At 43.0% G+C, this 121,896-nt stretch overlaps 3 protein-coding genes across 12 annotated transcripts in view; 2 read left to right on the top strand and 1 right to left on the bottom strand.

The window, feature by feature from the left end:
• Positions 1 to 1,283: 1,283 nt before the first annotated feature.
• C2CD6 (C2 calcium dependent domain containing 6) lies at positions 1,284 to 62,516 on the top strand. Of its 5 annotated transcripts, none has more exons than XM_034786111.1 (15): positions 1,284 to 1,436; positions 3,117 to 3,200; positions 4,485 to 4,536; positions 8,269 to 8,420; positions 10,157 to 10,279; positions 11,836 to 11,880; positions 20,594 to 20,662; positions 34,478 to 34,569; positions 36,022 to 36,186; positions 36,902 to 37,016; positions 41,098 to 41,176; positions 42,222 to 42,262; positions 46,112 to 46,498; positions 49,157 to 52,120; positions 61,966 to 62,516. In XM_034786111.1, the coding sequence occupies exons 1-15, from the start codon at positions 1,287 to 1,289 to the stop codon at positions 62,338 to 62,340; spliced, it is 4,893 nt and encodes a 1,630-aa protein (XP_034642002.1). In that variant the 5' UTR covers positions 1,284 to 1,286; the 3' UTR covers positions 62,341 to 62,516. The 5 variants fall into 5 exon arrangements, with proteins under 5 accessions (XP_034642002.1, XP_034642004.1, XP_034642005.1 ...); XM_034786113.1 differs by lacking the exon at positions 61,966 to 62,516 and adding an exon at positions 54,806 to 55,805; XM_034786114.1 differs by lacking the exon at positions 61,966 to 62,516 and adding an exon at positions 54,500 to 55,805.
• Positions 62,517 to 70,527: 8,011 nt separating this feature from the next.
• On the bottom strand, positions 70,528 to 102,326 carry STRADB (STE20 related adaptor beta). Of its 2 annotated transcripts, none has more exons than XM_034785652.1 (12): positions 102,170 to 102,326; positions 91,998 to 92,053; positions 91,051 to 91,131; positions 83,532 to 83,631; positions 82,256 to 82,377; positions 81,695 to 81,803; positions 81,065 to 81,188; positions 77,486 to 77,657; positions 76,853 to 76,957; positions 71,983 to 72,212; positions 71,304 to 71,346; positions 70,528 to 70,792 (listed from the first exon to the last, which is right to left on the bottom strand). In XM_034785652.1, exons 2-12 carry the CDS (start codon positions 92,007 to 92,009, stop codon positions 70,640 to 70,642), a joined length of 1,251 nt encoding a protein of 416 aa, XP_034641543.1. In that variant the 5' UTR covers positions 92,010 to 92,053; positions 102,170 to 102,326; the 3' UTR covers positions 70,528 to 70,639. The 2 variants fall into 2 exon arrangements, with proteins under 2 accessions (XP_034641543.1, XP_034641544.1); XM_034785653.1 differs by lacking the exon at positions 102,170 to 102,326 and adding an exon at positions 101,887 to 102,020.
• Positions 102,327 to 102,503: 177 nt separating this feature from the next.
• The window catches only part of TRAK2 (trafficking kinesin protein 2), a 64,847-nt gene continuing 45,454 nt past the window's right edge, over positions 102,504 to 121,896 (top strand). For 3 of the 5 annotated variants that reach the window (XM_034785339.1, XM_034785338.1, XM_034785337.1), the window contains exons 1-2: positions 102,505 to 102,664; positions 121,184 to 121,499. In XM_034785339.1, the coding sequence (XP_034641230.1) occupies positions 121,463 to 121,499 (37 nt within the window). In that variant the 5' untranslated portion in view covers positions 102,505 to 102,664; positions 121,184 to 121,462. Of the gene's footprint in view, positions 102,665 to 120,207; positions 120,561 to 121,183; positions 121,500 to 121,896 lie in introns of all 5 variants that reach the window. The other 2 variants (XM_034785336.1, XM_034785335.1) reach the window with 2 other exon arrangements.

Raw genomic sequence — 121,896 nt, 5'->3', positions numbered from 1 at the left:
GCTATGACTGGAAGATTAGAGAAAACTATTTTCCTCTATTTTTCAGATTACTCTGTTCATTTTGACAGTATATTGTGTATCAGTTTGCCTGTTTCCCCCTCAGTCAATTTCCCCCGGTTGTGTTGGTCTTTCCCACAGCAACAAGAGAAAGAAAGTCTTAGAAAAGAAAATGTGATCGTAAAACCACAAAAACTCTCAGGGAGACTCAGGAATTGTAGTACCTTAAACTACTTTTAACTCATTTATGGTATCCCTTCAGTGTTGTTTTACACCTTAAAAATGTAGTTCATGTTGTTTGAAGCCCACTCACATTAATTTAAAAACAAGTCTTTACAAATCTACATCTTGTACAGTACTGCTTAACTACACAGTGTTAGTATGCTTTCCTGTGGAAGAGAGACTCATATTTTTATAGGGTTTTAGATTTTGTTGGTTTTTATTCACTGGTGGAGTCATAGGAGTGTTCTCCCCTAAATACAGATATTTGTTATTTTGGTCAGATTTTACTCATTCTTTTGCAAATGTATGAGTGAATACTATACACTAAAAATGACTTGAGTGGAAAGAACATCCAGATGGAATTATCTTCTATATCTTCATAAAATAGTTACTTAATTTTACTTCTTTTAATGATGGCAGATATTCCTAAATTCTTCAGTGCTGTAATAGGCAGTTTGGGTTAGTTCATTATTTGTTGACATGGTTATTTTTCAGTGGCGCTGGCATGGAGCTCACTTTGAGGGTGAGTGCTCAGCACTTCTGAAAATCAGCCCTGTATGTTTGTTGTAGGTTCAATAACACAAGGTGAGGGAGCGTGTCGGGCCTGTCTGCACCCACTGGGATGTTCCCTGGTGGAAGGAGTCGGGGGGGGGGGGTAAAGTTTTTGCATGGATTTTTACTGTGCCGTTTTAGAGATACATTGTTCAGTCTATTTTTAAACGAACATCTGTGTCTCGTGTGACAGCGGTGTCTAGCTGCTCACCCCGTCTGCCTCACGGGCGGGCTGATGTGTATTTATTATGCAAGGGGATGGGGCTCGGGGTCGGGTACTACGGGGTGCTGCCGCCGGCCCTCACGGCAGCCCTGGGTTAGATTTGTTCTGCCCTCGCAGCGCGGGTTTCTCCGGTCCCGTCTCTCCCACACGCCGGGTGCCTGGGGCTGGGACCGGCGCAGGGGGCGGCGCGTGCAGAGGCGCTCGGGGCAGTTCCCCCCCCCCGCCAGAGGGCGCGGGCCGCGCGCTGGAGCAAGCGGCCGTTGCTGGGGTTGCTGAGGCGCGGGGCGGCGCGATGTCGGCCCCCGGGGCGAGGGGCTCCGTGTTCTCGGTCTCCCAGCCCCCCGCCGGGGGCTCCGCCGGCCGGCTCGGCTCGGCGGATTCGGTGCTGGGGAGCTTCAGCCGCGAGGTGGCCAAGGTCGGCAGCGTGCGCTCCCTGCTGAAGGTGAGCTGCAGGGTGAGGTGAGGTGGGGTGTTTGGGAGGGGGAGGGTTGGTGAGGAGTGGGGGTGTTGGAGAGGGGTGCAGGGGTGTGGAGGGTTGGTGAGGAGTGGGGGTGTCAGAGGCTGGGGTGCAGGGGTGTGAGTGGGTATTGGTAGACTGGGGTGTTGAGATGAGGGTGAGTGGTTTCACGGGGGGTGAGGGCAGGGTGTGGGGGGTTAGAGGGAGGGGGTGGGTTGGAGAAGGGAGGGTGTGGAGGGGGGTGCGGGAGTGTGGAGGGTTGGTGAGGAGTGGGGGTGTTGGAGAGGGGTGCAGGGGTGTGGAGGGTTGGTGAGGAGTGGGGGTGTCAGAGGCTGGGGTGCAGGGGTGTGAGTGGGTATTGGTAGACTGGGGTGTTGAGATGAGGGTGAGTGGTTTCACGGGGGGTGAGGGCAGGGTGTGGGGGGTTAGAGGGAGGGGGTGGGTTGGAGAAGGGAGGGTGTGGAGGGGGGTGCGGGAGTGTGGAGGGTTGGTGAGGAGTGGGGGTGTTGGAGAGGGGTGCAGGGGTGTGGAGGGCTGGTGAGGTGTGGGGGTGTTGGAGGGTGGGGTGCAGGGGTATGAGTGGGTATTGGTAGACTGGGGTGTTGAAATTGCACTTGGGTATCTCCCCATCTCACACTAGCTGTGCATGCACATCCTTGTACACATTCACACACTCATGCAAGGTGTATGTTTCATAGCTCTCAGAAATGGCCTTGAAGAGAAGTTTCACTTCTCAGCAAAAGGCAGTATTTGCTGCTTAAGTGTTCTTTGATCAGCTTGGCCATTCACATAAAGGCCTTGTCACTTTAGTATTCTCTGTGGACATCCACCCAGTATGATGGAGGTACTTATAATGGTGTGAATGGCTAACACATTTTATTTTCATTCATCTACTGATCCAGAAAGTTGAAATTGTGAATATTCATAAGAAAAGCAGCCAGAAACTCCTTTTGTTTTCAGCACTAGAGGCTACTGTTACATAGTAATAATTTGGAGTAGTGGCTCCTTATTTTGTAGCAATGAGAAACTCTCATTTGCTGTAAGAATATTTCATACAGTAGTTTATCATCAGCAGTTCGTGAGGGCCCTAAAACCTTTTGCCACCAGGTTGTCACACTTTTTGGCTAGTGTTTTATCATTCCATTTGTATGCTAAGAGTCCATCTATTGTACAAGACTGTGTTTTGTCAAAAATGTCTTGTGCTCAGAAGATGGGAAAAAATAGAATTCAGTTTCAAACATATTTAAAATGTTTTGAATTAGACTTCAAAATAATGTTTTGAATATGGTGGTAGATGATAACCTATGTGACTACATTTCTTGAGTGTTGCCTTGTGTGTCCCTGTTGTGGGAAAACATGCTTTCTCAGTTTCAAAGCTCTTTTACTCTAAGATTGAATAGAGCAACATTTGTGATTGGCCATGAAATGCAGAGGTATGAAACACCAGTGTTAGTATGCTTTCCTATGGAAGAGAGACTCATATTTTTATAGGGTTTTAGATTTTGTTGGTTTTTATTCACTGGTGGAGTCATATGAGTTTTCTCTTATGTTGGAAGCTGCAAAATATACTTGTTTGTTTTAACCTCCAAAATAATTAGGAAATAGTGTACTGTATTTTCTTTTTGAAAGGGCAATTGCAAAATCTTTTTTTCTTACTTTTGGTAGTTGTTGCAGAAAATCCTGAAGACATCTGATAAAGAAACTGAACAACCTGCTGACGTCCACAGTTTAGTCCCCTGTGGAGATGTGGTATGTACACTACAGACCATTGGTTCTCTGACAGTGGTCTGTGGTACTTGGAGAACTAGCTGGCAATCAATGAAGAATTGGCTGGTCACATAGTGCTGTGATTCTTTCTTGTTTTCAGTTACCAAATTACATTTAAACACATATAAAAGTAATATTAAGTCAGTGTTTTATGTATTTTTAGTTAAGTATTTGTTCTAGTTGTCACATGGATATTAATGCAATCATAAACTAGAGGGGGTGGTTCATATGATTGACAATGAGAGGAGGCGTGATCTATGAGAATCTCTTTATTAAGATATCTACAAAATGAAGAAGTTTGAGAACCCCTGCATCAAGCTTTTATGTGCTTACAGAGATTTAAAAATTACTATGCAACTCTTGGTAAAATTTAATCACCTGATTTACTTGAATATACTCATTCAGGGATGTCCTTGAAATTGTTCTATATTGCTGAATGTTTATTGATTTTCATTTTGCTAATAAGCTTCTGTGTTCACAGCTGAAGCCAAGAAACTCATTGTTCAGTTTACTGATGAAAATTTTTTTTGTTCTGTGGATCAGGCACTATACAACTAAAAGAGAGACAGCCCCTGTTTCCAGGAGTTCACTGTCTTGAACAAAGCAACTGCAAACTTTGCCTATATCAAATGGAGATCTAATACTAGATCCATGGATTTGGTCTATAAAAAAAGTAAAGAAATATTGTATCACTCAAAAACAAATTATTTAATGTTTATTTAAAACATTGTTAAAGAAGCAATAATACCTTGCCTAAAGTATAGGCATGTTTGGGTTGTTTCCTGTATGGTCTCCAAAAAGTGTCATTTATTCACCATCCCTGTATGCTTTGTAGTGCCTTATTGCTTTTTAAAATTGCTGTCATTGCTTAATTTTTCTCCCTGTCTAGTTCTGAAACTTCTATATCTCTGAGCAGTATATTTTACATTTTAAAAAAGAGTAATGAAATGCTACATAGACTAAATCCTGAAATATTTCCCTAGGCCAAATTGAATAAAGAATCCAGGATTTGGTCTAATGGTTAGAGGAAAAAGGTTTCCACCTTTTGTGGGGAAGCGTGTAATTTTTTTGAAACCCTGTATTTCTTCTCACCATTTTATAAAGACAAAGTTACTACATTGTTTTGCCACAAAGCAACAAATGCATTTACAAATGACTTCTTGTGTTAAGAAGTGCCTACAAAAAATTGCTGTATCAGGACCTAAAGAAAGTTTCAAGATTTTTCTGGGATTAATTTATCACTTGTCCTCTTTTGGGTTTCATTAGGTTGGTTGCCTGGCTGTTCATGTGAAGGTGTGCAAAGATTTTACATCAAAATGTATCCTTTTTCTATTTCCCTACCCTCTGCAAAGCATATTTTCCTCTATCTTTGGACTGACCACACCTTTAGAGTATTCTGACAGGGAAGTATAGAACATCTCACTCTGTAGGTTCTTGCAGTTCACTTAAGAGATAATGCTTTCTTTCTCTAGCTATTGAGTTTGACATTCATTTAGTGTGTGAATTTATGAGGAATTTAGCAGTGAGCCAGAGTCCAGTAATAGAATCCTAAGGAGACTCACTGAGTAGACTTCCTTGTTTATGTACTGTAGGAACAAAAGACACGTTTACATGGAGAGAACAATTGTAATTTTAAAAAGCAAAGATATTTAATTATTAGGATTGTTATATAGCAATCAGTATTCTGTCTAGACTGAGTTTTTTACTCATGAAAGGGTGACAAATTATTTTAAAGCCATTTACATTGTTACTGTTAGTGACCAGAAGACACTTGGGAAATCTTACGTACAGTATTTCAGGCAGTCTACACAAAACTTCATGTTTAAGTAAACAGTATGTTGCTCACATTTTAAGTAATGTTATTTTTTATTGTAAAATAAATGAAAACAATATATAATAAATAGGGCCCTACCAAATTCATGGCCATGAAAAACACCTCATGGACCATGAAATCTGGCCTTTTGTGTGCTTTTACCCTGTACTATACAGATTTCATGGGGGGGGGGGAGACCAGCCTTTCTTAAACTGGGGGTCCTGACCCAAAAGGGAGCTGCAGAGGGGTCTCATGGTTATTTTAGGGGGGTAGTGGTATTGTCAACCTTATTTCTGCGCTGCCTTCAGAGCTGGGTGGCCAGAGAGCAGCAGCTGTTGGCCAGGTGCCCAGCTCTGAAGGCAGTGTCCCGCCAGGAGCAGCGCAGAAGTAAGGGTGACAATACCATACCATGCTGCCTATACTTCTGCGCTGCTGCCTTCAGAGCTAGGTAGCTGGAGAGTGGTGGCTGCTGACTGGGGGCCTAGCTTGTTACCAGATCTGCCCGTTACTTTGGGGTATGCTCATTTATTCGGATTACTCTTCTGGGAGGGGGAGGGGAGAGTGTTCTGTAATTCTATCAATGTACTGCTTGTGTCATGTGTGTTTTCATATGGAGCTCTACTTCTCCCTTATGCAAGTCCCCTCCCAATGGATCTATCCTGCCGGACCTAGGTTCCCTAGGGCTTGGTTCCTCCAGCCCCAGAACTGGATGAACACACACACACACACACACATACATTAACAGAGCAAGTGTGAGTGGACCGGGTCAATCAGCACTTTCAAGCTGACCCCTTATATGTCCCTGGACTCAATGGGCTGGATCAAGCAGCACTTTCAAGCTGCCACCCTTGTGTGTCCCAGATTCAGCAGGTCCCTATCCCCACTCTCACATCACAATTGTACTGACAGTAATTTACTTGATGAGCAAACCCCACAGTATTTTGGGCACTGCAGGGATCTTTAGCTTAGGTAAAAGAAGCGTTGCTGTAGAGTAAATGGGGGAAGCTAAAAACACAAAAGAATAAAGTTCAGCAAGAGAGAGAGAAGCAACCAGCTTAACCATAAAAGTTATTTATTAAATAATAGTGATAACTACACAAGGAGGGCTAAACCAACATAACATACATTATTAAAGGTTAATACATAAGGTAGAAAGGAAAACGGAGAGAGAGAAAGAAGTGGATCTCATTGCTTCCTGAAGCTTGAACTGGTCAGGGTTCCCAGGTGATGGTGGTAGCTCAGGGCCCTGAGGGCAGGAGACAGGCAGAGCCACCAGCATAATCAGTGGAGATGGAGTCCCAGTGGACTGGAGCAGCTCCAGGGTTTTTGCTGCCCTAAGTGGCAGCTCTCCTCCTCTGAGCATTTGGCGGCAGCGGTCCTTCCACTCCGCGTCTTTGGGGCACTTCAGCAGCGGGTCCCGGAGCGAGTGAAGGACCCGCTGCCGAATTTCTGCCGAAGACCCGGAGCGGAAGGACCCCCCGCCGCCGAATTTCCGCCAAGGATGGCAAAATGCTGCCCCCCAAATCTTGCTGCCCTAGGCAACCGCCTAGGGTCGCCTAGTGGAAGCGCCGGCTCTGCCAGTGGAACTGATGCAGAGCTTGGGTCTATGCATCAGAACGCTTACTTGAACATAGGTAGGGGTTTTAGAGAAACAACAATAGTTCAAGGGAGAACACTAGATTTGTGTATGGGTAAACTGATGACTCAAGGGTTTCTTTAGGCTAGACAATAGGAGCTGATCACTCTTGGCTATGGGTGGTGATTTCTTCCAGGAAGCTCACAATGCAACTAGGCTGCTTCAATATTTTGGATATCAATCAAGGATTCATTACTAGAATTGGTCAGATAACTGCTGAGCTGGGAGTAGGCAGGCATAGGTTCATTAACATCTGGAGCAGAGATTCCCATGATGCAGTGCTTCCCTGCTTTTCTGGTCCCAGAGTTCAGTGCAGTTCTCGGTTCGTCATTCTGTATGCTAATCCCTGTCCCATCTTTCATGCAGATGAGGCTAGGGGAGTTGTCTCTGCTCTCCATTCTGTATGCAAATGGAGATGTCTTAATCTTGTCACCCTTGTCAGGAGGGGTCTAGGTGTGTCTCCCAACACCCTTCACTGCTCTCTGCAAACCTTTTCTCTGATCAGTCTTGGTTCAAGCAGAGACCGGGTGGCGGAGGATGGGTGTCCCTCATGAGTCATAAAGGCCAGACACTGTGCCCTGGTTCCCCAAAAACACAGAGCTGACTGGTATCAAGCTCTACAGGAAGCAGTGCAGAAGTAAGGATGGCAATACCATGCCATGCTATCCTTACTTCTGCGCTGCTGTTGGTGGCAGCTCTGCCTTCAGAGCAGCCACTGCTCTCCAGCTGCCCAGCTCTGAAGGTACCGCCACTGTCAGCAGCAGCGCAGAAGTAAGGGAGCGGTACCGCAATCCCACCTACAATAACCTTCTGACCACCCCACAACTCCTTTTTGGGGTCAGGACCCTTACAATTACAACACCGTGAAATTTCAGATTTAAATAGCTGAAATCATGAAATTTATGATTTTTTAAATCGTATGACCGTGTAATTGACCAAAATGGACTGTGAATTTGGTAGGGCCCTAATAATAAACCTTTGAGAGTTTTATTATTTCTCTTTTCAGGTGTTTTTTCTCCCCCTATGGATGGTACATCAGCTTCCTAACATTATAGTTCATCACAGACAGTCTGTGGGTGTGTTTTATTTCTGAATGTTTTAATCACAAATCTCACAGTTCAGTGCACTGCATTCTTCAATGCGGCAACATCAAAGTAACCTGCCATTAAGTCCCTCTACCAATTTTTGTGAATTTACAGTCTGATATTTAAAAAAATTAATAATGCTATTTTAATGATATACAAGTACAATTGAATTACCCATAAAAGGGAAACAGTAAAATTGACAATAGTGTAATAGTGAGGAGACAAATGTGAATTCATATTTTGACCACTGTCAGTGGTCAAATATCTGTTTATTTCTGAAAGAAGAAATAGCAATATGATCTTGGTTAAGTGCCAGTGTGGACAGAAAAAGATAAATTTGAATCTTAAAAGTATACCCATGTTTATTAATTGGGTTCGCACACACGCAGTGAGGAGAATTAGATCTTATTGTATATTGCTCATTATTTTCATGGTAGTCACTACCATGTAATAAACCCACTTTACTGTTGCTGACTCACTAAAAAGATCTATGTTTCCTAAATGAATGACTTTCAGTCGATATACAGCAAAATACAAACTTGCTGCTTCGTATTAGTGTTAACGAAGTCATGAAATGCACAAATCCACAAACTTTCAAATCACAGTTAAAGAAGAACAGAAAGGACATTGTGATTCATTTTGAAGATGTGAAATATTTTTCTGTACAGGTATTACAGCTTCCACTCTTTTCTAATGTAATTCTCATTATTGGTTTAATAGCATGATAACACGGAATATTTAGAGCTGTTTTTTCAGGGGCAAGGAAGAGGGAATCTCATGTACTGTAGTACTTTGTGACTATTCTCTTTTTTTTTTTATCAATGTACATCTCATCTGGGTTCATAAAGTAAAACTGCAATGAAGTCTGCAGGCACCACTCCAGTCTCTTAACCACAAGACTGTTTTTCTTCTGCCCAGAGCTGAGAGATTGTTATTGCTATCTGGTCAAGGGAGGATGAATTGGAGACTATTCTCTGGTTGAGTAGGGTGCACATATATCGTAACATCGTAGAAATCATTGGAGTTACATTGGTGTAAAACTGGTATAATGGATTGGTCAGGCCCATAGTATTCGCTTGGTGCTTTATATTAATTTGTCAAGTATGGTACAGTGTACTGGGGATATGTGACTCATTCTGTCATTGTTCAAGCTAAATTGTGAACAAGCAAATAGTTGTTCCGTGGTTTAGATTGGAGAGTGGAGGGAATAAAAGGGCAGATTTAAGATTGTTTTGGGTAGTAAAACTCTGCATTTCCATGCTTTCCAATGTTTGATTTAAGTGTAATCTTAACTTTGAATTTCTGGGCTTTCAGATATTTGTATTTTATTTAATTGCAATGTTTTATTAAGATATTTTCCCTCTGAAGTTATTGATACATATTTACAACCTTATGTCCAGCTTAACTTGGTTTGATGTGGAATTTTTTTGGGCTCATTTTTAAGAATAACTTAGTGATATGTAGGTGTATGTAGTATGTTACTAAAAACGCACTCTTAGCTCCATTTAGCCAATTCCACTACGCCATTCCATCTTTTGTCGAACTAAGTACACTTAATCTGAGCTGTGCCTACTGGAAGGGTGGAAGATGGTGAGATTGACGTGAAGCATGACTGGGTGATATGGGGGAAGTCAGAATGCCTTTGCTAGTGGGTGCAATGGGGTTCTCCATTTAGCCTTTGTTGTGGAACATAAATTCCTGTTATTTGAGGCAATTGAAACTTACTAGTACTATTACCCCTTTTGACCCAAGTAGTAAGCCAAAATTTAGGGTGTTTTGGGTTGTTTCCTTTAAGAGAAATTGATGATAGTCAGATGTTTCTTTGATGTAGTCCTAGTTACATACAAAGAAGGTGCACAAACTCCTGTTTCTCTGAAAGCAGTAAGGTCAAACAGCAGGAGGCAGTTTCCGTGCTCATAATTCCAAGCCTGCATTTCCAGCCAGCATTCTGCCCCCAAACTCTTTTTCTTAGTTTTCGGTCAGGCCCAGGCTACCAATTCTTCTCTTACTGTCTCCTGGCTTTGACGTGCAACTGCAGTTCAATTAATTGCCAGTCCCTGCGTTTATCATCCCTCAGGGCATCCTGTTGGACCAGATCGCCCCTACTGCCCAGACCTTGTGTGAAGTCTACTCCTTCATTGGAAGTTTCCATTGTTCCAACTATTACAGTACTAAACAGAGGGGCATTTAATTGTTCTCCTATTTAGCCTAAATGGAAGGTGCCTGCTACTATGCCATCAGTTTCAAAGAGATCTGTGAGTGCCCAGCCTTCACTTGTTCCCCTCAGAACTGTGTAATGAGTTCTGTAGCAAATGGGTCAGTTTACCCCAGATTTAATCCTTTTCTCAGTTGCTCTTGTTGCTCCATGTAGATAGCATGTAGATGTTGTGTTTTAATTTTTCAGGTTCCAAGGCGGCAAGAGGATGAGCGGAATAGGATTATTCTAGAATTGGTAGGATTTCAAGGTCCAAAAGACTTTCCAAGGTTGCTGGGGAGTGCAACTGTACACCTTTATGAAGTCATTAAGGTGGGTCTGACAAAAGAAAAGATTATCTAGGACGTGTTCTAAATTGTTTGTTCCACACATGCTTTGGCAAGTAGTACACAAGATAAACCATACTCACAACATCAGCTGTTTGTACTGAAACAATAGAGCAGTTAATATAACAAAGCAGTATTTCCTTATGTAAGTGTCCAGTTTTTAGCTGACTGGGTGATAATGTACTGTAATAATAATAGTTGGTACTTATATTGTTCTTTCTATCTTTGAAGTGCCTACAAAAATGTAATCCTCGCAAGACTTGCAAGATATTGTAGATAAATAAATTTCAATATCTCTGAGATACTGAGGGCTTAAGGCCAGTTTTTCAAACTTGGGTGTCAAAAGTTATTTCCTAAAACAAGTGTTTAGGTACCTAAATATAGAATTGGGTCCCAATCCTGCAACAACTGACGTGCATAACTTTACTTATGTGAGTAGTAGCATTAAAATCTGTGGGACTACTTGCATGCATAATGTTACTTGCATGTGTTTGCAGGATCTGCGCCTTTGACACTTAATTGTCATCACTCAAGTTTGAAAATCTGGTTCTAAATAACTTTTATAAATACAAAAAATGACAGTGGCAAAACTAGGATTTGAATTCACAATCTCAAGATCGGACAACTAGATTGCCTAACTGCCTTTCCATGTATGCTTCCTTTTATTTGATTTTTAAACTATAACAGTGTGTGGAAAAAGTATGTGGCATTGCAGTAGGGTGAACACCAGCTCTTGCCCTGAAGGGATTGGAAAAGCCCTTCAGAGGGCTGGAGCTGTGGAAGGGAGCAAAACCCTAGCTGATTGGTGGAAGTGGCTGCAGCTGGGGCCACGCCCCAAACTGAGCAACTAGGCCTTATAAGAAGGCCAGGGCAACCAGAAGCTCAGGAGTCTCACTCTGACTGGAGAGAGAGATAGGCCTGGCTGCTGGGGAACTCACCAGGGACCTAGAGTGAGGCAGGGCTGGGGAAAGGCCTTGGGGGCAGGGAAGCCCTAGGCCAGCAACTCCCCAGTTTGCAGGGCCTAGTCCTAGGCCCACATAGGTATTGGGGTTGCAGAGGGGCAGCCTGAGGGTGGGTGAAGGCAGCCAATCCAAACCCCTTGTTGCCTGTGATGATTGGCTGATAGACTGCAGTCCGCCCCAGGGCAAGGAGGCTAGACTGTGACTGGCGGTAGCCACGACTGAGGCGATGTGGGGATAGGGGATGGGGGTTCCCCTGGGTGGGGAGACCCAGAGAGAGTGGGGTACTGCCAGGGGGGCAGCACCCAAACCAAGGGCACTGGGGTCCGGGAGGGACACGGGGCCAACGATGGGCAGGACATCTGGCCTGCAGAGGGTGCTCCGCTGACTGGTGAGCTAATTCCCGAGACCACCAGCAGGAGCACCGCAGGGGTGAGTCTGTGCCTGATTACAAACATCATCTATTGTAATTACAAATTTTGTGTATTCCTCTTACATGCTTGGTAATATACTACTATAAAACACTGGTTTTGGAGATTTGTGAATCTAAATATTCCTTTTCTTTCTTTCCCCACCCACCCAGAAAGGCCACTTCATTGAAACATGTGCCATGAGGATTGGAAATATGGTAGGATTTCTTTGGTGAAATTACAAAATAATATACATAGGTGACTTCATGTCATTGCAATATAATTTTAATTGCATACAGATATATGCATATAAATTGAACACAGCATTATAGCCTTCCAGGAGCACTGAATGTTAAAGTGACTAAAAACAGAGAGAAAAGGATAGTGAAAGAGACGAATGGAAAGTAGACCCCAATCCTTGGCTGGAGTAAATCAGCATAGCACCAGTGATGTCATAAGGTTCACATACAATGGATGGGCCATAGTCTACACAGTGATGCCAGCACAGCTTCATTGACTTCAGAAGAGTTGCACTGATACTACTGACAACACAATTTAGATAGTCTGCATAATAAGAAAATTTCAGACTCTTAAAATTATTAGGGAGAAGTAATACACAAAAATCAGTCTGTGTAAAACTGTTTACTAACCTACTGTATGCTAGCCAAATGTTTAGGCCATGTGAATTTTTGTAACCTACTGAGTCATCTCCAGTTTCTGACACACATTGGTTTGTAGGTTTGGCGGTGCAATTCAGGCCAAGATTGAGATTGTGGCAATGTAGGACCTTACTGTGGCATAACCCTGGAGGGCAACAAAAACTTATCTGCAGAGGAACCCAGAGGTGCCCATTGTATCCACAACATTGGACAATGCTGAGTGGAAAGAGGGCATAGTCAGGATGATCAGAAAATACACCAATTCAGTGCATCCCCTCGCAGACTCTATTGGTGAAGCTCCTATGTAAACCTTGGCAGAAACTAAACTTGCCTTCCCATGCCATAACCCTTGAGGGAAGTTGGCAGGAGAAACAATGCCTGCTCTTTCCCCATGATGAATTTTCCCTTTGCGCTGGGTAGATGAATCTAGCCCATTGTGTCTATGCAATATAGAGAATACAGGTTGCTAAGATTGATATTGTCATTATGTATGACCCATAGCAGTATGAAACAAAGTACATACAGTTTATGCTACTTTATGTATTCTTAAACGTACACAATGTTTTATGAGAAGTTTGAAAATGCATTAGACAGATTAAACACTGAGTTTTTGGTACATTATCCTTTTGTAGGCAAAGCCCATAAGTGAGCATGGGTTTTCTGAATTCAGTGCTCAGATGAATGTGTATTATCAGGAGCAACAGATACATGAAAACAGACAAGGAAAAGTTCTCCTATGATTGACTGTACACACATACATTCCACTGGAAGTGTATGAGAGTTTTACTGGCCGAACCAGCAGGCGGTGCATGGGCCCCCATTTTCCTCATGTGCTGAGCCTCTAAAAGGGCATGGTTGGCAGCTCCCTCTCAGTTCCTCCTTACTACCCGTGATGAGATTTGGACCTCACCCTCACCCTTGAGCTTCAGATAGTCAGCCTTTGAAAATAAGAAACAGTTCTTTTATATAACTGTAGTTTAGTTCAGTGTAGTTAGTAAATTAGGTTAACTGGGATTTACTATATAGAAATCCCCAGGTTTTAAACAGTGTGCCACATGCAAGGCTTTGATCCTTGTTAGTTGCCTAATCTTCTTACGCAAAGGACATGTGAAGGACAAATGTCCTATTAGTTCCTCAGTCCTGACAAGAATAAAGAAACAAAGGGACTTCTGCCTTAAAGTTCATTTTCTGATAAAGGCAATGCATCTTTCCTCAGAGACTGACCCTGACCAGCAGTGGTCAGAGAGTTTTTCCTGAAGAGTGCCCCTCCCACTGCCTCAGTCACTAAGCTGAAATCATGTTCCTGTTCTGCAGCCTCCTTGAAGCACTCAAAACTATTTTCGTCATCACAGACCGATATACCTTAGATATCTCATTCTTGGACTATCAAAAAGGCTCTGAAAAAGTCCTCCGGTGCTAAGTTGATGTCTGGTCGCAAGCACCAGCACCATCGGAGGTGGCATTGTGGACCCCAGATTCAGCGGGTCTGTGAAAACCAGTGCCTGCACTTCTACTAGAGAGAGATTTAACTCTGGCACTGTTGGGTCCAGCATCTTTGATGTCAGTAGCTGAGCATTTACCTCTGCAATCAGTGACATTGATGCCATGGGCTTTTTCGTGGCAAAAGATGTTTTGTCTCTCCTCTTCCAGGCTCTTCCTTGTTGTATTGTCTGGTCCTGATCTCAATGGCCTCCACTACATCAGCACTATGAGCACTACTAATCACTAGGGCTCCGTCTTTGCAGGGCCATCCCTACCCATACGCAAACTACGCAGCTGTGTAGGGCACTAGGAAATTTGGGGCACCAATTTCCTGGTGCCCTATGCAGCTGCGCGCTGCGTCCAGCTCCAGTGGCCAGTAGGGTTACCATATTAAAGGTTTTTAAAAAGAGGATACTCCATGGGGCCCGGGCCCTGCCCCATCCCAACTCCGCCCCTTCCCCAACTCTGCCCCCTCCCCTGAGCGCCCCGCATTCCCCCTCCTCCTCCCTTCCAGCCACGTGAAAAGGGCTGCCCGAGCGCTACCGGCTTCACGGTTTGCCGGGCAGCCTCCAGACCCTGCGCCCTGGGCCAGGCGCTTCCCCAGTGCAGCCGGAGCCCGGGAGGGGGTGCAGCGGGTCTGGAGGTCTGGGGGCTGCCCGGCAAACCGTGAAGCCGGTAGCGCTGGGGCAGTTCTGCTCTTTAGCTGCACAGCTGAGATGTCTGGGGGGAGCAGCAGCCCCCGCCGCAGCGGGGAATCCGCCTGCAGCTCGCAGCCTGCCGGAGCCACTCAGGTAAGCAGGGGACTGAGGCAGGGATGCCGGCATTTTCCCGGACATGTTCGGCTTTTTGGCAATTCCCCCCTGATGGGGATTTGAGCACCAAAAAGCCGGACATGTCCGGGAAAATCTGGATGTATGGTAACCCTAGCGGCTAGCCCAATTCCCCGGATGGCTGAGCTCGCCTCTCGTGGGCTGCACACAGCAAGGCCCAGGAAAGCTGCCGCCATCCCTGCCCCACCCCTTCCCCTCAGCCCCCGCCCCTGCTCCACCCCCCCACCTCTTCCCGCTCCTGCTCCGCTCCTTCCCCCCCAAACCCCATCCCCTGAGCTATGTGTCCCGGGGTACTGCAGCAGGGGTTGGGCCCGCCCTGCACTCAGTGGGCGGCGGGAAGTGGAGCGACCCGGCCCCAGCCCGCTAGTAAGAGACGGAGGCCTGGGACACCCCCCAACCCCTGCAGAGGCCTGGGATGCCCCGCGGCTGCGTAGGGCACCACAATCTCTAGGGATGGCCCTGCGTGTTTGTCACAGAGGTCACAGATTCCATGACTTCTGCAGCGGCTGACCCCAGGCGGCCCTGCAGCCAGCCGCACTACCCACTGCTGGAGTGGCCCCGCACCGGCTGCTGCTCTGGTGGCTCTGAGCAGCTGGCCCCTGGGACCGCCTGAGCAGCAGTCGATGTGTCTGCCCCTGGGGACTGCCTGAGCAGCGGTGCTGGGGGCAGTTGGAGCAGCGGCTGGCCTCCCGGGCTTTCCCCCCACAGCAGCGACCGGCCCCCTGGGGCTCTCCCCCTAAGATTCAATCAGGGGTATTGATGGCGTAAGTCATGGATAGGTCATGGGCCATGATTTTTTGTTTCTTGCCCATGACTTTTACTAAAAATACCCATGATTAAATTGTAGCCTTAATAATCACCACAGCACTAGCAGTTCCATCTTCTTCATAGATGCAGCCTGCTTCCTCTCCATCGGCACCATCAGCAGTAACTCAACTGTCTGCACTGTGTCCTCCCTGTTTGCTTCAACCAACACCGCCAGATACATCATCAACTTTGGTACTTTTGGGACAGCACTGTATGTCAGTCACCCATGCAGAGACCTCCATCAACACATACTGGGATTGCTCTGCCATTCATTGAGAGGAGTAATATTGCCTCATCTTCAGACACTGACCATGATAGTCCCACGTATCTGTCAAGGTCTTTCAAGTCACCATACAGATCATGTTCTAGGGATACATGAACCCTATTAGAACTGTATTATAAAGACTCCCCATTATGATGCCCACCACAATGGCAGTACAAAGACTGGGCTGTCCTCCATGGTCTCCCTGGGCCTCTTAGACCAGTGGCTCTCAACCTTTCCAGTCTACTGTGCCCCTTTCAGGAGTCTGATTTGTCTTGTGTACTACCAAGTTTCACTTGACTTAAAAACTAATTGCTTACCAAATCAGACACAAAAATACAAAAGTGTCACAGCACACTATTACTGAAAAAAAAATTGCTTACTTTCTCATATGTACCATATAATTATAAAATAAATCAACTGGAAAATAAATATTGTACTTTCAGTGTATAGTATATAGACCAGTACAAACAAGTCATTGTCTGTATGAAATTTTAGTTTGTAGTGACTTTGCTAGTGCTTTTTATGTAGCCTGTTGTAAAAGTAGGCAAATATTTAGATGAGTTGATGTACCCCCTGGAAGACCTCTGCATACCCCCATGGGTACATGTACCCCTGGTTGAGAACCACTGTCTTAAACTGCTCCAAGAGCATCTAGGTCTCTGTTGGCCACACAGTGCAGGAGAAAGTCGCCTGCTCAAGCACTTACAGCAACAAGAGAAGATCCTCCTCCTAACCTGAAACCCTCTCTTTTTTGGAGCCCACAGAGGAAGAGGATGCTAGAGAGAAACCCCTGGATAGTCCCCCTCAATATTTCTTTCTCTTCCCCAGATGAGGCCATCACCCCAGAGTCAACATCGCCTCCTCTTGAAGACTGTAAAATTTTTCAAGGTCTCAGTAGGAAGGTGTCCACTTCTCTGGGAATACAGGTGGATCTTGTGCAAGACAATCCACACAAACTATTGGATATCTTACAAACTTCCACTCTGGGAACGATTGCCCTTCCCATTAATGAAGTCTTGCTGGATTCCACAAAGACCCTTTGGGAGACATTGGTTCTCTACCCAACCCACTACCAAATGAGTGTACAGATGGTATCAGGTTCCCCAGCAAGAATTTGAATTTTTTTTTACCCACATTGCTTCTTTCGTGACTCTTTAGTGGTCACAGTGGTACATAAGCATTCAAGGCGCTCTTACTCTCTGGCTACCCTGAAGGATAAGGAGTAAGAGACTGAACTTGTACAGTAGAAAGGTTTATGCCACTGCAAGACTTCAAATGAGGGTGTCAAATGACCAGGGCTGTCCCTACCCATATGCAAAGTATGCAGCTGTGTGCTGCTGCAGGCCCTGCTCCACCTCTTCCCCATGGCCCCCGCCCATGCTCCACCCCAGCCCCGCCTCTTCCCACCCCTACTCTGCCCCAGCCTTGCCCCCACTCCACCCCTTCCCCAAAGCCCCCACCCCTGCCCCGCCTCTTCCTGCCCCTGCTCCACCCCAACCCCGCTCCCACTCCCCTGAGGACTGCAATAGAGAGCGGGCCTGCATTCACTGGCATCGGTAAGTGGAGTGACCTGGCCCCAGCCTGCTCTGCTCCCCTGGCTCCCAGCCGCGCTGCCAGTGAGTGCTGGGGGGCGGTTCTCCCCTGCCCCCCAAGCCTGGGAGCCAGGGGAGCGGAGCGGGTTGGGCCCGGGTCGCTCCACTTACCACCGCCCCGTGAGTGTGGGGTCGGGTCTGCCCTGTACTCACCAGGCGGCAGGAAGTGGAGCGACCCAGCCCCAACCTGCTCCGCTCCGCCGGCTCATGCTGGGGGGCGGTTTCCCCCTGCCCCCCAAGCCACCTCTCCTCCCCCCAGCAGAGGCCTGGGGCCAGCTGCTCCCCTGCCCCCCACAGCGTCCCCATGGGGGGGGTCTGCATAGGGCACAAAAATGGCTAGGGCCGGCCCTGCAAATGACCTGGCATTGTCCAAATGCACCTTTATTAACTAGTCAGCAATTTCAAAATTTGTGAACAACTGCTCAAAGAATACGAGATCACTTTTCGACTTTAGTCTTTGAGAGTCATCTCACAGCACAGATATCTCTCCAGGTGATTATCAACATGTCAGATACCACGTCATGTTCAGTGGCTTCAGCCATCTCAATGAGATGCTCTTCTTGATTGCAGACCTCTGGCATCCCAAAAGATCTACAAAATACAATAGAAGATCTGCTGTTTGAAGGTGCTAAACTGTTTTCTCAGATGACCAGTGACACCATGTGCACGTTGAAAGATTCTCATGTGGTCCATTTGCTGGGTTTCTATATCCCAGTAACAAAAAGGAAGCTGTTTAAGCCCCAAATGCGGGACAGATCTTACTACCAGAAGAAACCTGAATGTAGAGAAATCAATATTACAACCAACACAGCGAATAGGTTTCATAGGGGCAGATCTCTATGCTACAACTGCCATGGCTTACCTCCCAATGATGAGCTGGTTCCGGTCCATAGTCTTTCTGTGTGAGAATCTCAAGTCTAACCCAAGGACAACAGTGCACTTGTGTCTACAACTGTTGGGACACATGGCTTTGTGCACATACATGACTCAGCATGTCAGACTGCACCTCAGATGTCTGCAGGCCTGGCTTCACTCAGTATATCATCCAAGCAGACATTCACTGGGCACACTGCACGAGCGGATCAGTCCCTGAATTGGTCGTTAGACCCTTAGAATGTATGCAGGGGTTTCCTTTCCTACCACCAGAACAAACTGTGACTTTGGTAACAGATGCATCCACTGGGGTTGGGAGGCCCACCTGGGTCAGCTTTCAGACTCCAGTACTTTGGATGCCTCGGGAACTTTTGTTCCATGTAAATGTGCTGGAACTTTAAGCTATTTGTTGAGCCTGTGAGATGATAATTACTACTGTCAGGGAGCAGGTGGTTCAAGTTCTCAGCAGCAACACCACTGCTATGTTTTATCTGAGCAAGCAGGGAAGTGCGAGGTCATCTCAGCTGTGCCAAGAAGCAGTCCACTTGTGAAACTTCTGTATAAAGAACAATAGCTTGCTAAAGGCTTTTCACTTTCCAGGGTGAAGAACATTATTCCCTCAGCAGAAACTTCAGAGACCATCATGAGCGGTCAATAGGGAGGGATATTCTCCAGCAAATCTTCTGTTAGAGGGGTTGTGCAATAATAGACCTCTTTGGAACCAATCTGAACAGCAACTGCAGGAGCTTCTGCTCCAGGGCAGGTCACAGCCCAGATTCCGTGACAGATGTCTTTCTTCTTTCCTGGTCGAACCATCTACTGTATGCATTCCCTCCAGTATCTCTGATTCTGAGGGTGATCAGGAAATGAAAAATAGCCAAGGCAAACTTAATTCTTTTAGCACCTGCCTGCCTGACCTGGCCAAGATAGTACTGGTATTCAGATCTATATCAGCTCCCCATTCGTGCACCTATATCTCTTCCTCTGGTCGAGGATCTCTTGTCTCAAAACCAAGGCAAGTCACTACGCCCCAATTTACAGTCTCTTCACCTATTGGCATGGAAGATCTTATTTGAGCAGTGAGGAAAGTCTGCTCCTGTGACGTCCAAACCATTCTAGTGAACAGCAGAAAGGATTCCACCAACACCACATGTGCAGCAAAATGGAAAAGGTTTTAAATCTGGGAAGAATGTCATCAGCTATCTGCTGATAGAATAGAGATGAGACTCCTACTGCATTGTAAATCCTCTGGTCTCGCTATCAGTTCAGTGAGAGTCCATTTGACGGTCGTTTATGCAGTACACCCAGCAGTGGATGGATTTTCCATCTTTTTTGCATCACTTGGTATGCAAGTTTATGCCCAAAGTGATATTACCATTCCACCTCAACCAGACTAACATCTTCCAGTGTTCTTTCCAAAGCCTCATTCTTCCAAGGCTGAAGAGAAGCTTCATACCTTGGATGTTCGGAGTGCTCTGGCATTTTATTTGGACTTTCAGATCCTCTCCCAGGATGTTTGTAGCCTACATTGAAAGCATTAAAGGACCACCTGTTATAGGTCTGCGTATTTCACATTGGATGTCAGATTGTATTAAATGTTGCTATGATCTGGCAAAGATCTCTCCGCCACTGAGAATAACAGCCTACTCTACTAGGGTTCATTCCACTTCATCAGCCTTCTTGAGCAACATTGCTATAGTAGACATTTGTAAAGCAGCAATGTGGTCATTTATACATCCCTTCTCCATATACAGTACTCCACTATTACTCAAGCTTCCTGAGAGGATGCCAACTTTGGCAAGTCATTATTGCAGTCTTCTTGAAGTAGTCTGAAGTCCTACCACTTGTAAATAAACTGCTGGTGAGTCACCTACAGTGGAATATATATTTGCACAATCACTCAAAGGAGAAAAAAAATGTACTTACCTGTACACTAACTGTTTGTTCTTTGAGATGTATTGTGCATATGTACATTCCGTGACCCTCCCACCTTCCCTGCAGCTTTGAGTTTAGTTTACCAGCTGTGCGAAGGAACAGAGAGGGAGATGGTGACCACGTCTCTTTATACCCTCAGCTTGGTACACAAGGATAGCAGGGGTGCACGTACTACCCAATGGTATGACGAGTAAAAGTCTCTGACTCAAGTACATTAGGTGCATGTACACCTACAGTGGAATGTACACATACAACACATTCTGAGGAACAACAGTTACTGTATAGGAAAGTAACTGTGGAGATTTTTTTTATCCCTAATAGGAATTGCCTATTAAATAAGTAACATGTTAATAAAAAGGGTATGTCATGTATTTTTCCCTTTGCTTACCATACTTGTACTTGTTTACCGTGGAACTTGTTTGTAAATGTATTTGCTGTAAGAGTTAATTACTTTTTACGTTTAAAAGAGAAAAATGTTACATTTTCAGGTTTTCTGCACAGCAGAAGTGGAGTTTATGTTCTGCTATGGAAGTTTCGGATATGGCTACTCGCACCAGGTTTGGACCTTTTTTTTGATCTGTTATAATTTTGGACTAGAGCTATTCCATTCCAAAGTTCAGACATTTATAACTTCCATAAAAATTTGTATTTGGGGATGATATTTTCCAAGCTTGGATTAATCCTTATGGGGAATCCTTTTGTAAAGATTGAACAAAATTCATTGATATGGTATTTGAGTGAGATGAAGATGAAAAAAAGTTGTATGCTTAAAACTATATTATATATATATGGTGTTCATCTAGCTAGCAAATAAATTATAACAGTATAACTTGAGTTTTGTACTTTTGATACACTTTCACTGGGTGTATAGACCCCGTGCTGGCATGAGGTCTAAGAGTTAATGCAGCAACTACCAGCCAGTGCTGACTGGCACATCCTCGCAGCAACTAGGAGAATAAAAGAGCTGAGAAACAGAGGGACAGAGTGGCTGCCAGAGCAGCAAGCAGACTAGAGAAGGAAAGTCCTGCCAGCAAACTGGTGAGAAGCTACCCAGGGACAACTCTGTAGAGAAAGGATGACTGGAACCACAGGCTGAAATAGCCCACAGTAGCAAAAGAGGTAGGAAGGAGCTCAGGGTACAGAAGGAGGAATTGTTGAGGACTGATTCTGGCATTGGGTTCCACTACTAATCCCTCAACAGAGACTTAAGAACCAAAAGGGGTTTGCAGGCCCCCTGAGGACCAACACTAGCTAGCCCCCCGCCAAGTATAAGGGAAACATGTACACCACAGAAGGACTGAAATTAACACCCTTCATAGTCCAGAATAGGACCGCCACAGAGACTCGGGCAAGAAGAGCTGACTCACAGTCCTGCTGGACCGAGCAAACTCTGTGCAATGCTGCATCTGACCAAAAGGGGCACTGATACAGTAGCACACCAGCCCATATGCGGTACCAAAAGTGGGGTTTCACTGTGTCTGAGCCCCCAGTAAGGCCTAAGATGGAGGAAGCACTCAGATTGCTAGCCCAGCAGTGGGCTGCTGCCTTGATTCAGCAAGCAATGGCTCAGGAGCAACAACAACAGATGCAGACCTTGATGCTACACTTGTTACAGGCTCAGCAGTGGCAAAATGACCTGCAAACAGTCTCTCACTGACAACAGCAGGAGGCCTGCCACCCAGGCCACGGCTCAACAGCAGAGCCAACAAAGGTTGGATATGTAGCCATCCAGCAACAGCAGCTGGGTAAATGTATGGGGCAACACTTAGGATAGCACCACCCGCACTGGCTAGAGCTACGGCATAGTTGGTGAGTTGGTCCAGCAGTCCTGTGCTGTCCAAGATGGGACCTGAGGATGACCTGGAGGCCTTTTAGGAGATCTTCGAACACCTCACCACCTGCACCCACTGGGACCCTGAGACCTGGATCATCCACCTAGCTTCTGTTTTGACCAGGGAACCACAGGCCCTCAACCAACAATCCGTCCTTGACTACCCAATGGTAAAGGCAGCCATATTTGACTGGCTGCTATTTCAGAGAGCAAAGATGTAGCACATTCATGCAGCCGCAGGCACTGGCAAAGAAATTCAAAGGTGTCAGCTGGAAGTGGATGAGACCTGAGGCTAGAACAGGGGTCGGCAATCTACGGCGCACGTACCAAACATGGCACGCAAGCAGATTCTGAGTGGCACGCAGCTCCCCTGACGCGGTCCCGGCCTCCAGCCCCACTTAGCTCCCCCGTCCCCTGCTTTCCTCTGTCAGGGCAGGAGGCAGAAACTTGGTTCTGTGGCAGCCAAGCTTCCCCCCGCTTCCGCTTCTTCCTCCAGTGTGGTGCTTTCCTGCCCCGCCTACTCTCGGTCCCTGGCCAATCAGCTGATGGCCCTAGCGAGGGGGATGGGGAAGAGTTGCAGCATGCACACCGCTCCGTAGAGGACGCAGAGAGAGGTAGGGACGGAGCCTGGGGGAAAGGGGTGGAACAGGGCATATCCCTTCCAGCCCCCTGCCGTGAGCCGCTCAGGGCAGGGGGCTGGGAGCACCCCCACGAGCCAAGCACCCCAGCCTTCTGCCCTGCACCCCCCCCACACCCCAACACACACCCAGCCTTCTGCCCTGCACCCCCCCACACCCCAACACACACCCAGCCTTCTGCCCTGCACCCCCTACACCCCCCATCCCTCTGCCCTGAACCCCCCACCCCAACACACACCCAGCCTTCTGCCCTGCACCCCCCATACCCCCAGCCTTCTGCCCTGCACCCCCTACACTCCCCAGCCCTCTGCCCTGAACCCGCCCACCCCACACACCCAGTCCTCTGCCCTGCACCCCCCCTGCCCCATCCCTCTGCCCCGGAACTCCCCTCCACACACATCCCAGCCTTCTGCCCTGAACCCCTCCCCCAGCCCTCTGCCCTGACCCATGAAACACCCCCCCCCCCCTCCAGACGACTCCCACTGGAATGGGTATTCCTAGAGTTCCAAACCTGGAACGAGACTTAGTGGATGTGGGGAAGCTGTAGGGATCATCTGACCTGCAAGTCAAACAGCAGAAGGAAGATTCCTTCAGGAGAGTCTATGAAGAAGGCATAGCTCTTATAGATGGGGAAGTGGGGACACCTGAATTAGCCACTCACTTGCCTTGTTTTGAGTTATGAAGAGACTTACTCTGTCGTCTAGCACAGGGTACGCTTGACGGTGAACTGTACATCCAACTCTTTGTATCCCACATATTCAGGCAGGAAATACTCAAGTTGGCCCATCAGCTACCAATGATGAGCCACCTGGGCCAGGAGAAAACTCTCGGCTGTCTATTACCCTGTTTCTTTTGGCCCAGAATCCATATGAAGATAAGAGAGTGTTGTGCCTCCTGTCCTGATCGCCAACCGGAAATCCCCAAACAAGTGTGACATTGGTTCCCCTTCTATTGGTGGAAGTCCCATTCAAGCGGGTAGAAGTACATGTCATCATCGCCTGTAGAGAAGAGTACTGCCAGTTATTAATACATACTGGCTGGCATTGACTATGTCACCTGCTAACCAGAACCAGTTCCTCTACAAAGTGCCATAGCTCTGGTAATAGCAACAGAGCTGTTAAAAATAGTTGTGAGAGTACATAAGAACATAAGTGTGACGTTGCACTCTATTTGATTTTATGAAAGTATGCTGATGAGTGTGAATATAATGTAACTAAAATATGCTTCATGCAAAAGGTCTCTTGTAAGGTATCATTACAAAGCTTTTAATTTACTGAGTGTGGTCATCCTATTTATATAAATGTATAACTCTTGTATCTGAAACTAGAAATATGAAACATAACTCTGAGGGCCTATTGTAATTATGCAAAGTGTGGGCCATTAATGGTGGTTTGGAATGTTGATGGCTCCCATTAACCAGGACAATTGACTGTAGCTGGCTCTGTTTTACTTCTAAGTCTTCCTGTATACCTGTGTGCTGGCAAGTGGGTAATGAACTCTTACAGTGACATGTGATCATGTCACCTGAACTGGAATCCATCTTTAACCTGGTGTTTTTCCATTGAGAAGGAGGGGTGGGAACCTAGAGGGACAAAGGATTCCCACCTTATGCAAAAGATATATAAGTGGGTGGAACAGAACAAATGGGGTGGCCATCATGAGAAATCCCCTAGCTACCACCTGAGCTGGAACAAGGGCTGTACCAGGGGAAAGGATTGTGCCCAGATTAGGAAGACGTCCAGTCTGTGAAAGACGCTTATTGAAACATCTCTGAGGGTGAGATTTTATCTGTATTCAGTTTTATTACTGTACTAGGCTTAGACTTGCATGTTTTATTTTATTTTGCTGGTAATTCACTTTGTTCTGTCTGTTACTACTTGGAACCACTTAAATCCTACTTTCTGTATTTAATAAAATCACTTTTTACTTATTAATTAACCCAGAGCATGTATTAATACCTGGGGAGGCAAACAGCTGTGCATATCTCCCTATCAGTGTTATAGAGGGCGAACAATTTGAGTTTACCCTGTATAAGCTTTATACAGGATAAAATGGATTTATTTGGGGTTTGGACCCCATTGGGAGTTGGCCATCTGAGTGTTAAAGACAGGAACACTTCTTAACCTGCTTTCAATTAAGCCTACAGCTATTAGGGGATGTGGTTCAGACCTGGGTCTGGGTTTGCAGCAGGCTAGTGGGTCTGGCTCAAATCAGGCAGGCCACTGAAGCTTTCAGTTAAGTCTGCAGCTTTGGGGCACGTGGTTCAGACCCTGGGTCTGTGTTGGAGAAGACTGGCGTATCTGGCTCAACAAGACAGGGTGCTGGAGTCCCAAGCTGGCAGGGAAAGCAGGGGCAGAAGTAGTCTTGGCACATCAGTTGGCAGCCCCAAGGGGGTTTCTGTGATCCAACTCGTCACAATAAGAATGGCCATACTGGGTCAGACCAGAGGTCCATCTAGCTCAGTATCCTGTCTTATGACAGTGGCCAATGCCAAGTGCTTCAGAGGGAATGAACAGAACAGGTAATCGTCAAGTGATCCATTCCCTTTCGTCCATTCCCGACTTCTGGCAAACAGAAGTTACGGACACCATCCCTGTCCATCCTGGCTTATAGCCACTGATGGACCTATCCTCCATGAATTTAGCTAGTTCTTTTTTGAACCTGTTATAATCTTGGCCTTCACAACATCCTCTGGCAAAGAGTTCCACAGGTTGACTGTGTGTTGTGTGAAGAAATACTTCCTTTTATTTATCAGAGGGGTAGCCGTGTTAGTCTGGATCTGTAAAAAGCAACAAAGATCTGTAACTGCCCTCCCCCGCCACAAAGTAACCCACCCCCCACCACAGAACATGAAAACCACCTCCCAGACTGACCAGGGTAACTAGTGACTGCACTGTGTATGTGCCCTGCTGCTGGACCTGCCCCCGCCTATGTACCCTGCTAAAGGTGACTGTCCTGTCCAATTACCAACCCCCTTCAGACAGACTCTCCTCCAAAAGAACATGATGGAAACAGTAATTAACAGAAACGTATTTTATTAGCAACTACACATGAAACTGGGGGGTGAAACTTGGACGGGAGCTTGTGTGAGGCAGGAAGGAAAGGACTTGTCAAATTTTGGGGAATGAGAGCCTTCTACTACTAGAGCAGTCTGCAGGGGTGGAGTGAGAGTTTGCACGGACTCTGCCGCCCCTCCTTCTTTGGACTTTGGGTGAGGGGGGTATGGGACTTAGTGGCAGGGGAGGGCGGTTACAGATAGATTGCAGCGGGGCTCTGTCCTCCTGCCTCCGTTCCTGCAGAACATCCACAAGGCGCCGGAGCGTGTCCGTTTGCTCCCTCATTAGTCCAAGCAGCGTTTGAGTCGCCTGCTGGTCTTCCTGCCGCCACCTCTCCTCCCGTTCCATGTGTGATCGGTGCATTTGGGACAAGTTCTCCCTCCACTGGGTCTGCTGTGCTGCCTGGGCTCGGGAGCAGCCCATAAGTTTCGAGAACATGTCCTCCCGTGTCCTCTTCTTCCTACGCCTAATCTGCGCTAGCCTCTGGGAGTGTGATGCCAGGCTTGGTTGTGAGACAGTCGCAGATGTGGCTGTGGGAATGGGAAAAAGGGAGTAAATTCCTCAGAAAGATAAATGTAGTTGTGAACAAAGAACATAGTCTTTCTCTGTGAACAAGACCATGCACAGCACCTATCACATGCGCACTCAGGACAAGGTCGAATTCTCGGCCTTCGTATTCAGTGCCTGGGGTCTTGCACTGCAGATCTGAGAAGCGGGGAAGGACACCGGAATTTGTGTAGCAGGCAGACATGGTAAGCCATAGACTTGTGGCTGCTTAAAACTTTAATAGTAGTACTGGCCTCCTTTCACATTGAAAGCAATGCCAGTCCCTGCTGCCAGCAATCCGGCAAGCAGGAACTCTGCCCCTGTCCCACCCCCTCGCGGCTGTCCCAGGGAAAGATCCCTGTATGCTGCCCCTCTCCCGCCTCCACCGCGTGGCTGCAAACCGGCAGTTACAGTTCTGTAAAGGAACGGGCAAGCAGTCCCAATAGTAACATTCCCCTACCTAATTCAAAGCAGGTCACCATGAGCGACATCACCCTGATGAGGATCTCAGACACTGATAAAGAAAGAATGCTTCGGGAAAGCCTCCAAAGACCAGGGCCATATGCCGCCATGCTCTGCAGGGCAATGATCCCGGAGTACTTGATTGTCTCCTGGCGCGGAAACATTTCATACCATGGAGGACCCAATAAGGCCGCTCTCCCCAGGAACCTGATGCAAAGGCTTTCCAATTACCTCCAGGAGAGCTTCCACGAGATGTCCCAGGAGGATTTCTGCTCTATCCCCGGACATATAGACCGCATTTTACTGTAGCTGCACTGGCAGGGACTAAACAGTAGAGCGGCTTGGGCAGAACAATCATGCTAAACCGGACATTGTTAGATTTTTTTTCAATAGTTGCACTGCCCAGGACTGAAACGTTAAGCGCCTAGGGCAAACTAATCATGAGAAACCCATTGTTGTTATTCTTAATATTCCTGTTCTGTTAAAAATAAATGTTTAGATGTTTACAACACTTACTGGCTGATCCTTCCCCAGATTCTGTGTCCGGGTTAACGGCTGGGGACGGTTGGTAGGGGATCTCTGTAAGGGTGATGAAGAGATCCTGGCTGTCGGGGAAATCAGCGTTGTAAGCGCTGTCGACTGCCTCGTCCTCCTCATCTCCTTCCTCATCTTCCCCATCCGCTAACATGTCCGAGGAACCGGCCATGGACAATATCCCATCCTCAAAGTCCACGGTCAGTGGTGGGGTAGCGGTGGCGGCCGCACCTAGGATGGAATGCAGTGCCTCGTAGAAACGGGATGTCTGGGGATGGGATCCGGAGCGTCCGTTTGCCTCTTTGGTCTTCTGGTAGCCTTGTCTCAGCTCCTTGATTTTCACGCGGCACTGCGTTGCATCCCGGCTGTATCCTCTCTCTGCCATGGCTTTAGAGATCTTCTCGTAGATCTTTGCATTCCGTCTTTTGGAGCGCAGCTCGGAAAGCACGGACTCATCGCCCCACACAGCGATCAGATCCAAGACTTCCCGATCAGTCCATGCTGGGGCCCTCTTTCTATTCTGAGATTGCACGGCCATCTCTGCTGGAGAGCTCTGCATCGTTGCCAGTGCTGCTGAGCTCGCCACGATGTCCAAACAGGAAATGAGATTCAAACTGGCCAGACAGGAAAAGGAACTCAAATTTTCCCGGGGCTTTTCCTGTGTGGCTGGTCAGAGCATCCGAGCTCGGACTGCTGTCCAGAGCGTCAACAGAGTGGTGCACTGTGGGATAGCTCCCGGAGCTATTAGCGTCGATTTCCATCCACACATAGCCTAATTCGACATGGCCATGTCGAATTTAGCGCTACTCCCCTCGTTGGGGAGGAGTACAGAAGTCGAATTTAAGAGACCTCTATGTCGAACTAAATAGCTTCGCAGTGTGGACGGGTGCAGGGTTAATTCGATGTAACGGCACTAACTTCGACATAAACGCCTAGTGTAGACCAGGCCCTATATGGAAGCTGTTCCATGCCCCTAATCATTTTTGTTGCCCTTTCCTGAACCTTTTCCAATTCCAATACATCTTTTTTGAGATGGGGTGACCACATCTGCAGGCAGCATTCAGGTGTGGGTGTACCATGGATTTATATAGTGGCAATATGATATTCTCTGTTTTATTATCTATCCTTTTCTTAATGATTCCCAACATTCTGTTAGGTTTTTTGACTGCCGCTGCACATTGAGTGGATGTTTTCAGAGAAACATTCACAATGACTCCAAGATCTCTTTCTTGAGTGGTGACAGCTAATTTAGACTCCATCATTTTATATGTATAGTTGGGATTATATTTTCTAATGTGCATTACTTTGCATTTATCAACATTGAATTTCATCTGCTATTTTTAGAGGGGTAGCCATGTTAGTCTGGATATGTAAAAAGCAACAGAGTCCTGTGGCACCTTTAAGACTAACAGATGTATTGGAGCATAAGCTTTTGTGGGTGCATGCATCCGACGAAGTGAACATTCACCCACGAAAGCTTATGCTCCAATACATCTGTCAATCTTAAAGGTGCCACAGGACTCTGTTGCATCTGCTATTTTGTTGCCCACTCACCCAGATTTGTGAGATCCCTTTGTAACTCTTCGCAGTCTGCTTTGGACTTAAGATAGTTAAGTAGTTTTGTATCATCTGCAAATTTTGCCACCTCACTATTTACCCCTTTTTCCACATCATTTATGAATATTTTGAATAGTATTGGTCCCAGTATAGACCCACGAAGGACACTATTTACCTCTCTCCATTCTGAAAACGGACCATTTATTCCTACCCTTTGTTTCCTATCTTTTAACCAGTTACTGATCCATGAGAGGACTTTCCCTCTTATCCCATGACAGCTTACTTGGCTTAAGAGCTTTTGGTGAGGGACCTTGTCAAAGGCTTTCTGAAAATCTAAGTACACTGTATCCACAGGATCACCCTTGTCCACATGCTTGTTGACCCCCTCAAAGAATTCTAGTAGATTGATGAGTCATGATTTCCCTTTACAAAAACCATGTTGACTCTTCCCCAACAAATCATGTTCATCTATGTGTCTGATAATTCTGTTCTTTACTATAGTTTCAACCAGTTTTCCCGGTACTGAAGTTAGGCTTACTGGCCTATAATTGGCAGCATAAGCGCTGACTCTGAGTGCCCCAGGGCACACTTGGGGGAAGGGGTGGAACGGGGCAGGAAGAGGTGGGGGTGGGCGGAGGCAAGGCGGGGGTGGGAAGAGGCAGGTCAGTGGTGGGAGCCTGGGGGAAGGGGGGGGGGTGGGGCCTAGGACTAAGCGGGGGTTGAGCACCCCTGGGGAAAGTTGGAAGCCGGCACCTGTGATTGCTGGGATCACCTCTGGAGCTTTTTTAAAAAAATTGGCATCACATTAGCTATCCTCCAGTCATCTGGTACAGAAGCTGATTTAAATGATAGGTTACATACCACCGTTAGTAGTTCTGCAATTTCACATTTGAGTTCCTTCAGAATTCTTGGGTGAATACCATCTGGTCCTGGTGACTTATTACTGTTTAGTTTATCAATCTGTTCCAAAACTTCCTCTAATGACATCTCAGTCTGGGACAGTTCCTCAGATTTGTCACCTAAAAAGAATGGCTCAGGTCTGGCAATCTCCCTCAGATCCTCAGCCAAGAAGACTGATGCAAAGAATTCATTTAGTTTCTCCACAATATCCTTATCATCCTTGAGTGCATCTTGATCATCCAGTGGCCCCACTGGTTGTTTAGCAGGCTTCCTGCTTCTGATGTACTTAAAATAAAGTTTGCTGTTACTTCTTGAGTCTTTGGCTAGCTGTTCTTCAAATTCCTTTTTTGCTTCCTAATTATATTTTTACACTTCATTTGCCAGTTTATTATGCCCCTTTCTATATTCCTCATTAGGATTTAACTTCCATTTTTTAAAAGGATGCCTTTTTGCCTCTCACAGCTTCTCTTACTTTGTTGTTGAGCCACGGTGGCACTTTTTTGGTTCTCCTACTACGTTTTTAAATTTGGGGTATACTTTTAAGTTGAGCCTCTATTATGGTGTCTTTAAAAAAATTCCATGCAGCTTGCAGAGATTTCACTTTTGGCCCTGTACCTTTGAATTTCTGTTTAACCAACTTCCTCATTTTTGTATAGTTCCCCTTTCTTAAATTAAAAGCTACCATGTTGGGCTGCTGTGGTGTTTTCCCCACCACATATATAATTTAATTATATTATGGTCACTATTACCAAGTGGTTCGACTATATTCCCCTCTTGCACCAGATCCTTGCTCTACTTAGGACTAAATCAAGAATTGCCTCTCCCGTTGTGGGTTCCAGGACTAGCTGCTCCAAGAAGCAGTAATTTAAAGTGTCAAGAAACTTTGTCTCTGCATCCCATCCTGAGGTGTCATGTATCCAGTCAATATGGGGATAGTTGAAATCCCCCATTATTATTGAGTTTTTTATTTTTATAGCCTCTAATCTCCCTGGGCATTTCACAGTCACTATCACTATCCTTGTCAGGTGGTTGGTAGTATATCCCTACTGCTATATTCTTATTATTCAAGCATGGAATTATTGTCCATAGAGATTCTATGGTACAGTTTGGTTCATTTAAGATTTTTACTTCATTTGACTCTTCCCTTTCTTTCACATATAGTGCCACTTCCCCACCAGCACGACCTGTTCTGTCCTTCTGATATATTTTGTACCGTGGTATTACTGTGTCTCACTGATTGTCCTCATTCCATCAAGTTTCTGTTAGTTACTCTCCTGTGGAAAACCGTACAGTAACTCCTCGCTTAACGTTGTAGTTATGTTCCTGAAAAATGCTGCTTTAAGTGAAACAATGTTAAGCAAATCCAATTTCCCCATAAGAATTAATGTGGGGTGGGGGTAGGTGCCAGGGAAATTTTTTTCACCATACAAGACTATATTTTGTGTACATACACACACACACACACTCTATAAGTTTTAAACAAACAATTTAATAGTGTACACAGCAATGATGATTGTGAAGCTTGGTTGAGGTGGTGGAGTCAGAGGGTGGACGAGGGTGGGATATTTCCCAGGGAATGCCTTACTGCTAAATGATGAACTAGCACTCGGCTGAGCCCTCAAGGGTTAACACATTGTTAATGTAGCCTCACATTCTACAAGGCAGCATGAAGGGAGGGAGGGGAGACAGCATTGCAGAGAGAGACAGTGACATACACCCGGTGTGTGAGAGAGAGAGAGAGATGCACATTGCTCCTTTAAGTACGATGACCCCACTCTAAGTGCATTGCCATTTTAAGTAGATCAGCAAGCTGCTGCCAGCAAGCTCCCTCCGTCCTGAGGCCCTGTCCTATCCCCCCCGCTCTATGGAGATGGGGTAAGTGGGGGGGGAGGAGCAGGGGGACACCCTGACATTAGCACCCTTCTTCTCCCCCTCTTCCCCCTGCACAGCAAGCAGGAGCTCCCAGGAGCAGCTCCAAGGCAGAGGGAAGGAGCAGCACATGGCAGTGAGGGGAGGGACAGCTGAACTGCCCAGCAATTGATAGCCTGCTGGGCGGCTGCCGCTCAGGGAATTTAGGGGAGTGGAGAGCTGATGTGGGGGCTGCCGGCCCATCCTGGTTCCAAGCCCCCACCAGCTAGCTGCAACGGGCTTCTTTTCCTGCAAGCAGTGGACAAAGCAGGCGGCTGCCAAACAACGTTATAAAGGAGCATCGCACAACTTTAAACAAGCATGTTCTCTAATTGATCAGCAATGGAACGTTAACCGGGACGACTTTAAGTGAGGAATCCGAAGAAGTGAGGTTTTTACTCACGAAAGCTTATGCCCAAATAAATCTGTTAGTCTTTAAGGTGCCACCAGACTCTTTGTTGTTTAAGTGAGGAGTTACTGTACGTAATAATTGAAAAGGAGTGCCTTGCAGTGAAGTGGGCTATTGAGACACTAAGATACCATCTACAAGGCAACCACTTTAAGCTGGTGACTGACCACACCCCACTAAAATGATTGCACTACATGAAAGAAATAAACACAAGAGTAATGAAGTGTTACCTTGGCCCACAATCCTCCTCCTCCTCAGTTGAGCATTACCCTGGCTGTCAAAACAAGAATGAGGATTTCTTCTCCCAAGAAGTGGGGAGCACTTCTTCCGCAGAGAACGCTTCCGTCCAAAAGCGGGGGGGGGAGGGAGTCTGTTGTGGGGTGAATAAACCCCCATGCTGGTCTGGCCACCAAGGAGATAATGCAGCAACTGCCAGCCAGAGCCAGTTGGCATCCTCTCAGCACTCCGAGAATAGAAGAAGCAGTGGGGTGGGGCAGCTGTCAGAGGAGCAGACTAGAGAAGGAGTACTTGTGGCACCTTAGAGACTAACAAATGTGTTAGTCTCTAAGGTGCTACAAGTACTCCTGTTCTTTCTGCGGATACAGACTAACACGGCTGCTACTCTGAGACTAGAGAAGGAAAGTCCTGCCAGCAAACAGGTGAAAAGCCACCCAGAGACAACACCTTAAAGAAGGTATGACTGGAACCACAGTCTGAGGAAGTAGGAAAAGGTTCAGGGTATGGCAGGAGAAATTGTTGAGGATTGATTCTGCCTGCCTGGTTTAAGGGTCCTGGCTGGAATCCAGAGAAATGGATGGCTCTGGGCTCCCCTACTGTTCCCTCAACAGAGGCTTAAGAACCAAAAGGGATTTTCAAGCTCCCGGAGGACCAGAACCAGCTAGCCCCCACCAAGCATAAGGGGAAACCCATACACCCCAGAGGGGCTAAAACTAACACCCTTCACAGAATGGGATTGCCATCAAGACTCAGGCAAGAAGGGCTGAGTGACCATCCTGCTGATCCAAGCAGACTTTGTGCAATGCTCCGTCCCACATCAGCGCACCAGCCCACAATAATTGTAATTATCTCTACACTTTCTACATATATCCTATAATGGGGAGTGCTCACCTTGTAAGTGCCTGCTGCTGCTTGTGGTATTTTAGGCCTTTTCCTGCTCCTGGCACCCCTTTGTTGGTTGTCAGCCTTGCCTGGCAGGTCTTCAGTGGCTTGGCCCTCCAGCCAGGTCACCCAGTCAAAATAAACCCCTTCTGGGGTTGCAGAGAGTCCAACAAAACTGTGTATCTGCCCTCACCAGTGTCTTCAGCCCTCTGTCTGGGCCCTTTAAATTCATCCCTTCACTTAGGCTTCCAAAGGAGCCTTGTGCTCTTCTCCGGGTTTTGACTACTTCACTGGTGAGCAGTTGGGGGAACAAGGGCCCACCCACTACTCCAGCTTTCAACACAAGGACCCTATAAACAGCAGCTACATACCACTCACTTCAATTAATTGCTGCTTGTTCCCTGGGCCTCTTTCCACCTGGCACTTTTATATTCAGCCCTTTCATTAGAGTTAAAGTTCTCAGGTTCTTTCTCCAAGCTTAAGCAAAATGCAGCCAGAACCAAACTCTGACTGTCCCTCAAGCTTCTTTGGCCAGAGAGGCACATCCTTCCTTGCTCCTGTAATCTCAGCTAGGAACTGACCTGCTAAGGCCCTGCATCTCCTTTTATCTGAGCCAGCTGGCCTAAGATTGGCTGCTTCCATGCAGCCTCTCTAGGCAGGCCTGGAGGATCCACCTTCACAGCTTCTTTCCTGGGGTGGGTGTGTTACTACTGAGCACAGGGCCTCCAGCAGGGAACCATGAAGGCCTGGTATACCCTGTCACATGTCCCCATAAAACTTATGGAAAAAACACTTCTTCTCAGGAACTCTTGAAGAAGTGAAGCTTGATGTTGTTTTTTTTTAAGTGAATCGTTTTTCAGCAGTATGAAAGGCCAAGATAAGCCAAAAAGACATTAGAAAAATCTGAAATTTGAATGACCTAGAAGTTTTTATACCCCCATGTCTGTAATATTCCTTGTGTGATTTGTCCCAAACTTTCTCAAAAGTTTCTTTCCTAGAATGGGATGTGGCATAAGAAATTTCAGATAGGTTGGTTTGTTTTTAGTGAGATAAGGTTTGGTTTTGAAAATCAGTCTTCTAATGAGAAACTAACTTTAGCCTTAATTATGGAGGAACTAACATCTTTCTATAATAGGAACCATGTGAGTGGGTTTTACAAAATATTTCAGTTATAGTACTATGCAACCCACAAATTGGTTTCAGTAATTGGCTTTGATAAATTATTAGCAAAACAGTACCTTATTCTCACTTGCTCACTGTACAGCTTTTTCTTGTGTCCTCCCAAATTTTTCAGTCTCTCTGGTTTTATTGAAGGTTTCAGATATTTCCCGAGTTCATCAAATCGTTGGGTAGTACTGTCTACAATATCAATGCTAATTATTCACTTTAATAGCAGTATTTTCCTTCTGTAGCTGAAACATTCTGCAGCAGATCTTCGGAAGACCACTAAACATTCCATGTTTATTCGGATTCCACCACCTGAAGACAGAACAGATCCTCAAAGGTTCTTAAGAATCATTTTTGTTAATGATGTTTAAAAATACCATGGACATCTGTGTGTCTGTCCATGTGTTGTTTATATGACATTTCATAATGTAACTATTGCAAGTAAGTACTATTCATTCAGCAATCATACTTTCTGCATCACTGGGGAAATACATTTTCTAATAGTCAACCTAAATTGGAGGAATTAGGATCATACTTCTTTGTCTTCCTCTCATCTATTCTGCATGAAGGCAAGGAGGAAAGGAAAGGAGAGTTCCCCAGGATTTTCTCCTTTCCCCCACCTCTGCAACCATAACACTTCAGTAACGGCCAGTGGAGCTCCCTGACTGTATGGAGTACTTGCTAAGGGCCAGATCCTGTTGCAGGATCTGCAGGAGTGTACCTCTATAGCCCCATTGAAGTCAGCTGGGCTCCATGCAAGCACAGGGTCTGCTCATATGGATTCTGTTGCAGGATCTGATTCTTAGTGATTGGCACTTCATTCACAGGCAGAGTGAGCAGAACACTGACTTCTTTCTTGCAGACTTAGTGTCTGGGTATGAAAGCTACCAGTCCAGGCTCCCATCTGTTGTACATGTGCTTTCTGAGCCCTAACTATGGAATGGGCCTGACAACCTTCTTCCATTCCTACAGAGGTATTATGGCTCTTCTCTCTTTCTCTCTGTCTCTCCCCTACACTATCAGCAGGAGAACAGAGGTTCATGACTGAGTCACAGACATGGTATCATGATAACACGTTGAAAATGGTCAGAACCATCAGTTTAGTCCAGAAACTTGTCAATCATCTCAACATGTCTATTTGTCTGCTTGTGACATAATACTGTCACCATGGCCATGCAGGCTGATGGGATGGCTCCAAAATGCAAAGCCAAATGGCAAACATTTCATAATTTAAAAATAAATTAATGTACAACCATCAAAATTGTTTGGTGTTCCCAATGACACAATAGGCCATGGAAATCACTGCTGTGAGGGTATGTTCTGAGTACAAAAATCATGAAGCATGAAAAATACTGCTTTTACAGTCTGATAATGGATCTTTACAAAATAGAATTTTATAAATAATTATAAAATGATTTTTCTCTTAGCTGAGAGAGAGCATGAGAAATTTCAAACTAAAGGTCATTTTTTCAGAAAGTGCGTGAAAACAATGACTTATACAGCGTGCTTTCTTAACCATAGCTATAGCATTGTTTTTTTAATTCAAGAATAATCACTTTGGAGCCATCGGTCATCATTATGAGATGAGGGACTTCTCTTCCTCTTCCAAAATAAAATCTTAATATCTAAGGTCCTGTGGGGGAAAAAACATCTAATTTATTACCTGTGACATTACAGTGACCCTGAAGTAGCATAGAGATTATTCATTGTTTTTGTAAAGATGATTTGTGCATTATCCTTACACAATTTTCTTTTACTACTGATCTTATAAAGGTTTGTTTTATTGCAGTAATATTACCACATCACAACACATGGGATACCCAGCATTCTTATCCCCAGATCTGAATGTGAGAGAAGAGACTCTTGAGAAAGATATTCCTACAAAATCTGATGTGCCTTCTGATGGGTTAGAAATGCTTCAGAGTGTTCTGAATAGAACGTCTCCTCGAAAAAGGCAAGAAATGTGCACTTTTGTACAGAGGAGACAAAATGGATTCCTTCTTATTTAACTTGTGCCCTTAGCCTCATTGTGCCCTTAGCCTCATTGTTCTTTAAAAAAGTAGTAGTAATAGATTTGATATGGGGGCATGAGTAGGTACTTACTGTTTCTGCCTTCATGCTGTGCAGAATCATGCTTCACAATCTACACTGATGGCAGCACAGTCACATGCAATTTTTCTCTTTATCTGCTAATTTTACTATGACTTGATTATACCAGTGCAGACATTCACCCAGAAAAGATTTTGTTAGGAAATAGATAGAGAGTTGTTCTTATAAATAAAGGTAGAACCAGAGTAAAGCTAATGTGCTACAGTCATTTCTGGAAGTACTCAAAGAAGAGGAGCAAATAGGAATGAGAAGAGCATCTTAGTTGTAATTGCTGTCACCTCTGTCTGTCTGACAGCATAGTGGAAGAATACCCTTGAAATTGCACTGGTGGGACTGTCCTTAAAACAAAGTGAGTTGGTGAGGAAAATGTCTATTGTAGTGATATATGTGTACTGAATCTAGAGTTCTTATGTTTTTTAACTGTACAGCAATTGTAAATGCCAAAAAATGTGAGTTCATGCAATAAGCTCTTTGGCCTTTTCCTTAGTTACATGCTGTAGTCACTGATGAACAACCCTGCAAGGTTAGATATAAATGTCTTGACTGATTCTTCATTTTAGATTGGAAAAAATGAAAAAGGAATATCGGGGTCTGAAAACATGGCCCGAAAAGGCTGAGTATTTAGACCAACTCATCATGAAAAGGGGACCTAAAATGACAACAGAGCAGAATATGGTAACTAGAGAGCACGTAGAAAGCATTCTGTGTACACTTTATTATTGTTGCTTTTCATATTGGTGAAACATTACCATTAAATAAGACTAATTTTCATTAAATTTTGGATTTATGTTAAGCTCAGTACAAATTTGAGAACATGTTAGTGCATGTGAGTATTTCTCAAACACTATCCTTCTAAGTCACTTATTAGTAACAGATGAATTGATGCTGGTCTTTCTGTTTAACCCACTCAAGTAGCTAACAGGACAGAGTTAAGGTTGTTTGGGTGCCCTAACATAACATTTCCATACTTTAAGTGTTTAGAGTTTCTTTTAAATTTAATCTTAACTTTGAATTTCATGGGTTTATAATGCTTGATTTGGGGATAATAACATCATTCTCTCTCTTTCTTTCTCCCTGCACACAGTTGGAGGGGAAACAGATTATGAACTTCACTTTATATTGCGTTGAACACATCTAAACTTCCTCAAAATCTGCCTGTTTTACTGAATTTCACATAATTGCCTTGCCCTGCAAAGTGTTTCAAATCTCCTTAAAGGACTGTCACCAAGCGCTATTAAGATTGCATTCTGGGATTTTGAATGATTCTCAACTGCTTGCTCGTCCCCATGGAACAATGGGCCTTCTACCGAAACACCCACATGGGGGATGGGGCAAGCATGATTACTGGGGGCAGTCTGTAGCTCTTGGTTTAAGACATAGCTCAGAGAGAGACTGTACTTAAGTGCAGGGTTGTGCTCTGTGCATGAGGGCCAATTATCACCACATATAACAGTGGTCCTCAAGCTTTTCACTGTCATGCCTCCCACTTACCCTATCTGGGCCTCACCCCGAGAGTAGGGCCGCAACTTGGGGGCGGGGTGGGTGGGCACGTGGACAGGGGTAAGGAGACTGAGGCTGTGGCCACAGCTGGGGGCAGGGCTGGGGCTGGGAATGGAGCCACAGCCAGGGCTGAGGCTGGGGGCAGGAGCAGGAGCGGAGCCGCATCCAGGAGCCAGGGCCAGAGCAGAGATGGGGGTGGAGTAGGGCTTGGTGACACTCCCTCCCTGCCCCCCGTAGGAGCTGGCCCAGGCCCTGCCCCCCCCGAACGTTCCTCCATGCCCCCCTAGGGGAGCATACCCCACAGTTTGGGGACCATTGATATATAAGAAGGACGTGCAGGGTGTACTTTGCCTAGCTAGAAACACTGACAAACTTTGGAGATGAGAAATGGGGAGGATGCATCTCAGAACTTTTGTTGTTTTCAGAGATCTGTATCTCTCTCGAGTACTTTAACCGTAAAATCTTGTTGGTTAAGAAATTCTTTTGCGAAACCTGTGTTCCTTGCTTTCCTGCCTCATTGTTCCAGATCGGATAAACTAGAAGCCCAGCATGCCCACAGCCTACGTGGAACTCTGGGCAAACATGTATAAGTGACTGGGAGTTCCTGGAAGATCTTCCGTTTCTCGGAGACTCTGGTTTGGAGGTCTAGGGTGGCTGGGTGGTGGTGCCCCACTTTCAATGGATGAGCATCAGACAAGTCTCCCACAGTATTCTTGCCAGCAAGTTAAAGAAATATGGGCTGGATGAATGGACTATGAGGTGGATAGAAAGCTGACTAGATCATCAGGCTCAATGGGTAGTGATCAATGGCTCCATGTCAAGTTGGCAGCCGGTATCAAGCAGAATGCCCAAAGGGTCAGTCCTGGAGCCAGTTTTGTTCAATATCTTCCTTAATGATCTGGAGGATGGCGTGGATTGCACCCTCAGTAAGTTTGTAGATGACACTAAACTGGGAGGAGTGGTAGATACGCTGCAGGGTAGGGATAGGCTACAGAGGGACCTAGACAAATAGAGGATTGGGCCAAAAGAAACCTGATGAGGTTCAGCAAGGACAAGTGCAGAGTCCTACACTTAGGATGGAAGAATCCCATGCACTGCTACAGACTAGGGACCGAGGGGCTAGGCAGCAGTTCTGCAGAAAAGGACCGAGGGGTTACGGTGGATGAGAAGCTGGATACGAGTCAACAGTATGCCCTTGTTGCCAAGAAGACTAACGGCATTTTGGGCTGTATAAGTAGGAGCATTGCCAGCAGATCGAGGGACGTGATCATTCCCCTCTATTTGACATTGGTGAGGCCTCATCTGGAGTACTGTGTCCAGTTTTGGGCCCTACACTACTAGAAAAGGATGTGGAAATAGGAAAGAGTCCAGCGGAGGGCAACAAAAATGATTAGGGGTCTGGAGCATATGACTTATGAGGAGAGGCTGAGGGAACTGGGATTATTTAGTCTGCAGAAGAGAAGAATGAGGGGGGATTTGATAGCTGCTTTCAACTACCTGAAAGGGGGTTCCAAAGAGGATGGATCTAGACTGTTCTCAGTGGTACCAGATGATAGAACAAGGAGTAATGGTCTCAAGTCACAGTGAGGGAGGTTTAGGTTGGTGTGGTGGGGCGATTACCCCACACCTAGAGAGACTGGGCTGTGGCAGGCCTAGGCGCCTGCGTAGACGCGCGGCCAATCAGGAGAGGGCTTACTGGGAGCCAATAAGAAGACAGATTGGAGCCAGCCAATCAGGGCCCGGCTTAGCCATATAAAAGGCTGCCCAGAGCAGGAGCAGTCAGTCTGTCCCAGGCCTTCAGAGGGGAAGGTCTGTCTCCAGAGCTGGGAGGCCAGCACCACGGACAGCGCAGTGCAGGCCAGCCTGAGAGAGTGGGAGAAGGCCTTACTCTATAGCCTGCTAGGCGGCAGGCCTGGGAGGAGGTGGCCTAGCGTAGTGAAGGGCTGTTGGGGAAGCGGTCCAGAGGGATAGTCAGAGGAGGAAGGAGAAGGAAGACAGTGAGACTGTCACACGAGGGCCTCTGGACCGGGACTCAGAGTAGTGGGCGGGCCTGAGTCCCCCCCTCCCCCCTTTTTTTCCCCCTTTTGTTTGCTGTGCTACTCCACGCACAGCCACGGGCCGCAGGGAGCGGCCGGTCAGAACCACACCAGATCCTAGGCGGTGAGGATTGGACTTGAAGGTGTGGGGCTGTTGTTTACCCCCCCCCCCGGAAGGGGGTGTGATTGGACAAAGGGACACTGCCGGAGGGCAGTGCTCCGGAAGAGGACGCGGACGTCGGGAGCAACGCAAGTCCATGCACCCCACAGAGGCGAGAAGACAGGCGGAACGCCACCCAAAGAGGGCGCTCTACTGGTGCGAAACTAATTCCCCGAAGCGGCCAGGAGGAGGCGCCACAGCGGTGAGCTACCGACGCTGTCACAGTTGGATATTAGGAAAAACTTTTTCACTAGGAGAGTGGTGAAGCACTGGAATGGGTTACCCAGTTACTCTCCTTCCTTAGAGGTTTTTAAGGTCAGTCTTGACAAAGCTCTGGCTGGGATGATTTAGTTGGGGATTAGTCCTCCTTTGAGCAGGGGGTTGGACTAGATGACCTCCTGAGGTCCCTTCAAACCACTTAGAATCATAGAATATCAGGGTTGGACCCTATAGATGTGTTCTAAGACCCCAGAGCTAGAAACACTGAATGTGCCCAGACTCAGTTGACTTAGAAGCAAGTGATAATAACCCTGCAATTGGGTCCACTTACAACTGACTAGTGACCATACAGAGCAATACTGGGCCAGTTTGTAATAATCCATATAATGTATTTATTCTAGATTACTGAAATGTACCCTCAACCTTAACACCATTCTAAATTAACTTTTGGCAAGGAATTATATTATTATTATAATTATTAAAATCATTGTGCATACAAAATAAAAGTAACTGCCATCTGCACTAATCTCAGTAGTTTGCTTCCCCCTCTTGAACTTCACCTAGCAAGAAGAGAGACTTCCTTTTGTGTCTTTGGCTTATGTTTGACAGAATGAGCTGATGAAAAGAAAAGTTGTAGTAAGAAATGGTCTCTTTCTAGAGTTTATTAACAACATACAGAGCTACAGTTTGAGCTTACTTGACAGATTTAAAATGTCTCTATACGTCTCTGAGAATTTGCACATCAAAAAGTGTGACTCTGTAATGAAGATAACTCAGGAGGAGAAATTCAGATACGATACTGACAAATAACCTTCCACTTTTCACCTTTTTTGGGTTTTAGGCTTCTCGCTTCAAGGAAATGGTTGGAAAGATACAACATGCTACTGAGGAAGCAATCAGAAGCTGTTCTGACACATCAGGTTTGGAGAACATCAGTATTTCATATTTTAGAAAATGGCAAGCGGCAAGGACAGTGCCAAAAACAGCAATTTTTGAGCCTCTTACCGATGCAAAATATATAATTCTCTTTGCTCACAATTTTAAGTATAGTTGGTGTGTATATATAAATGATTATGAATTAAATAACTAAAGAGGCCATATTAGAGAAGGGAAATAGTCTTAGAGTCAAAATATGTGCTCCAAATTTTGGTCTTAGTTCAGTTTTAAGTTGTTTTTCCTTATAATTTAGGGAGATGCCATGTGTTTTAGAGATACTGCCATGCAAACCTGTGAGGTGAATTTTAAGGTTTGTGACAGGCTATTTGTTATGGTAATGATTAGTCAATGGATGACTTGCTAGAATTGGTGTGAATATTGGGAGGTTATGCATATGAGTTATCAGTAACCAGGTGTTGTAGATGACCTATTGTGAGCTGTTACATTCAGTTTTATGAACTGTATTGGACATGTTATTACATATGAGATTTGACCAAAGCAAAAATCTACCATGGTGTGTGTTTTCAGTTATTATTAAGCAGTACACAGTAAAATTACATACAGAGATAGGGGACTATACTTCTCATGTTGGCAAATATCCAGTATGTTCAGTATAAAGAAGTAAATCAAGTGATTGGAATACAAGTCAGCCTTTTGTGAATAAGACTGATGTTTTGTCAGTTATTACTATAACATAATAAAGGCTTTAGAATTGAATTTTTCAAATCTGTAAAGGAAATATTTAAAGAGTATATTGTTAGTAGGTATCTCAGTAGTTATAGGTGAAATTGCATAAAGTAATCTGTTGAAATTTATTATCTAGTCAGCCTGGTGATCTAACTAGTTTAGGAGATGAAATTTACAAAGTAAATCAGTTTTTTACCTGCTTTGTGTAACTTGGCAGTGTCCCTTAAACTTATTAAGAATAAATTAGAATTTAAACATTTTTTCTGCTTGTGATGCACATCATATCTTGTTAGTAAGATTAAGAATGTATATAGTTTCTAATTATTCTTTTCTCACCTGAAGCTGATTCACAGTTACAGGAAGAGAAGCTGTCTGGAACTGAGGTAAAGGTGTTTATTCTTTAAAAATTAATTGCATTTTCATAGAATGAAATGTTGATGTTTGTACTTAGGGTTTAAAATACCATAACACCCTGAAACCATTAGTTCAAATCTCAGCAGGGGTCAGCTCAGCTCTTCACATTTCTGATGTAGGTGGATTAACTCTCTGTGCTCTTTAACTCAATGGGTGAAATGCTGGCTCCATTAAAATCCATGGCAAAACTCCTATTGGCTACCAGGTGGTCAGGGTTTCATTTTATCTTCAAGTGATGAGTGGTGGTAGTCATTTGGAAGATATGATATAAATGGAGGACCTGTCTATCCTGAGTAGACATTAAAGATCCCATAGCACATTTTGTCTGAGTAGAGATTTGCCCTCATATCATTGGCTACAATTTTTCCTACCCAGTCTGACTTATATTTTGACTGCCACCCTTCAGTGCAAGGGTAGCTGGAATTCACTTGTATTATATATATATATATATATGTGTGTGTATATATACACACACACACACACACACACACACACACACACACACATATATATATTGTGGACAAGGCTTGGAACACTTACCTCACACCTACTAATTATGATGGAAAAAAACTATGCCTTTGCACCACCACTAGAAGCACACACTCTCCTCCGACCCTGCAGCTGCAATGAATTAAACAGTCGCACACTGTTTATTGTAACATATTGCTAATACAGTTTTAAAAATGTAACTTGAGTGTCTCTGATTTGTTGCTTTTATTCACTCTGGCGTTATTTTTCCATGCTAGATTGTGGTCATCTTTGTGTCTGTTTTCTTTCCCTCCACCTCCTTATATCCCTTTCCATTTCCTATATTTTATACTCTAACTTCTCTGCTATAATTGTCTTTCTCATGTCTCCCCAAAATCTTTCACAACCCTGACTTCTCTTTTGTAACTTTAATTATTCTCTCTCTCCCACCCACACCCATATATCTGCACATATGCATCCTCTCACACACTTTCTCCCCCATTCATCCATGCTTCATAAATAGGGCTTGAAGAGCTTACCATACACCTAATAGCCAGAATGCTTAACTGGATTGGTTGGTGCCTGTTCAACTGGATTGGTTGGTGACTGTTCAGTTAGAACAATCAGATTCTGTAGTTTTATTTGACTTTATTTGAAAAGAAAAAGAGGGAGGGAGAGAGAAGGGAAAAGTACCAAAAGTAAAGAAAATGAAGTCCGCAGCTTCTGAAAAACATTCATTTGAGCCCATTTCTCTCTTCCCAGCATAACTCCTGTTACCAGGATATCGTTTTTGTGTTTACATTGTTTGCTTTCACAGGGAGAAACTCCACACTTACAGATCACTAGTTTGAGAACAATGCAAGTAGAAATATATTGCAGTAATTTTCATGAGAAGAACTTTGTTAAACTGTAAGGAAAGAGTGAAGGAGGGAGAGAAGATAGAGTGGAAGGACCCAAAGCGTTTTAAAAACTTTTTTCAAACCATTTACTTTTCATATCCATTTGACAGCCTATTCCCCCATTCATTTAAGAATTAATATGTAAATTAAGATCTTCAATAATTAATAACCTGAGGACGTTTTCTCTTAACTCACTAAAAACCATACACTGGATCAGTAAACTCTTTGGGCTGAGAATACATTTCCTATAAACACCTTGGCCTTGTAGGTTATACAGCCCAAGATATACTTGTTATCTCATAAACAGAAAGCACAAAGGCACTCCAAGTACCAAGCATAGTTTTAAATAATTTTCTTTTCTGTGAGTCACATATGATGCGAAGAATTTTCAGAGATTTAGATTTTTGTTTCCCCAGTCAAACAAGAAAATAATCCTATTTCTAGAAAAGGGAATGTCTGTCCAACAATTATTATGATTACATCCTTCTCGCACCAATGTTGGTGCACAGGGCAGAAACTAGTCTCTTCCATCCCTCTCTGTCATTTGCAGCTGCTTCCATCCATTCTATGGTGTTGAGATAGACTGGTCTACCCTCCCTTCTAAGAATTCTTAAGGGTTTCTCTTGAGTGCCCTCATTTCTTCACACTAGTTGGTTTCCACTTGACAGCTTCATGTGGGAGTCTGTATGTTAGCATGCAGAGTAGATGACCCAAATATATCCAATGCTTCCTTCTAGTGGAGATGAGCTGCTGGTTGCTGATAAAGTCTCTCCATCCAATGTCCAGAATCTTTCATAGGCATTTATTTTGGAAGGCATTAGTTTTCTATCTAACATTTTTAATAGCTCTCCAGCTCTGACAGCTAAACACTAGCATTCAGGTGACATTTGAGTTGAAAACTCTGTTTTGTTTTGGTACTGTATATTTTTTATTTCTATACATTATTGAGTTTAGTGGATGCCTTTTCTCCTATCTTTTGATACCCCACTTTCTGCACTTTGATGTGGATGCTGCTGGTTCCAAGCCCAGATAAAGTGGAGATGCTTGAGAGCAAGGCTAACCAACTAGCTTATTTAAAACAAACAAACCAAGCACAGATCCTCATTGGTTATAGATATGATAAAAATGACATTTTAATAGAGAACACTTTCTGACCCTTCGTGTTTCATGAAGTCTCCTGGTGAAAGCAGAACCCCCCAAAATTTGAGGCTGGCAGCAAGAAAACTTCAGAGTCAGTTACTGGAACGTGAGAACAATCTTTCAACTATCAAAGGGAGGGAGGTGCATAACTGTGGACTTGAAATGCTGTGCATCTGTGAGAGCAGACTGACAGGAGTGACTAGCAAGTGCTTCAAGCAAGAGAGAAAACATTTAATCTATTCAGGTCATCAAGACAATGTACACTCAGAGACAGTAGCACTCATTATGACAGATTCTGTAGGAAAAGCCCTTATCTGGGAACCTATCGTCCAGCAATGCCTGTAATATATAGGAATTTTTAAAAAATCAAAAGAATGCTAACTTTGATCATGTTGTTTACCTTTTCTAGGGGCCTGATCTTGCTCCCCACTGGAGTCAATGGGAGTTTAGCCATTAACTTCGGTGGGAGCTGGCTGAGGCCCTTAATAGAAGTACTGTAATGCTGATACATTTTATTTTAATGTAGCATTTTCTCATTTCATTTACTTTTATCCTCCTTTCTGTAGCTTCTGTTTTATTGATTGGCATAATGTTGGATATTTAAAAGCTATTTACATGAGATATTGTTAAAGGGGTTTTTTTATTTTTACTTTCAAATGTTTAAATAATATTGGATTTTTTTATTATAAGCAAAAAATCCAGACTGGGCCAAATTTACCAATTACATAAATGGTGGTGAAAGTTGATTATAAAACAGATGGGAATGGTAAAGTACTGCACAGATTTGGCATTTAATGGGTCTGCAGAATGAGTGTAATTTATAACAGTGTAGGATTCACTGGGTAGTAGTTTAGTCCTGGTCTGAGTGGGTGCATCTCCTTTTGAAATCAGTGTGAATTGTGCACCTGCTTTCGCCAGAGGTGAATTTAGCCTGTGGTGTTGGGAACAGCATGGGCTTAAGTTAAAGTAGGGGAGCTTACTTTACCTTGCACCCTTTTGTTCGTTTCCCTATTCAGTGGGCCAAGTTTTGTTCTGCTACACTGTTGTAAATTCATAAAAATTAATGTGTAAAGTGTGATTGTTTTGCAAACTGCTGAATGCCAAATCAGTGCAATTTAACTGCTTTCCCACTGTACCAACCCAAATCTGATGATTAACTATATACCACCATTTAGCTCATTGCTGAAATTGACACAGAGACTTCCATGAGAGATGCCTCTACTCATTCTAGGCTGCATTTTGGACTTTGACCTTTAAAAAATATTAGTAATTATTAGAGAAAAAATAATTTTATTTTTTCTTTAATTACAGACTGAACCCAGCAAGGATTTTGACCTGCCCTTGAGAATTGCAGAGACCATACTGAGAAGTGTGAAAACAGATTTAAGTGATGCCCAGGAACATGCAGAATCTGAAGAAAATCCTCTTTCTCTTACCAGAGAGACTGGAATATCTGCATCTACTATTTCTCAAAAACTGCCAACTAAGAAAGTATCTGAAAATCGGAAGAGGAAATCTTCAGAAGATCAAGGCAAAATTGTGGACTCAAAAAGTATTATTGCTATAGCTCTAGAGAGGGAAACAAAATTGGGAAACAGTCGTGGCAAAGAAGTAATAAAAGATCTGGAACCAGCAGGCATATCATCAAAGAAGCCTGACCTGTCAGGTTTAGAAAATTATCCAGTAATAGAAATACAGGTATCTACTTGTAATATACAGACTGTTTCAATACATCAGTGTCAATAGTGAGTTTATTTAAAGTGCTCCAAACCTAGGTCTAACTATTTCTCTCAAACATTACACCCTGAGGTCTGGTCTACACTGGGGGGGCTCGATCTAAGTTACACAACTTCAGCTACGTGAATAACATAGCTGAAGTTGACATACTTAGATCCATTTACTGCGATGTCTTCACTACGGTGAGTCGACTGCTGCCACTCTCCTGTCGACTCTGCCTGCATCTCTCGCCGAGCTGGAGTACAGGAGTCGACGGGAGAGCACTCGGGGATCGACTTATCGCGTCTAGACTAGATGCAATAAATCAATCCCCGTTGGTTCGATCCGGCCGGTAGTGAAGACATACCCTAAGTGACTATTCTTTTTAAAATTTAAGTGAATTTCCTGTGATGGCTGTTCTGAGATATACATTGTGATGCCTGATGATAACTCATCCACCCTCCTTTCCACAGTGTTGAGGACTCTGTAACTTTTTTGTCGTATTTAATTTTTTTAATCACTTTTTACTTAAGTAGTTTCCATCTCCCTTTGAAAAGAAATTGACACTCAAGGCTAAGGCTATAAGGGGACATGTAAGTTTCATTTCAGGGGCTGACACAGGATTCATGCTCCTGGAGTCAGTGACTTCAAGCTTTGAGAATTCCCTCCTTGGTTTTGCTCAGTAGCATGTATCCAAGAATGCTGAGTGTCTCATATCTTTAGAGAATAGCTATATGATATAAGTAGGGCCCTATCAAATTCACGGTCCATTTTGGTCAGTTTCACGGTCACAGGATTTTTAAAATTGTAAATTTCATTATTTCAGCTATTTAAATCTGAAATTTCATGGTGTTATAATTGAGTAGGGATCCTGACCCAAAAAGTTGTTGTTGGGATGGGGGGTCACAAGGTTATTGTAGGGGGAGTTGCGGTACTGCTACCCTTACTTCTGCTCTGCTGCTGTCGACAGCGCTGCAGATATAAGTAATTCTCTGTGGGGGTTGAAAGTAAATTTGGGTCTAAAACATGGTCTTATCTATATGAGCCCAAGTGTGAATTTAAACCAATATATTTATACCAGTATAACACACACACCCCCATGTAGACACTCCAGTATGTGTGCCTTTTTTCAGGTTAGCTTATGTCGCTTGGGAAACGATTTAAGCTAAATTGAAAAAATCTACTTTTCTACCAGAATAAGTGTGTCTGAACAGGCAGTTATACTGATATAGTGATACAGGTATAACGGGTAAAACTTTCTCTTGTAGACAAGTTCTAAGTTCCTTATTTAATAACTAGGTACCGTGGAGAGGCATGCTTTCTTTTTTGAAGGGGAATTGCTGTAGCTACTCTGAGCCAAATTTTCACCTACTCTTTCAGTTATAGTAATAATAATAGTGTGTGCACTGTTACTACATCTGTGCAAATAAACAGGCATTAGAATATGTAAAATACAAGTTAGCCTTCTAAATAACAGATCTGTATGTGCAGAAACTTGCTTGCATGCAGTTTTGTACTTGGAAAATTAGAGGTGGCTACTTGTAAAATATGATCATCAGTGTCTTTTGCTTAACAAAGCTTTTTAGGTGAGATGCAGTAGCATCTTAATTTTATCTTTGTTAGTCTATGGCCTGGTCCACACTAACCCCCCACTTCGAACTAAGGTACGCAAATTCAGCTATGTTAATAACGTAGCTGAATTCGAAGTACCTTAGTTCGAACTTACCACGGGTCCAGACACGGCAGGCAGGCTCCCCCGTCGATGCCGCGTACTCCTCTCACCGAGCTGGAGTACCGGTGTCGACGGCAAGCACTTCCGGGATCGATTTATCGCGTCTAGACAAGACGCGATAAATCGATCCCAGAAGATCGATTGCTTACCGCCAGACCTGGAGGTAAATGTAGACCTACCCTATGTTAGAGCCTTAACATTAACACAGAATTTTGAAGATTTCTTGATTTATAGGGTTGAAGACTATGATTTTTGGTTGTCCGGGACATGTTCCCAAAGAAGTAACACTAGGCAGGCAGCATGGTCAAGTCTAGTGATAAAAGCACAGGAAAGGGAGCCAAGCAATCCACAATTTTAATCTTAGCTCTGTCACTGACTCCTTGTGTGGCTTTGGGTAAATCATTTAGCCCAAAATATTCAAGCTTCAGTGCCCAAAGTCAGGCTGCTAAATATCTATGTAGACATAAAAAAAAGTGCTTTGATTTTCAGAGGGGCTTAGGACCCACAGCTTCCATTGGAAGCAATAGTAGCTGCTGATGCTCAGCACCTCTGAAGATCAAGCCTCTTTATTAGGTGAATAAATAAGGATTTAGGTGTTCAACTTTAGGCACTAAAGTTTGAAAATGTTAGCCTTAATCTGTGTTTGTTTCACTGTTAGGCATTTATTTCCATTTTACAATCTCACAGAATTTTTATTTGGATTAATTTAATGTTTGTACACATTTTGGGTATTATTCATATTGAAATTTCTCATAGAACATTTTTTCTTGCTTACGTTTTTATTTAATCAGTCTTGAATAACTGTTCTGAGAAAATTAAATAACTGGTGCACTGTTGTAATATAAGAAATTGTTAATTAATCCCCCCTGGAAAATATTTTCTTAGTTGATTTGTGTTTTATGTTACAGTACCAGCAACCTATTCTTAGTGGAGACAAGTTTGAACCTTTTTTGAGACATGTAGATAGAACACAATCAAGTGCACAGAATGAAAATAAAGAAGATCAAGAAGTGCCTATTTTCACTCTTCTGAAAAACAAACTTTCATGTGCAGAGATTAAAGAAGACCAAGATCCACCTGTCAAGGCATCTTCAACATTTGCAGCAAGAAGTGTAGATACTATTTTAAGCAAGAACGGTCAGCACCTGTCCATATTAAAACTTATAGAATCAAAAATGGAATTAGAGGAGGATGAGATTAGCGTTAAAGAAGAGTCCCCAACACAGGCTATAAGAACAGATTTGCCAGAGAAATGCAAAGAGGAAAGACTTTCAGAAACAGAAATAGTACGTCTAAACTCTTTTTTAAGTAAAACTCTTGAAGACTTTCTTATAGATAGACTTATAAAAGTAATAATGCTAAAATCTGTTTTAAGCAAAAATCTTGATGGGTTTGTCGCAGAGAGACTTTCAGAAATAGGGATAGTCACAAAGATAGAATTAGGAGAAGAATACCAGAACCTACAGAGTATTATAGATGGATCACCAGTTGTTTTAGAGAAAGAGTTACTTGAAAAAGGAAAAGATATTTCCAGGGAAAGGCTTTCAGAAGCAGAAATAATAAATTTAAAATCTGTTTTGAGTAAAAACCTGCAAGATCGTCTCATAGAGAGATTTTCTGAAACAGGGATAATCACAGATTTGGAGTTAGGAAAGCAGCACCAGAACCTATCATTGCAGGGAATTAAAGATAGATCACCAGTGATTTTGGAGATGGATTTAGCTGAGAAAATGCATGATAGTTGTGAGAAGAGACCTTCAGAAATGGAAATAAATCTTAAATCTGTTGTAAACCAAAATCTACAATATCTTCCCATAGAGAGGCTTTTCGAAACAAGTCTAACTGAAGAGGTGAAGTTAGGAAAGGAACACAAAAACTTTTCTTTGTCAAGGATTGATGAGAGACAGCCAAACCCTGAGGCAGATTTATCGAAGAAGAGGAATGGTGAATCCAGGGGAAAATGTTCAGAACCTGAAATAATAATAAAATATCTAAGTCAAAACATACAAAACTGTGCCGCAGAGAGTCATTTACAAACAGGGATAAACACAGAGATGGAGTTAGGAAAAGAGCACCCAAACCACTCAATGCAGATCAGCAAAGTCAAATTGCCAATGGTTATGGAGACAAATTCACCTAGGATAGGACAAGATTGTCACAAGCAGAGGCTTTCAGAACAACAAATAAATCTAAAATCTGCTTCAGACAAAACTCTCCAAGATTCTCTCATAGAAAGACTTTTGGAAACAGAAATAATGAGTCTAAAGGATTTTTTAAACAAATGTCTCCAGGATCATCTCCTAGAAAAACTCTCAGAAACAGGATTAATCACAAAAGAGGAATTAGAGACAGTACATCAGAACCATTCCTTGCTGAACATTCTGGAAGGACAACCAATGACACTGGAGACAGAATTACACAATATAAGCCAAGTTCATTCTGATGAGAGTCTTGCTAAACCACATATAATAAAAGGAGAACCTGTTTTAAGTGGATATATACAGGACTTCCTTCTTGAGGTACTCTCAGAAACAGAAATAATGAATCTAAAGTCATTTTTAAGCAAAAAGATCCAAGACCATCTTGTAGAACGACTCTCTGAAATAGGGTTGATCACAGAGGAAGAGTTAAGGAAGATATACCACAATTTGTTTGTGCTGAGAGCTAACAAAAGACTGTCATGGGATGTGGAATCAGATTTACCCGGGGAAGAGCAAAATCTAAGTCTAAAATCTCTTTTAACCAAAAACCTTAAAGATAGACTTTCAGAAACAAAACTAGTACATCTAAACTCTCTTTTAAGCAAAATACTGAAGGAAGATCATAGAGACAAACTTTCTGAAACAGAAATAAAAAGTCTAAAATCTGTTTTAAGCAACAACTTGCAAAACCTTCCTATAGAAAGTGCTTCAGAAACTGAGTTAATCAATGAGATAGAATTAAAGGGAGTATGCCAGAATGCTAAAGGAAAACCACTGATAGTTACTGATACAGATATACTTGAGATAGGGCAATGTCATTCTAAGCAGAGTCTTGATAAACTCACTATAATAAATGAAAAGCCTATTTTAAGAAAAGAGAAGTTAGAACTTCCTGTAGAGAATGTTCCAGGACAAGTAACATGTGTGATGGCAAATCTAATCAATGAAACTAAAATCAATAGTGTAATACACCTTCCTCAAAAAAATACTTTAGAAAAAGAGAGTCAAGACCCACAAAGTTGTTTTGGTAAAGCGGAAGTAGCATATTCAAACACAGATTTTGACAAATCTTTAAAACCAAAGCCCCCGAATGAGACTTTGAAGGGAACACATGAAACAATAGACTCACCTTCCTTACGTGCCCATGATATTGCTATCCAAACAGAACTTAAGGAATATCTCTGCAAACCAACACTGTCCTTTCCCGTAAACCCTCAAACATTTATCTTTGTACATTCAGGGTCTGATGAAGAAACTAAGTCACCAAACAAGTCTCATGAGAAGTCAAAAGGCAAAAAAAAGCATGCTAAGCATTCTAAGAAGCACGTTGCATCATGCTACCCACCCCAGGGACAAGTATTAATGTGCACACAGTTTAAAAAGGAAAAACATGGTTTGAATAACTGTAAGGAGATCTTAAAGGAAAAACATAGAAAACATTCTGAACCACCACCTCCAAGATCATGTGTTTCAGAAGCCAAGAAGGATTCAAAAGACTCAACAGTCTCAAACATTTTGAAAAAGGAAAGCCTGAAGCAGAAAGCTGAGCAAGAAAGAGAGAATGATGGGAGACCAAAGAAATCACTTAGCAAGTCTATTAAGATACCAACAGCCACAGTGTCTGAACCACAGCTACAGCACTCTGAAAAAGCATTGCAAGAAAAATCATACGTGAGTAGTTTCCATTTGACTGGTGTGCAGAAGGAAATAGACCTGTAAGAATAATAATTTTCTCTCAAATTTCCACCTCATGAATGTCTGAAACAGAAAACTAAATACATGACTTTCTAAATATCTGGAGGCAGAATTATTAGTACAGTGTCTCTTCATAAACTGATAGCTTCCAAGTAGGCAGGCCCGACACTGAAATCATTGTTACCCTTCTGCCCTAGTCCTCTTTCCCCCCCCCCCCCCCCCCCCGCGTATGTATACTATCGTCCAAATAGGGAAGAAAAATCAAAACTAAATACCTCACTCTTCTAGCTGTTCCTCACCTTCTCCCTGCCAGGGAATTCAAAGAAAACCAGCATTTCAATTCCTCTGGCATGTTAGTGAAATAATAGTGAATAACTATAAATAATGTAGTAAGTTTACTAGAGAGTAAATGTAGCCTCTAGTCTACATTCGCAAAGGGGGATTTTGGCAGTTTTTTATAGTTTTTGGTTTGCCTCAGACACTTAAAGACATCTAAGAATTTGGAATTTGAGATGTTCCTTTTACCCACCCTATGTTCCCTGCTTCCAGTGGACATGATAAAGGATTATGCCCCATTGAAGGGTACATGACCAAGGACTGTAATACCCACAAGTCCTTCTCAGATAAAGCCCAGAAGCACCAAAAGACACTCTAATCCAGAATCTCCACCTGCAGAGGCTTTGGGGGTGAGAGTATGGATGACTTTTTCCTAAAAAGGTCTCTCAGGCATGTGTAGTGTGGCTGGTAAGCCTCCCTCAGTGCCAAGGCCTGAGTCAGACCTCCAGGCTGAAAGGGAGCTGTCTCCTTTAAAAGCTCCCTTCACCTATTCTCCCAAAGGTGAGGAACGGTCTCTTTGATTTGTTTGCTAGGATTGACTTTAGTGGAACTGCCCAGGTGAGTAAGGTCTGAAGGTTTGGGCCCTGTTGTATTAAGTTAGATGGAATATATGAGCTACGTGTTAACATAACCCAATCACTGTCCAATATTAAACAATGTTAAACAAGGTTCAGGTTTTGGTATGCAGACACCTTAGCCTGCTTGGTACCATAGCAAACAAACCATTAAAAATCCTTTTAAACCTTTTATTAACGATATGGAAAAGGAGGAAAAACAGGTAAAGCATTTGAAATATAAAGTATTAAGTAAGACTTTTATTTTAACAACATTTCTTTGTTCCCTTTCCTTTTAGCTGGAGAGAGTTTTAAAAGGACCCTCCTTCCCCCCTTGTTTGACAGTCTTTTAGATGGTATTAAGGATGGAATAACTGTTCTTTTGGGTAAAAAAAGAAGTTAGTTGGGCTGGAGCTGCTGTTGTTAAAGTCCAATCTCATTTTATTCCAGGTGGTGTCTGGGATTTACCTGGAGCTAATAGGGGTGGATGTTTCCTGGGTCCTTCGCTCTGGCCTGATCTGATCAGGACATCTCTTAGGATTAGGACGATGAAAGCCTGGGGTCCCTGGAGGTGGTGGCAGGGCAGCCATGATAGTGAAACTCATTTCACTAGGCTCTGTCCGTTTTTCTGTCTTCCCCTTCAAAAGCCTCTTTCTTTAAGGACCCAAAAAGGGAATAGTGGGTGGAATAGCCAATTCCCTCCTTATTATGTCCACCAATTAGGCCTAATATTTGACACACAAATTTTGGTTCAATTAATTTTTGGTTCCACATTTTCTGTTTTTTTTACTAAGCATGATTTTAACTCAGTCCTTGAGTTATATTGATGTGGCCTTTTTGTTTGGACTTAGTTTTTTTGATGGATTTTTTTTTTTTGCACCTGTTTGTAACATTAATTATTAAAAGCAATTTAACTTACTTTTTATTAACATTTGTTGTTATAGGTTATTGTAACAGTTTATGAACTTTTATATACTTTTTCCAGTTAAGCTTACAATTAAAGTAAATTTGTAGGCCCAGTTATTAGAACAGCCCTCAATACTGATTCAGTCAAAACTCCAACTGACTTGGTGAAATTTGCTCTAAATTAGGAAAGACTTGAGATATTTATGGGTTGCTTAAGGTTACATTTTAAAAACATAAGTGAATAGGTGAAAGTTAGTATGGCTTTGTGAAAGGTAAAACTGGAGCTTGCCTTGTATAACTAAGAGGAGAACTTGGTCATTGTATCGGTTAGTTACCTTCTGTCTAGATCAATAGACAATGAAACATCTGGCTGAGAACAGAATGTAATCCACTGTATTAAAACAAATATTTGGATGTTTGTATGAAATGTACTAGGTTATTACCACCAAGCCTATTTCAGACATTAGGGCCTACTCTCTCTTTCTGTTTCTATACATTTGTGTCATTTTTAACATGTCTTTTTTTATTACTGTTTTGTTACATTTATTATATCTATCAGGGTACTCACTACTGAAGAAGTGGTTGAAAGAAGTTGTTACTCACCTTGTGCAGTAATGATGGTTCTTTGAGAGATGTGTCCCTATGGGTGCTCCACTGTAGATATGTAAAATATCCATTAGCTTGTGGTGTGACTCAGTCACCTCTTGTAGTGGTATCTGTAAAGCTTCAGTCCTGGAACAGTTTGAAGTCATCTGCGATAGATGGTGGAGGGGGCATCACTGTCTCATCTGGCGATAATGATGAGACATGGACTTGAGGGATAACTTCCTCCTCAACTCCTCCTGTTCCTCCCTTGCCTTTTTAGGGGATTCAGAAGCACTTGCAGCAGCTGGAGGAGTGTGTTTCCTTGGTTTCTGGTAGGCCACACTAGAACTACGGGAGGCCTGTTGTCTTTGAGCCTGCGAGGGATCTCAGTATAGCCATTGCGAGGGTGGGAAGGAACCCTGTGGTTGGCACCATGGATGTCCAAACCAGGGAGGCTGTGGATCAAAAGGACAATATCACTGAGGTCCATAGTGAAATTGGGCACCATTTGGCAGGTGAGAAGAGCATTGGGAGACCACATCCTCTTGTTCACTTTCTGACTTGGAAGACGAAAAGGGCGGTGCACAGCAAGAAGTCATCGGCGAGTCAAAGGCTCTGGGTGAACTTAGTATAAGGGCCCTGGTACTGAGCAGAGGAGAGCCAATGCAAGAGACACCGAAAGATCTGTTACGCACTGGAAGTCCGGCTGTGCCAAAGGTGTTGGTACTAGTAGTGGTTGTCGATGCTGAGAGGCCTGTACCGACGGGGACGGTGATGTGGACCTCATAGTATGGTCTGTTGGTGCCTGATGTACCACAGGTGGTAATGATGTCCGAACTGGTGGAGCCTTCCCCGGGGCAGATTTTCTGTCTTTCTCATAACCTGATGGTACTGGTGGTTCCTTATCTATGCCCATTGGGTCCTTGGGCAACCTGACATACTCTGAGTACTGGATTAAGATGGCTTCGGTGCCAGGGGTACCAATGATACTAATCGAGCTGGAGGTAGTTTTCAACTCAATGGGGACTTGCCATGGGGACTCAAGGACCTTTTCTTGGAGGCTTTATGTGAGTAGCTTGCGAGCGTCTTCTTGGGCTCACCTCCCTTGGAAGTAGAGAGTTGTGGTGAGGTCTCCCTGCCACAGCTGAGGTGGTTGAAGAGCTGACTCCTTGCGTAGGAATTTGAGCCTCAGTTCTCTGTACTTTCTGGATCTGGGCTTCAGTTGTTGACACAAACCACACTTCTTCTTTGAGTGCTTGTTCACGTCCATTCCAATCAGGTGTGCGTGCAAGGCAGCTGGAAACTTTTTCCCCTAGCAGCATCCGTCGGGTCGGCCGGGGCACCCCCTGGAGCCGCGCCTTCATGGCATTCAATATAGAGCCCTGCCGACCCACCACCCCCTCAGTTCCTTCTTACTGCTGGTGACGGCTAGCTGGAAGAACCTGTTGCTCTTGCTTTGCAAGTGTGTTTAGACAGTGTCCACTCTTAGTGTTTGTGATGTTGCACTCCATATGTTTATGGAAATACGCTTATGAATGTAAATATAATGTAATTGGAATATGTTTTATGCAAAAGGTCTCTTGTAAGGTATCATTACAAAGCTTATAATCTACTAAGTGTGTTCATCCTATTTGTATGAAGGATCATTCTTGTATCTGAAGCTAGAAATATGAAGTATTACTCTGAAGTCCTATTGTAACTATGCAAAGTGTGGGCCATTAATGGTGGCTTAGAATCTTGATGGCTCCCATTAACTAGGGCAATTGTTGGGAAATAGCTCTGTTTACTTATAAGCCTTCCTGTATACCTGGGTGCCAGCCAGCGAGTAATGAAGTCTCACAGGATATGTGAACATGTCACATGATATTGGAATCCATCTTAAACCTGGTGCTTTTCCATTTAGAAGGAAGGGTGGGAACCCAGAGAGAGACAAAGGATTCCCACCTTGTGTCAAAGATATAAAAGGGGGTGGAACAGAACAAAAGTGGCTGCACTCATGAGAAAACCCCTAGTTATCACCTGCGCTGGAACTAACAAGAATTGTACCAGGGGAAAAGATTGGGCCCAGACTAAGAAGGAGTCTAGTCTGTGAAAGAAGCTTATTGGAACATCTCTGAGGGTGAGATTTACCTGTATTCAGTTTCTTAAATGTATTAGGCTTAGACTTGCGTATTTTGTTTTATTTTGCTTGGTAACTTACTTTGTTCTGTCTGTTATTACTTGAAACCACTTAAATCCTACTTTTTATACGTAATAAAATCACTTTTGTTTATTAATTAACCCAGAGTAAGTGATTAATACCTGGGGGAGCAAACAGCTGTGCATATCTCTCTATCAGTGATATAGAGGATGGAGAATTTATGAGTTCACCCTATATAAGCTTTATACAGAGTAAAATAGGTTTATTTGGGGTTTGGATCCCATTGGGAGTTGGGTGTCTGGGTACTGGAAATAGGTAACTTGCTGAGCAGGTTTTGGTTAAAGTCTGCAGCTTCGGGGGCGTGGACCAGACCTGGGTCTGTGTTTCAGCAGACTATCATGTCTAGCTCAACAAGGCAGGGCTCTGGAGTCCCAAGCTGGCAGGGAAAAACAGGCTCAGAGGTAATTCCAGCACATCAGGTGACAGCCTCAAGGGGATCTCTGTGACTGAACTGTCACTGTGTTTATAGTTAGTTCTCAGTAGTTTATTAGTGTTAGTTTAGTATTAGTAGTTAGGTCATAACTTTCCGAGACCACTTGATAGGGAGACGTGTATCTGTTATGACAGACAACACCACAGCGATGTTCTGTGTCAACAAACAGGGGTGCACGTTCCTCTCCCCTGTGCCAGGAACACAGGCCAGGGGTGCACGTTCCTCTCCCCTCATGTTTTGGGACTTCTGCGTAAAGCACTCGATACATCTGCAAACACCGTACCTCCCTGGAGTACTTATATTGTTGTTGTTACTTGTTGGTACTTCCTGCAATACACATATAGTCTCTGTAATTTTATTCTTTCAAAGTGCTGCTGTTTCAGTTTTTTGACTGTCTATGCATTTCATAATTTTATTTCTCTCTTATGGTTACATTGATTTCTTTGAGGAGTGAGTTCTAAAATGCCTAATCTGTCCTGGCTGGAGTAATTATCATTATTACTGTTGTTATCATATTGTGCTTTGTACCACTTTAAATAATGAATAACAGTCAAATAATAGTCTCCTCCTAGAATGTAACTTTAGCTTGTACTCACTTTAGTAATGCCAGTTTAAAAAACATTAGCTAAACACATAACTATAGACACTGTGCAGATGAAGGTTTCTTATTTTCAGATTGTATTTTTAGTTATATCTGTAAAATAACTTAAAATTTGCATGAAAATAAATGCAGTTTTAGCTATGATACCAATAGCAATGATGGAGTCAAATGTTAGTGAGTCACATACATGATTGTGATTGGTAAACATAAATGCCAAAATAATTTAGAAAAATTAATTCCCTTTCTTAATAAAAGAGGGGAAAAAACCTTAATCACTTATGTTAAAATTATGTTTTAAGTGAAAAACAATTCACTAAAATAGAGGAGATAATGGCAGTAGCACAGTGTGTCTGTTAGAGAAAGTAAGCAGATTTTATTTATTTTTATTTATCTCTACTAAAGATATTGTACAAAGTATCAAATTTGTGTTTCTGATATCTGCGTTAAAGCTCCAGAACTGATACCTCAAGGCTTGGGAGTGGTAATGTCTTGCTGTATTATCTCTTGATTGTTCTAAATTTACATATAAACTTTAAACGTGGCTTTAATTGGCATTTGTATATATTTTTTTCTTTTTTTATATAACAATTAGATACTGTCAGCTAATTCCTAAGTTGTATCTGCAAAAACCCTAGAGTTTTCAGGTGCCTAAGTAGTCTCTGGAATCATGGTTAAAGTTTCCTCTACCCCTCCCCCGCATCTGAAATGGTGCCCCAGGTGAGCCAGGAAGTCCATGGGCTCTGGCAAGATGTAGCCCATGTGTGACAGTGCGAAGCCTGCTTTGAGCCACATGCGAGCATCGGGCACCACAAGTCACAGCAGGAGCACAGAAGGTGGCAATACACCATATGCCATGCCACCCTGACTTCTGCACTGCTGCTGGCAGTGGCATTGCCTTCAGAGCTGGGTGCCCGGCCAGCACCCGCCAGTATCAGGCCACCCTGCCAGTGCTTAATTTGAGCCACGGCTGAGCTCTGGCATCCCTTTCAACGGGGCCCAGAGGTGATGGGGTGGGAGAAGCCCCTGGAGCCCAGAGGGGCCAGGATTGATGGGGGCGCTAAAATACAAGTTTGCCCAGGGTGCCATTTTCCCTAAGGCTGGCCCTGGCCTTCTACATCGAGAGAATAAAGCCGTTCCAAAAGTCCGTCCAGTTATTTGTGGCAGTGATGGACAGAATGAAAGGTCTTCCTGTTTCCTCTCAATGTATCTTGTCATGGATCACATCCTGCATCTGTGAGTGCTACAACCTGGCAGGTGTGCCTGCTCCCCTAATCACTGCGCACTCCACCAGAGCTCAGGCCTCTTCAATGGCCTTCCTGGCACAGGTTCCCACCCAGGAAATCTGCAGAGCAGCGACGTGGTCCTCCATCCAAACTTTCACGACGCACTACGAGATCACCCAGCAGGCCAGCGTTGATGCGGCCTTTGGAAGAGCAGTGCTCCCATCAGTGGACGACTCTGACCCCCCTCCTGAACTTGGGCTTGTGAGTCACCTGATTGGAATGAAAACGAACAAGCACTCGAAGAAGAAAAAACAGTTACTCACCTTCTCATAACTGTTGTTCTTTGAGATGTGTTGTTCACGTCCATTCCAATACCCACCCTCCTACCCTGTCAGAGTAGCCGGCAAGAAGGAACTGAGGGGGTGGCAGGTTGGCAGGGCTCTGTATTGAACGCCATGAAGGTGCAACTCCAGGGGGCACCCAGGCCAACCTGACAGATGCTGCTAGGGAAAAATGTTTCCAGCTGCCACGCACACGCGCACACACTTGATTGGAATGGACATGAACATCACATGTCAAAGAACAACAACAAGAAGGTGAGTGTGATGGGTTGGATCACAGAAACCCCCTTGGGGCTGCCAACTAATGTGCCAAAACTACTACTGTCCCTGCTTTCCTGCCCTGGCAGCTTGGGACTTCAGTGCCCTGCCTGGTTTGAGCCAGACCCGCTAGCCTGCTGCAAACTCAGACCCAGGTCTGAACCACGACCTCTAACATCTGTAGGCTTAATTGGAAGCAGCTTAAGAAGTGTTCCTGTCTCTAATACTCAGATGCCCAACTCCCAATGGGGTCCAAACCCCAAATAAATCCGTTTTACCCTGTATAAAGCTTATACAGGGTAAACTCATAAATTGTTCGCCCTCTATAACACTTATAGAGAGAGATGCACAGCTGTTTGTGCCCCCCCCCCGGTATTAATACATACTCTGGGTTAATTTAATTAATAAATAAAAAGTGATTTTATTAAATACAGAAAGTAGGATTTAAGTGGTTCCAAGTAATAGCAGACAGAACAAAGTGAATTACTAAGCAAAATAAAATAAAACATGCAAGTCTGTGCCTAATACAGTAAGAAAACTGAGTACAGATAAAACTTCACCCTCAGAGGTGTTCCAGTAAGCTTCCTTTTACAGACTAGTCTCCTTCTAGTCTGGGTCCAGCAATCACTCACACCCCCCTGTGGTTACTGTCCTTTGTTCCAGTTTCTTTCAGGTATCCTTTGGGGTGGAGAGGCTATCTCTTGAGCCAGCTGTAGACAAAATGGAGGGGTCTCCCAAGGTTTTAAATAGACTTTCTCTTGTGGGTGGAGACTCCCTCCTCTCTCCTATACAAAGTCCAGCTCCAAGATGGAGTTTTGGAGTCATATGGGCAAGTCACATGTCCATGCATGAATCAGTTTTTACTGGCAGAAGCCATTGCCCACATGCTATCTTGAATGTCTCCAGGAAGACTTCTTATGTGGATTGGAGCCTTCCAAGAACCATTGTTCGTTAAGTGTTTCTTGATTGGGCACTTAATTTGCACATTCCTTTCTCAAGAAGCTGACCAAATGTTTTACTAAGGGTACTTAAAAATCAAGCAAGTACACAGCCAACATTCATAACTTCGAATACAAAAATGATACATGCATACAAATAGGATGAATAGATTCAGTAGATCATAACCTTTACAGAGATATGTTACATGGCATATGTAGCATAAAACATATTCCAGTTATGTCATATATACATTCACAAGCATATTTCCATAAAGTCTTAGGGGGTGCACCATCACAGTGAGTAACCATTTTTTCTGTGGAATGCGTTTCTCTCCCCGGTAGCGAAAGCACTGAGAGTGTCCATCAGTCACTGGGATAAATTCCTTGCAACCGCGGCACTTCTTGAAGTCCAGGGAGCTGGGAATACCCCCCATCCAGGGGGTTGACAAAAGAACAAAGTCCTTTTCTTTTTCTCCTTTTTTGGGGGCGGAGGGGCAGACGCACCTACAGTGGAGCACCCATAGTGACACTACTCAAAGAAGAAGCATGCTGTGGATTTTGGGGCCATTTCATATCACTTACATTTTGAGAGCTTGATTTACACTTTTTGTGTTGGTTTTATCTCAGTTTGGATTTTGAAGCTGAGCTTATTTATCTGTTCATCAGGGTGTTTTGCAGTGTTGCCCAGAAAAATAATTTTACATTTCTAGTGTGTTTCACTTTTATTTCTCATCATTATAAAGATCCAGTGTCACTTTTTGTGAGAGATGGGTTGTTACTCATATTGTTCTGGCCAAATTCTAGTTTGTATAACTGCATCCCACACTCCTAGATTTCCCTGTAGTTTTAATGGATTATGATAGACAACACATCCTGTTTTAAACTACTGTGTAAGTGTTGCTGAGTTCTTTTAAACAGTTTTTATTTTTCACCCCAGAGGTGGCTACACTGAAGTGGCGGGTGAAGGGATTACTGAGGTAATTGGCACAGCAGTTTGAGATCCATGAATAGAAAAGTGCACTCCTGCTCTACCCTCCACCACCCCATCCATATATAAATATACACACACAGTGGCCATCATTATTCTAAGTTCTTCACAGGAAACTCATAAAATGCACATTGTAACCCAAATTCTGATTGAGGCACTACTGCAATACAAATTATTATTATGAATAATAATAATAATAATTGGATGAGCTTTGAGGATAAAATACTCTAGAAAGGGGACAAAGAGGGACATGGTTTATGGATAAGTGATGATCCAGTTACTGTGTTGATGGTTCAGAATGCTTTTATTTGTGTATAAACACCTTTGCTTTTTATTGGCAATATGAGATCATTTTTATTAAGTTATATCCCTTTAATGTTGGCTGATGTCTATACTATTTAAGTTTTAAAGGCTTGAATCAATTTGTTAATGAGATCTGTTTTTATCTTAATATTCAGAATTATGCAGATAAAAAAGAATTAGACATGGAAATGTTTAGGCATCTTGAAAAAGCAGTTGAAAGGGCTCTGTGTGATTTAGGAGAGGTTCCAGAAGTCAGCATGTACCAGCCACTACATTCTGCAAGACCACTCACTGCTCCAAGTATTTGTAGTCAAACTAAAGAGAGCTGCAGAGTACAGCCTGCAAGTTCTTACACAACTTTACTTGATCCTTCTGTTGTTGATGATCCAGGAAATGCTACCAGTTCAAAATTTGATATTCTAGACAGTCAAGAGCAGCAGGTGGAAATGACTTCTGAAAAGTGGGCAGCTGTTTGTAAGATTGTCCAAAGAATATTACATCAGAACTTGAGACCCCAAAAGGATGGCTAATGAACTCAACCACAGACTATTGATATGGCTAAGACGAGTGTCATGGGGAGGGTGATGTTTCATCATCATCTTCTAACTTTTTTCCCATTGTAATGATAAATAAATGTTCTCACTGCATATTATTTGATTGTGTATATTCTGTTATTAACTTGTATTAAAGGTGCTGCTTCTTCAAATATCTGTCCCTCTGCGTGCTCCACCATAAGATGTGCATGTGCCTGTGCACTCTTGACTGAAGACTGTAAAGCAGTGTCCATAGGCCTGCACCTACATATACGAGAGTATATAGGGAGGCATGGACCTACCACCACTCAGTTCCTTTTCAACCGTCTGTGGTTTGATATGGAGCACTTGGTGTCTGCTGTTCTACAGCTTCCTGCCTTTTCTCACTGGCTATGAATTTTTCTTCCCAATATTTATTTATTTATATTTAATATCAGCATAGTTGTGCTTTCAAAGGGGATCCCCCTTCAGGACTTTTGGTTTAATACTTCAGCACGCTGGATTATACTGAAGACCCTGGGGTTTAAACCCAGCCAGATCTGCCAAAGGTCTTCTCCCTGTAGTGACAGGCATGTTAACTGTCTCTGGTGCCTAGAAGACAAGGTCTGCTCAGGGTTTAAAGGCAGCTCTAGAAAAGACAGAGAGGAGCTAAGTTGAAGTTCCTCTTAATGGAATGCTCCCTAGATCCAGCAGAGTCTGTTTCCTCTCCCCCAATCCTACACAACCCTCCCCCATACATTGACCTCAACGTTTCAAGCTGCCCTGGTGACAGCTGGAGCCCTGGCTGCAGCTTTGGGGGCTAACACTTCTAAGAAAAAGAAACTTCTCTCCCCTACTAGGGACACAAAGAGAGGTAGGTCACCCCATAAATCTCATTGCCGGTAGACCTTGTGTCCCTTAAGGGGTACCACAGAGGGTCTGACTGAAATTGGTACCCAGGCACCTGTACCACATAAGTTGTGTGCAGAGAAGTCTTCCATTCACAGCGTGGCTCCTGCCTCAGTACCATATGCCATCTCTCAGCACATATGACACTCTGATACAGTCACCTTTCTACAGCTCCAAGGTCAGAGAAGCTGCCCCCTGGGCCTCTCTAGTACTACACGTGTCGACTCTTCGGCATCAATCCACATTCCTGGTTCTGGCATGGACTCAGGCTATGACCATAGACTATTCTAGACTTCTTTCACTTTCCAGAGTCTGATTTGGAAGAACTGTCCCATTTACAATGACTCATTATGCACCTTCTTGTAAGAGTTTTGACAGCTTGGTCAAGAGCATTGAGCAACCTTTTCCCCCAGATCATCTGCTGTACAGTTCTACTATCCACCCCGCTTTTTGAGATGGACTATCCCACTTCTTGCCTGCCTGGAAGCACATCATCTCAGACAAATGGATGCTAGAGGTGGTCAACATGGGCTATTCCATCGACTTAACATTCTATCCCTCCCTTCCTGTTCCTCTGCAAGAACCTCTCTCACGACAAGTCTTAAAGCAGGAGGTCCAATCTCTCCTGCTCTTGGGGGTGATCAAGCTGGTTCCCACTGAGTTTGTCAGAAAGGGGGTCTATTCCAACTTATTTCCTAGTCTCTAAAAGGGGTGGAGGATAGAGACCAATCCTCGATCTTAGATGTCTATGTCTTTTCACAGCACTTAAGGATGGTGATGCCAACCACCATAATTCCATCTCTAGATCCAGGGGACTGGTTCATCAGCCTTGACCTCCAGGATGCCTACTTTCATGTAGCTCTCCACCCCTCTTACATTTCATAATGGGCTCAGATCAATACCAGTACTTAGTCCTCTCCTTCAGGCTCTCCATGGCCCTGAGGATCTTCACAAAGCAGTAGCATCCCCCCTACATCAGTGAGGCATCACAGTATTCCCATACTTAGACAACTGGTTCCTCAAGGTTCGATCAGTTAGCAACCTCCAAGGCACTAGCCCTATTTCAGTCCCTGGGTCTTTGTATCAGTCTGAAGAAGCCTACGCTGACTCCACTCAAGAGAACAAACTTGATCATAATCACTCTAGACTTCCTAATGACCAGAGCCTACCTGCCCAAGAAGAGAATCTCCACTATGTCCAGTCTAATCTCTGCACTACAGCACAGCCCTCAAACAACTGCAAGGATCTGCCTACAACTCCTACGCTCCATGTTGGTGTCCATGTTTGTGACACCTCACAGAAGACCACACCTCAGATGCCTTCAGATGTGGCTATGGGCTGTGTAGTCCCCAAACAGACCCATCTTGCATAAAACATATCTTAGTTATGCCTTATTTATATCATAACAATATTTCTCTGAAGAATATGGGGTGTAGCATCACAGGATGATGTCCAGTCAGTCCTCTTATCTATCAGGAAACCTACTACTTGCAAAACTGACTTGTAGAAGAGGAAACGTCATTCCTGATGTTCTTGCCACAGAACATCTGTTCTTTTCCAGCCTCAGAAGTTCTGATGTCCAAGATCCTAGACTACCAGTTGGACTTAAAGACACAGGGTCTGTCAATGAGCTCAGCAGAGTACACTTAGCAACTGTTAAAGCCTTCCTCTCGCCTATTGAGAACTTCTGAGTTTTAGCCCATCCTACCACTATCAGATTCCTTGCTCCCCTCTGGGACCTAAATTCAATTTTCAGTTCCTTAGGGAAACCCCTCTTTGAACAATTGGCTACCTGTTCTCTCTGCCACCTTTCTCTCATTCCTTATAACTATCACTTCACTAGATGGGTGGGCGAACTCAGTGTGCTCATGACAGACCCACCATTCACTACATTCTACAGAGACAAGGTCACATTATGTCCCTATCCTTGTTTCCTCCTTAAGGTTTCTTCATAATACTGTATTAATCAGGAAATCCATCTACCAGAGTTCTATCCAAAGCCTCAGGTCAGAAGGGCTCTCAACTTCTACTTAGAACCAAGGCCTGTAGGACCTCTCCCATATTCTTTCTATCCTTTGCTGAAAGGATGAAAGGGCAGCTCATTTCCATGAAAAGATTATCGAAGTGGGTCTTAGGTTGCATCTTAACATGGTATGAGCCTGTAGGAAGTGAGAGTACAGTCCACAAGGGCTTAGTCAACATCTCTAGACCTTCTGAAAGATGTTCCATAGCAGAAATCTGCAGGACTGCAACTTGGTCCTTCCTCCATACATTTGACAAGCAGTACTCTATCGTACCTGCTTCCAGAGTTGATGCATTTGGTGATACAGTCCTCCAATCTGTCTTGGATTTTCCTCCTCAGCACCCACCTCCATTTGAGTTACTGCTCCATAGTCTCCTACAGTGGAGCACCCTTGGGACATATACTCATAAAAGGAGGAGAGGTTACTTACCTGTACAGTAACTTGAGTTCTTTGAGATGTTTTATCCCTATGGGTGCTCCACTGTTCCCCTCTGTATTCCTAGTATCAGTCAGGTGTACAGAATACCAAGTGTCTGTATTGCATTTCAGAAATATGTACATATAGAAAAGAAAAAGCTTGAGATCTTTTAATTTTAAATATTTTATGTCTGTATTTTCAAATGAATGTTTTACTGTGGTGATAACCAAGAGGGGAGTGGAGGCAGGGAGTATTTTCACAGCTTTGTCAAAGTTATTTCCTAGAGATTTGCTGCACTCTGGTCTTTGACAACCTTTTCCTCCTTCCTCAGTTATTTTGCCTTCTCCTATTTCTTTATTATTAGCAACTCTGCTTTTGCCCAACCACCTAAAACTTTGGGTATGAAATCCTGGCTCTATTGAAGTCAGTGGGGCCAGGACTTTTTTCCAGATGCTTTAGTTGTACTAGTGATCTCCAGCATCCCATTAAAAATAAAATGTCACAACTAAAATTTGGATGTACCAATATGGCATTTATTCAGGAACCTCCAGTGAAATGTGGATAGGTAATATATGTTTTAGCATCAGAACTATGTATGAATGAACAAACAAACATAGGTAATGATTTTGGTACCCAAATTTGTGCCTTTCAAATTGTTAAAAAGAACAGGTTGCAAACAGAATTATGTTGTTGAATACCTGTTCATTTAACTATATTAGTTTTCTGAGCATTTAGCTCTTGAATGTGGTCAAGCCATCATTAATTCAGTTGGTTTATTGGTAAATTGGATCAAAACTTGGAAAATTATTAGAGACACATGAAAACCCTGTAGAACCCTATCCCTAAGACTTCAAGTGAGTTACTCAAGTATTGAAAACATTTTGGTTTTCAAGGTGATGTGACATCACATAGGAATCACATTTTTATTTTGTGACAGGCAATATGTATAGTAGGATATAGTAGATCTACTGATGAGTACCCTTTCCTCTCTCACCCCAATATTCTGGATAGATTGAATTATGGTGTCAGCTGAGTGAAATATGTGAGTGGTGATTATACAAACAGGATGTTCTATGTTGCAACTATATTTATCCATTTATCCATCCTTTTCTAAATCCTGAGCTGAAATCCGTCACTTCAAATAACTTAGTTTCACAATACAGCTGTTGTTGTGTGTCCATCTGAGATCTGTCTCACTATGGATAGGCATAGTGTGTGTGTTTTGTTTGAATTTGCATTTGTTCTCATTCTTATTCACAAAGGATCAGAAGTAGTTGGGCATCTGTCAACCAGACAGTTTACAGAGCTAGACTTCAGCTGTTTTTTGGAAGGTTAGTTAGCCAAGCTAATGTATTGTATTGTAGTAGTGCTGTTTAGTACTGTAGTAGTTCAGAAAATGTGTATGAGGAGGTATAAACCTTATTTGATTTATTTTATTGCTGGATTTGTAACTGTTGAAGGATTTTTGATATTCCAGAGAAATATGGAGTCACCTTAATTGAGATCTTCAAAAAGGTCACTTGATAGCTTAAAAGCAGCTATTGGAAGAGGAAGAGCAGCCTTAGTACTAGATAGATTTTTTGTTTCCACCCCTCTCCAGTAGCATCAGATGGAAGAGTATGCCATCTTTTGGGGGTGTTGTTATACTGAGAATTTTTATAGTTTGTATAGCTATGTATTTTGGAGTGGAGAATGATAATACCCAAGAACAGTGGTAGAAGCGATTCAAAGGCTTCTGAATGCTTTCTCCCCACCATCAAGAGTGCTGTGTTGTTTTTATTTAATTACTCTTTGGAAGTAGTCTTCCTTCTGGGTGGAAGTGCTTATCGATGGTAGTGCCCTCAATTTAATTGGCTACAACCTAATAAATAGAACTTGTGACCTCAGATTAACTTTAATACTCCAAATTATTTTTTGTTGTAAATTGTTATTCATTCCTGTGATCTGTCCTCTGTAATAACTGTTTAACAGCTTTGTGCATAAAAACCTGTTTTTCTATAGTATATTTGTCTGAGACGGTTCCTACTGTGATACCTTGATATTTTAGTTCCTGACATTTTCTGTTTGAGTGTTGATTGCTAGTATAAAAAGGGGTTGCAATAGCAGCTTTACCTTGTTCCTCTGTGTAAATTAAGTGGGAGTACAAACTGTTTCTTCCTGCAGAATGGAGTAGAACCGAATCACCTTAATCTAGTTAATGTATTTATCCAGGAAGCCCTTGTGTCCAATATTACAAACACTTGTAAGGACTTTGTGAGCGTATAGAACTTTTATCTGCCCAAAAGGGTCCTTGTGAGGTGTCTCCAGTTAGACACCCAAAGTCACTATTCAACCTTGAAAATTTAGGCCCAAAAATGTCGAATTAAAAGAACTCATCAAATGTCTGGAACTTTCACTTGTTTGCCTCTAGTCCCTTCATTTACTACCTAAATAATTGATGTAGGCAAACTAAACAAACAAATGGTCTGCAGGCAAGTATTGAGTGGGCTTTATTCTGCTTTTAAGCATTCATGACAGTTTGGAATAGGGAAAGAATACAATTCGGCAGCCAGTAATTTCAAATATTTAGTCAAGATGTATCTAGGATTTCTTTAAACACCAGTTGTATAGGAAGGCTTGTTCAATCAGAACAACAGGAGTGGGCTCAGGCTGCCAGAATATACCAAAGTTTTACTTCCTTGATTTCTGTTACCAAAGTCTGGTAGTTGGAACATGGAAAATGATATGATTATACACTTTTGCTATTATAGTACTTAACCAAAATAGTCTGTCAATGTATTTAAGTGATATTTCCCACTTAACATTATCATTTAGATACCAAAATTGAGATAACCAAAATGCATTCAGTCCTTCCTCCCCCCCAGGTCACGGTGTTGTGATGAAATAGTACTTCTAATACTTTATAAGAATAATTAGGTGGACAGACTCATGTTTTTCCATGGCTTTGGTTTTAGAAATACGAAGCAAATAAATTATTGGTACTCAATTTTAACATTTTTTGAATAAAGATTTTTCATTTTGAAGGTTATAGAAGTTATTTTATTCAGTAACTTTCTTAGATATTTTAATTACTCATTTGCCACATACAGAAACTGAAATAGCAAGTAACACCTTTGTAGCAATTAGGATGCATAACTCAGTTTAGGCCTGTAATTATGGACAACATTTGATTCCAGTTAATGATGCATGGTACTATTTCTCCAATGGAAGACTTACACAGGTTAGCATAGTATAGTTTGTCAAATATTTAAATAGCTGCAGTAATTTCAGTTGTTCCTTGTTTTCTAAAATAACATTATCAGTCAGTTACTTCATTAAGAGGTATGTAATTGAAGTACAGATGTTTTTAATACATAAATCTGTGCACCTATTTTGAAATGTTACAATTTAGTTAGGTTTGACCTATATTTTACAAGTATTGTACTAGTATTTACAAATGATCTATGTAAATGATATACCACAAATAAAAATAAAGCCCTCAAAACCAGAGAGAAAGATTTTTGACTAATAGCAGGATAAGCCCATTCTCTTATTACACTTCAACATGTTCACTTGATGGCTAAGATCATAAGTTAAAATTATATACTATTTTATTTTAGTCAGGAAACAGGTTTAATAGTCTTGTATTTCTGGGATTAAAAACTTGGCTAAACCATGACTTAAAGGTAAGTTGGTGGTGTTTTTTTTTTTTAAAATGGTCTTGCTTATTTCTGTTCTGCATACAGTGGTCTATTTTGAATGTGCATACTAATGGGTGATGTAGACTTCAAAAATTGTCTCTCCCACCCTACCATGTCTTAAAATAATCCAAAACACTGAGATCTTCTTCAGACGCTGGCAAATGGATGTTGTATCTTCTCTTCTGCCAGGACTGAATCTGTCCTGTGTGTTAAACTGGAAGACCCAAATTTGAAAGAGGCTCAGGGTTGCTAGGTCATAGCCAGCAATAACAGTGGTACACAACAATGGCCCCGGCACGCATGAGCTTGTGCTTCTGCAATGTGGTAGAATGGCAAGTTCTTTAAAGAAAATTTGCACAGTTCGGGTGAAAGGATTGATAAGCCCTTAGTACTACATTATAAGTAACTTACTTTTACCTAGTTATATATTCTTTAGTTATTAACATACACTAAAGGGACATTTCAGAAGCACCAACCCTGCATTATGATAACTCCTTTGGTAATTGGAAGTGTGATGCAATAAAGCAGAGAGTGAGGTATCCAAAGTACAATTCTGTATTTAGGCAGATGCTATTAAGGCTATTGCTACTCTGGAAGAGTGAATGTTAGTTGCAAAATGTATAGACTTCTCTAGACAACAGTATTAAGCTGCCCAAATGACTCTGGCTGGTTATATAAAACCTAGAGGATAGAGTCTTAAAATGTAAGATATCTATCATGTGTCAATGGAACAAAAAGCAGTTCAGGTGAGGAGAGGCATGAGTTCTGGCATTTGCACATATAGAAAAAGATTTAATAAAATCATTTATAAAGGCCAAAAATGCCTTTGAGGGCAATGCAGTAAAAGAACTGGTACCACGATACTGGGGTTAACAGTCCAGTTGAAGGCCACAGAGAGGCTCGATATGAACCTGAACGTAGTGATACAATAATTGGAAATTCAGGATTGCATTTGATTGCAGTATTCTTCAAGTAGAAGTTCTATGAATAAGTACAATACCAGATAAGGCTATAGAAGGAGCCTTCTGCCAAGGGATTAAGTCCAAAGGGGTGGGAAGATGAGAAGGATAAAAAGCATCAATATTCTTAAGATTAACTTTTTCCCTGGGGTTAGGAAAGTGAGGCCTACTGCATTTTTACAGTGCCAGCTTTAAATCATGTACACACCACAGATGTTCAAGTATAGCTCTTGTATTTGTATTTAAACCAATACAGAGAAAAGCAGCAAGTAGAAATCACATTTTCCTTCTTTGAAGCATGGGGGAGGTATGATAGTTTGTCATTGTTTTAAAAGTCCCACTCTATGTCTCTTTCATTTGGGTAAAAACACGCAAACTCAGGCCTGCTTGCTCTTGAGGGCAGTGGCAAGAATTGTGGTCTATTGTGTTGGATAGGAGGTGGCAACAGTGAAAGTAAGGAACTCCTTGTTTGTTCTTTTACCTGAAGGAAAAAAACAAACAGGATAAAATAGTGCTGTACATACAAGTCCACTGAAACACTGTGTACATCTTTACTAAAAGTGCATGAAAGGGTATAGCAGCAGCCTTGTGTGCTATAATGCTGGAGAAAGCAGAGTTTGAGACTAGCTTCGTCACTCCAGAGTAGATTGACCACAAATGTTTGTAAGTTTGTAGTCAAGTTAAATGATTAGCTTGACTTAAAATGTGGTTTTTCAACCAAAATATCTCAATGGTTAAGCTCACTTCAATAAATTTTAATCCTTTAAATAAGCTTTCAAATTTCATTTAACAGAGGACACGATTGCTGTGTTATGCGTTGCACAAGATTCTAGATGATATGACATTTTGTAAAAGAGCTGTCTGCAGCATCCTGGCTGTTAGAGTGTGATTTTACTTTACAACTGCTTTTACTTTACCCAACTTTTTAATATTTTGCCATTTACTTAGGCTGCAGTTAACTCTTCTCAACAGTAAGAATTTAGTACACTCACCTGTTTGAAGAAAGTGTGTGACAGCAAACTGCTTGCTGATGGCCTGGATCATAAAATGGAAAACACAAGATTATGTTTTGAAAGTAAGGGTTGGTGTTGGTGTTTGTGGAAGATGCCAGATTGGCCATGCACTCTAGGCCCTAGGGTTATTTGTCCACTGGACAAGTGCAGCCTGAATAGAGGCAGCACAAGCTTCCTTCATTCTGTGCCTCAACTTTACTGTGAGGGCATTACTAGAGGCAGTGAGTTCATTGATCCAGTACATTCAATTCTCAGCCTCCATAGTAGCCATAAAGTGTTAGAGGGATAAATCATCCTGTTGAAATCTAGCAGAATTTAACAGTTTAAACTAGTTTCTGGAACTAGCCCTTCCTGCGTCTCCTTGCCAAACTGTGGTTTTTCAAACATGTTTTTAGAAACAAGCAATCCATTATCCAAGAAAGCTTCAAAATCAGTGATGAAATAGGATTTTAAAAGCATGTCGAAGATCATTCTTCAGACCAAGACAATGTTGGCCTGGCACTTTGATAATTTAGTGTTGTGAAAAGAAACCGACGCACTTCATCTTAACATTGAATTTGTCAGTTGTATACGACTTAGTAGATTCCAAGTTCACCTTAGATTATGCTATATCTTATGTTAAAGTGACAGTGAATATTAGTGTTCAGAAGTAAGTTACCTTTTCTCGGGGTCCTGTTGCAAACAGAGTTCTACCAAGTTGTGAAAAGCAGGGGAAAATGTTTTTGAGGAGGGAGTTTGCAATCTCTCACTAGTCATTGTGTGCGTCATGCTTTCACCAATTCCAGAATCCACACCTGATTGTGAATTCTTCATTCTGGATTCCCCACATGGGAAGGTATTTATATCCCAGGGACAATAAGTGGGACCTTTCAGCTTATGCAGCAGCATCTGGTAGAAGGGAAAGACAGTATAAGAGTCCAGTGGCTGTATTAGCCTCTAGAGGCTGTGATGAATTGGCAGTATGTTTGTAAAACTTATGAAATCTGATTGATATTATGAAAAACTGATCTACCACTTCTGACAGGTTCTATAGCAACTTCACAGCAAACAGGACAGTGGGAAATACCTGAGGTTAACCACAGTACTTAAACCCAACAAAGATTATGATGCAAAGCAGCTGCATCCTTAAGAAAACCAGTTTGAGCCTAACTCCCTGAAGAGAGGGGGTAGATAGGAGTAGTGGAAACTTACCCAAAAGACAGAACCAAGGAGCAGGGTGTGGTGTTTAAAACCAAACCAGACAGGAAAAGGAAGCCTTGGACAGGAGAGAGCAAGGTCACAGAAGCTGTGAGAGAGATCACCCACCATGTAACCCCCTGTACGAGGCAAAGGATACAGGTTGAACATCTCTAGTCCTGCACTCTCTGGTCCGGCAACATCTAGGGTCTGGCATGATTTTAGTTAGCCAGATATCAGCTTAGCGTGGGTGGGGCCAAGTTTCCTGCGATCCAGCAAAGTCCCGCCAGTCCTGGCTCTCAATGTTCTGTGCTGTTATTTAGCTCTAATTGACCCCTAAATATATCTTCTAAGAGACCAGCAAGCAGTGGAAGTGTTGGTAATGCTGCTAAGCGTAAGCATGTGCCAATATCCATACAGCAAAAGGTGGAATTGCTGCAGAAATTGTAAAAGGGCACATTGGTATGTGCCTTGTGTGAGTTTTACAATATAGGGCCATCTACAGTGTATGATCTGAAGAAACAAAAGAATCAAATTGTAGTGGGGTGGTCACCTGCTCCTGTCCTGAAGGGCTTGAAATCAGCCCCGGGAGAGGGCTGCTGCTAGGAAAAGCAGCAAGCCTTGACTGATTGGGGAACCAGCCACAGATGCGACCACGCCCCAATCAGGGCCCAGCTGGCCCTTATAAGAGGGCAGAGAGCAGGAGCACACAGAGTCCCTTTCTAGCAGTAGAGAGGGGAGGACTTGGCAGGTACCGGAGTAGAACAGTGCTGGGGAATAGGGCAAGGGAGCCAGGGAGCTCCTGCCTGGAAAACCCCCAAGCTGCAGACCTTGTCTAAGGCCAAATAGGTACTGGGGTTGCAGGGGTGCAGCCCGGGGGTAGGCAGAGGCAGCAGGTTCAACCCCCCCTTGCCGGTGATGAGAGGCTTTTACACTGCAGTCTGCCCCAGTGAACGGGGGCTAGATTGAGACTGGCAGTAGCCATAGTCTGAGGAGAGGTGGGGATAGAGGGTGGGGGTTACCCGGGGAGGGATCTGTGGGGGTATTGCCAGGGGGCAGCACCCCGGCCTGAAAGGGGCACTGGGGTCCAGGAGGGACTCGGGCCCAGTGGCAAGCGGGACACTGGCCTGAAGAGGGTGCTCCGGAGGCTGGAAACGCTAATTCCCTGGACGACCAGTGGGAGGTGCCACAAGGGTGAGTCCCGCCCTGTGACACAAATCCTTTATTTTTTTGCTGAAAGTAATAGCAAAAAAAAGTATGAGTGTCTGTAAGACATTGAAGGAGGGGAAAAGCAGCGATTTAGATAGTGCGCTTATACATTGGTTCAAGCTTCATAGGAACAAAGGTGTTAGCATTTCAGATGAGATGATGATGGCACAAGTAAAAATATTCCACAAAGAACTTAACCTGCAGTGTGAGTGTGAGTGACTATTTGCAAGGATGGCTTCAGAAATTTAAAAACTGGCATGGCATTAGTCTCTGTCATGTGTGCAGTGAAAAAAGAAGTGCAGATACGGAAGCTATCGCTAAGTACGTTGACGAATTTGCACAGTTAGTTGCAAATGAGAAGTTATCCGCTGGGGAAGGTATACAATGCCGATGAAACTGCTCTTTATTGACACTGTATGCCTAAAAAAACCCATTGGCGACTGATGCAAATGGGCCACCATCTGGTACGAAGGAGTCAAAGGACAGGATAACTGTCCTTGGTTATAGCAACGCAACAGGCACACACAAATGCAAGCTCATGATTATTGGGAAAAGTATGAACCCAAGGGCATTCAAAGGGGTGAAAATATTCCCAGTGATATATCATGGCAACAAAAGGGATGGATAACGACTAATCTATGTCTCGAGTGGTTTGAGAAATATTTTGTACTGGAGGCAAGAGCCCATTGCACCTCGGTAGGCCTGGATCCGACGTGCCAAATTGTGCTGATTCTCGACAACTGCTCTGCCCACCCTAACGCAGAGCTGCTTGTCAAAGATAATGTGGTGGGACTGTATTTACCCCCAAACTGTACCTCCCTGATTCAGCCTTGTGATCAGGGTACCTTACGATCCCTGAAGTATATGTACAGGTCCGAGTTTATGCACCAATTGCTAGTATCACTTAATGATAGGAAGAGTTTGACAACATTTAGGAAAGAATTTAACCTCAAGGATATGATTTGGACACTAGCTAGAGCCTGGGAAAGAGTAACTCCATCTACTCAGAAGAATGGATGGCACAAATTGTTGCCAACCCTAATGTTTGAGGACAGTCCTGACGTCAATGACGAGTCCGAGTTCACTGCATTTCAAATGTCTGAAAACCAAAAAATTGTTAGTGAGTTAATGGACTATGCCAGCGGTATGTCCCACCCTGTAGTGGTTGAGCTGGCTAGGGATTTGGGAGAGGAAAATTTACTAGACTGGATGGAAGTCGACAAAGATGCACCAATTGCTACTCAAATGACGGATGAAGAAATTGTGCAAATGGTATAGCAGGGAAAAAACAAAGACAACGAAGAAGCCAGTCATGGTGATGAAGATGATGATGAGGATGTTGCAGAAAAAATTTCTATAGATAAATGGATTCAGTTGGCAACAAATTTAACAGGAGGACTGGAGCAAAGACATTTCATTTCTGAGCAAGTGATCATGTCACTCTACATGATATGAGAAAAACTCATTAAAGAAAAAACAAAATACATAAGACAAGCTGGAAGATTGGTTAAAGTTAGCGAAAAGCAGCAGTGAGCAGCACTCTATAGTCGAAAATCCTGTTATCTCCACTTCATCTACCCCAGATATACCTACAGCGGAGACCCCAGATGTAACACGAATGTAATTTGAGTTAGCAGTTCTTGTCACATCACTTTGGAAGCGGAATTCAGGCAGCATTTTAGGTGAGTAAATTATAGATTTACCTGTATTATCATCTTTCTTTTTCATATTATTTGATGTTTTTTATGCTTTATCTACATATTTCCTTGTGTCAATAGAGTAAAATTGTGTAACTACTCAAACACTTTTGTTATGAAGAGAGCCGGTAAGCCTTGGCTAGGTGGTGTTGCAAGCGGCGTTCTATTTATTTGCCTCAGCGAGATAAAAATAAAGAGAGGCTCGCTACAATATTGACCTCCCATGGTTTGGCAAATTCTCTGGTTCGGCACCGGTCAGGTTCCGAGGGTGCCAAACTGGAGAGGTTCAACCTGTACCGTGCCTTCCTGGATATCAATGGTCCCTAAGGACTCCCAGGGGAAGGGTGAGCTAGAAAGTGGCATCGTAGTTAAGAAGTTTGTTTTGTATGATCTACTCTTCTTGGCTTTGTATGATTTAGTATTGAAAAAGAGCAAAATGTGTGAGTGTGTGTGAACTGCTTCTGGAAGAGGGTGTGTAAGTATAGGGGAGTCCAAAGAGTCATCATTGTGCTCAAAGGGGCTAGGCAGCTGGACAGGTGGTTCCTTCTTTCAGAAGTGTGTCACACAGGTGTGTGCCTCGGGCAGGGGTTCTCAGGACAAATGTTTTGGTGGCCTCAGAGTGCGGCCACCAACTCTTGCTTTTGGCCGCGCTCACACTTTTTCCTAAAATACTTAATTAGCTTTAGGAAAAACAAATATGCACATATATATGTCCAAATCATTATAATTTTTTTTCCCTAGATAGTTTGTTGTGAAAAGTGATATTAACAAACATACAAGTATTGCTTTTCACAACAGACTTACTCAGCCCTGTCAAGCCTCGGAACAAATTAAGCTCTGGAGGGGGGGACCAGAACCTGCTACCCCACTGCCCTGCCACTCCAGGGCTGAAGCCCCAAGCCTGAACCCAACAGCCCCTGGGAAGGTGGGGAACTCACCGGCTGCCTGGTTCTCCAGCACTGTGCCCCAGGTGTTTCCAAAGGGGGGACAGGGCCCAACCCCTGCTGGCACCCCAGTAATCAACACCAAGACGGTGCATCCAGAAGCAACAGGGAGGGGCCACTCGTGACTTTTTTCCTCCTTCTCTACCCACCCCGCATAACAGCCCGGGAGGCTGTAGCCGCAAGAAAAGCCCCTGGTGGCCACATGCAGCCACGGTGGTTGCATTTGAGACACACTGGCCTAGGGCCCATAAAATTGTGATAGTGGCTGCACTCTGGTCAGGATCCAGGGACAGAGTTTTTGTAATAGGACCTTTCAGAAAAAACAGGAGTTGGAAGCTCCTTTGCCCTAGGAAGCAGCATGTATGTTTTAAATTAAAAAAAAAAAAAAGTGCCACCCTTTAATATATTTTGTAGCAACTTTATTATTAGACAGTATCTGTAAGAGACAAATAGTCCTGTGAATGAAGTTTTGAGAACGATTTAGGAGTATTTAATGTTTTACCTTTGCACGAGGTATATCCTGAAATGGTACATATCCATTGGCTAATTCACATGCTGTTATCCCCACACTGTAAATGTCAGACTTCACATTATACCCATACAAATCCTGTGGGAGAGAAAAATCATTATATCAACACACTGGGAACTACTGAATATGTACTGCAAAAATATGCATATGCAAATATACTGTAGATATAATACAGTTTCAGGACCCAATCCTAATATTCCATAGCCAACAAGTTGTGGGTGAGCTGCTCATATAAGATTGGGCCCTCTGAGTGTAAGAATGATTTAATGCACACAGCTCTTGTTAATAGATTTCATAGTTGATATTTGTACAGAAGAGAGAGTTAAGTCAATACAATTATTTTCAGGTTTCCATGGGAAAAAAATGTGTTCATTAGGATCTCGTCCTTTAGAACCTTTGTAACAAACAGGCAAGAGGTAAAGACATTAAGCGACGTGGGTCCACCATAAAGCCACAATTTATTTTAAGGTTCCTAAACAATCTAGTTTGGAAGTTGCAAATGAATAGCCTTTATGACTTTTTCACAAGCCTACTAAGTACAAACTTTAAAAAAAGGAAAAGGCCATATCCAGAGACTCAAGGCAAAATTAACTGGTTTATACTGACCTGTCTCAGTAGCTCAGGACTCAGCCAAGGAAGTACTGAAGTACTAAAATGGGGAAAATCATACACAACCTTTGACCTCTGTCCATTGTTAACTAAACTGTAGAGATGGTTTAAGCCAGACAGAGAAACCAGACCATCCCGTGAAATAAGAATGTGGCTAGCTTTCATATTCCTGAAACAAAGTGATAAAATGTAGTTATAAAAAAAAAATCACTCAAATGAATGTTACTTATTACTACAGTAGAAAGCTTGCCATATATTTATAAACTATTTCTGAGATAGACTGACCACGTCATCATGCTATAGCCGACTGAGACGCATGTTAAAGATGGGTGAAGAGAAATTGTATAAACACAATCTCATGGTTAAAAAACCCTGACTTTGCAATCTGAAGCCTTTATATGGTGTTCATTCTAAAAATTGGACATTTTCCTCTATATAAAATCCCCGCCCCCAAACAAAATTTTTTTGAGTACACACACCCCCACGGTGCCTCACTGAAAGAGTTTTGAAACACTATTTGAAAAGGCAGATATCAAAGCTAAGGTTCTGCCTGCCACCATAACTATGTCTCCATTAGCATTCACATACACTGGCATACAGGTATTATAATACAACAAATTAAATTCTCCCCAATAGTCAGTTTTATTTGTAGTCAAATACTCCCTAATGGAGGAGACAGTCAAGCCAGCAGGTATGTAAAGTATACATAGGTCCTCTGTCTGTATCAGTGAATATGGCACTCTGGCACCTGCAGTCAACGAGTACAGTGAATGGGGGTAAAGGTACATCCACAGAGTTATACAAGAAAAAATGAGGTATATATATTGGGGCATCTGCATAGAGAGGAGGTCAAACCAATTATTCCACCTTATAATGGATTTGGGGGGATGGGGAAGGAGACATTCTCTGAACTCTATTCCAGAGTTAAGATACAAGATGTTGTTATCTCTAGAGCAGGGTTGGGTCTTTAGCTAGTGTTCAGTGATTTGCATGTCAGATACAGTGAAGACTGTATAAGAGAATAGATACAGAAGAATGGATGTTGGATATGTAAAGGGTGGGCAAAAATATAAAGTTTCTGGTCTACAGGCTGAGGTGAACAAGGAGATGAAGTCCAAATTAAGGTTTGTGTTCGAATTATTCCTTATGTGACAGGGTCAGGCCAGATGGCTACAGAAGAATGATAGAAGGCAGATATATTAGTCCCAGATTAAGTAGATCCCTTTTCCCTGGATAAGGTAACAGGGGCAGTTCCAGAACAAGCAGGAACTTGCTGGAACCAGTTAAGGCAAGCAGGCTAATTAGGACACCTGGAACCAATTAAGAAGAAGCTGCTAGAATCAATTAGGACAGACTGGCTCATCAGGACACCCGGTATAAAAAGGCTCTCACTCCAGTTAGTGAGGTGTGTGCGTAAGGAGCTGGGAGTGAGAGGACGTGCTGCTGGAGGACTGAGGAATACAAGCATTAACAGACATCAGGAGGAAAGTCCTGTGATGAGGCTAAAGAAGGTGTTGGGAGGAGGCCATGGGGAAGTAGCCCAGGGAGTTGTAGCTGTCGTGCAGCTTGTTCCAGGAGGCACTCTAGACAGCTGCAGTCCACAGGGCCCTGGGCTGGAACCCGGAGTAGAGGGCGAGACCGAGTTCCCCCCAAACCTCCCAACTGACCTGGACTGTGGGTTCTACCAGAGGGGATGATTTCTGGGCTGTTCCACAACCCACATGGTAGGCAAGCAAATCCGCCAATAAGCGCAGGACCCACCAAGATAGAGGAGGAACTTTGTCACACTATGCATTTCAAGACTTGCCTTATTTTTAAATCTGTAACTTCCTAATAAGGCCCTATTTTTAGTTTATGGTAAACATATTTCCAGTTTTGAAGCAGCATCATTGTGCCACTTCAGATTTCTGCTAAATTCACAATTTGATAGAAGCTTCAAGTTAAAGAACCAACAAGAAGTTTGCTTAAGACCAGACTGTTCTTGGAGGTAAGAATTTGTGTTGGAAACTTGACTTCCACTATAAACCATGAAGTCTGATATTAAATAGTCAGAACTAGTATAAGACAAATGTGGAGCTTCTGGACAAAGCTGTTACTTTTAAAAATAAGATGTTAAGAGAAGTTCAGGCTTTTTAGAAGTCTTTGGGAAAAGTGAACAATCTTTTTGGCATTCCATAGCTCAAAAATGCTTTCACCATGAATCCTCCTCTTATTAGAAGCCATATGAAAAGTTTGAACAAGTGAAGCTTTTTAGGAAACTGTGGAATTAGGTTTCAAATGTTTTTTTGTTGTGTTTTGTTTTGTTTTAGATTAGAAAGCTGTTATAACCATAACTAGGAAGTCAATGTTGCAACCTGTTGACTAATATAACTAGCTAGCATACATATATATTATGTTGATAGTACTATCCACAATATATGTTCCAAGCATTTCAGTATACATAATATTAAGCATTAATATAGCAGTTATATAGCTCAAATTGGCCTGTACCTTTATTATAATTCTGTTCACTTATGCTAAGTATTCCATAATAGCTTGCATTAGCTGAAGTAAACTTTGGCTTACAAATATAGGAAAACTGTCAGTATCTGGACATTTAATTGTTTTGTCATAGCAACAGAAAGGGAGTTACCCTCACAGACCTATTTATCCTGCTACAAGCCTAGGAGGTGTCTTTACACTCTTTAGTACCTGGAATGCATGGGTTCAGAACAAGAGATAACAGGGTTCACCATGGTACCAGAAACAAACAAGATAAAAAGCTGATTAATTCAATACAGTTGCAGGTGAAGTATACAGTTCCTTTTTCTGGTAAACAAGTAAGTTATAAAAAGATGACTTCAGGGACGTAACTTTTGGGAGCACACCTTCTGTGTAAGGTGAATGTGTAATATTGCTGCACAGGACTGTCCTTTGGAGACTGGCATTGTATAGAACATATTTTCCTGTACCATATTAATAAACCTATCAATCGTTATTTGGACTCTTGATTATATTTCATAACAAACAAAAGTGTGGTCAAGCAACTGATTATACAATTTATCAACGAACTCCATAACACTACTGAAAACTTAGAGTGCTTTACATCTCCAAAGCACTGTATAAACAGTAAAAGATGACCGAGCAAGTTCTCCCATTCATCCAGCCCCCCCCCCCCCGTAAAAGAACAATTAAATTGAATAGCAACACATTTAGAATAGATAAAGGGAAGTTATTTACAAAGCATTATAGTTCAACCTCTGCAATGTACTGCTGCAGAAAGTCATTGTGGCAGGAAGGCTCAAAAGTGATTAGACATTTTATAGGAACAGAAGTAGTATCTTCAGCTAAACTAGCTATGCCAGAGAGCGTGGAGGGTATCAAACCAAGAAAATGCTGAGAGAAGGACGTGTGTCTACTCCACAGCACTGAACAATTTGTGAATAACAAGAGAAATGGGTGTTGAAAGGGAGCTCACTTTCCTCTAAAGCAATCAGGCATAGGCTTCTGGTAAACTGAATAGACTAATGAGTAGCTTCAGTTTGGAAGCTTGTGTGTTGCTATAACTTCTTACCTATGGTATTAATTGTCTCATACCTGTGAATGTAGCCATTTTGGTGCATATAATTTAACCCTCGAACTGCACCAAACAGAATGTTTCCTATCAAAGCTTCACTCATTCCTTCAGGGAAGTAAGTCCTCAGTAGGTGACTAGCTGAATCTGAAAAGAAAAAAAAAATCACGCTAAGCATTCAGGTGGTGTTAGTGATAAATCTTTATTCCTACTATAACACAGCACTCTCTCCACTGTTCATGTACCCCCTAAAAGAAACATTGTTCTCTCTTTACAATGATTTATACAGGGAGGCAACTGCTGAGGAAGAAAGTCACCTCAGAGTATATCACTGAAAGAAAGTGATTCTTCCAGTAGGAAAAGATCACAATGAAGCCTACCACATCCTAAATCATGTTTCCATGAACTGGAAACCGGCTGTTTCACCCCTATAGCTAATCCACACTGCCTTCTAGGAGAAGCAAAACTCACAAGTCTGGCACAGAGGAACTAGGACACATCCAAGCTCTACAAGAGAAGAGATGCTGAAAGGAAATATAGAATTGCTCTGTCTCGTGCTCTTCCATTGCTACAAGCCTGGTGTTAGGGACTGAGCTATCTAATCCAGAGTTAATTCAGTAAGCTTCTTCCCAAGTTGTAGTTACAATTCTTACTGTAGGCCATGAACGGAGAGATGACCCAAAGCCAGCTGCCAGTAGTGAACACTGTCCAAAGTGTCAGTATGTTGGGGTGCTGGAAAAAGTGGGATAGCACCACCTCATTCTAGAGAATTAAACAAAAGTGAGTAAGCTATTGGAAGATAATTATCTTGACAAAAACCTTAACTACACAGGTCCTCAGTAACTTTAAAAAAGTCAATTTTGTAAATGCAATTCTACTAGCTAACAAGCTTTGCACATCCTGCAATGGAAATTCAAACAAATTGTTGAAGCTTTCAATGTCTATCTGAACTGCTGTTTGTTTGTTATTAATTCTGAGCCCCTTATTCTAGTGAAGAGTATAGAGTTTGTGTTTCAAACTGGGATTCCTGCATGATTAGAAATTGTTGTATGGCAGAAGACTTCAGTTTATTCTCTAGTACCTTATCAAGAAGCCACTTAATTTAATTTGCACCAATTCATATAACACGGCTGTCTCTGGTACTGGTTAACTGCATATACTCACATACATTATAGTTTCTGTGTCAGACATCTATATAAGTCCCACTGTTTTACCTGTAAAGCTTTCAAATGTTCTTCAGAGCAGCTTTCTAAGTCTGTGATCCTTACAGCCACAAGCGTTCCTGTAGGTGTGTGTCGGGCAAGGTAGATTGAAGTTAAATTGTTGAATCCTCTTCCTGTAACCAGAAGCAAGCCAATTGTCTTTCATTAACATTATAAAAGGTAGCTTTAAAAAAAACCCACAACATTGCTTCAGCACTAAGTAGTCAAACAGTCCTAGAATTCTAACAGACTGCTGCTGACTGCAGTGAATCTATGGCTTTAAGCGTGCAGTTAACAGTGCATGCTTACATGTAACATCAGCCAGAAAACTAGTCAAGTCGTGGTTGTTGCTTCTGTTTAGTCTAATCAAAATTGTTTAAACAAGTCTTACTTCTCAGGACCAATAAAGTGTCTTACAAATGCTGACTACTTTGCTGATGTCCAACTTAAAGAACTACCACCACTGGCACTCATTCTAAACATAGTGATGCAGTACAGCCATATTTAGGACCATCTACCACACCTGTGAGGTTTGAATAAGGACTGGGAATGGCTGAGCCATTACAAACATTGAATCTATCTCCCCTTGTAAGTACTCTCACACTTCTTAACTGTCTGTACTGGGCTAGCTTGATTATCACTTCAAAAGTTTTTTTTTCTCTTAATTAATTGGCCTCTCAGAGTTGGTAAGACAACTCCCACCTGTTTATGCTCTCTGTATGTGTGTATATATATCTCCTCAATATATGTTCCATTCTATATGCATCCGAAGAAGTGGGCTGTAGTCCACGAAAGCTTATGCTCTAATAAATTTGTTAGTCTCTAAGGTGCCACAAGTACTCCTGTTCTTCTTTTTGCAGAACCGCAATGCTGATTTGCTCTCTACTATATTTACAATCAATGTAACTGATTTAGAGTGGTCACTTATTAAAAAAAATATTAGCAGCAAGATGAGCAGAAAATCTCTTCTCCTAGTTGGAACAGAGATTTCAAATTCAGGCAGGTTTTTGTGTATCTTTGTGAATTTCTACTGTATTTTTTTAAACATTAAGTGAAATTCACAACACTAGAAAAATAATCAGCTAAGATCAGAAGTCAAGAAGGGTGCAAATATTTACAGAGATCTTAAAATAGTTTTGGGTGGCTCTATAACAAGGAGAATACATGTTTTCTCAGCTTCTAGTTTTTCCCCTCATGGGATTTTTTTTTTTTAATATATATAAAGAATGGCCATTTGCAGGAAAAATCTTGTATGGACAAAGCATATTTCAGCATAGAATTAGAATACCTATTTCCACCTGGAGTTCATAATGGGAGACGTCAGAAGAACAAAGTACCGTTTCATCTCTTCCATATGGATGAATCCAGGATAACTCAGGTTCATCTGCCTAGTAGTAAAAGGATTAGTTTTTAATATTGGTATATACATTTGTGTATGTGTGTGAGTATATGTAAAAATAAATAAATACGCACTAGTGCAAATGTGTGGGGAGAAAAAAATCAAGCACTCAATTTTTGAGATTCAAGAAATTAAGGTGGTTCTTTGAGTGCTTTTCATGTCCATTCCAATCAGGGGTGTGCACGTGCACAGTAGCCGGAAGATTTTCCCATAGCAGCATCCGTTGGGTCGATCTGGGCGCCCCCTGGAATCGCGCCTTTATGGTACTCAATATAGAGCCCTGCTGACCCGCCATCCCCTCAGTTACTTCTTGCCTCCAGTGATGGTTAGCTGGAACTTCCCTGTGCTCTTGTCTCGGCAAGCATATTTAGCAGTCTATATACATAGTTTTCATTAGCTCTGTAGGTTAATTAACTAGTTAGTAGCCCTCAGTGTTAGATTAAGTTTCCTTTGGGGCATGGGTTTCCCCTCCTAAGCTCTCTCGATGCCAGGGCATGCCGGGATCTCCAGGCCTCAAAGGCCTGCGAAGCCTGCAGCAAGTGTATGCCCAGAAGCAATCCTCACACTTCATGTTTGAAGTGTTTAGGAGAGAGTCATCAGAAGGATCGTTGTGCCATCTGCAAGACCTTTCGGCCCAGGACATTAAAGGATAGAGATCAGCGCCTGAAGGTCCTGTTAATGAAGGCTGCACTCAGGGCCAATCAGTGGGAGAATTGTCCTCTCAGATCAGCTGATTATATAAACAAACCACTACTTGTGACTGGTGCTGCATCAAGTTTGTGTTGAAAGGCAGAGAATTGTTACATTTCAGGTTTCAGAGTAGCAGCCGTGTTAGTCTGTATCTGCAAAAAGAACAGAAAAAAACTTTTTTTCTCTTACTTAATTGGCCTCTCAGAGTTGGTAAGACAACTCCCACCTGTTCATGCTCTCTGTATGTGTGTATATATATCTCCTCAATATATGTTCCATTCTATATGCATCCGAAGAAGTGGGCTGTAGCCCACGAAAGCTTATGCTCTAATAAATTTGTTAGTCTCTAAGGTGCCACAAGTACTCCTGTTCTTTTTGTTACATTTCAGTGTCTTTATAGTTTTACGTCTAGTTGACTAAGGAATTATTTGTGTGAGAATTCCTCATTATTATCTTCATATAGCTAAAAGAGGTAACTGGTTGGTTGGTTGAGCCCTAGCTTGGTAGCTTGGCCATCATCATAGACTTTTATTGTCTATAGGCCCAGATTCAAGGTGAAAATTTGTGAGGACATATATTTGAAATTTTTGGACATTATCCCTCTGTCTGTATCCGTGTTTATTATATATATGTCATCCCTTTGTCTTCAGCTCAGCCTGTTATATTATACCTTGCATGCTTGAGTTTTGATTCAGTGATAAGGATAATAACCTGACTGACTGTTTCATTTTATATTCTTAATTAGTATTCCTTCATTTTAAGTATTTTCAGCATTTGTGTACCATTCAGCATGTGTACATGTTTACAGTAGAAGATTTCAAGTGTAGATAGGCTATTTATTTACAGCAGACTATTTCAAGTGTGGGTAGGCTACATATTTACTTTAGAACATTTCAGGTGTAAATCGATCAGATAGATCACTATGAAGAGGAGCTCTGAAAGTGCTGCAAGCAAGAGAGGCGAAAACAACTGAAGCCAGGTCTTCACTACGGGGTGGGGGGGTCGATTTAAGATACGCAAATTCAGCTATGCGAATAGCGAATTCAACGTATTGCAGCCGACTTACCCCACTGTAGGGACGGCGGCAAAATCGACCTCTGCGGCTTCCTGTCAACGGTGCTTACTCCCACCTCCGCTGGTGGAGTAAGAGCGATGATTCGGGGATCGATTGTCGCGTCCCGTTGGGACGCGATAAATCGATCCCCAAGAGGTCGATTTCTACCTGCCAATTCAGGCGGGTAGTGTAGACCTAGCCTGAGTGAAGCAGCAGTTAAGAGCTCAAAACCAATAACTTCATTTCTCAAACCACTGGAAAACACACCTTACCCAACAAACAATAGCACTGATAATGAAAACTCCGCAACTGCAACAGGTGATATTTCAATGCCAATACCTGAATATGAGGATAGTAGTCAAGAAGGAGATGTGCCAACAATACCAGATGCAGCAGAAGATTCTGTGTACGATCAAGAAACTCAACAGCAACAGGAAGATGTAGATCTTACGCAGCAAGAGCAATTCATGAGTACTACAGGTTTGACTGTAACTGACATTGGAATTAGTGACAAGAGCAATGCTGCTCAAATGCAATCTTTTCTTCAAATTAGTTGTTTTGAAATTCCAAGTAACATTCCACGAGATGCTGATAATCATACTTTCCCTATTCGTCTGCTGACAAAAACTCTTCCAAATGGTGAGACCTGCACAAGAGACTGGTTATGCTGGAGTATGGAGAAACAATCTCTGTACTGTTCACCTGCTTAATTTTGAACAAAAGCGCTGCAAATGCATCAGTTCTGTCTGATCAATCAGGATGGAGCATCAACAGAGGTTGGAGGAAGTTGAAAGACCGAATACCTTTACATGAGAGTTCAACGTCACACAAAGAAAACTATGTTGCATGGAAATCAGCCAGTAGGGCAGCATCAGCTGAAAGTTCAGTGAGAATTTTCTCTTGACTGAACTCTCTACCAAAACTAATAACTGGAAAAAAACTTCTTGAGTGCATCCTGAATGCCATCCTTTTTCTTTCTGAGCGGCGATTGGCTTTTTTGGTTCCAGTCAATGTATTGATGATCGTGCAAATGGAAACTTTCTAGGCATAGTTGAGCTCCTCAGCAAATATAACCCACTTTTATCAGAGCATGTTAAATGTGTTCGAGAATTGCAAGAGAGTCAAAAGCGCATGCAAGTCCATTATCTCTCCACGCGCATACAAAACTAGTTTATTGAGCTATGTGGGTCATTCATACAAACAACAATTCTTGATGAGATTTGAAATGCCAAGTATTTTTCAATCATTGTTGATGCCACTCCAGATTATTCTCACAAGGAACAGACTACTATGGTTATTTGATATGTTAAGATTGTAGACAGCTCAAAATTTTCAACTGGAGAAAGGTTTATTTTGTTAATTTCACGAGCAAAACTGGAAAAGAAATTGCTGTTCAAGTACTAGCAATTCTAGAAGGTTTTAAGTTAGATTTTTAAGTCTGCATTGGTCAAGCCTATGACAATGGATCTAATATGGCTGGGAAGTACAAAGGTGTAGAAGTAGTTCTGCTTGAGCATAATTCAAACTGTTTTTTCTCCAGCTGTGGAAATCACACCTAAACCTTGTAGGTGTTGACTGTGCTGAATCATGCAAGGAGGCAATTACTTACTTTGGAACTGTTCAGCAAATGTACAATCTCTTCAGTAGCAGTCCACAAAGGTGGGAAATTCTGAAGCAATATCTTCCTGTTTCACTGTATGGGATGTCCAAAATTAGATAGTCTGCACAGATCGATGGTGTTCAACCAGTTGCACAGCATTTGAATTCAGTCAGAAAGGCTTTAAAGGAGCTAGAATCTCTCAATCTCACTGCACAGGCTCAAACTGAACTTCAGGCTATTCAGAAGCACATGTCCAAATTTGAATGCATTCTGATGTCATCTTTGTGGATGAAGCTACTTACAATGATCCACCAAACTAATCTGGTAATTGAAGCACGCAATGCTACACTTGATGTTGAGAGGGATAACATCAAAAGTCTTATCAATGACATTCAACAGATTCGTGAACAATGGGATGCGATGCTGACTGAGTCCAAATTAATAGCACAGAATATTGGCATTTCATCTGAGTTCTCCACCAATCACAACTTACCTACTGAATCCGATGCCGAGCAGCATTATAGGGTCAATATCTTCCTTGTCACCATTGAGTCTATTCAATCAGGTCTTACACGTCGATTTGAGTCACTGTGATTAATTTGTACCCTTTTGGGGTTTCTTTGGCAGTTCAATAGCCTGAGTAATGAAGATCTACTTTCTGCAGCTGAACAATTTCAGCAACAGTACAACAAAGAAATCTCAAAAGAGCTCAGTGACGAGGTCATCTTCCTCAAACGAATGTATTCCACAAACTTTAAATTGGATTGCAAGCCAAAGGAATTGCTTCAAGAAATACTCTCTGGGGTGTTTCCTAATATCACAATTGCATTGTTTATTTTTGTCAGTTTGCCTGAATCAATGGCTTCAGGTGAACAACAAGTTCATGAAGAAGCTCAAGTTCCACATGGTCTTTTTGGCCTCCATCATCCCTTCACTGGATCCAGGAGACTGGTATGCCGCTCTTGACTTGAAGAACGCATACTTTCACATAACGATAACTCAGTCCCACAGAAAATACCTCAGGTTTGTGGTGAACAACACCCGCTACCAGTTCACAGTCCTCCTGTTCGGCCTGTCAGCGGCACCTCAAGTATTCACCAAGTGCATGGCAGTCGTAGTTGCGTTCCTGCGCAGGCGACAGGTACAGGTGTTCCCATACCTCGATGACTGGCTGATCAAGGGCCGATCCAGAACTCAAGTAGAGATACAAGTCGCCCTCATAAAAGCTTCTTTTGACAAACTGAGCCTGAATGAGGGTAAATCAACGCTGTCCCTGGTTCAGAGGGTAGAATTTGTAGAGGTGTTACTGGACCCAACATATGCAAGGGCATTCCTTCCAGAAATGAGATTTCGAGCCATGGGTGACATTATTCGAGGTCTCAGACAGTTCCCCACCACCACAGCATGGTACTGCCTGAAACTTCTAAGACACATGGCAGCCTGTACCTACGTAGTATAGCATGCCAAACTCAGACTTTGACCTCTTCAGTTATGGCTGGTGTCAGTATATCGGCCAGGCCGGGACAGTTTGGACAGAATTGTAACCCTGCCTCGCCCAATACTCAACTCCCTCCTGTGGTGGCTCAACCCGCAGGTAGTATGTGCAGGGGTCCCTTTCACCAGCCCTCAGCCATCCCTCTCGCTAGCGACGGATGTGTCAGACTTGGGCTTGGGGGCACATTTGGGAGACGTCAGAACACACAGCCTCTGGTCTCAGGCGGATCTCGCTCTCCACATCAATGTCAGAGAACTGAGAGCGGTGCGCCTGGCATGCCAGACTTTCCAAGCATACCTAGCAGGGAGATGTGTATCAGTGATGACAGACAACACCACGGCAATGTTTTATATCAACAAACGAGGGTGCATGTCCTCTCCACTGTACCAGGAAGCTATCACGCTGTGGGACTTTTGTACAGACCAATCAATACACCTGCAAGCATCGTACCTCCCTGGAGTACAGAACAAGTTGGTGGACCATCTCATCAGGTTGTCCCACGGCCACGAATGGTTCCTTCGCCTGGACATCGTGAACTCAATCTTCCATCAGTGGGGTTTTCCCCAGGTAGACCTGTGCGCCATGTGACGCAACAGGAAGTGTCAGCAGTTTTGCTCCTTCCTGAAACACAGCACAGGCTCAGGTGCGAATGTGTTCCTCCTCCACGGGAAGGCCGTCTCCGGTACGCATTCCCATCCATCCCTCTCATTCACCAGGTGCTCCTCAAGATACAAAGGGAAGAAGCTTCGGTGATTCTGATAGCTCCAGCCTGGCCCCGCCAACACTGGTACATATCACTCCTGGAAATGTCCATGGAAGCGCCAGTCACCTTGCCGCTCTTCCCGGACTTACTAACTCAGGATCACGGCCGTCTCCAACATTCGAACCTAGAGTTGCTGCACGTCACGGCATGGAAGCTCCATGGCTGAAACCAATGGAGCTTTCCTACTCAGACTCGGTTAGGCAAGTCCTCCACCAGGGCTACCTACCTGGCTAAATGGAAGAGATTTTCAATCTGGTCAGTGCAACATCATTCATTCCCGACGCTCGCCTCTGTGCCACTTATATTAGACTATCTCCTCCATCTCAAGAAGCAGGGACTGTCCATGTCATCAAAAAGGGTTCACTTTGCTGCTATCTCTGCCTTTCATACAGGTGCAGAGGGCCGCTTGGTCTTTGCCAACCCTAAGGTCAGCCGTTTCAGCCGTTTCCTTAAAGGGCTCGACAGGCTATACCTGCATGTCCAGCAGCCTGTCCCAGCCTGTCCTGGTCCTTTCCAGAATCATGGGACTGCCCTTTGAATCTTTGATGACATGCTCCCTGCTCCATCTCTCATACAAGGTAGCGTTTCTGGTAGCAATGACCTCTGGTTATCTGAGCTCAAGGGTGTCTAAGCTCAAGGCCCTGACTTCAGAGCTCGCTTACGCTGTGTTCCATAAGGACAAGGTCCACCTCAGACCTCACTCGGCTTTCCTCCCAAAGGCTGTCTCCCAGTTTCACATCAACCAGGACATCTTCCTCCCGGTGTTCTATCCTAAGTCGCATTCAAGCGGCAGGGAGCAAAGACTTAGCTCATTGGATGTCCGCAGAGCGCTAGCCTTCTACATCGAGAGAACGAAACTATTCCAAAACTCGGTGCAGTTATTCATAGCAGTGGCAGACAGAATGAAAGGTCTTCCTGCCTCTTCTCAACGGATTTTGTTGTGGATCACATCCTGCATCCGGGAGTGCTACAACCTGGCAGGGGTGCCTGCTCCTTCGATCACTCCACCAGGGCTCAGGCCTCTTCAACGGCATTCCAGGAGCAGGATCCCACTCAGAAAACCTGCAGAGCAACGACGTGGTCCTCCATACACACTTTCACCGCACAATATGCTATCACCCAGCAGGCCAGAGACAATGCAGCCTTTGGAAGAGCGGGCTCCAATCAGTGGATGACTCTGACCCCACCTCCTGAATCTGGGCTTGTGAGTCACCTGATTGGAATGAACAAGCACTAGAAGAAGAAAAAAGGTTACTCATTTTGTCGTAACTGTTGTTCTTCAAGATGTGTTGTTCATGTCCATTCCAATACCCACCCTTCTATCCCTCTGTCGGAGTAGCCAGCAAGAAGGAACTGAGGGGGTGGTGGGTCGGCAGGGCTCTATATTGAGTGCCATAAAGGCGCGACTCCAAGGGGCGCCCAGACAGACCTGACAGATACTGATATTGGAAAATCTTCTGGCTACCGTGCACATACGCGCGTACACACCTGATTGGAATGGACATGAACAACAGTTATGAGACAGCGAGTAACCATTTTTTTCTATCACAGTATGAGACTTGGCGACATTGTCCATTCAGAATTTTTCTAGTAGAGATTGAAGAGTAATGCATTCGGGTTTAAATGTAAGAAAAATTTGAATAGAAAATACTACATATTCTACCCACAACCTTGCCAAGTTAACATTGCCATAGTAAGCTTAATCTTTGGAAATTCCTGATGTACAGTGCTTGATATTTCTCAGCCTTACATTTTTCCATTTAATTTTGCAGGATAACTCTTAAATCAATTTGGATTTCTTCTTACCAAGTATTGATGGATGCTATTTTCTGATTGCTTTTCTTGTCTGATTGATTCAACTGTTGTCCGCAGAACACAGGAACAATCCTTGAAATACATAGTACTGTATCAGTAAGTGAACTGCAATGGATGTACTGTAATCAATAGAGTATTACCGGGGGAGGGGGGAGAGGAGACGTTACCCAAAGCTATGTTCCAATTATCCAGGGCCTCATCAAAAATAATCCTTATGCACATCATTTTAGTGCAGTGGTCCCCAAACTTTTTTGCTTATGCTCCCCCTCTTACCTGGTTTTCCCTGCTCCAGGAGCCGGGGCTAGGAGAGGGGCCAGAGCCACGGTGGAGAGCCAAGGCAGGGCCCCACTTGGAGCCAGAGCTGCAGCTGGGGCTGCGGTTGGGGCCGGGAGCGGAGCTCGGGGCAGAGAGAGGCTGGGTGGCACTCCTTCCCCACTCCCCGGGAGGACTGGCCTGGGCCCCGCCACAACCCCCCAACGTTCTTCCATGCCCCACAGTTTGGATCCACTGTGTCAGATAATCTCTTGACATAAGTAAACCAGGAACAGAGAGGGTGGAAGAGTCCCCCTGAGAACAGTAGCACTTAAGGGCCCAATGCACTTGCCCTCTTCCATGCCATTTTTCTCTTCTACTAGGACCTTCCTTTCATAGTGGAGGAATACATTGTATAAAATTCCAAAGCTGTTTAAGATTTTTCTTAATTTAATTTTAATATTAATGAGCCCCACTCTAAGAAGAGTGAGCACCAACAGGCTAATCAGCTCTCAGAACTATTCTGTGGTGCTAGAAGAGAAACTCACACTTTCCTGAACCCTTTGCTAGCATCTATATTAGGAATTTGTTATTGTTTACTGCTAGAATCCCTTGAATGGAGTTTTCAGCAAATAGCAAGAAATTTCACCAGAAGTTTTATTTCATGATATTAAATGTAGACTTACCAAACAAGACATGGAACTGCTTTAGTTCAGGTAAAGGTCATGCACACCCATTTATCCTAAAAATAAAATATTACAATAATATCAATGGAAAAAGGAAGTATTTCTTCACAAAATGCACAGTCAACCTGTGGAACTCTTTGCCAGAGGATGTTAGTAAGACCAAGACTATAACAGGGTTCAAAAAAACCACTAGATAAGTTAATGGAAGATAGGTCCATCAATGGCTATTAGACGTGTTCCTATCCTCTGTTTGCCAGATGCTGGGAATGGACAACGGGGGATGGATCCCTTGAGGATTACCTGTTCTGTTCATTCCCTCTGAAGCACCTGGCATTGGGCACTGTCAGAAGACAGGATACTGGACTAGATGGACCATTGGTCTGACCTAGCATAGCTATTCTTATGTCAACCCATGACCCAATATTGCAACAAAATCCCAATCTAAATATCAGTCTCTCCTCTTAGTCACAAACTATGGGAAGTTCAACATTTTACATAAGTGTCACCAAAGCATCCTCCTCTGTTACTAATTCTATCAGTAAGTACATAATGGTGAAAGCTTATAGTATGACTGCGAGAAACTTGCCTACTCTCACCGAAGTTTCTGGACACTAGTCTTAAACAGTTTATAGTGGGTGGCACTGGTCAGACATATTAATTTGTATCATATAGGCAACCTCCTCCTATAAGCAGTTCCCCCCCTTCTAACTCATGTATTTGGAGTCACTCTTTGAATAGGCAGATTGGTTACCTACAAATCAACTACAAGAACAGAGGCACTGAAATAGAAGGAGTGGATTCATGGATCATTGACAGTGTGTAGGGAAGAAAACCACATTGTTATTCCAATAGAAAGGAGCACAGCTGTGCTAATCAAGTTCCAGCTACAGACAGTGGAGCTTGCACTCAAGAAAAGCAAGCAAAACTGCATTTCAGAAGTTAACGGAGAGGATAAAACTGCTGTTAGACCCCGTTAGAAAAAAGGGAATCCCAGGCAGGGATACAATCACGTCACTGTACCCCTACTACTTTAGGCTAAAAGACATCATAATTTAAAAGGAAATTCAGCATTCACCACCAACTCTCGTGCCCAGAAAAAAAAATTAGGCTATTGGAGTTCTTTGAAAAATCTGAAAACATGAAAAAACAGAAGTACAATTATACCATCTCCAGCTGAAACCTATTCAAGTTGATGAATTGCACAGTGGGAGTAGTAGAATGACTTTAGCAAATGTTATTTTTCTACCCTTCTGTTATTCTTAGCCAAGTTGCTGACCATTGGCCTACTAGACTATGTAGTTCCATTTTGATGTGTAATAATTGGGTACAGAGAAACAGCATGTCATGTAGTATAAAGATGCTCATTCTGTAGTGTGGTAACACCCCATTGAATAGCGAGAGCTGTTGATTATCTATTACTGTATGTTTCTCTAAACAAAAGCTCGGTTATAATTATTTTGTTGTCCCTGATACATACTTGGCAAGGATTTGTAAACCTGTTAAAATGTCCTAAACAAATTTTTTTTTTTTTAAATCAGGTGGAGATTGCTTGAAAGATCATAATCTAATTTCTAGTTACCGGCTCATTTTCCCTCCAAAATTATCACTAACCACCAAACATTGGCTCTTGAATTTATAGCATTAGATCAGATCCAATGAGAGATTTTCAAAAAGGCACCAAAGAAATAATCGTGAGTATCCTTGAAACAGATGAGGATTTTTTGGTAAATTCTCTAATTTTTCCAGAAACACTTACAGTGAGATGCCACTGTTTTATCATCTACATGCTAATTATTTCTACAGATCCCTCCCGGCCAAGTTGAAATTGATCTAATAAAGAACATTTGGAATCATGCATGATGGAGTGCATCTTTGACATAACCCCATTCTCACTACTGTGATCCTAATTTTGTTCCCTACTCCAAGCTCAAGAGCTGCTCCTCCTCCCACCCCAGTTTTTTTAGAATGGATCATCTGCTGTAGTTTGTTTTCCTTTGATCAACCCTTTGCTTTAATAGAGATTTATACATTTTCTCCTTGACCTTAAGAACAAATTAATGGCCATACTGAGTCAGACTAATGGTCCTTCTAGCCCAGTATCCTGTCTTGCGACAAGGGGCAGTGCCAGATGCTTGAGAGAGAATGAACAGAACAGGGCAATTATGAAATGATCCATCCCATGTCATCCAGTCCCAGCTTCTGGCAGTCAGAGGTTTAGGGACACCCAGAACATGGGGTTGCATCCCTGACCATCTTGGCTAATAGCCATTGATGGCATAGGAGTTGGCTTCCTATGAGCCTGGGGGGTGCTCAACCCCCCTGGCTCTGCCCCCACCCCATCCCTTCCTGCCTCCACTCCAAGCGCTGCGTTGCCCCACTCCTTCCCACCCAGTTCTGTTCCCTCCCCTGAGCGTGCCCTGTCCTTGCTCCTCCCTCTTCCGGCGCCTCCTGCATGCTGTGAAACAGCTGATCGCGGTATGCAGGAGGTGCTGGGAGGGGGGAGGAGGAGGAGTTGATCAGCAGGGCTGCCGATGGGCAGGAGTGGGGGGGAGGGAGCAGAGCTGCCTGCCAGTAGATGCTAAGCACCTGCTAACTTTTTTGTGTGGGTGCTCCAGCCCTGGAGCATCCAAGGAGTCGGTCCTTTGATTGATAGACCTATCCTCCATGAACTTATCTAATTTTTTTTAACCCAGTTATACTTTTGGCCTTCGCAACATTCCCCAGCAACAAGTTCCACTGATCAACTGTGTGTTGTGTGAAAAAGTACTACTTTATATTTGTTGTAAACCTGCTGCCTGTTAATTTCATTGGCTGACGCCAGGTTCTTTTATTATATGAAGGGGTAAATAACACTTCCCTATTCACTTTCACCACACCATTCATGATTTTATAGACCTCTCTCATATCCCCTTTGTTGTCTCTTTTCCAAGCTGAACAGTCCTTGTCTTTTTAATCTCTCCTCACGTGGAAGCTGTTCCATACCTTTAATCATTTTTGTTGCTCTTCTCTATACTTTTTTCAATTCTAATATATCTTTTTTGAGATGGCAACCAGAACTGCACACCATATTCAAGGTGTGGGTGTACTATAGATTTATTTAGTGGTATTATGATACTTTGTCTTATCTATCCCTTTCCTATTGGTTCCTAATATTGTGTTAGGGTTTTTTTTACTCCTGCTGCACATTGAGCAAATGTTTTCAGAGAACTATCCAGTGACTCCAAGATTTCTTTTTTAAGTGGTAACAGCTAGTTTAGACCCATCATTTGTATGTCTAGTTGAGATTACGTTTTCCAATATGCATTACTTTGCACTTATCAACACTGAATTTCTTCTGCCATTTTGTTGCCTAGTCATCCACTTTTGTGAGATCCCTTTGTAACTCTTCGCAGTTTGTTCTGTTCTCCTTGGTTGTCAGGCTTGAAATAAAATATTACCAACATGATTATGTTTTAATCATATGCCGGAATAACCCTTAGCAAAGCAACCCACCATTAGTAAAAGTGTTGGAGAAACACAAAATATATCAGCTAACTACTCAGTTTATCAGAGTCTTTGTTTTTATTATATATATATATATATTTGATGTTTAATTTGGTCAAACTTTTTAAGGTACTTATATGGTCCCCATTACCATAGTATCTGAGCACCTCACTATCTTTAATATCTTCATCCTCAACATCCTTGTGGAGGTAGCTAAGTGCTATTATCCCATTTTATAAATGAGGAATGGAAGTAGAGAGAGAAACTAAGTGACTTACCCAGGGTCACACAAGAAATCTGTGGCAGAGCAGGGAGTTGAATCCATATCTCCCAAGTCCCAGACCAGCATACTAACCCCTGAATTATCCTTCCTCTCCTAGTTGGGAAAAATATATGCTATTCTATTCTATCAGAAATAAATTCTGTGGTTTGCAACATGAAACCACAATAGGAGAATGAATTTGTGAAATATAGTCATTAGGACCTATCTTAATTGTTAAAGTAAGTTTATTACAGAGGTACAATAAAAGTACAAAGTTAATATATCTACCTATAATCCAAGTTTGCCAAGCAGGTAAAGCTATGTAAGGAATATCTTCCTATTAATTCTTTTTGCACTTTTATAATTCTCAGCATTTTCCTCTGTTCAGGAATACTTTGTGGATCATGTCACTATAGTCTATATTTCCAAACAAGAGTAGCAGAAGCTTCCTAAAAGTTGGGGGGGCTACTGGCACCCAACCCGTGGCATAGCCCTCCCACTTTTAAAAGTGATGGGGCCCTTGCTCCCCCATTTCCAAATCTCTCATTTTATTTTTGTTTTGCTATCTAGCATTTGTTGTTCTAAACCTGTGGATTGTACAGGAGTGGTAAGCAAATGGAATAACACACTTCTCCCAGGTTTCACATATCAAGGGAGTGGTGAAGTGACATCTCCATCTAAGAGGATGCCTTTGGGAAACCCAATACCTGTAAAGGCTCTGAATGTGCAAAGCCTATTGTAACCCATTATTACCAACAACAGTGGGCTATAGCTCATTGATTATTTTGACATTTAGGATGATATCAACAGTCCTCAGTTATATTATTTTGAGGGGGGTTGTTTTGTTTTTTAAATAAGAACCAAACCTCTGTGATGTGAAGTACACTGCTACCTCGATATAACGCGACCCAATATAACACAAATTTGGATATAAAGTGGTAAAGCAGCGCTCCGGGGGGGGCGGGGCTGCACACTCCGGTGGATCAAAGCAAGTTCAATATAATGCGGTTTCACCTATAACGCGGTAAGATTTTTTGGCTCCCGAGGACAGCGTTATAGCAAGGTAGAGGTGTATCAGAGCACATGTAAGAGGTCTACTCCCATGAAGCATCTTAAAGGAGGATCATCTTCCAGTTGCCATTGTTAAACCTCATTTATCAGTTTCCTCAGCAACAGTATCATTGACAGAGGGCTGTACTTAATCATCCCTGTGATTCACATTTTCTTTTCAAAGCACCCTGGGCCAAGTTTATACCCAATGAAACTCCACTGACTTGAATAAAATTACACCCCCCTGAGTTAGAGATGCACTTTCTGGCAGGGCAACCTAAACCGAAATTCAGTGAGAGGATATAATTAGAGACTATAGCATACTCCCAAATTTTAAAACATAAGCCACTTTTATGTTTGCTACTGCATCTTAATTCCAAACTTTAAAGCAGCAGTGATACCGAGTGTAGGATGATTTTATAGGCAACAGTGAGGGGGAAACCCCAAAAATTTCCTTTGGCCAAGCAAGCCAGGGGATTTCAGACTGGATTGCTGCTTTGTTTCTGTTATCTTTGTCTATTTAAATTCACTTGGCAAGATATTTTGACATCAGATGATTAATGAGAAATGTAAAATTGTTTTGCTGTCTACCCCCACCCTTCTACCTGGGTATGTCTGTTTGCTGCTAGAAGGGAAAGCATTGATCTTTCTGTTTATGTCACAAACTTCTGGCTTTCCTCCAGCCAAACTCCTGAAGTTATCATTTACAGACTGAGGGTACACAAGTGCCTGCAATGCATAGTTAAGTATAATAAAAAATAGACATAGGATTTAACTCTGCACTGCTTAAGGACTCCAGATGTGAACAACAATAAATAAATAAACATTTAGAAGTCCATGAATTTATTACTTCAAGAAACTTTATTAAATTTAGCCTGGCCAAATGGTGGGACAATTTGTGAAAGACAGCACTGTCAACATGCTTACAGAAACCCCTCCAAACCCAAAGAGCCAGGAAGTTTTTTATAAGCACATATGATAGACTCATTTTCTCTTGGACTCAGCTAATTAAACTGTGACTGATGTAGCTGAAATCTGGAAGGATTGCCTTAACCATAAAACCCTGCGTGGGAAATCTGAGTTTTAGTGTTCTGTCACAGATTTCCTTTGGGACTTTAGGCAAGTCACCTGCGGCCTGATTCTCAAAGATGCTGACCCACCACATAAAACTCCAGCTCACGTTGTGGGTGCTTGGCACCTCTGAAAAGTAGGCCCCTAATCTCTCTGACTATACGCTGAGAGAGGTGGCAGCGCTTGTGTAACCCACACAGCTCCTGGGTGTGGTGCTCTGTCCCATCTAGTGGCACCGAGACCACTTAGAGAGAAATTAATCATAGAAGATTAGGGTTGGAAGAGACCTCAGGAGGTCATCTAGTCCAACCCTCTGCCCAAAGTAGGACCAATCCCCAACTAAATCATCCCAGCCAGGGCTTTGTCAAGCCCGGCCTTAAAAACCTCCAAGGATGGAGATTCCACCACCTCCCTAGGTAACCCATTCCAGTGCTTCACCACCCTCCCAGTAAAATAGTTTTTCCTAATATCCAGCCCTAGACCTCCCCCACTGCAACTTGAGACCATGGCTCCTTGTTCTGTCATCTGCCACCACTGAGAACAGCCTCGCTCCATTCTCTCTGGAACCCCGTTTCAGGTAGTTGAAGGTTGCTATCAAATCCCCCCTCACTACTCTCTTCTGCAGACTAAATAAACCCAGTTCCTTCAGCCTCTCCTCATAAGTCATGTGCCCCAGTCCCCATATCATTTTAATTGCCTTCTGCTAGACTCTCTCCAATTTGTCCACATCCTTTCTGTAGTGGGTGGCTCAAAACTGGACACAATACTCCAGATGTGGCCTCACCAGTGCCGAATAAAGGGGAATAATCACTTCCCTCGATCTGCTGCCAGTGCTCCTACTAATGCAGCCCAATATGCCCTTAGACTTCTTGGCAACAAGAGCACACTGTTGACTCATATCCAGCTTCTCGTCCACTGTAATCCCCAGGTCCTTTTCTGCAGAACAGCCGCTTAGTCAGTCGGTCCCCAGCCTGTAGCAGTGCATGGGATTCTTCCATCCTAAGTGCAGGACTCAGCACTTGTTCTTGTTGAACCTCATCAGATTTCTTTTAGCCCAATCCTTCAATTTGCCTAGGTCACCATGGGCCCTATCGCTACCCTGCAGCATATCTACCTCTCCTCCCGTCTTAGCGTCATCCACAAACTTGCTGAGGGTGCAATCCATCTCATCACCCAGATCATTAATGAAGATGTTGTACAAAACCAGCCCCAGGACAGATCCCTGGGGCACTCCTCTTGATACCAGCTGCCAACTAGACATCAAGCTGTTGATCACTACCTGTTGAGCCTGACAATCTAGCCAGCTTTCTAGCCACCTGATAGTCCATTCATCCAATCCATACTTTTTTAACTTGCTGTCAAGAATACTGTGGGAGACCCTATCAAAAGCTTTGCTAAAGTCAATATATATCACGTCCACTGCTTTCCCCTCATCCACAGAGCCAGTTATCTCATCATAGAAGGCAATCAGGTTGGTCAGGCATGACTTGCCCTTGGTGAATCCATGTTGACTGTTCCTGATCACCTTCCTCTTCTCCAATTGCTTCTAAATGGATTCCTTGAGGACCTGCTCCATGATTTTTCCAGGGACTGAGATGAGGCTGACTGCTCTGTAGTTTCCCAGATTCTCCTTCTTCCCCCTTTTAAAAGATGGGCACTATGTTTGCCTTTCTCCAATCGTACAGGACCTCCCCGATCACCACATGTTTTCAAAGATAATGGCCAATGGCTCTGCAATCATATCAGCCAACTCCCTCAGCACCCTTGGATGCATTAGATCCAGACCAATGGATTTGTGCATGTCCAGCTTTTCTAAATAGTCCTTAACCTGTTCTTTCACCACTGAGGGCTGCTCAACTCCTCCCCATATAGTGCTGCCCAGTGCTGCAGTCTGGGAGCTGACCTTTTCTGTAAAGACCGAGGCAAAAAAAAAAACATTGAGTACTTCAGCTTTTTCCAAATCATCTGTCACTAGGTTGCCTCCGCCATTCAGTAAGGGTCACACTTTGCCTGACCTTCTTCTTGTTGCTAACATACCTGTAGAAACCCTTCTTGTTACCCTTCACATCCCTTGCTAGCTGCAACTCCAATTGTGCTTTGACCTTCCTGATTACACCCCTGCATACTTGAGCAATATTTTTATACTCCTCCCTAGTCATCTGTCCAAGTTTCCACTTCTTGTAAGCTTCCTTTTTGTGTTTAAGCTCACCGAAGATTTCTCTGTTAAGCCAAGCTGGTCGCCTGCCATATTTGCTATTCTTTCTGCACATTGGGATGGTTTGTCCCTGCACCCTCAATAAGGCTTCTTTAAAATACAGCCAGCTCTCCTAGACTCCTTTCCCCCTCATATTAGCCTCCCAGGAGATCCTGCCCATCAATTCCCTGAGGGAGTCAAAGTCTGCTTTTCTGAAGTCCAGGGTCTGTATTCTGCTGCTCTCCTTTCTTCCTTTTGTCAGGATCCTGATCTTGACCATCCAGTGCTTCCCAAGCTTGACCAACCTGCTGCCCAGGTTGCCACCCACTTCTCCTTCCCCTACCAATTCTTCCCTGTTTGCGAGCAGCAGATTAAGAGGAGCATGGCATCTAGTTGGTTCCTCCAGCACTTGCACTAGGAAGTTGTTCGCAACACTCTCCAAAAACTTTCTGGATTGTCTGTGCACTGCTGTATTACTCTCCCATTAGATCAGGGTGATTGAAGTCCCCCAGGAGAACCAGGGCCTGTGATCTGGAAACTTCTGTTAGTTTTCCTAAGAAAGCCTCATCTACCTCATCCTCCTGGTCTGGTTGTCTATAGCAGACGCCCACCACAACATCACCCTTGTTGCTCTTGCCTCTAAACTTAACCCAAAGACTCTCAACAGGCTTTTCTCCAGTTTCATACTGGAGCTCTGAGCAGTCATACTGCTCCCTTACATACAGTGCAACTCCTCCACCTTTTCTCCCCCACCTGTCCTTCCTGAACAGTTTATACCCATGAATGACAGTGCTGCAGTCATGTGAGTTACCCCACCAAGTCCCTGTTATTCCAATCACATCATAGTTCCTTGATTGTGCCAGAACTTCCAATTCTTCCTGCTTGTATCCTAGGCTTCTTGTGTTAGTGTACAGGCACCTAAGATTGCCCTACTTTCTCAGTATGAATCAGGAGGCCTCCCCTGTTGCACCCTCCTCCTTGAGTTTCCTTCTGGTATCCCACATCCCCACTTATCTCAGGGCTTAAGTCACCATCCCCTGGTGAATCTAGCTTAAGGCCCTACTTACTAGGCCCTGCCCACTAACCATTCCCCCACCCTCCCCCCAACAGACCTGGCACCGCCCCACCCCATCCAGCCACTCCCACGCACCAGCGGACCCAGCACTGCCCCTCCCGCTACTCCCCCACCCCCCCAGTGGACCTGGCACCGCCCTTCCTGCTACTTCTTCCCCCCCCCCCCCCAGTGACCAGATCACAACAGTAAAATATCAGGACACACTGGGGTGCCATCAGCCCTGCCAACAGTCCCACCCCACTCTGTCCCAGGTCCCACATCCCCCCCACCATCATGCCCTTCCTCAGCCACCATGCCCTTCCTCAGCCCCCGGCCTGCTGCTGGCTTGCTGCATCTCTCCACAGTCTCCCACCCACCGCTCGCCTCCTCACACCCCCCTCGCTGGCCTTCTGCTTGCCTCCTCGCATCCCCCGCCCATCACTGGCTCGCCTCTTACCCTACCGCACTGACTTCCCCTCTGCCTGGTAGGTGTGCACCTGCCTCCCGCCCCTATACTGCCCTTGCCCCACCCCCCTTCCACTCTTTTCCCCAAGTCCCTGCCCCGACTCTTCTTCACCTCCTCCCCTGAGCGTGCTGTGTCCCCGCTCCCTGTTCCTCCCCCTCCCTCTCAGAAAGTCCCACATGCCACCAAACAGCTGTTAGGCGGCAGAAGCTGGGAGGGAGAGGAGCGGGGACACAGCGCACTGGGGGAGGGGAGCTTGGCTGCCCCGGATCACCCACAGAGTCGGCGCCTCCCTCCCGCTCACCTCCTTACCTGAATATCAGGACAAATGGGGTCCCGATCGTACATCGACTGGGACAAAGGGTTAAATAGCGGGACATCTCGTCACTCTACCCCGCACCCACCCAGCGGACCCAGCACCGCCCGTCCTGCTACGCCCCCCGCGCGGCCCGAGCACCACCTACTCCCTCGCCGGCTACAGCGTAGTCGGTACTAGCCTCAGGACCGCCCCAGGCAGGCCCCGCCCGGAGTCCAGCTCCCTACTGCCCCCGCTCACCGCGCCCCCGTAACTCCCTCCTTCTCCTTCTCCTCTCACCTCAGCGCGGCCGGGGCCGGGCGGGGCTGCGGGAGCGAAAACCAGGGAAGGGGCCCACCAGCTCCTCCCCCGCTGCCAGTGTAACGGCCTCCCGGCCCGGGCCAGCCCGCAGCCACAGCCCCTCCACTCCCTCCGCTCGGCGACAGCCTCAAACTTTGAGCCCCGCCCCCCGTCCCAGCCGAGTCCAGCGCCGAGCGGAGGCTCCCGGGCGAGACTACGAGCCCCAGGCTGCCACTCGGCCTGAAGTGCGCGCTGGGAGTCGTAGTCTCCATCGCGAGCCTCGCCCGTTGCATGCCGGGATTTGTAGGCCCCGGGTTGGCTTGAGGGAGCGTTCGGTCGCTATGTTATGACGCAGAGCAGCGGTCACCACCTTCTTCCTGCCTCTCTGCTTGCCCGCGGGTCGCGACCCTGCTACCGGGGCGCTGCGGAGGCTTTTGTTTAGCTAGCGGAGGCGGCCGGAAGCGCCGGCAAGGAGGGAACCCCGCCCCGGAGCGGGTAAGAGGGGCCCGGGGTGATCCCCGCTCCCCATGATTCCCCCGTTCACCGTGATCCCCGACCCCCGTCATCTCCATCTCCCCCGCCCGTCCTCCAACCAACGGTCTCCGGACCCCGCCCTCCATCCCCCCGGTCCTTCAGCCCCCTCCTGCCCTCCTCTTTCAGCCCCTTGGTCCTCAGTTCTTCAGCTCTCCCCGTCTCCTCTATCTCGCTCCCTCGTCCTTTCCCGCCCTCTTCAGTCCCCCGCTCCCTGATCCCGTAAGCCCCCTACTGCCCCCAGTCAGCTCCACCCCGCCTCCGGTCACCTCCACCTCTAACCCAGTCACCGCCTTCTCCCTGGTCTTTCACCCCCCCCCCCCAAGCCCCTTTCATCCTCCTGGTCCCCCTTTATTCACCACCCCGTCCTTGTTAACCGAAAACAATGGGTCTGTTTCTTTTCTGAGTGACACCCATGGAATCCCCAGTTGTGTGACTGGGATAAATCCCTACAGGCTCAAGGATGAGTTTTCTCCAGCCCTGCTATGGAAATGATGATTGCTGGGAGAGACATGGAACAGGGAGCAATGGGACTTCCTTCCCATTTGTGGAGGGAAGCGGGAGAGTTGTACTACATTGGAAGGAGCATTTCATAAACCTGTTCTCTTATAATGGTCTCAAGTAGGGCTTCCAAGAGGTGTGTGCGTGGGAGGAGTAGTTACTCTTTGAGTTTTTTAACACCCTTTCCTCTGTTGATGATTCAAAATGCAGATTGCTAACGTATTAGCAGATAAGTATGGCTAAGGTGCATTAATTAATTAGAAACACTAATGCAGATTAGTTATTATTTAGAAACTAACTAATGCAGTAATGTGGCCTCTTACTGTGGCTATACTGTCAAAATTTTTCTCAATAGAATGTTTTATTCTTGGGACTTACTGAAAGAAGTTAATTAGGGGAGGTTTGCTTTATTTTACACTTTCTTTCAGGGGGAATACAACTGAGTAGCCTAGAGCATGAGACTGAATCAGAAGGTCTGCATTTTGTTTCTGTTTTTGCTGTTGACTTGCTACATGACTTGGGGAAAATTGTTTACCCTCTGATGCGGTGTCTACTCTATTGCCATCCTTTTGTGGGGGGGAAATTTTCCACTACCATTGGTGTAATTACAATGTTGTGTTTTGTGTGTAGCTACCTACATTTTCATCACTATATCATATAATCTTGCTCAGGATAGTACTAGATAATGCAGTGTAAGAATGCAAGTGTCCTATCTACACTAGGGCTCCCACTGTTGCTACTGCTTCTTGGGAGATTCCCTAGAAAAGTTTAATGTAGGTCAAGGCTTTAAATTATGTTAGGTCAGTGGGAAGCAATGAAAACAGCTTCAAGTATGCTTGAGAGCGCCTTTTGTTTAGATTATCACCAGGTTTACTTATCAATGGGATAATTACCCAGTTTTTATTCAGAATATCACCAGGTTGAATCATCTCTAGGTTTCGTGGTCTGCTACCATCAATTTTTTAAGTTCTTGACCATTTTTGGCTTTTTTACATGCAACTTTACAAATTGCACCCATGCAGGAGCTTGAACATTCAGCTATTAGTTATTACAAGCATTTCAGCCTCTGAAGTGTGGGTTTTGTTTTAAGAAAAGAAAATTCTGTAAGAACCCATCAAAGTATTCTCTGCCATTATATATAATATGTATATTAAGAATGCTCAAATTACTGTAATACTTTCAGTCAAATGTTAAACTTCATTGTAAATTTTAGTGGTAGCTGCAAACATGCCAGATGGCCTGACTTTAAGCTCCTAATCAATGAGTTCATTCATGCATTCAAAGTACCTTTCAATCATATTATGATTAGAGATTATATATTTACTGATAGAAAATAAAGTTGTTTTAAATTCTGTTGTGGCTCTGCTTGTGGGCAGATCTGGTGCAAAAGAGATTCAGACTTCACCAAGTTTTGCAACAGTCTTCTTCACTGCAAAGTTGTATTATGGTATTAATAGTGATACTGTAAGAATTTCGGTTAGAAACCCTGTTTTTCATGAATTACCTGGTCTGTTTCAAATTATACTTTGTTAAAATTACACTTTGAATGCAACTTTTAATCTTTTCTTGAAATCAGTCCTCCATTATATGGAGTCAAATGCACATTGTTCTTTGTCTTGGTTTCGGAGGTATTTTTGATAAATCTGACAAGAGGATTTTTCATAGAAAACCTGTGTGTTACTGAGTCACTCACTGGACTTAGGATGGAAAAAAAACACCCTTTGGAAATACCCTGAATTTGATTACCTTCAGAAATGCTGCAAAACTATTTGTGGGGTAAAGTTAAGGGTATGTTACTGGCTATAAATTAGGGTTAAATGACTTTTTTGGATTTTTCCCCCACTTTTATTCTAGGCACCACAGTAATACAAATAATAATTTATCTCAGCTAGTAGATTATTATTTATCTTTATTTATCTAAGGCTGCTGGCTGGCAGAGTTAACTTACTTGTGTATTTAGTGTTGTAAATCTAATTTATTGTCATGATGCTTTTATATGGGCATATTTTTTTTAAAGTTGAATCTAAAAAAAAATTGTGTATTTGAAGTAGCTACTCTTGTTGCAGTATTCTATAAAGAGGTATTTTAATATACTCCTCTCTTAGGCATGTTGTCAATATTGGTCAATGATCGTAACCCATTTTGAAAGCCTCAGATGAAAGGTGCTATATAAAGAACAATTTGTATTTTATTTATGGTTTCACATCTACAGATCCTGTTCTAGAAATAAAATTCTTAAACTTTTGTTTCTACTTAAAGCCCTCAACTTTCTGTGCTTTGGTTAAATTGAACCATTTGAGTGTCAGTAACTCTTTATTAAGGATCATTACCACTGGCTCTACATAGAATGAACCAGATAATACAATTCAAGGCTACTTGATTTTTTTTTTTTCTTTTTCTCCAGTCCCGTTGCTGCCAGTGGCTGATGTCACCGAGTTACAAATGCAATACTGTTAATACTGTTCAGGCCTCTGAATAGCATTACAAAAGAAACAGAAATTGTTTGTTGGAAAATATACTCTGTGTTTTAGGAGTGAGCAGTAAAGCTAGTGACTAGTTGAGTTACTGTTTTTTTCTGAAACACATCATTTAACATCATTTATAATTAGCTTCTCTCCTCCCTTCTCCCCCCTTCTTTTTATACACCCTTCAACACTGTCTTGTCTCTTGGATTTCTTTGTTTCCTTCAATAGAGATATAGTGACATGTGAGTAGTTCATTTATATTGGTCACAGATCAATGTAATTTGTTCTTGTAATTTATGGCAGGGGTGCTAGAGCGTTGAATAGATGCCCGTTCATATAAATAATAAATTGTTGAAGTAAATATGAAATAATCTAGTTCCCATTGCTTGACATATTGATTCCCTTGTATGAGGTGATGCTGCCATAATATTTTTATATCTGTGTAGCCTAGTTTATCTAATCTCTATTAGGTATTTCTGAGGCCTTGGTTTTATATGACTAAGGCCTTGGCTACACTGGCAATTCACAGCGCTGCACTTGCTGCGCTCAAGGGTGTGAAAAAACACCCCCCCCCCCCGAGCGCAGCGAGTGCAGCGCTGTAAAGCGCCAGTGTAATCAGTGCCTGCAGCGCTGCACACTCGCTCGCAGCGCTGCAAGCTATTCCCCGCGGAGAGGTGGAGTACTTGCAGTGCTGCGAGAGAGCTCTCGCAGCGCGACTACACTTGCGCTTCACAGCGCTGCCGCGGCAGCGCTGTAAATCCGCAAGTGTAGCCAAGGCCTAAAGTTCTTATGCAGCACAGCTTTTTATGACAGTGATTTGCTTCCATAAGAGAGGATCTTTGGGGGAGGAATAGCCTTTCTGCTGTGTCCTGTCTTTATAGGAAGCTTAGGGATATGTGATTCACTGACAAGTATTGTTCTAAGAAATTACAAAACAGCATTTCCACAGAGATGATTACAGAACTGACAGCAAAACCTTTCTATCACTTAAAATGGTGGCTATACTCATTTTGAGGCTGGTGATTCAATAATAGACAGTGAGCAAGGTTATTATTGGAACATTTTAATAGTGCAAAATTTGTTTTAAAATACAGTAGTGCAGAATTTGTTTTTGAGCTTTGAACTAAAATTCTCAAACTATTTAAAAAAAATCACATTGTGGAATTTCTGAAGACCTCTAAAAATACAGTGATTAATACATCTCTATAGATTTTCAAACAAATATAAAAAAACCCGATAATGACATCAGATGAAAGTAACTTAGCTACTGCTTCTGATTTGAAGAAAGAAATGTTACTTGCTTTGTTTTAATCTTGAAGTAATGCACTGTTTTAGGTATATTAAGAAACCAATCTCTTGACTGATAAGTATTTCCAGATTGTGTTTTTTACTAGCTATGTGTCAGTGACCCTAAATGCTCAAAAAAACTGAATACAACATGCTCATTTTAAATGTTGCCCAGTGAAACAAACTTGTACAGTAAGACTCTTAATATTGTAAGAATATTTTATCCTAAAGATCTTTATGTAAAGACAGTGATATAACATATTGATGAAAACTGTTGATAATAATACATAGCATTTAGGTTACTATTTTGGGAAATCCAATCTCTTGCTTGTGTCCTCCAAGAATAAAAGGAAACAGCTGCTTATATTATTCCATGATTCCCCACTAGTCATTGCTAAAATGTTTATTTTCTGCCACTAATTCACTCAGAGTACTCAGTCCGTTTCTAAGAAATGACATACCCTGTTTGTAGCAAAGAGACATGAAGACACCACTTGCTGACTTTCCCTGGAGCCACCCAGTCCTAACTCAGACATGTACCTAAGGGCCTTTTGTTTCCCAAAGAGTCAGGAATTTAGAATGGAGTCATCAGAATTTCATTGCAGTCTTTCCCTGGTATGCTCCCTAACCAAAGTATTGGTTTCATGACATTTTCTTGTACTCTGAAATAAAGGTCCAGGCCTCACTGGATGCTTTTGGTGAAAGTAGAAGGAAAAGAAAACCCACACTGCCAAAATGGTAATATATCTGTTATTAATGTTGTGTATGTGCAGAAAATATTTGGGAACTAATAATCATGACATGGTTACTTTGCAGAAGTTATTGTAGATGGACTTAAAATAAGAACTGTTTGTTTTGCCATGATTTTGTTCAGAAACTCTGCTTTCTCCTGTTTTTAAATACTGTTATTCAGTTACCTGAGCATGTTCCTTTTTTCAGTGTGTTTGCCCTGTATTTTTTCTGTACTATCATTGTAGTGTGTGAAGAGCATCAAATTATTTGATTTAAATATCTGAAATGAGTCTTTGCTTTAAGTAAAAATTCTTAGATAAAAGTTAGCTAAATTAATTTGCCTAAAATCTACCAATTTAATTTACTAAATCTGTTTTCATTACAAAACTTTCAAGCTGTCATGGGTGTCATGCTGTCTGGAGTGGCTCACGACTGTGAGAGCGTATTTGAGGACAGACTGTCAAAAACGGGGTGGACACCCCAAACTGGTGATCTGTTCTATAATTAGTTTTCACAAAGTCAGTAACAAATGAGAACTGCTAGATCAGCGGTTCTCAAAGCCGGTCCGCCGCTTGTTCAGAGAAAACCCCTGGCGGGCCGGGCCGTTTTGTTTACCTGCCGCGTCTGCAGGTTCGGCCTGTCGTGGCTCTCACTGGTTGCGGTTCGCTGCTCCAGGCCAATGGGGGCTGCGGGAAGGGCGACCAGCACAGTCCTTGGCCCGCGCCGCTTCCCGCAGCCCCCACTGTCCTAGATCACTATAAGTATCGGGGGGTAGCCGTGTTAGTCTGTATCCACAAAAACAACAAAGAGTCTGGTGGCACCTTAAAGACTAACAGATTTATTTGGGCATAAGCTTTCGTGGGTAAAAACCATCTGAAGAAGTGGGTTTTTTACCCATGAAAGCGTATGTCCAAATAAATCTGTTAGTCTTTAATGTGCCACTGGACTCCTTGTTGTTTTTGTAGATCATTATAACAGTCTTAACATGGAGGTCCAGAGAGTCCCCTTAGACTCTCCAGCCTATCTTGCCACCCAACTTCATGATAAATGCTCACATAAACCAAAAATCACCCCACATTCAGGTTGCTTCTAATCTCAAGACGCCAGTCACTTACCCCAGATCAATTGATGCCCTAGATTTTACACCAAAGACAACGCCTGCAGCTAATCCTGTAACAAACCATCTAAAGGTTTATTAACTAGGAAAAAGGAATAAGAGTTATTTACAGGTTAAAGCAAGCAAACATCTACACACAAATTGTTGCCATCTAAATCCTAGGAGTGACAGAGTTGTAGTGATCTCTCAATTCAAAGTGACTTTCCGGGCAAACTCAGGAGGCAGCCTGTAGGGATCTCTGGCTCCAATTTAGAATCTCTGTCCCTTCAGAGTTCAAACAGCCAAAAAGATGGAAAATTTTCACCTCAGCTATTTTTATTTCCCTCTTCCAGCTTTCAGAGCAATGGGATGAGGCCTTCTGCACATACTCCTCCAGGGGTGTGATAGAGCCATTAACCAATCTTTTGTATTGCAATGGTCCTTTGTGGCCCATTTGATTTTGATAGTCCTTCTAGATGGGCAGTAGGAATGATTTCTGTGCCTGAGTTCACAAGTTTAGAGCAAACATTTTCAAAGGTATAAAGCATAACTTACATATTTTCTTAATACATTCATACATTCGTATAAGACTAATATTTAGTTTTGCTCAAAATAACATACAAGTGACCTGTTCTGGTCTCCAGCTCTGAGTTCTTAGCTAATGCCTGCAGCCTGGGCAAGAGCTAGCATCTGGCCTGCCAGCATCACAGTGGGTATTAATGACTGTCATTAAACTAATTATTCTTGAAATGGTGGCACTTGGGAGACATATACATATGGTTATGTTTCGTTCCCAGTTGCTTTACACTTTAAATCCAGAAAACTGATGGTCTTGCATTCAGTGTGTCTACACTGGGAAAACCATTGCAGAATAAGGTATTCTGCACTAGCTCCCGTATGAAGACTCTATTCTAGAATAAATGTGACTTTATTTGTTGTCGCATCTGAGGTAGGGGAATTATTTTATTCTAGAGTAAAGTATTCACACAGGCAGCTGTTGTGGAATAGTTTATTCTGAAATAGCTATTCTGGTCAGCTTTCCTGTGTAGACAAGCCCCTAGTCATGTCTAATGGTTTTAAATCTTTGAAATATTCTGCAATTAGATGTAGTTAAATGTAGTCTTGCAGTTATTCAGCTGGGACAAGTGAACAGCCTTAGTTGTTTCTCACTGCCTGCATTTCCTTTCATGATCCTGCAAATATTTACATGTCTGCTTAACTTCATGCACTTGCATAGTCCCATTGATCTCATAGTCTCTGGGACTTCATTTGAAGTACTCATATGAGTAAAGTTGTTATATGTGTATGAGTGTTCACAGGATTGTCCCTTAAAATTCTTTCATTTACTTGTGGTTGAATAGGTGATAACACTTGAGAAAACATCTTTGTTTATATAGTCAGAATCTCTAGTCCTTCAATTACAGGCATATGTCAAATTAAAAAACAAAAACAAGTCAAAAATAGATTCACACACAAAACCTTCTCCAGACACCCCCGCCGATTTTGATTGCTTTATAATCACATTTTACTTTTTAAAACAACGTTTTGTTACTAAAAACTTTTAAGAAGGATTTAAGGTTACTGCTGTCTAATTGTACCTTCTGTTCCTTCTACTCCTCTGGGACATGAAACTTCAAAACCCCCAACTCAAGTTTTGGGAAATACTCATATATTCCCAGAAAGAAATGTTAATAAGTCAAAAACAAACCTATTTATGTGAAAGACCTACATCAATGAGAGAAAATGGCTATAAAGGGGAAACAACGCAACTGACTAGACACAAAGTTATGTTAAATGCACAAAATAAATTGAATATAAAGAGACTTTTTCTTCAATATATTTTAGTTATGGTAACTTTATGTAGTACAATAGTAGTTAAAAAAAAATTCCAACACTTCTGTTTGTGTGCGGACTTGTTAAACTGATGGTGCCCTTGTAAGGGCAGAGAGAGCAAGCGAGTGAGAGCTTACACTCCGTATCTGAGACATCGGAGTCTTCCAGTGAAACCAGATTTGACATTTGACTTTTCTAAAGTGAAAGAATCAGCAGTAGGGAGAAAAGTCCATAAGGCCACCTGTATGCATCAAAAAACCAAGGAAGAACATAGAGACCTTACATTTTAATAGCTTATCTCTCCTTCAGAACATGTGTTGTTTCATTAGCAGCAAAGAGACTGAAGATTTTGTTCCTTATGTATAAAGAAAAATAATGTGGGATTCACAGTTGGCTCTAAAACCCAGTTGCTTAATGACAGAGTAACATTGACTAAGCAAAAGGAGCTAGTCCCTTTCATTATATAATCATGACACTGGCATTAATAAGGGAGAGGGAATATGCAAATAAACTTATTCTTCACAATCAGATAAAAAATTCTTTAGTCATTTAAAGGAAAGTGCTGTACAGAAGAAACACATTTAGGACAGCTCTTCACAATATGACAAAGTGACAGAGCCAGGGGCAACTCCAGATCTGTCACAACAGCTTTTAGGAGTAGAATTGCAAGAGAGCCAGACAGTGCTGGAAAAGTAGTATCCTGCCTGACTTGTGTCTGATAATTAGTAGAGCCCTGCGCGGATCCAAAAATGTGGATCATTGTCCGTCAGAATCAACCCATGATCTGACCCGTGATCCGCTAACCGTCTTTTATGTATATCCGCACCCGCAGCAGCAAGCCATCTCACAAGGGCTAGCGATGTGGGGGAGGGGTGGTTTGCAGGGGGAAGGGAGTGGAGGGTCGTGTGTTCTTGCGGGGAAGAAGCAGCGTGTGGGCGGGGACTGTGGGTAAGGGGTAGCGTGGGGGCCGGGTGTCAAGGAAAGGAGGCCGTGCGGGGGCTGGATCTCGAGGAAAGGGGGCGGTGCGGGGGAACGGCTTTTGCATTGCGTGCTGCTCCCGGGGTTTTCATCCCTTGGCATAATGTCTAGGAGACAATCACTGCCAGGTGAATGTTAAAGTTCAAGTAGGTGATTTTCATAATTTTTTTTTATTGTATGTCTTAAAAACCCAGCCCATTTATTTTTAACCATCCCCAAATGTTGGATTTAAATTGTGACATTCTCTTTAAACTGTATTAGTCACAGATTTCAATTACCTTTTGTCTTGTATCACTTTTTTATGCCATGCTGCTTCTGAAAAAGAAGACAAGAGGATAGAAACTATAGCATGAATAAAATAATCATGGAGAAGATGAGCAACCTTGTCTGGCCCTAGCATCAGATATTAACTTTAATAGCCCTTTTAAAAAAATTATACATGTTAAATTGTGCAAAAAGAGACATCTTTATATAAATTCCAGATCTGGTAACTGTTTGTGCCAAAGTTAAGTATTATAAAGCCAGGTTGGAAATAGGGTATTCCTGTGATTTCTGGGTGGATAAATCTAACTAAATTTGCAAGTTGCACTCAACAAACAAACAGAGCGTGATTACTCTTGATGGGTTGTACTGTACAGTGAATTGTCTGTTCTAATCCCTGGAAGTGCCAAGTTATGGCAAGCTATTTTTAAAGCAATAAGAAACCCCACAAATGTCAATAAGATGAAATGCTGTGGTACTGGTACATTTCAGGAAATGTCTGAGGGTTCTGCTTATGGATTTGCCTTTCTCTGTCTGGACAATGCAGTAGCTTAAATATTTGCATGATGTCTTAGAAGCTGCAGAGAGTTTCTGGAATGAGCAGTAATTTTCTTTGTGTTGACTAGACTGCTGTTTGAGCAACACCGTGCTTTTGACGCTGTTGACTACAATCTGTAGTAGCTCTGCTCTTACTTTATTCAGAAGAGATTTAAAGTGCCATCCTGCACAGATGGGGAGAAAAAAAACATTTTTGATGCTATCAATAATAAAAATGCAAAGGGGAAAAAAAAGTGGTTTATTGTAAGGTGTTGTGATGAATCTTCAGCATCTAACCAGTGCCGAGTAGAGCAGTACTGTCACCTCCTGTGACTTGCATGTTATGCCTCTGTTAATGCAACCTAAAATTGCTGCGCTTTTTTTTTTTTTCCGCAACAGCATCATGTTGCTGACTCATGTTGAGGTTGTGATCCATCACAGCTCCCAGATCCCTCTCAGCAGTGCTGTTGCCAAGCCAGTTATCCCCCATTCTGTATTTGTGCATTTAGTTTTTCTTCCGTAAATTTAGCACTTTACATTTGTCTTTGTTGAATTTCATTTTGTTGTCTGTAGCCCAGTTCTCCAATTTATCAAGATTGGCTGATAGAGCTAAAATTCAAAAGTGTTGGCAACCCTTACCCCGCCTAACTCTTTGTCATCTGCAAATTTGATCAGTATGCTCTCTATTCCTACATCCAAGTTGATAATAAAGATGTTAAACAACATTGGACCCGAACAAATCCCTGTGGAACCTCACTTGAGACCTCCCTCTAATCTGACATCATTCCATAATAGTTACTCTTTGTTTGCAGTTGTTTAATTGGTTATTACTCTTGGGTGTGGGGGTTCTGCGCCAAAAAATTCAAAGTTCTGCATATTTTATGTGTCAAAATAATGCAGTATAATCACACCAGTTTCAGTTGTTTTGGTAATTTATTTACAGTACAATACAGAAAAAAGTCACAATTTAGCATTTCCTAAACACATGAAAGTTAAGTTACAAACACTTGGTAACTAATAACCTGCATTCCAGTTATAATCCTGGATTTTCATTTAAATTACATTACACAACACCAAACAGCTTCACACACACATCCCAACCAAAAAAAAAGTTGAATGTCATTTTAAATTGCTCAGACTTTCACACATGACAGCCATACAGTTTTGCTAATCATTGTCCTGGACCTGGCTGGGTACTTTGGGAAGTACTTGGTTCTGATTGTCCTGACATTTTATAGGCTGCTTGGTAAATGTTTTATTTGCCCTCAAAGTCTTTTTTTTTTTTTTTTTAAATGGGTAAGTAAAATATAAATCCTGAGCTGTAATCTAACCCCATTGTGCCACTTTGGCACAGGAAAAGTGAGAAAGCACATAGATCTTCCTAGGTGAGGATTCTCTTACTGTCGTTTATAATAAGGCTCCTTTACATCACTCTGGCAGTGTAGGGGCCTTAAAACTGTCACAGATTTTATGTTCCCGAGGGAATTGACTGAGAATGGGAACAGTTAAGTAACAATAGAAACATTAATAACATTAACATTAAAAGTCAGGTGCTACATTTCTGCCTCAGAGGATGAGATCAATTAACCATTCACAGCAACTTTAACAATGTTCCTAACTACACCGTCAGGCTGCTAGTGTCTCAGAGAATGAATCCATTAACTCAAGCAGGGTTGCTACATTTGTGCCTCTAGCCTGCCTCGTGCATAATAAAAAGCACCACCCTTACACCAGTGAGCTGCAGTAGCCCAGAGGAGGAGAGTCTCTCTCGCTCTCTCTGGCTTGTTGGCAAGCATGTACACCCAGCCCCGTCCCTGTCTCCCACCCCCACCCCCGACAGGGATCACGCGGGCACGCAAGCCCAGCACCCCTCCCCCATCTCTGAGGCTGCTCCAGGCACACTGGAACAGATGCGCTGCCTGGGCTGCTGCGGAAGAGGTGCGCGTGCCCCGGCTGACTTTTTTTTGCATTTTTCTGCGCAGGGAGCACAGAAAAATGCGGGCCTTATGAATTCTGCGCCCCGCATGGGTGCAGAATCCCCCCAGGAGTAGGTTATGTATCCACTTAATGGCTATTAATATCCTGTTTCTCCTTGTTTTCTTGGTCTTGAGAAAAAACGTAGGTGCAGTTAAATGTTTCCAAAGGATGTGCATAATTTACTTATCTAGATCGATTCACAGTTGCACACGTGTGGATATTTGCAGTAAGCTGTGCTTACAAGCAAAGAAGCTATTGCTCACAAAAGCGAGGGTGCAAACAGCTGGCCAGCTCTAGATCCTAAAGATGTTTGAAGTGCTTTTGTCCATCTGGGGCTCAACTCAGAGTTATAGTGCACACAAGCCCATGTCATGCCAGTGGACATAAACAAACATTCAGTTGAGCTGAATTGCATGGGAACTGCATGTATGCAACTGACAGGTGAATAACTGCAGAAGCAGACACGCCAACTTCTCAACAGTAGATGTGGGGATAACTTTTGTGTGTCTTTATGGGAACAGGTTAACAATTAAAGGTAAGAAAATGTTCATCTCTTCTGAGAAAAATCAGGTGGGGCTTGGACCTGCAACCCACTTGTATAAAGTTGCATTAATCTGATCACGGGCTCTTCAGTGCAACATTCTGTACTTTCTAGGGTAAAATGCTTTTGAAATGTGTTGTAATTTCCAAGTAAACTTTTTTCAAAAGTGAATTGTATCTTTTTTTTTTTTTTTTAATTTCATAGCTGAAACAACTCCCCAGTTTCCCATCAAATTTTGACCAAAAAAATCTCCTCACACCACAGATCACATGTGGAATTTGACCTATGAACAAGATTTTCTTGAGGACATGAGGGAATGTGGAAACAATTACTGAAGTTTGTTTCAAATGTTATGACTAGCATCTCTCCATAATACTTTTCAGAGCCTATTTTGACAACTCAGTGAGTGAGATTTTGTAAGAAATAGACTCTCACAAACAATATGAAGGTCCTTAAAAAGCTCACCTATTGTAGATATTGATAAAGGGACATCATAAATGCTTGGTTTCGGAGACTGTTTCCAAAGTTTGGAGCTCATTCATTTAAGATAAATGAGACACATTGACGACCTCTAGATGGCACTGTCCCATACATTTACCTAATGCTAGCTCTGTAAATGACAACTGTATGTGTAATCAAGACTAAAAACAAAAGCATAATAATCTGTTTTATAAGCTGTTCTCACAAAAATGGGTATTAAACACAGTGGCTCATTTGCTTCCATATACAAATCAGTTTTCTGTGCTTTTTCCTTCCTGGGGTGATACTTTGTGGGGAACAATCTAACAGTCACATGTTTATGCTCCTATTAACTTGTCTCCTTATTGCAGTGTAATAAACAGCATGCACTATGCATGATTACTGTGGAGAGGAGCTAGGAGTACAGACTTTGGTTTATGCAGTCACATGGCAGGGTTACTTTGTATATGGGCTTATAATTGTAAATGGATTTGTTACTAGCCTCAGGGTTTATCAGTATTCAAAACTAGCAGTTGTATTGGTCTGTTCTTATAACTAACCAGGGCTTTTTAATCTCCGGCATGAGAACAAATTTGTTCCTTTGGCAGCATTTCTGAAGCGATTGGGGCATGACTGGGAAGGAGTCATGTGTCAGAGCTGTGAAAGCCAGTGAAAGCTGTGTTGTTTGCTTGTTTGGCTTTTAAAAGTTTCCGCAGCTTGACGTCTCCCCTCTTTTACTAACTCTTTGGTGTAAGGAAACTCTGCTTAGAGATTTCAAGGCTTTTAGATGTATATTTACCCGTAATATGGCAGTATAGAAGCTGCATTCAGCCCAGCTGGCTAGAGGGTGCTTGTAGTGATGTATAATACCTGGAGGAGGGCAGAGTAGTGTATATGAAAGGGATATGCACCCATTGTTAAAGCATAAGTGCAGCCTGGGTGCTCTTGCTGCCTGTATTTCTTGACCTGTCTGCATTCTCCATAATGGGAAAGGCCGTAGGGAGGACAAGAGGTAGTGGCAGATGGTGGTTATGTAGGATTGGGGAAAACAAACACTAAAAGGTGGTGGCAAAAAAAATGGAGAAATCAAGTATTTAGTTTTAACTACACACTGTCACTGTGTACTGAGAGTAAAACTAACTCAAACCCTGTAGATTTTCTGTAAGGTCACTTGCAAATGGGGAAAACAGATTTATGTCCTCTTTACTATTTTTACATTTGGCTTATATAAAGAAGGCTTGAAAGGTTTTCTCCTTTTTATTATTTTTAAGTTGGAACAATTAGATCTTGTGTAGCCTGATGGGTGACTTAAAGAATTAGTACTGCTGACACCAAGCATGTTATATTCATTTTCTTTTTTTAACACCTATTTTTCTATTTGTGTGTGTGTGGGGGGGAATCTTTAAGGATTCAAAACACCCTTCTTTTATTTAAGGTTTGATACTACCCATCTGAGTCATTCAGAAGAACTTCCTACACAGGGAAGATTAGACTTGATAGTCCTAAAATGGAAAATATCTTTCGGGCTGGCTTAAATAATAAAGAAGCCATAAAGGGGCACAAACCCCCATCCCCCCTACCTTTCTTTGCAATTTACTTTCAACAATTGCTTTAACTTTTTATTAAACATACAAGTGCATTCCAAGAAACTGGAGAGCAGAAGTCACGGTCATACCAACTTGGACAGTTCTCTCCAGCAACTCCCTCTCCTCCTTAAAGCACTTCTGATTAGCAAACAGGTGCAAGCTTAAATAAAGGAGTTTGCTCCCTGTTTCACCCTAGCCACGTTTACCCAATAGGAGCAAAGCAGGCCCCTGATGTTCCAATAAACTTGTGTTAATGCTTTGTTATCCAAAGCTGAAGTCACTGCTTTAACCATGGCAGCAGTTTTGAAATAGATATCAATAATGTTCAGCTAAAAATCAATGCTTTTTGAAAAAGCACACAAATTGCTGTAGTAGCCAACATGTGTTCAGCCTAATATAATTAATTTTTGTTTCAAAGTCAAAATGAAGACTTTTAATTGGACACAAAAAAGTAATTAATGGCAAGAACAAACTAAGGCCTTGGCTACACTTGCGAGTTACAGTGCAATAAAACTGCCCAGAGCGCTGTACCTCACTCCCTGTCCACACTGGCAAGGCATGTACAGCGCTGTATCTCCCTGGCTACAGCGCTGCAGGTACTCCACCTCCCCAAGAGGAATAAGAGATGCAGCGTAGTGGCTACAACTCCCGGGTGTCAGTGTGAACGAGGAGTTAACTTGCTGTGTTGTGATAATCCCCTTATCAAGTAGCCACTCTTCTCATTGTTGTGATGGCTCCAGGAATGCGGAAGTGCAGGTTCAAAGCTCCGGACCAGAGAGAAAAAGCAAACATTTTGTTGTTTGCTTTGAGTGAGTGAATGAGAAGCAGAGAGGGCAGGGGGGTCGGAACTTGCTAGGCAGGGTGCTGACACACTCTCAGCACCCGAAAACCCACTCTCTCCCCCCCACACTCCCTGTCACACTCCACCCCTCCCTTTTGAAAAGCACTTTGCAGCCACATGAATGCTAGGATAGCTGCCCATAATGCACTGCTCCCAGTGCAGCTGCAAATGTGGCCACGCCAGTGCGCTGGCAGCTGTCAGTTTGGACAGACTGCAGCGCTTTCCCTACTCAGCTGTATGAAGGTGGGTTTAACTCGCAGCGCTGTGCAGCTGCAAGTGTAGCCATATCTTAACTCTAACAGTGTTTAGGTCTCTCTCAATAATCTTGAACCTATGAGCGCTCCTTGGGAGTTGATAGTTGGGGCCAAGGGGAGAAGTATTGGCAGTTTCTCTTAGAGCAGTATCGCTCTGCTGACATCTACACATAAAAGGCCCAGTCTTGCGGACCTTGGCGATGTGAGTAGTGCCAATGAGTTGAATGAGACTACTCATAAGTGAAGGTTACAAGATCTGGCCAAAGTTTGGGGATTTTTTTAGGGGCAGGTAAACTGCTTGTTGCAAACTCTGTGTGTATTTGGGTATTTCAGGCTCATAGCTGAGTTAAGATCCATTGAGAATTTGAAGTTGGTGTGCATGTTTTAGATAAAAAATGCCAAACTTCATACAGCAGAGAAAATGTAGTGAACCGTTTTGAAGCATTTGATGAATAACGTTGCTAAGTCAGTGAAAAAACATTTTGTTATCTTAGTCTCTTCCAGTAGGTTATAAGTATTGTAGGAGGTCAGCTTGGCTTTTTGTGGTACTGAATGTGCACTTCAGGTGACACCTCTAGCAGTGTTGAGCCTACTCTCAGTTCACAACGTTCTCTGGAAAAGAGTTCCACAGGTTGACTGTGCGTTGTGTGAAGAAATACTTCCTTTTGTTTGTATTAAACCTGCTGCCTATAATTTCATTTGGTGACCCCTGGTTCTTGTGTTATGAGAAGGAGTAAAACACACTTCCTTATTTACTTTGTCCACACCAGTCATGATTTTATAGGCCTCAGTCATATCCCCCCACCCCCTTAGTCATCTCTTTACCAAGCTGAAGAGTACCAATCTTATTAATCTCTCCTCATATGGAAGCTGTTCCATACCTCTAATCATTTGTGTTTCCCTTTTTTTAACCTTTTCCAGTTCCAATATATCTTTTTTGAGATTGGGAGACCCAACAAAATTCATGATGATGATTTATGGAAACAAGTAAAGTAAGGAGGATCAAACTGCAGGAATCGAGCAGGGCTTGGGATATCACTTTGCAAATGAGCTAAGAGTCGAGATCTCTTAAAAAAGCTGTACTCTAGAGACCATAACACCTATCAATTGCTATTATACAACAGAGCAAAAAGATGCATCAGGCCAAACTGATGTAATATAAAATACATCTATTTATAATGCAAATAGGTCAAAAGTTTAGTCTCATATGTAATCTAAAAAATTAGCAGTCAGAAAAGAAATGGCCATCTTGATGGTGTAATGTAAATAAATTAAGGAATTGCCTCATAACTTGAGTACACAGGAAATCTGAGACTTTCAACATTTTTTAAGTGGCATTTCCGTTGAGTTAATGTAACAGCCATGTTTTTAAAAATATACCTTTTCAAAATGTTTTAAATTCTCAAACCCTTAATGCAGTGGGCTCACTAAGCAATCAAATCAGTGCTGCAAAAGACCTATTATGGATATCGTCTAGTCCAGGGGTTCTCAAACTTCATTGCACTGCGACCCCCTTCTGACAACAAAAATTACGACATGACCTTAGGAGCGGGGGGACCGAAGCCTAAGCCTGCCCAAACTCTGCCGCCCCAGGTGTGTGTGGGGGGTCAAAGCCAAAGCCCAAACTTCACTGGCCTGGACAGGGGGTCCAAAGACTAAACCCCCAAGGGCTTCAGCCCCAGGCAGGGGGCCTGTAACTTGAGCCCCACCACGCTGGGTGGAAGCCCGCGGGCTTGGGCTTTGGCCCGGGGTGGTGTGGCTCAGGCTTCATCCCTGGGCCCCAGCAAGTCTAAGCCAGGCCTGCTGACCCCATTAAAATGGGGTCATGACCCGCTTTGGGGTCCCAAGCCACAGTTTGAGAACCACTGGTCTAGTCCATCCCCTGGCATTGCAGAATGTTCTATAAATCATGTTTTATATATGATGATACTAGGCTTCCTTCTACAACCTATTTAAATGACAGCCTCCATGAAATAAGATACCAGCACTAATCCCAGCTATGGAAATACTGAAAAGTGATGGGCACTTCTGAAATCTGCCTAGAAAATTAACTGATGATTTTATTAAGTAAATATCTGCAATAATAGATAACAGCTGGGATTATATTATTATTTTTATTTTAGAGCAGCTAATAACTGTGTCTCTTTTCCTAAAAACAGGAGGGACCACAAGGAAGGTAGATATTGCTGCTGGCAAGTCTGAATCAACCTTAATGGATGAAGGTCCTTTCTTGGTCCGCAGCCAAATTCTACAGCTAGAGGAAATGGCAGACTCCCTTTAGGAAGTTTCTGCATTGTCTATTCTGATCCTGCCAAGTGAGATGTTACTGTTGACAGCAAGTCAAATCTGTGCTAGCTGTGGTAGATAATGGGAGACTTTGAGGAAATCTAAAAAGCATTCTTGAAACTTATCTACAACTTCAAGAAAATTTCAGATTGCTGAAGTTAGCAAAAGAGCTCGGATGCAGAGACCTCGCTTTTTGAGTTAGACTGTATCATCTATCGCTATTTTTGTAAGTTTACATGATAAACTAGCAGACCTGGCTAGAGGACAGCAAAAGCTTGGCTTCCTTAAACTGTTCTGGCAGTTCACCTCAATCTTAAACTGTAACATCACTTCTATTTTAGACCTGGGCTGCTAAGCAGGCACAACCAGTTGTGTGAGATTTTTACAGTGAACCATTATGTGATTTTCCTTTAGGGCACACACTTGATTTTTTTCCCTTTAAAATCATTTTACTAAAGAGCAGAGTCATACAGCTTTGTGTATGTTAGTGTTGTTTTGATGTATCTAAAGAGATGACTAAGTCCTGCCCTTTAGAAACCATTACTGTACTTGAAAAATAATTTAAACCCCTTTGTCTATGAGGCTGCAGGGAATCTACTTAGCTGAAGCAGCCATGTCTTAGGGCAAAAGAGAATGTCCTACAGCAGTGAACAAACCTGTCATGCATTAAATATTTTATTGGTGGAAGGGGAAATGAGTAGACAGCAACAGATGAGAATTGTGAGTTACCAAAACTGAGGTTTACTATCTTTATAGAGAATTTTGTTTTTGTTTTGTTTCATTTCATGCTGCTCTTTGCATGTAATATATAAATTACAATCCAACATATTCCATGTCTTTGATTTCTAGATGATGGCTGATCTAAGAGAAACCATCACATGAAGCTTGCACAGTATGTCATATAAAACCTTTACTGATCTGTACCTCAGAGGAAATCTCAAGTGTCAAACCAAGAATATAACCCAGCCAGTAAAAGTGAGTTAAGAAAACCAGAGTAATTAATGCCTAGGTAGCTTGATGGATCTCACTTCAAACCAAAGTTATCCTTCAACCAAAGCAAGAAAGGGACTATGCACAACCTGAACACAGAATGCCATTCCTAAATAACTGAAGCGTGAAGAAACCCTCATGAATATCAACAACGGAGATCCGGAGAGCATCACTGGTAAGTTGGAAGGGCAGCTCCAGTCTCAACTGCAAATTCATGGAGTATTTTGAGTGCAGCTAGTCTGAAACCCCTGATCTCAGCTTGAAATTGTGTGAAGCAGTTATCCAGTAGTGCACATGAACAAGAATAGTAGATCCTTCATAAACTAAATTAATTTATTCTCCACTCTTCCAAACCATTCATTATTATATTTTTCTCACCACATAAAACTTTTCTCCAGTAGATAAATGTTTGTTCTTATCAGGGATGGAATGAATGGGTGTTGGAGACCCCAAGTGATTTTTGAAGGAGTGGTGGGAATTGACAGAAAAAGAAAGATGTGGCTTCAAATGTGATAGTTGAAGCTGTAAGAATACTTTATATTTTCAAGTAAAAAGCCTGACCGTAATCCAGG

This window comes from Trachemys scripta, chromosome 11 (genome assembly GCF_013100865.1).
Source record: "Trachemys scripta elegans isolate TJP31775 chromosome 11, CAS_Tse_1.0, whole genome shotgun sequence".
Taxonomy (NCBI): Eukaryota; Metazoa; Chordata; order Testudines; family Emydidae; genus Trachemys; species Trachemys scripta.
The sequence above is the reverse complement of the archived record's forward strand: the minus strand, read 5'-3'. Positions and strand labels throughout refer to the sequence as shown.

Bases quoted from the DNA above. Each gene is read 5' to 3' on its own strand.
- C2CD6 (XM_034786111.1), top strand. From the start codon at position 1,287: ATGTCGGCCCCCGGGGCGAGGGGCTCCGTGTTCTCGGTCTCCCAGCCC. The intron at 36,187-36,901 runs GCAAGAAATGTG...TCTTCATTTTAG, and splicing joins AGAACGTCTCCTCGAAAAAG to ATTGGAAAAAATGAAAAAGG. The intron at 37,017-41,097 runs GTAACTAGAGAG...TTTGGGTTTTAG, and splicing joins TGACAACAGAGCAGAATATG to GCTTCTCGCTTCAAGGAAAT.
- STRADB (XM_034785652.1), bottom strand. The intron at 82,378-83,531 runs GTATTCTAATTC...TTCTGGTTACAG, and splicing joins TGAACTCCAGGTGGAAATAG to GAAGAGGATTCAACAATTTA. The intron at 71,347-71,982 runs GTAACTTACTTC...TTTATGATCCAG, and splicing joins CAACAGGACCCCGAGAAAAG to GCCATCAGCAAGCAGTTTGC.